Source organism: Monodelphis domestica, chromosome 6, assembly GCF_027887165.1.
Source record: "Monodelphis domestica isolate mMonDom1 chromosome 6, mMonDom1.pri, whole genome shotgun sequence".
NCBI lineage: Eukaryota > Metazoa > Chordata > Mammalia > Didelphimorphia > Didelphidae > Monodelphis > Monodelphis domestica.
Window position 1 is genome coordinate 100,458,452 of NC_077232.1, and position 136,570 is coordinate 100,595,021.

Here is a 136,570-nt window from a genome sequence, read left to right on the forward strand (position 1 = left end):
AAGAATCCTAGAGAATCAACTAAAAAGCTAGTAGAAATAATCAACAACTTTAGCAAAGTTGCAGGATACAAAATAAACCCACATATGTCATCACCATGTCCATATATCTCCAACACATCTCAGCAGCAGGAATTAGAAAGAGAAATTCAATTTAAAATCACCCTAAACAATATAAAATACTTAGGAATCTATCTGCCGAGACAAACACAGGAACTATATGAACACAACTACAAAACACTCTCCACACAACTAAAACTAGATCTGAGCAATTGGAAAAACATTACCTGCTCATGGGTAGGACGAGCCAATATAATAAAAATGACCATCTTATCCAAACTTATCTATTTATTTAGTGCCATACCCATCGAACGTCCAAAAAGCTTTTTTTACTGAATTAGAAAAAAACCATAACAAAGTTCATTTGGAATAGCAAAGGATCAAGGATATCCAGGGAAATCATGAAAAAAAAAAAAGCAAAGGAAGGTGGTCTTGCAGTCCTAGATCTCAAACTACACTATAAAGCAGTGGTCATCAAAACAATTTGGTACTGGCTAAGAGACAGAAAGGAGGATCAGAGGAATAGGCTTGGGGTAGGTGACCTCAGCAAGACAGTCTATGATAAACCCAAAGATCCCAGCTTTTGGGACCAAAATCCACTATTTGATAAAAACTGCTGGGAAAATTGGAAGACAAGTGTAGGAGAGATTAGGCTTGAATCAACACCTCACACCCTACACCAAGATAAACTCAGAATGGGTGAATGACTTGAACATAAAGAAGGAAACTATAAGTAAATTAGGTGAACACAGACCTTTGGGAAGGGAAAGATTTTAAAACCAAGCAAGACTTAGAAAGAGTCACAAAATGTAAAAACAATAATTTTGATTAAATCAAATTAAAAAGGTTTTGTAAAAACAAAACCAATGTAAACAAAATTAGAAGGGAAATAAACTGGGAAACAATCTTCACAACAAAAACCTCTGACAAAGGTCTAATTACTCAAATTTACAAAGAGCTAAATCAATTGTACAAAAAATCAAGCCATTCTCCAATTGATAAATGGGCAAGGGACATGAATAGGCAATTTTCAGTCAAAGAAATCAAAACTATTAATAAACACATGAAAAAGTTTTCTAAATCTCTTATAATCATAGAGATGCAAATCAAAACAATTCTAAGGTATCACCTCACACCTAGCAGATTGGCCAACATGACAGCAAAGGAAAGTAATGAATGTTGGAGGGGATGTGGCAAAGTCGGGACATTAATTCTTTGCTGGTGGAGTTGTGAATTGATCCAACCATTCTGGAGGGCAATTTGGAACTATGCCCAAAAGGCTTTAAAAGACCGTCTGCCCTTTCTTCCAGCCATAGCACTGCTGGGTTTGTACCCCAAAGAGATAATAAGGAAAAAGACTTGTACAAGAATATTCATAGCTGTGCTCTTTGTGGTGGCCAAAAATTGGAAAACGAGGGGATGCCCATCAATTGGGGAATGGCTGAGCAAATTGTGGTATATGTTGGTGATGGAATACTATTGTGCTAAAAGGAATAATAAAGTGGAGGAATTCCATGGAGACTGGAACAACCTCCAGGAAGTGATGTAGAGCAAAAGGAGCAGAACCAGGAAAACATTGTACCCAGAGACAAATACACTATGGTACAAGCGAATGTAATGGACTTCTCCATTAGTGGCAATACAGTGATCCTGAACAACCCGGAGGGATCTACAAGAAAGCACACTATCCACATTCAGGGGAAAAACTGTGGAAGTAGAAACACCGAAGAAAAACAACTGCTTGACTACATGGGTCAAGGGGGATATGACTGGGATTGTAGACTCTAAATGAACATCCTAGTGCAAACACCAACCACATGGAAATGGGTTTTGATCAAGGACACATATAATACCCAGTGGAATTGTGCATTGGCTATGGGAGGGGTAGGGTAAGGGGAGGGAGGAATAGAAAATGATTTTTGTAACCAAGGAATAATGTTTGAAATTGCCTAAATTTAAAAAAAAATTATAATGTTAAAGAAAAAAAGGGGAAAAAATACATGAGGTGGGCAAGGGGGGCAGGTCAGTGGCTCAGTGGATAGAGAGCCATGCCTGGAACTGGGAGGACCTAGTTTCAAATCTAGCCTCAGATACTTTCTAGCTATGGAACCCTAGGCAAGTCACTTAAATTCAATTGCCTGGCCTTACTGCTTTTCTGCCTTAGAACTGATACTTCTACTATTGATGCCAAAACATAAGATAAGGGCCTAAAAAAAGATATAAAGCATCCTGAAATCTTTCTACAAGTTCATATTGTGTTGATCCAATGATCCCATCATATAAATATCTCATTTTGATCCCATCATCCAAATATAGTACCATGTCTGGAATCCCAGAAAACATCATTTCTATGAAGCATCAAGAAAATTCCATTGGCTGCAGAAATTCTAAACTCAAGATGTTAACTCAGAAAACTTCTCGGCATTAGGCAACTAGGAATATTCAATGGTGAAATGGAAACATCAGTTGTGTATAAGTTTGATCGAAGTCAAGAAAGATGCAAGGAGTTGGCTGGAGTCAGTAGATACACGTGCCACCTAAGTACCTTAAGAACTTATCATTGGACTTTACCAATAATGCAACTTCTATGGTCAACTTGGCATGTGTGCCTTCTTTGAAGACATCTTATCTGATTTCTATTACTTCTCTTAGGGTAAAAAGACATATTTCTACACAGCACCCCCAGAAATACCTATATCACAGTAAAATGCTTGTCAGAATTGCTCTGTGTCCTAGCAACACATAGCTTCCTCATTTTTCAGCCTTGTGATGGGGGGAAAAAAAAGGAAAGATACTGATAATGTCTGTAATAGATCCCTGGTCCAAAATTCCTCCCTTTCTTACTGCTCTCTGCAAACACGAATCAAACAAATATGTCCTGGATGCCTTCCATGTCCAAAGAATTGTTAAAAGGGGTATTGGGGAATATAATGAAGGGCAAACAACAATCCCAGTCTTGAGGAGCTTGCCATACAACTGGGGAGCAGAACTTTAACAAATACACAGACACAAAAAATATATACAAAACATGCAACAGAGGGAAGTATGTGGTAAGACCTGCAATCTTCCCCTTCTGGTACTCTGTCCCTGGGGTCTGAGAGATACACCTTCTTCATCTTCCTCTGTCATAATCTCTTCTTTCTTGAAAGGTCAGCATAAGTGCCAGCACCTGGCCAAACGCTTCTCTAATTTCCCCCAAATGAAAACATTATTTACATCCTCAAGATTTCCTCTTTTTCCATTTCTGCTTTGTTCCTATCCCACGTGGCTACTATGTATTGTATTTCTTTTCATCCTCACTCCAACAACATCTCAAGTAGCCTTTCAGCTCCTTAAGAAGAGGGACCAAACTGGTTTTCACCTTTGTTTTCCTGGAACCAAGTACAGCAGGTATTTAGTAAATATTTATTGATTGGAGTTAAATTGTTGAAATACCAAATAAATGGCACATACAGTTCCTTTTATTGGATTTCAGAAGAAGAGGTCATTGCTTCTAGCTGGAACAAAATATCATTAAGAAGATGGGACTTGGGTCAACGTCGAAGAAAGATTAGGATTTGGATAGGGCTAGAAAAACAAGTGAGTGGACAAGAGACTACCAGAGGATGCTTTAGTTCTTTATGTGAACCCCAAAGGCTTAAAAGGTGGTATACTGCAAGGATACCAAAGACCAGAAGATGATCATCCCTAACAAAAGGGTCTTAAATTAAATCCTTACCTTCTCTCTTAATATCAGTTCTAAGGCAGAAGAGCAGCAAGGGCTAGGTAATCAGTGTTAAGCATCTGAGGTCAAATTTGAAAGCAGATCCTCCCAACTCCAAGCCTGGCACTCTATTCACTGTGCTATCTCACTGCTTCCTTAATTTTTTTGTGTGTCATGAACTCCTTTGGCAGTTTGGTGAAATCTATAGATCTCTTCTCAAAATAATATTTATAAATGCATAAATTAATATTATTCAGTTGTTTCAGTCATGTCCAACTCTTCATGATCACATTTGGGATGTTCTAGGCAAAAATATTAGAGTGGTTTCTCATTTCTTTCTCCAACTTATTTTAAAGATAAGGAAACTGAGGCCAACAGGGTTAAGTTACTTGCCCTGGATCACACTGAGGTCAGATTTGAACTTAGGAAGATGAGTCTTCTTGACTACAGGTCTAACACTATATCCACTGGGCCACCTTGGTGCCCCATAAAATAAAATACTTAAGATTAAAATGGAAATTAATTATGCTGAAATGTCACTATATTAATAAAATTATCCCCAGATTAAGAACCTCTACTTAGAACGCAGATAAAGCTCTGGATCTGGAATAAAAACAAAAAACTCAACTTTAAATCCTCACCCAGACACTGAGAAACTATGGTGGCCCTGAGCAAGTTACCTTTTTCGCACCTGTTTCCTCATATGTTAAATGGGGATAATAATAATATCCCTACATCAGTCTTTGGCCCCAAAGATTCAGACAATGTTACCCGCTTGTTGGATGAAGGATAGTGTTCAACAAAACCAGGCTCCCCAGAGCCAGACACAATATCCCAGTTTGACACTCCAACGGCTGAGTTTGTTTTCCTAACAGCCTTTGTATATATAAACTGCCTGAACTTGGGTCCTTGTCATCTGAGCAGCCTTTCTGCTGCCCCTTGCTTAATCAGCTCTTCATCTCATTCCAAATTTCAAATCAAAATGCATCTTTTCTCCTTTCCCAGCACCTCTTAATTCTTTCTTCCTTTGCTATTATTTGTCTCCAAGAAAGTATTCTGGAAGGCAATTTTTATGAAAGCCAGCAACACAATGAAGTCATATTGTATGCAGCTTTTTTTACAGTATTTTATTCAGGGCCATTCAAAGAGACTTTCTGTACCATTTTTGAGCATACTTTTCTTCCCAGTTTTAAGGAAAAGCTTGAAGCTAATATGTAGCGAAGGCTACATTTTAAAGGAAATAAAAATGATTGCCTATTGATATCTGGCCACCAGTTGAGGCAAACATTTTAGGCTGATTTTGCCTCTAAAAGAAGTTCAACTTTGGTGATGACCAATTTGTTTTCCATTTTGGTGAACTGTCTGACAGATGACCTGTGACAGAAATGTCCATGTAGGTATCACTGACATAGGCTGGTCTTCCTAATTAGCTAGATTCTTAGGATGGGTCATTCACACACATTTCGTTTTAACATCCATTTGAGCATTTTTCATATCTAAAACAAAGACAAAACCATTCAATATCCAGTCAAGTAAAAAACAGAAATTTATTGATCACAGTATTGAGATGTGGAGTCCATGCCCTTCTCATTCATGTACCCACAAACAAAAGGTTCAAGGCATATTAAGGGTTAGCGTCCTCAGAGCCACAAATCACAAGCCCCTGCCACTGTTTCTTTGACCAAATTATCTAGAGCACACATTAGTTTAAAGCAAAAAGATATTTAATTAAACAAAGAGAAGATTAAAGACGAATTTCCCACAGTTGATATTTGACATATGATTAGAAAAATGCTTAATAATAACCTAAAAATACAATAATAATGGCTCACTTTTATGTAGTGCTTTAAGGTCTCTGAGGTATTTTACAATAAACATTTGTTCCACCTCCATCTTGTCCCCCACATTCCATGCAACTCAACTAGAGAGTTTCACTTAGGATACAAGGGACTGTGTACACAGCAACTTATATCCTATTTTCCTACCAGCAATAAAATTACTACCATCTCAACAAACAGTTATCAGAAGACTAATTTTATCCCTGGTGCTGGTGATTAGGCAGTCCTCTAGCACTGAAGGAAATCCTCTCCACCTCAAGGAAAGGGATGAATAGGGTCCAAAACGAAATTTAAACCAGTATATGGCAGAGGCTGGATAGGTTAAGAGCCAAGGTTTCTTATAATGCCAAAATCCATGAGCATTAGATGGAAGTGGAGGAGCCAAGGACCAGAGAAAAGACATGGAAGCCAGAGATGAGAAGCCATACTACCAGGTTTTCTTGACATAATTTACCTTTCCATGCCCCATTTCTTCTGTGACAATTCTATCCAAGCTCAGGCCACCCTTTTGGATGCTTAGATTCAGAGAAATACAGGGCACTTTCTTAATTTAAATTTAAGATGCAGTTCTTCCTAGCCTTAGGGAATTAAGACTCTAGTTAAGGAAACAGAGGAAACAAAAGTAAAGGGTTGTCATGACCAGTGATATAAGATTAGATTAACTACTGAGTGACTAGTAGTGATACTCAATGCTATTAGTTCATTCATTCTACTGACAGAAAAGAAATCCTTACCTTTGACTCTACTGAGCTATGAATTATGGCAGTATGAAAAACCGGCAACTGACTAGTCAGGTGGGGTACTAAAGATGAACAGCAAATGGTTTATGGGGCAGGTGTGAAACACATTTAGAACTGGGAAATGAAATAATTTACATTCGTTCCATTCATAAAAAGCACCACAAAGTTAGTCTGACATTTCCCAGTTTTACCATTTGAGAATAGTTGGTAATGCTTTTTTTTTAAATAAAAAAATGACAATATTTATAACTTTCTCTCAAATTAACCACAGCAAATTGGGTTAGATTTGCTAAGGGAAATTAACTCATAAGTTATTTAGAATAGATCATTTGAAATTAGCATCAAAAGGAAATCGTGATAGAATCAAATGAATTACCTAAATTCTCATCCCTTTTACCTCCAGTAGAGGCAAATTATCCCACTCCCATGAATACCTGCTAAAGTTGTTTATGCTATCCTGGTTTCTAGTTCTTGGAGTCAACTAGAAAGCCATTTAAATCCTTCATGTATTTGATAAACATTTAAGTGCCTGAACTGTACAAGGCTCTGGGAGGGTAAGTGGGGACAAGGAGGGTACAGGTGAAGAGAAATACAAAGATAAGACATGGTTCCTCCTTTCAAGGAGCTCAAAATTTCATTGAAATGATAAAATATATACAGATAAATATAATCTAACAGCTTCTTGGACCAGTGGGGTTGTATTGAGGACATCATGGGAGAAGGGAGAAGTACTTTAGACTCACAATAAGAATCCAGGGGCTCATCTGACTAGCCAAGAAATCTAGAGGGAAAGAAACAAGGAGAGGGGAAGTGGGAGCAGGCCTGAGACCCCCATATTGGGGATAGCATGACAGGGTGGTTGCAGTTAACAATAGTAATACTCTTTTATTCAATGTCTTTACTATTCCTTCCAGTATGCCTTCTTTGACTTCATTTAATAAAAATGATAAAATCCCAGGGCCAAGTATAACACTATTTGGAGCTCTACTAACTAGTATGAACTACTCTATAGATCCAGGCATTCAATTGGTTCTGAATTCATCCTTTATCTAGTGTCTCTCTTTCCATCTTTTCTACAAAAAAAAAGTTTCAGAAAATTTTTCTTATGCTTTGCATGTTGATACAATCTACAACATTGCCCCAAAACTACTAATTAATTAATCCTATCCAAAAAAATAATAGCATGGCCTGCAATAAGGGGTAGCTCTATTAATTACCTCCTTTTCTAGATCTTCTGAAGAGATTCCCAGTTGATTGAATTAATGTAGGGAACTCCTGCTGATGAAACTGTACCAATGAAGAGCAACATCTACTCTACAATTTATAGTTTTAGGGAAAGTTTGATCAATCAAGTGGTTTATACAGGGCTATACACTAATACTCAGATGTTCATTATTTGAACCTTTAAGAATCCATTCCAGGATCTTCCAGGAATTATTTATGTGCCTGTAATTTGCAGAGTTCATTCTTTCCATTTTTAATCATTGGGAATTTAGTAGTCAGAAGAAGAAAAAAAAAAGCTCTGACTCAAACTATTACAATAGATTCTCAATTGTTCTCTCTTCCTCCAATCTCTTCCCCATATCCATCCATTCTCCATACAACTAGGAAGCTAATATTTCTAAAAGACAGGTTTTTGGAGGTGTGCTGGAGTCAGCTCAAATTTTCAGTGTATTGACATTTCAGAAATTTAACTATACATCAAGGGTTAATTTGTTGCTTTGTGGGTTGTCTAGACTTAGGAAAGTGTTAATAAAATAAATTAAACTTAGAATTGTGTGTGCTTATATCTTCCCCTCCCCAGGCCTGTATTGGTCTATAAACATTACTTGAGTTTAGCAGGAGTGCAGCAGAAGACTAGAGAAATGAAGTCAGTCAATAAACATCAATTAAGAGCCTACTATGTGCTAGTCACGATGCTAAAGCACTGAAGACACAGAAAGAGGTAAAAGACAATCCTTGCTCTCAAGGAGCTCATAATCTAATAGGGAGAAAACATGTGAATATGTACAAACAAGCTACGTACAAGATAAATAGAAAATAAATAAGAGAAGTGAGGCACTAAAATTAAGAAGCATTAGGAAACTGGTGGCTAACAATAACAACAAAAATAAGTGTCATTTATAGGAGGTTTTAAGGTTTGCAAAGTGCTTTACATCCATTACCTTGTTTGAACCTCACAACACTCCTGGGTCTGACCAAATTACTCCCTTGCCCAAAAAGCTTCAATAGCTCCTCATTGCTCTTAGGATAAAATACAAACTCCTCCGTTTATCATTTAATGTCCTTTATCATCTAGATATAATCTATTCCTAACTGATTTGGGATTACTCCTCATTCTACTCCCAACATCCCCGGCGCATCAGTCTCCTTACTTTTTCTCCTACACAATGTTCCACATGCAGATTTCCATGTCACCTTCCTGACATTGCATAAGTTGTCCCCCATGCTTGGAATGGCATCCTTCTTCATCTCTGCTTCTTGGACTCTCTACCTCCCTTCAAGCCTCAATGTCAGTTTCATGTCCAAGTAAGACACTTCCTAAGGAAAAATGAATGAATGAATGAATGAATGAATGAATGAATGAATGAATGAATGAAAAAAGATTATTATATTTTTACTCCAAACCAAACCCTGGGCTAAGTACTCATGACACAAATGCAAAAAGCAAAACAGAACCTGCTACCAAGAAGTTTGTATCTAATATGAGAAGAAAACATATGAGAGAGTGACTGGGGAGCAGAGCTTTGACTTTGCTAAGAATGTTAGTATGGACTTAATTACTATGCCCAGAGCAAGAGAAATGAAGGTGTGGGGAAGTGCTAAAGAGAATAGAGACAAGCATGGCAGGGAGATGATCCAAATGCAGTGTGGTAGGTAGCAAAGAGACTACATATGAGTACCATAGGCTTGATCTGACCATAGGAGGTAGAGTTTAGAGTTTTGCAGTGTGACAAGGAGACAGTGGTGTGAGTTAGATTCTAATGGAGGAGACAATAGATAAAAGGGAGAGATAGCCAAGGATGTTCATTCTGGTTTGCTCAGTTATAGGGATGAGCCATGGAGAAATGGCACTACAGATAAGTGGATTATTTGAAAGAGTCAAGTGTTGTGGGCAGCTGGGTAGCTCAGTGGATTGAGAGCCAGGCCTAGAGACAAAACCCACACGTCCCAATTCCAAGACCATTACTCTTTCCGCTATACTAGACTCTCACATTTTTTAAGTCTCAAATGAAATAGTATTTGTGAGGTTTGTTTGCAAACAACAGAGCAATATACGATCTAAGGTACTCAATATCATGGTTACTTATCTCCTAAAGGCTCTGGGATACAAAGCTGAAGATACGCCAATAACTCATGGCACAAATCCAGGAATGCAGACCAATAGGGAGAGGAAAAAATAGGGGTAGAAAGGTCACCCAGGTGACTGAGTACATAGAGAGTCAAGCCTTGAATTGGAGGTCCTACATTCAAATCTGGCCTCAGACACTTCCCAGCTGTGTGACCCTGGGCAAGTCACTTAACCTCCATTCCCTAGCCCTTTATCACTCTTCTGCCTTGGAACTAATACACAGTATTGATTCCAGGACAGAGGGTAAGTGTTTAAAAAAAAAAAGAGTCAAGTGTTCCAGTAATGACATCTGGGTCCAGGCACCATGGGGGCTGATAAGAAGATAGCTAGAGATGGCTTAAATGTCTACAATCAGAACAGTGAGGTCTCCCAGAAAGAAGTTCCAGAATTGAAAAGATTTAATCTCTCCATAATACAGGTGCAGTAATTTCAAAATTAAAGTTTGATACTATTCATTGAACAGAACCACATCAAGAAAAAGAAATAGAATTTATATGGAAAAGTCTACTGAGTTGAAATCAGAGACAACTCACTTGTCTTTTTGTTTTGACATTGTATAGGGTGAATATTTTCACACAGAAAAACATAACTCCTACTGAAAAGTTGTTGAGTTCAGGGAAAAAATTCTAAAAAGCAAATTTCTATACTTAGTCTCAATGATCAAATTGAATGAATTCATTAAGGACATTTATTTACATTCATACTATTGCCTAAGACATATATAGGGATTTTTTTAAAAATAATGAAACATTCAGTCACATTGCTCTTATGAGCAAAAGGGCTCTTTGTACTTTTAATAAATACAATTCTTAGTGTTAAAAAATGTCATTTATTTACCTTTATCTCACCCTTTTAAATTTCTCTTTATGTGAGTTTTATGATATACACAAAACTTTAGTTCATTGGTAGAAAAGGAGCTGGACTTGTCATTCTGTCAGTATGGGAAACAATGCATGTCAGCATCTTTTCTGCAGCTCTGTCATAAAAGATTTCCTAGAACACCCAAAGATTAAGTAATTTGCCCATAGTCACTTAGCCAATAAGTGAGAGAGGCAGGACCTGATACCAGGTCTTCCTGGCTCTGAGGTGAGCTCCTTCTGTACTGTGACATGCTACTTCTTAATAGTACAGATTTAGAATTTATAAACAAAAATATTGCTATGGTGGGGGGCTTATTAGAATTGTTCTGATAAAGATAAATGACCAAAAGAGTTGGAAAACTACTTCTCCAAGGAATCAAAAAGTCCTGAGACTCACTAAGAAGCATCATGGTATAATAAAGGACAGGCTTTTTCAAGTCCTGGTCCTTAAGCTCTAGGAGCCTCAGTATTCTCATCTGTCAAGTAAGGAGAAATAATATTTAGGCTTACATTTCCATGATTCTTTAAGGTTCACAAAGCGTCTCCCCACAACAGTCATGTGAGGTAGTATGGTTATTATTATCCCCATTTTACCAGTGAGCAAACAACCGTGAAGGGATGAATTTCTTTGTTCTGTGTAAGAAAGAAGGGAAGGAGAGGAAAGAGGAGAGAAGAACAGAGAAAAGAAGGAAGGGAGGAAGGGAGGAAGGAAGGAAGAAAGGAAGGAAGGAAGGAAGGGAGGAAGGGGGGAAGGGAGGGAGGGAGGGAGGAAGGAAGGAAGGAAGGAAGGAAGGAAGGAAGGAAGGAAGGAAGGAAGGAAGGAAGGAAGGAAGGAAGGAAGGAAGGAAGGAAGGAAGGAAGGAAGGAAGGAAGGAAGGGAGGGAGGGAGGAAGGGAGGGAGGGAGGGAGGAAGGGAGGGAGAGAGGAAGGAATCAATCTATTAATCACCTACTAATGCCAAGATTTACAAATGTCTCATTTAAAACTCACAGCAACCCTGAAAGGTAGGTGCTATTATTATCCCAATCTTATAGTTAAAGAAACTGAGTCAAGCAGGGGTTAAATGATATCCAGGGTATCCAGCAAGTATCTAAGGCTGAATTTGAATTCAGACCTTCCTGACTCCAGATTCACCACTCATTTGCTATACCATGTAACTGCCTCAGAATGACAACACAGCTATTAAATATCAGAATTTGGATACAAACCCAGATGTCCCAGTTCCAAGACCATTACTCTTTCCGCTATACTAGACTCACATTTTTTTAAGTCTCAAATGAAATAATATTTGTAAGGTTTGTTTGCAAACAATAGAGCAATATATGATCTAAGGTACTCAATATCATGGTTACTTATCTCCTAAAGGCTCTGGGATACAAAGCTGAAGATACGCCAATAACTCATGGCACAAATCCAGGAATGCAGACCAATAGGGAGAGGAAAAGATCGGGGTAGAAGGAACACCCAGGTGACTCAGTACATTGAGAGCCAAGCCTCGAATTGGAGGTCCTGGGTCCAAATCAGGATCAGTCACTTCCTAACTGTATGACCCTGGGCAAGTCACTTAACTCCCATTGCCTAGCCCTTACCACTCTTCTGCCTTGGAACTGACACCTAATATCAGTTCTAAGAGGGAAGGGAAGGATTTTTTTTAATAAAAAAGCAGAGTTAGGAGCACTGCTACACATAATAATATAAGGACAAGCAAAGTTATTCATCCTTGTGTTTCACACAATCTACAGATTCATCTACAACAACAAAAAAAAAATTTTTAAGGAAGGAAAGTATACAGTACATTCTAGAAAGGCTTTCATTATTTAAAAAGGGTTAAAATAAGTTGGCTGCAATTCTTTAGCTATCTGCAACATTCACCGATCCAGCACATCTTATTCCCCAAAGCCTGGAGATAGCCGGAGTTGTATTATATGTAGCAATCAGTGCGTGCCGAAATTGTTTTCTTGTTAGTACCACACTCGTGAGAGCTTATGCAAACAGCAAAAATGCCTAATTTACCTGCAGGATATAATTTATGAGCCAGGATCATCTGAGATGTGTGAATACCTTGGAAGGCATAGATGTCAATTTGCAATTGTTAATATTTTTATTTCATTTATATTTTCAAAAAGTATTAATTTCTTTATTTGTGGCAATAATACAATATAGTGCCACTAAAGAAAATTATGGTAGAATTTGCATGAATTTATTACAAATTACCTCATTTATGTTCTGTTTTGTGCTCTTGGAATAAAACTAGAAGAGAGCCCATGAGATCCAGCGTCTTCATTTTATGAAGGAAGAAACTGTCACTCAGAGGAATAAGTGCTCTTCCCAAGGTCATTCTGAGAATACGAGACAGGATTTGAACATAGGTCCCCTGACTATCAAGACTTTGCTCTTCCACTGGCCACATTCTTTTTATGAAAAAGATACACAAGAGAATCACAGTTTCAGAGCTGGAAAGGATCTTCTTGACCACCAAATTTAATCCATATCTAATTAAGCATCTCCTCTACAACATGCCCAATAAATCATGTGTCATCCACAGAAGACCTTTAGTAGGGAGAAAACAAGAGTTTATTAAGTGCCTACTACATCTCAGACATGGTACATTTTATAAGTATTATCTCATAAGGGAAGGACTTGACAAATTAAGAAATTTTTCCACTAAGGAAAAATTAAATGAAGTGATGTAGGGTGAAGTGAGAAGAACCAGGACATCATACACAGCAATGACAATACTACATGATGATCAACTACGAATGACTTAACTACCATTAGTAATGGGAAGGATCTGAGACAACTCAAGACAAGACAAGACAAGGACTCAAGATAAAAAGGGCTCCCCACAGATGAAGTGTCAATGCACATTGAAGTATTCCATTCTTTATTTCTTCCATTAATTTTTCTCCAGTGAAAACAATATGCATCTTCTTTCACAACATGATGAACATGGAAATATGTATTGTATGATAGCACATGTACAACCCATATCATAGTACCCACCATCTTGGGGAGGGCAGAGTAATGGGAGGCAAGGAGAGAGCATGGATTGAAGAATATCAGAAAAGGATTATTAAAAGTTGTATCAACACATAGTTTGAAAAATGTTTTAATTTAAAATTTTTTAACTAAAAAAAAGAAATTTTTCCATACACAAAGTCTATATCTGCTTCTTTGAAAGCTCCACCCATTTTTTTCTAGCCTTACTTTCTGTGATGCCTAGAAAGACCATTCAAATGCTTTTTTCCATATGACAGCTCTTTATATTTATGAAGACAGTTATCAAGGTCCCATTAAAGTCTTCTTTCCTTCAGCTTAAATAGCCCAGGGAGGCAGATAGTACAGTGGATAAAGCACTGGATCTAGTGTCTGGAAGATTCCATTAAAATCTGACCTCAGACATTTATCAATTGTGTGACCCTGGGCAAGTCACAACTTCTATTGGCCTCAGTTTCCTTGTCTGTAAAATTAAGATAATAGCACCTATCCCTCAGGGTTGTTGTGAGCATAAAAATAATTTATAAAAGTCTTTACCAACCTTAAAATAATATCTAAATATGCCTGTTATGGTATTATCACTTCCTCAGAATGCTTTCTAGGTCATCATTGTCTCTCCTAAGCCATACAATATTCCAGTCGTGTCTTGACCAAGGTACACTAAAACTATTTCCTCCCTACTTCTCTACAGCATGCCTTTCAGTTCAACACAAGGGTGTATTAGCTTTGGGGGTTCTGCATCACATTGTTGACTCATAACAAGTTTGTGGTTCACTAAAATTCCCAGGTTTTTTTCAGACAAACTGCTGTCTACCTAGATTTCCCCATTTATACTTGTGAAATTGATTTCTCAAAAACAAAATCTAAGAGACCATTTATCTTTATAAGATATTATTTTGTTAGATTCAGCCCTAACATACTAGCTTACTGATATCTTTTTGAATCTTTACTTTGTCATCTAACATTAATCAACCCTCCTAGTTTTGTGTCATCTTCAACTTTGATAAGTCTTTATCCAAGTCACTGATAAAAATGTTAAGCAGCACAGGGCCAAGCACAAAGCCCTGGGAAATTCCACTAAAGACTGCCTTATAAGTAAGTAGATATCAAACCATCTGTGACTACTCTGGGCCATTCCACTAATTCCAAATCTACCTATTGTCTAGACCATACCTCTCCATTTTATCCACAAGAAAAGCGAGAGACTTTATCAAAAGCTTTTTGAAATCCCAAGTAAAATTATTTCCACACCATTACCCAGCCTAGTTACTCTGTTAAAATAGAAAATAAGGTTGTGTGGTGTGACTTGGCCTTAGTCTTGGCTCAAGTACCACCCCACACGTAAAAGCATTTCTTATCCTTACCCCATAAGCTACTAGGACCTTCCCCCCACTAAAAAGAAATAATAATATGGCATTTTATTTGTATGTACTGATCTGTGTAAATGTTACCCCCAAGTGAATGTAAGCTCCTTGAGGATAGGAAGTTATTTTTGTTTGTTTTTTTGTGCTTGTAGCCCCAGTGCCTGGTGTGGATCTGCCAAAAAGTAGACCCTTAATAAATGGTTATTGATCGATGAAATAATGTTATTTCTTTGTAATCACAGACTCCTTTTCTAGATGTTTACTAGCCATATTTTTAACAATATGTTCTAGAATTTTGCCAAGAATTAATGCCAAGCTCACTGACCTCTAGACTATTGATTCGATTCTCTTCCCATTTTCTAAAACTAGGATAACATTAGCACTGTTCAAATCCTTTGATACCTTTCCCAGGAACAATGATTTTTCAGAAATCACTAACAATGCCTTACCAATGAAAACCTAGGATGTAATTCTTTTGAACCTGGTGACTTGAACTCATCAAGAATAGCTAAAAACTACTGTATTACCTCTGTACTTAGCTGAGGTTTGGGAAGTTATCCTGTCTTTCCCTTTGTGCATTTTATGATTGTTCTCCTTGGCAGAGTAAACAGAAATAAAGAATGACTAGTTCTGCCTTCTCTCTATAGTCCTTTCTAATCAGGTCATCTGTCCTAAGCAGCCAAACTCAGTTTGTTCTAACAAGATCATGACATCCTTTCATATTCATCTTCTGCTATGTCCTAGTGCTTGCAGCTTCCACACATGGTTTTTGAAATCTAAACTAGAGGGTTAAGGTAGGTGACTCAGTGGATAGAGGACCAGGTCTAGAGACTAGACACCCAGGGTTCAAATCTGGGCTCTGACAACTTCTTAGTTATATGACCCTAGTTAAGTCACTTAACCCCAATTAATTGCCTAGCCCTTACCACTCTTCTGCCTTACAACCAATACTAAGTATTGGTTCCAAGACAGAAAGCGAGTGGTTTTATTTTTTAATATAAATAAGCCAGTGATATTCTGATACTCTTTAGTAACCCTCTTTTCCTTCAGATCCTAGAAATTCCATTCTTGAGAGTTCCTAACCCCTCTTGGACTAACTTCAAGAGATCTTGTCTCGTGCTATATTCTTATCCTTTCTCAACCTTTCAAATCAGTTCTCCCAAACTCTAGAGCACATACCAAAATACATCTGCCCAGGTTTCTCTAAATCTATCACAAATTCTAAAATGGAATGATCATTACTCAGCATGGCTCCAATTGTTTCTGTTATCAAAATCAGCTTTTCTTTGTTAGTTAGAATCAACTATCAAATAGGAAATTCCCCTCAGTGGTTCTACTTTTTGAAGCATGAAATTACCATAAAGGAAAGTCAAGATGAGCTACTCTGATTTTTGCAGAGACAGAGCTCAGGCAGATTGCCAGATAAATGGAGTGCCCCATCACTGATATATCATGTCTCCGTGCCAGGCATGTGATTTATTTCCCACTCCCCCATATTTCTTCTTTCTATCCAAATGGTCTGTAGCATACTCCACTGATAATATTAATTCTCTTTCTACCTTTACTGATCTTCATCCAGATGGTCTACCCCATGTTTCCCCACTTAGACCATTAAATTTCTTCAATATTTTAAAATATAATACTCCTCCCCTACCCTTTTTCAAATAATGTGTATATTTTCAGAACCATATTCTAGTCATGGACCCCATCCTAACAAGAAGAGTTTATTAATAACTTAAAGAGGCTAAAAATATATAATGCTGTATTATATATTTTATATTTTTATTTATATATTTTATTTTTATATATTTATATATATAATCACTCTCAGAGAGAGGCTAAAAATGGTATAATTATATTACAGGCTAAAAATATATCATATATTGAGAGAGAGAGATTAATTTTCCCCCACAAACCTATAGGAGTAAGTAGTCAAAGAATTACAAACATTTTCCCAGATGGGTTATGTCACTTGCCTATGATTCTTTATTTTTTAACTCTTACTTTCCATCTTGGAATCAATACTGTGAATTGGTTCCAAGCTGGCAGAGTGGTAAGGGTTAGGCAATGGTGGGGTAAGTGGTTTGCCCAAGGTACATAGCTAGAAAGTGTCTGAGACCAAATTTGAACCCAGGACTTCCCATTTCTAAGCCTGGTTCTCAATCAGCTGAGCCACCTGGTTGCCCCCTGTCTAAGATTCTATATTTTAAAAATATCATAATTGAGAACCAAACACAGGCTTTTCTTTCCTATTTACATTGAGTCTTTCCTCCCCACAATACTGATTGACAGTTTAAGGGAGAAATAGGAATGCTGAGTCAACTTCAAGATAGCTATCACACACATAATCATGCTCTCCCACAAAGATATCCCCTGTTATCATGGTCAGTGTGGATGGAACATGTATTTTGCTATGCGTAGTATCACTACGGTTCTTACACTAAGATAGCATTTTGGACAAGTACCACAAATAAAAGAGCTTTCTATCATCCACAGAAGAGCAATTCTTCTTAGACATAACCTTAAGTTATCATGTCTGTGAGTAAGTCACCTGATCTCTCTGTACCTCAGTCTCCTCATTTGTAAAATGCAAGAGTTGTACTCAATGGTCTTTCAAGTCCAAGTCTAACTCTTATATTTTACGCATATATTTAAGCGGTTTGCCCAAGGTCACACTAGTGTCTAAGGCCATATTTGAACTCAGGTCTTCCTGATTGTAAACCCAGTGCTCACTATCTAGCCATCCTAAGATGCCCATTGAATTGGAATATTATAAATTAGGTACCTTCGAATGAAGAGAAAGTTTCAGTCTGCTGGGAGGCAGAAAGAGCAATATTTGAGGTTTCTTGAGTGGGTACCCCAAGACAAAAGAGTGAAAAAGACCCTGAAATATACAGTGCCCTTTGGGTCACCAGAGGGTATATGCATAACCACACAATATGATAAGACATTTTATCTCATTGGGAGATAATACATATACGCAGACAAACATACACTCTCAACTGTTAACAAGTCTTCATAAATACATTTCAGGTAGCTTTCTTGGTCACTGTCCTCATTATTTTCCCTCTCCAACCTTTGAAATTTTCTAAAATTTCACCTGCCCTCAGACTTCTCCAAGCACCCACTGGCAAAATACAGAATAGTAAAAGAACTACCCAACTGTGTGCCTTTGGTTTTTATCCCTCTGTTTCACTTCATTGGTGAAGGAAACAGATAGCAAGGAAATTTCCTCTCTCAATGGAGGTCAACAGCTCCTCCATATCTTATGATCTTAGAGAGTCATACTGAGTGTTTTTGTGACTCCTCCAAGGTCATACCACCAGAACATACTAGAGGGAAGCAAGAGACTCCAGCCTCTCTGATTCGAAGTCTTGCTTTCTATTTACTACTCTCCACATATACTCTTCCTCTCCAAATAACCTACTTATTTTCTTCAGAATCTACCCTTTTGCAGACACTATTTTTCTATATCCTTCCTTGCAGCAAGGAAGAAACTAGTTTATTGCCAATATGTTCCAAAGTCAGATTTCCAGCATCTGGTCCTTTTGACAGCACAAGTGAGGTTCTCAGAAGTAGAAAAAAAAGATAGATCTCTTGCTTGTCCCTTGTGATTCCCCTCAGAAGGAAAGGGCAACAACTTTCCATTTAAAGACTCCATTTTCTTTCCTTCCCTACTTCACCTATAAGCAAACTGCCTTGAGGTCTCAATTAATTGGTTTCAAGCCCAGGATTCTGCCTCAAGAGGACCTCAGCTCAAATGAGTAAAATTAGAACTCTTCACAAACTCTGGTTTCTAAGAAGAGTAGTATTTGCAATTCTACCCAGCTACTAAGACTAATAAATAGACTCCTACCCATATATTCCTAATATTAGATAATCATAGGAACATAGATTTAGCACTAAGGGAACTTTAGAAGCCACTGAGTTCAACCTCCTCATTTTATAGATGAAGAAACCGAGGCCCAGGAGGGTTAGGTGACTTGCACAACTAATAAGGGTCTAAAGTGGGGATTCCTTCATACATAACCCACAAGGTTATACAGCAAAGCTTTAGGCACTGGAGGAGTATGCAATTAAGATTAGGAATGGTCTAAACCAGTGCCATCACACTTAAATAGAAACAGGGGCCCTAAAGATATTGACTTAAAAAGTCACATATTGACATTATCCATGTTCTATTGAATTTTTATTAATTTTGTTAAAATAGTTCTCAATTACATTTTTGTTACCATTTTTATTTATGTATAATATAATAGGCAACATGGCAATAATATAATACATATCATTTGTTATAAATATGTAATAAATTATAATAAATATGCTTACCCAAGAGAAACAAATTCTCACATTAGCTATGCCCAAAAGTATATCTCATTCATTTTTCCCCTCCCAGTATTCTCCTCACAGGAAGGAGGGTAGTATGATATAGGTTATGTGTATGTGTATATACATATATAATCAAATAATACGCATTTCCCTGTTTCTCATGTTATGAAACAATCCTCATATTGTTTACACTAGAGAAAAAATCATGGAGGAAATGGTCTGCTTCTATCTGCAGTCAGACTCCATCCATCTTCTCTTCCTTCTATGGAGGTAGAGATCCTTTTTTGTCATGAGTCCCTTGGAGTTGTCCTGGATCCTTGCTTTGTTAAAGCTAGTAAAGTCATTCATAGTTGATCATCACCCATTATTGTTACTGTGTACAAAGTTCTCCTGGTTCTGCTCACTTCATTTTGCATCACTTCACATAAATCTTTCTAGTTTTTTTGTGGTCATCTTGTAGTTATTTCATATGACACGATAGTATTATACTCAAAAGAATTCTAAAACTGCATATACCTTTTGACACAGCAATATTACTCTTGGGTTTATTTCCTAAAGTGATCAAAGAAAAAGGAAAAGAATCTATATTTTCTAAAATATTTATAGGAGCTCTTTTTTGTGGTGGCAAAAACTGGGAACTGAAGGATGTCAATCAGTTAGAGAATGGCTCCCAATTACATTTTAATCTGGTTTGGACACTATCTCAAAGACCAACCTGTGTTTGACATATCTGGAACCCTCTTCCAGTCCCTTTTCACCCTCAGCCAACACCAATGCCTTTTCTCTTTTTCTAGCCCTTCTCTTCAAAGTTTTCTACTCATTCTACTTAGCTGCCTCTCCTTATAGGGGAAATTGGACTAATGAATCATTTTCCCCAAAAAGTGTTTCTTATGTAATGTGTTATTTATTCCCTGCCTCTAGAAAAGTGGAATCTATGTCTTAGAAGAGAAGAGTTGGAGACTCTGACTCTTCATCCTACAGAGATAAACCTCTAATAGTGTGATTTCAGGCACTACCACAGAGGGATTGGAGATAAGCTATTTGGTGATAGTAGCCTTCCTGAGGCTCCCCAAACCACACTTCATATTAACAATAACTAATATTTCTATAGAACTTTAATATTTGCAGAGAGCTTTAAATCATTCGATCTATGGAACAGCCCTATGAGACAGGTGCTATTATTAGTCCCATTTTAAAGATGAGGAAAAGCTCAGAGAGGTTAAAGGATTTGAACTAGTCTGTGCCAGAGTTAGGACCTGAAGCTGGGTCTTCCTGACTCTAAAGTTTAGCATGCTGTCCATTATCCCCTATTTCCTCTTATAGGCATCATTATCTATGGACCTCAGTGTCCTTTGTGAAAGCCAAACATTGGCTCAGATTATCTCTGAGGTCCTCTCTAGCTCTTGTGTGCCTTTGTGCACTTCTCTGCCCTTAAAGAACTTAATGCAAGATAGAAGGAGGTAAGGTGGACAGGGAGGACAGTAGTGAGAGCACCAGGGCTGATGTCAGGAAGACTCAGTTTCCTCAAGTCAAATCTGACTTCAGACACTTACTAGTAGTGTGACCCTGGGAAAGCCACTTGACCCTGTTAGCCTCAGTTTCCTCATCTGTAAAATGAGTTAGAGAAGGTATTGGCAAATCACTCTAGTATTTTTGCCCAAAAAAACTCCAAAAGGGATCACAGAGTCAGACAGGATCGAAAAATGACTCAAACTAGGCGGAAGAGTGGAGAAAAGGCCAGGTCTGGCACCAGGAAGACCTGAATTCAAACACGACTTCAGACACCTAAAAGCTATGTGAATATGAATAAATCATGTGACCTCATTTGCCTCAGTTTCCTGGTCTGTAAAATGAGCTAGAGAAGGAATTGGCAAATCACTCCAGTATCTTTGCTAAGAAAATCCCAGATGGAGTCACAGCAATATGGACAGGACTAAACAACCACAGTGTGGTATCAAGTTCATTGCTAGACTTGAAGTCAGGAAAACATAAATTCAAAACCAGCCTTGGACATCTACTAGCTGTGAGACCCTGGCCAAATCACTTAACTTCTTTCTGCCTCAGTTTCCTCACCTGTATAATTAGCAAATTGGATTCAACTCCTGTAAGCCTTTTTTATGATCTTATGACTCTTAGTGCAGCTGATTCAGTCATATTCAGTCAATGTTACATTCAGACCAATAATAACAACTCAGATTTCTTAAGTACTTTAAGTCTCACAAATCTCTGGATTTAGGATACCACTTCATGAAAGGAAGTTCAAGTACTCTTCTCCTCATTTTACAGGTAAGGATTATTAGTTATCTGGAATATAATTATAGAATAATATAAATTAGCTGCCAAAAAGAATAATAATTAAAGAATCTAAATAATTAGGGAATCCTAGAACTGGAAGGAGTCTTAGAAACAATGTAGTCTTAAGTCTATCAGTTTACAGATAAGTAAACCAAGGTCCAGAGAGGGGAGAATATGTATGACCAAGGTTACCCAGTAAGTTCATCACAGGAAAGGAACTTGTTCACTCTCCGCTCTCTTGCTTCACACAGGATATTATTGGATGCTATCAACTTGCCTCCTTCAATATTTCTCCCTTCTCTTGTGCGTAATAAACATTCCTCTCAGCTGCCCTGAGATTACTTTACAAGTCTAAACCAGTCATACTAGAGTGACAGGCTGAGCCTACCGTAACACCAGCTCCCACTGGATGGTGAGACAGTGGCATATGATGCCTATCAACCATGACCTTAAATTCAGAGTTAAATCTAATGTGCTCTTTCCCCAATTTCCTGGGGACAAAATGTGGGACAAATCTTCAGGGAAGCAGTGATGGTAAAAGCAATATGTTCTTCCTTTTTTTTTCCCTTCCTCTAGAAAATGATGGAGTAGAAAGAGCCGAGGGTATTGGGTCAGTAGACCTGGGTTTGAATCCCAGAGCTGACATTCATTAAGTGTCTGTATGCCCTTGAGTAGCATCATTAAGGTTCCTGGACCTGTCTCTGTATGTGTAAGGTCAGGATGGGCAGCCAGGGGATACCATAGTGAGAGCACCAGGGCTGAAGTTCAAATCTGACTTCAGATACATACTAGCTGTGTGACTCTGGACAAGTCACAACCCCGTTGGCCTCAGTTTCCTGATCTATAAAATGAGCTAGAGAAGGAAATGGCAAACCAGAATCTTTGCTAAGAAAACCCTAAATGGGATTACCAAGTGTCAGACACGAATCAACAACAATATCAAAATAGTAATACTATACTCTTCCATTAAAGTTCTTCTCTGATGACCCATTGTGGCATGGAGTCAAGTAGTTAAACTGTATCAAGACCAGAATTTGGTGGGCTTTGGGAGGTGAAGAAAGCTGTCTTTATAATAATCTTTCTAGGTTCATTTTCAAATGATACTATTGATCATGAGAATGCAAGGTAAGACAGACAGAAGGAAAGTATAAAGGTCTGTGCCATAGACCTAAAATTTCCTTTTTCCAGTCAATTTGGCAAGTCTGAGGTGTAAGTCTCAAAGACCATGGTCTTACACCCAAGACTTGCCAAATGGTCTTTGAGACTTACACCCAAGACTTGCCAATTGACTGGAAGAAGGAAACTTAACTACAAGGATACATCAGGAATCACTGGAAACCAAAGTATATGTAATGAGAAAATTATTTCAATCCCCAATACAAAAGGACAATATTAAGGTTCCCAAGACAATAGAGAAACAGGTATGGACAAGCTGGGGCTTGATTTGAACATGCACAGTAGCTTATGGTCTCCCCCATTAGAGTGTCAGCTCCTTGAGTACAAAGACTGAGTTTTTGTTTGGGGTTTTATTTTTTGTTGCTGTTGTTGTTCTGCATTTCTTGAATCCCCATTCCTTAGCACTGTGCTCAGCATTTTGTTGTTATTCAGTTATGTCTGACTCTATGAGATTTTTGTCCATGGAATTTTCTTGGCAAAAATATTGGAGTGATTCACCATTTCCTTCTCTGGTGGGCCCCCATTTTATAGATGAGGAACTGAAGCCAATAGGAGTTAAGTGATATGCCCAAGATGACACAGTTAGCAAGAATCTAAAACCAGATTTGAACTCAATTAATTAATAAATGTTTGTTGACTTACTAGTGTTAATGGGGGAAAGGAGGGGAAAAGGTAGGAAAAGGAAGGTAGCCGGGGTCCCCCCTTGCTCCGGTAGCCCCAATAGGGAAAATGAACAGGCTTTTCTTTTTAGACTACAATTATGCTAGATAGTTAATTAAATCAAGCCAGACTTCATTGATAGCCAGATAGGCTTATTGGGCCAAGAAAATAAAGGTTTGAAAAGTTAAAAAAAAAAAAGTAGATCTCCAGCAGGTACGTGGGGACCAAAGGCTCTTACCAGGAGAAAGGCTCTTCTCTAGAAAAGACTTCTCTCTTCTTTTTATATCTTCTCAGACACCTCCCACACAGGAAGTGGGAGGTGCCTGAGGAAGTTGGGGTAGAGCATTCTGGGATATGTAGTCTCCCAGGCTTCAGAGCCATTTTAAGATGCACATTAGCTATGCTAACGCATAGAGGAACTTACCTTGTGATGGCAGAAATGCAAGACAAAAGTTGTGAGGTTTGCCCTTCTTAATAAGATATTTTTATAAAGCCAGGCTTCTTCTTCATCATCCAGCAGTTCTAGGAGGCTACAAAGGAAATACTCATTCCAGTGAAGCATAAACTCTGATGGGCCCAAAAGAACTGAGAAGGTTCCAAGTATGAGCTCAGTACTGCATTTTATATTCTCTTCTAAGGTCTAGCTAGCCAAGCTCAGAAAGGTTTCCCTCCACTTTGGCTGCTGAGAAATGGGCTCTTCAGTCATGGTTCCTCAGTCTGTGGACTAAGTAAGGCCCACTTTGGAACTGTATTAGGTTATGTTTTGATGGACAGAGTGCTCTTACTGATGAGTTATCACATGGAATCACTTCATAAATTTGTTGTCATTTTTTCCCTACTCAAAAATTAAAATGGGCTTTCTCAAGCTCACTGAAATGGTTTTGGTACTAATTGCACTCATCTGCCCCAGTGACCATCATGGGATGGTCACTTTCTGTGAAGCTCTATTTCTTTGGAGGAACAAAAAAAGTCACAAAATGACAATGTCAAAAACAAGCATGGAACTGATTGGGAAGGTAGTTTTATTCATTGTTCCTTGGCCTGGGAAAAGAAGGGGGGTGGGTATTTGGGAGGGGAGTTTGTTTATTCATTCAACAATTGCTAATTATCTGTTATGTTTAGAGAAATGTGATAAGTTATAATCAACAAGGATAATTATTTCTGTCCTCTTAGAACTTATAATCAATTAGTGTGGATAAAACACAAATGCAAATACAATACAAATGCAAATTATAAAGCCAAATATAATTTTTACAATTAAAATTATCTCATGAGACTGATTTTTTGAGTAAGAATACAAGCTTATTGGTTATATCAGATTTATTGGTTAGGCCATTATCATAACCGAAAAGTAAAAGAGCTCTCCATGGCTCTCTCATGACTAAGGATAACCTGAGCTGGGTCAGGCAGCTTAATAAATAGATTTTTAGAAGCCTATTATTTAATCCCTCCCTTGAACATCCCAAAACATCTTTAATTAGTGATGGTTAATTAAGAGTTTCTAGTGAGTTTCTTTGAATATCCTATTTCTAATATTTATAAAGAAACAATTTTCTAAGAATAAAAATTATTAAGGGATATGAACAGAGTTTTCAGAGGAAAAAATCCAAGGCATCAATAATTATTTGCAAAAAATGCTCCAAAACACTAATAACCAGAGAATGCAAATTAAAGCAACTCTCAGTTTCCTCCTCATACCCAAATTCACAAAGTTGATCAAAAAAAAGGGAGGGGGGCAAATGCTGGAAAGGTTATGAGAAAACAAATACATGAATATACTGTCAGTGGAACTTTTAACAGATCCAACCATTCTAGAAAGCAATTTGGAACTATTCTCCAAAAGTTACTGGATTTTGCATACTTTTTGACTAGTGATGTCACTGCTAGGTCTATACTCCCAAAGAGACCAAAGAAGGAAAAGATGTTATGGACAAAAAAATTTACAGCACTTCTTTTTGTAATGGAAGACCTACAAACTAAGGGGATATTCATCACAGTGCCTGGCACATTTGTTGCTATTATTTAGTTCTTCAATTGAGTCTGACTCTTTGTGACCCCATGAACCATAGCATACCAGGCCCTTTTGACCACTATCTCCCAAAGTTTGTACAATCTTATATTCATTGCTTTCATAACAACGTCTATCCATCTGTGAAGACTAAATTAAATCTCTCCCCTGATTGTGAAGATTAAATTAACTCCCCTGCCCATTTTTTAGATTTAATCACCAAAATTATAAGCATCCCATTCATACTTGAGTGGGAAATATCTGTGATCCACTTGTGTGATAGTGGGTGACAAATATTAATCAAACTTACTGCCCCCTGGGCAATCCTAAGCAAAGCTTCAATTGGTAGATGTGAAAGTGGAGGAAAACACAGGAAGTGACACAAGAGAAAGTGTCTTTAAAAGGGAGTTACAACTTCCTGGGAGAACTTCATCTTCTGGAATTCTGAGTTTGAGTTGGAGGCTGATGAAGAACCTACTGACTGGACCTGAGACCCTTCCCTGTTGAGACTGTTCTTAAATCTTTCCCTTTGGACTGACGTGTGGTGAGCGAAAAGGGCTGACTCCTTTCCTGGATTTCCTGAAGAGACTAGCTGCAGGAGAGACCTAACCTCTTGAGAGAGGCTCCCTACATTCCCAGCTCCTCAGCTACAAGGGCCAAGACCTCTCTGGTTAAGGACTAAACTCCCCTGCCTGTTTTTGAGCCAGGGGTTAGATCAAAATACTTAGTGCTTAGGCTAGATATCTTACCTTATCCTCTCTCTGATTTTCTAACTTCACTCTTTCTATATTTTGTAAATAAATTATAAATAAATCTCTTTGGAATTAATTAAATTCCTGGCATCCCTATCTTAAATAATCCAGTCCAACTTTTTATAATAAACCCCCTTTTTTCCCACACATCTCAAACTCTAACATCCCCTTCACCTTTTGCCTTCAATCTTTCCAGTGAGTCCAGTCTTTTCATGGGGCCAAAGCTTCAACTTCAGTTATTTGTCCTTCAAATGAATAAGCAGAGTTGATTTTTTAAGTATTGATTAATTTGCTCTCTTTGATATTCAAGGAACTCTCAAAAGTCTTCTCCAGCACCACCACTAGAAAGCATCAGTTCTTCAACATTCAGCATTCCTTAGAGTCCAACTCTCAGAGTCATATATTATCACAAGGAAAAGCATATCTTTGACTACATGGACCTTTTTCAGCAAGCTCATGCCTCTGCTTTTTAGTATGTTGTCCAGATTTGCCATAACTTTCCTTCTTAGGAGCATCTTTTAATTTCATGGCTGCAATCATCATCTGCAGTGATCTTGTGTCCAAGAATATAAAATCTGATACTGCTTCCATTTTTTTCTCCTTCTCCTTGCCAGGGTGTAATGGGATCAGATGCCATGAGGTTAAACTTTTTAATGCTACACTTCAAGTCTGCTTTTACATTCTCCTCTTTTGCCTTCATCAAGAGGCTACTTAATTCTTCTTCACTTTCTGCCATTGGAATAGTATCATCTGCACGTGTGAGATTGTTAATATTTCTCCCAGAAACCTTAATTTCAGCTTTTGATTCATCTAGCCTGAGGCATTTTATATGATGGACTCTGCATATTAGTAAATAAGGTGACAATATACAGACTTGTCATACTCCTTTCTCAAGTTTTTCGTATTTGGTTCTTGCTTCTTGACCCACATACACATTCCTCAGAAGATAAATAAGATGGTCTGGTAATCCCAGCCTCTCTGAGGACTTGCCACAATTTGCCATGATCCATATGTCCAAAGACTTTGGCGTAATCAATGAAATAAAAGCAAATGCTTTTTTGGAACTCCCTTGCTTACTCCATAATTCAGCAAATGTTGGTAATTTGGTCTTATGTTTATGAAGCTAATTTAACCAATTTTAGAACTATAATAATAATATAGTTAGCATTTACAGAGAGCTTACTTTGGGCAGCTAGGTGGTACAATAGATATCGAAGCCATGGAAGACTCCTCTTCTTGAGTTCAAATATTGTCTTAGACCCTTACTAGCTATGACCCCGAGTAAATCATTGAATTCTATTTGCCTCAGTTTCTTCATTTGTAAAATGAACTGGAGAAGGAAACGGTAAACCCCTCCAATATGTTTGCCAAGAAAATCTCAAGTGGAGTCACAAAGAATCAGACATAACTGAGAAGAGACTGAATAACAATAGTGCTTACTATGTGTCAGGCACAGTGCTACAATTATTATCTTTTTTGATCACTTTAAGTCTTCACCTTCTGTCTTATAATTGATACTAAGTGCTGGTTCCAAGGCAAAAATGTGGTAAGGGCTATGCAATGGGGGCTGAGTGATTTTCCCAGGGACACACAGGACATGTCTTAGGCAAGATTTGAACCCAGGACATCCCATCTCTTGACCTAGCTATCTATCCACTGAGCCACCTAGCTGCTCCATTTCAACTTATCTTTACAGGTCCCTGAAGAAAATCTCAAACTACATATATTTTCTCTCAAAACTAGAAGCCAAGAAATTTATCCCAACCTCTTCACAGGTGAGGAGAATTGGATAATCAATCACTATCAATGAAGAGAGCCTTATGTAAATGGGCTTTGGGGTATGGGTTGAACCTCCATTAAGTTTTGATTCATTAAGTTCAACTCAGGGTAATGGTGGCTTCAACAGAAATGGGAAAAGTTATGAAAAGAGGTTTACAGAGAATTCAGAGAAATACATCATGTTGCTTCTTGAGTTGCAAATGTTGACAGGATATCCAGGTAGTTTTGTCCATGAGATATATTACCAAACTGAAAAGAAGAGAGAAGGCTAGGTATGGGGATTCAAAACTCATTTGCACAGAAGTCATGGAAGTAGATTAGACCACCAAGGGATAAAATGTAGACAGGAAAGATGAAGGCCAAAGGCAAAATTTGGGGGGCCATTCTCACTTAGTAGAGAAAAGGAGGAGAATGAACCAGCAAAGGAGATAAGCCACATTGTCCTCTGAGAGCAGAAAATGGGGAGAGGATGAGAGAGGAGATTAAAAGGACTTAATATTCAGAGGGTGGAAAATGAAGGAGCACAAGCTAATAAACTAGGAAGTAAGAAGCAAAGAGAGAGGATAGAGGATGAGAAACTTAAGTTGATTTAAGACAAGAACAAAATGAATGATAGAAATCTAATCAGAGATAAAGAAAAAGATTTCCCAGCTACAATTAGACAAGTATAAATTTATAGTAAACCCAATCACCATGGTTTTGGGACTTCCTCCAAATGCATATGATGGTTTGGGAGTAGAAACGAAGAAGTTAAATGGAGGGGAGCTGGGGTTTAGTGGGGTGGGGACAATGACAGGACAAAAGTAAGATGGAATTCTAGGAATGAAAAAAATGCCTTGTTGAAATATCTAATAAATTGACCACAAGGTTCTCACACAAGGTGTAGTCATCTATTTTAAAAATCCTACCTCCTAGATGCATCCTGCTTCATTGATTTCCATGAGAGAAAGTAGATTGGGATATCCAGGAGGCAGCTAGACTTTGAAGAAGAGGTAAAAAATAATATTGGAGGTTGGAAGAAGAGGAGAAAGACCATCTCCAGTGGAGGAGATGAAATGGTGAAATGATCATACATATATGGGCTTTAAATCTTTTGTGCATCTATGTCACCAAGTGACAGACTCCAGTCTTTACCCACTGTGTCCCCCGAGTCATTGCCCAGATTCCATCAGCATCAGGCCCAAGGTGATCAACCCAATTTACTGTCCACTGGGGACACTTTTGAAGGTAAGTTTTTTTGCCACCAGGCTTCCCAAGAGATCTCCACTTATGGTCAAAATTCACATCCATATGCCAACAAATCTGTTCTATGTGTACTGCATGAAGGTGGCCAAGGAAGAAAAAAGGAGGTTGGGAAAGGCATATATGTGAAAGAAATTATTATAGTGAGAGTTTTTAATGTGGGAAGCAAAAAAAATGTGATGAATCATTAATAAATGCAATTTACCAACATATACCAACAAGTGCCTGCATCCAATGAAAATATTATGATTATTTTTCCATTAGCATTGATGTCTAGTTAGATGAGCTTTGAAAATGCCCAAATTATGTCTGTCTCAAGCTAGCACTTCTAGACAATGAATTTTTAAACATAGCATAAAAGATGAAAATCCCAAAGCTGGAAGAGATAAGCACGTTTGATTTACTTTTCACATAGAACTGGAGCAGGGCACCCTTAGAAGTTCAGTGATCCCCAGTACCCTGCTTTGAAAAGAGAGTCACAGATTGACTGCTCTTTCCTGATTCTGTATTGAACGCTTGTTGGGGGCACATGGCAAACATCACAATTCTCAGAATATTCCCCTGAGAAAGGCTTAACAAAGGATCATCTAATCAACAGTACTTCAAAAAGCTAAGAGTTCCAGATAAATCTGAACTACAAAAAAACTGGTTTTTATGCTTTAACTTTTAACTGTTCTAGATGACAAGGGAAAAGGGAAAAATAAATAAGACATGGTCTCTATCCTCTGTGAATGTATATTCTGTGAAGGGAGATGGGAAATATGCTCAGATAAATATAATATAAATTAAAATATGGATATAATAGAAATACAAAGAAATACTGGAATAAAAAAAGAGGAATTACTTGGGTAAGTGGAGGGATCAAGGAAGACTTCATAGAGGCAGTTTCATTTGAGCTGATTTTTGAAGGATAGATCAGATATTAACTGGTAGAGAGTGGATAGGTCCTTTTAGAGAATAAAGAAAGGAATGAGCAAATTTGGGAGGAGTGCAATAGAAATGGGAAAGCTCAGGGGGTGGCAAGTTCAGAGAATCCAATTTTGCAATAGTATAAAATACACACCAGAATAGTTTAGAATAAATCTGGGGGGGAGAGTTTGGAATCAGATTGTAGATGTCCCAGGAATGCCAAGCTTAGGAAATTCAGCTTTATTTTTTTTAACCCTTACCTTCTGTCTTAGAGTTGATACTGTGTATTGGCTCCAAGGCAGAAGAGTGGTAAGGGCTAAGCAATGGGGGTCAAGTGACTTGCCCAGGGTCACAGTGTCTGAGGTCAGATTTGAACCTAGGACCTCCTGACTCTAAGCCTGGCTCTCAATCCACTGAGCCACCTAGCTGCCCCAATTCAGCTTTATTCTATGAACATGGGGAATGGTCAAAAAAAAATTTATTCAGAAGAATGATGATTCCTTGTTGAAATGGCATGAGCGTCCCAAGTAACTTTATATATTTATACAATAAATTGACCACAAGGTTCTCATAGAATTTGGGTGTGGTAGTCTCTTTTAGAGGTCCTATGTCTTAGATACATCCCACTTCATTGATTTCCATAGAAGAAGGCATTTTAAACAATATTTATTCAATGTCCATTATTTTGTTCAGTGTTTTGAACTTTGACCTGAACAAATCACAGAGCATTCAATCCATCTAAATAAAAATTTAGAAGAGTTTGATCATTAGTCTGGATAAGAAAGGTAGTATTTGCCATAGTGAATAGAGTTGGCTTTGGCACAAAGGAAACCGAGTACTCCTGCCTCTAATTCTTTTACATAATTTATGTATTTAATGGTGAATGTTTAGTATCTCCCCTCCAGTAGAATACAGGAACTATCTTTCCTTTGTATTTGGATCCCAACTGCACAACTTTGTTAAAGTTACTCAAGGAAGGAAGAAAATCACATAGAATTACAAGGATAAGAAAAAAATCATATTGAAATATAAGTATAAAATATTTTTAAATAAGTTCCTGAACCCCAGATTATGCAGCACCCCCTGGCAGAGGGTCACCCAGCTCCTGGGCTTAAATATATCCAGTAAGAGACAGGAAAAGGGGAAGAAAGCTCTTTACCTTACAAGAAAACCCAGTTGGGCATGGTGGCGCATACCTATAGTCCCAGTTACCAAAGAGGTTAACAATGGCGGCAGATCTCCTAAGGTGGAGAATTCTGATTTGCAGTGAACTAGATGGAGAGGATAACCTCCATAAACTCAGAATCATGATAAAGTGAGGCCGTGGGGTGGGGACAGCACTCAGGGTAGATCAGAAATAGAATAGACCAAAGCTCCCAAAGCCAATCAATATTGGCATTGGACCTATGGGTAGCCCCTGAACTTTCAACATGGGCAACACAGTCTTTTAAAACAAATTAAAGACAGCACATTCCATTACTGAACAACTCAACTTCTAACAATTGTTAGAAATTTCCTCCTTAGATCATGCCAAAATCTTCCCTCTGGACTAATCCATACGAAAGATTCTAAATATTTAAAGCCAGTTATTTGCCTCTCCTGAGTCATCTGAACTCTCCATTTCTTCAACCATTATTCATAAAGCATGATTTCTAGACCCCTCACCATCCCTGTCTCTTTCTTTGCACACTCCATTTTCTCTGCCTCTCTCATTGAGCATGGTACAGCAGACCTGAACACTGATTTCCCAGAATGGAGCTTGCATTTATCCAGACAGTTTTCCCTTTTCTTGCAATTCTTACATGATTCTGACAATACATTCTTACAATGATTATATTTGCAAATTCTTTCAGGGTTTGGTCAATCAATAAATATTTATGAAGTACCTACTTACCATGTTCTAGGCACTGTGTTAAGTGCTGGGGATACAGAGAAAAGCCTGCCCTCAAGGAGTTCACAATCTAAAGGGGGAGATAGCCTGCAAACAACTATGTATAAACAAACTACATACAGGACAAATTTTTTTCTTTTTTTTTTAATTTAATTTTATTGATTAAGAAAAATTTTCCTTGGTTACATGATTCATGTTCTTTCCCTCCTCTCCTCTCACCCCCCTCCCATAGCCAACATGCAATTCCACTGGGTTTTACATGTGTCACTGATCAAGACCTATTTCCATGTTATTGATATTTGCACTAGGGTTTAGTTTAGAGTCTACATCCCCAGCCATATCCCCATCAACCCATGTGATTAAGCAGCTATTTTTCTTCTGTGTTTCTCCTCCCGCAGTTCTTCCTATGGATGTGGATAGCATCTTTCTCATAAGTCCCTCAGAATTGTCCTGGATCATTGCATTGCTGCTGGTAAAGGAGTCCATTACATTTGATTGTGCCAAAGTATTTCAGTCTCTGTGTACAATGTTCTCCTGGTTCTGCTCCTTTAACTCTGCATCAGTTCCTGGAGATCATTCCAGTTCACATGGAATTCCTCTAGTTCATTATTCCTTATCTGCTATTCTCTTCTAATGATACCACAGGACAAATTTTTTTAATGAACAAATAAACAAAATCAATAAAGAGAAGGCATTAGGATTAAAAGAGATTGAGAAAAGTTTCCTATAGAAAGTGGGATTTTAGCTGGGACTTGAAAGAAACAAATTTGCTTGAGATACAATTTGTTCAAAATAGGGGACTTTTCTCCTTATCTACTTGGAGTTTCAATTCCCTTTCAGGCATATTTCTTCTATCTGTTGCAGTTTAAAGAACACGCACCTTGATAGAAATAATAGAAATGAGACAGGAGTTAAGGGTTTCTTTCTTTCTACCATCTGTTAATATGCCATTTATTCCAAGCAACAGACCTATTTATTACCTGTTCTTCTTACTTTAAAAATAAAATTTTTAAAAATACTTTTACTGTTAGCATTTTTCACAAGTCTAAGGTCATTCTCAAGGAATCAATCAATCAATAAACATTTTTAAGCACCTATTATGTGCCTGGCACTGTGCTAAGAATGGAGATAAACAAAGAGGGGGGAGAAATCCCTACTCTCAAGGGAGTCACAATCTAATGAAACTTTTAATATTCTGGACTTTAAGGATTATATCCCTATAGGTACATGCCTCTCTTTTGTACTTGAGCTTAGTCAGAAGCCCCTCTGTCTGTACTTTGTAAATAATCCTTATAAAATCTGAAGTCACTGGAAATCTCCCTAGGCAGCAACTTTTTCCTCTAGTTTCCCCCTTTTTTCTCCCTCAATAGACTCCTTTTTTATTATGTCAGAATTTTCTTTTTGAGATCCTCTTTCCTTCTGGAGTCTTTGAACCACCTTCCTTGTATAAGCTTACTAACTATAAGATCATATTCATTGTTGATCTGAGCTTAAGATCTGCTTCCTTAAAGTCTGGAGTATGTCTAACCATGCCCAGTGCTTCTTTCCTTGACTCTTAAGAAACTTAAGGTGGCAAGATCACTTCCTCCCAAAGTTCCAGACATCACCAAGAATGTCTTCCTTGATGGTCATATTTGGGTTGAGAATCCAAAGTAAGTCCAGAGTCTATAAAATAATCTGTTTTGCTTTATTTTTAGTCAAATGAGACCTCAATAAGATCTTAAGCAAGTCATTTAATCTCTTTCACTCTCATCTATAAGATGGGAATAAAAACAACTTCTGGATCATAGATTTGTTGTGAGGATCAAACAAGACAACAGGTAAAGCATTCTAGCAAACTCAAAACACTAAATAGATTTTAGGTATTGCAAAGACACAGGGTCTTGCACATAGTAGGTACTTAACAAATGCTTGTCAAGTAAAGAAATAATCATGGACACCCATGAAAAGACACTGCTACAACCCTCCGGGGTAACACAAGGCAAAATCTGGTCATTTAGATATTAGTGGATATAAAGCTTCATTACCATCGTTTCTCATAAATTTAATAAGCATTTGTCGTTTGTTTTTTTGTTTTGTTTTTTGCTGACAAGAAGAACTCTAACCTTCCTTCCCAGACTGGTACCTGATGACAAATTCACTAGTAAATTATAATTTCTTTTTTTTTGTCTCTACCAAGCAATTTAACTGATTTTTTATTTCCACTAAAACCAGACCAAAATACCCAGATGTCATAATGAAGCAGACAGTACAAAAATAATCATCATCATCTTAATACTGCACTAATGATGAAAGCTTTTTTGTCATATAAGTGAAGTAAATAGCCAAATGGAAGCCATTAGGCAGTGTGAGCAATGCTAAATTGTTTGAGAGAGGCAGAAATGGGTGGGCAGAAAAAACTCAGACTGTAAATGGTTTGTAGATCCCCCCCCCCCCTCCCCTTGCAATAAAAAAAAGTCTTCTTACTTGCTCCTATTGTGAAAAGTTAAATCGTCTTTGTTTCTTAGAAATCTTTGTTCACTTGCTTATCTTTACAGATGTAAAGACTAAAAAGTGAGTGGTCACCCAGGCAATTGAACCATATAACATATGGTTCAAATAACAAAGGAAATAACAAATAACAAAGGAAATCACTACAGTGGAGTGACAAATGAGTTAAAGGTGATCTTATCTAGAGATCCTAGAAGAGTCCAGTAGAAAAGCATGAAGGATCCTGAATGGATGGCAATTAACAGACTAGATCCAGGAGTGATCATATTCTAGCACTTCAGGATTCCAATGGATCAGGAATCTGATTGAGGTGGAGTGTATCCCTTACAAAGGGGCAAATCACTACCCATCCACATCTTCATATTCTGTGGCACTCCTCTCCATGTCCTCTTATAAATTCAATGCAGGGGGTTCACCTAATCTCCTCATGCTCCACTGACATCAAGAGGATAATGAAGGACCATACAGACTGTCCAATCATAAGGTCAAAACTCATTGGAACAAGCCAATGGTCCATGGCTATCCACAGCACTGAAAACTGCCAGTGTAAAATCATCAAGGCTAGAATTCTGATCTGCTCACTCATCAAAAGAAGCATAGATATTGTGGGAGTAGAAACACAGAAGAAAAACAACTGCTTGATTGCATGGGTCGATGGGGATATGATTGGGGATGTAGACTCTAAACAATCACCCTAATGCAAATATTAATAATATGGAAATAGGTCTTGATCAATGACACATGTAAAACCCAATGGAACTGCTCGTTGTCTACAGGAGGGGGATGGGAGGAGGGGAGGGAAAGAACATGAATCATGTAACCATGGGAAAATATACTAAATCAATTAATTAAATAAAATTTTTCAAAAATAAGAAAGAAAAGGCATAGATAAATTTGACCATGAAGATAAATATTTAAATCTATGAAAACTTTCTGATTTCAATTTATTCTAAGGTGATAGCAAAACATGTCACAGGGGAAAGAAAAAAGTCTGAATCTGGGCTAGATCCCAGCTCTGTAACTTCCTTAGCTATGTGACAAACTCTCATCTTTAGTTTCTTAAGTCTGTAAAATTAAGGGATTGGACTAGATGATCTCTTAGGTCCCTTCTAGGTGCAAGTCACCTGGTTGATACTCCTGATCTCCCAAGAAATTTCAGTCCAGCCACAGGGTGTTACCTATCCTATAAGATCCTAAAGCATCCTTTGTACTCACACTTTAAGTTGGTACTCTCTGCCCCCTGATTGGAGGGCAAAGCCATTACTCAAAAGCCTTCATTTAAGGAGGAGACTCTGGACAGATATGTGTTGTTTCTCACACAATGGCATTGCTTTTGATCTTTGCCCCCAGAAACTTGGCCAGTAAAATTAGGTTTCCTTCCACCCAACCCCCATTTTCTACTTTCTTTTTGGGTGTCATCTTCCTCATTAGATTGTTAGCTTCTTGGGGGCCAGGGACTGTCTTTCTTCTTTATATTTGTATCCCCAGCACTTGGCACAGTTCCCAAACATAATAGGTGCTTAATAAATGCTTATTGGTGGACTGATTTGTGCTATCTCCTGGGTAACACAAAATACTGTTATTTTTCAGGTTCTCCCAGCAAACCTAATGCTTTCAGATTCATTATCATAATCCATCTCACCTTCCAACTTTCCCTGGAGCATTACCCAATCTCCTTTTGGGGCTCCATCCCCTCCCCTTCAGATGAGCATTAACCTCTATTAGGTCAAGAACTCGATTAGGTCCGAGGACGGGAACAGTACAACTGTGCCAGATTTCAAGGGAACAGCTGAGCTTCCTTTAATGAAAAGAAATTCCTGCTATACTTAATCAATCATAAATCAGGGAAATTGCTGCCTGCTCAGTCTTCCCTATGCCTTCTAGAGAAGCAGCTGGCCCCAATTTTTGTTTGAGGGGTGGGAGGGAGGAGGAGGAGGAGGGGAGGGGAGGATGAAGCTTCTGCATGTGTTGAGAAAGCTGCTTGACAGCCGACCTGTGAGCGAGCATTATTACATCACACCCATCTTTGCCATTGTCATCAATCAAGGTATATTTGAAAACTCCGCTCCAAAGTCTCACTCAGACAGCTTAATCATAATATTGGAGGAATTACATCCCTTTCCAATCGAACATATTATTCTATCAAGACCCCCCAAGTATGAGGAGTACAATTAAGGTTTCAATCAAAATAATCAACTTAGCATAAACAATAAAGGATAAAATTGATGCTAATATGTTTCCCAGAGAAAAGGGAAAACATTTTCAAGAGGAAGTGAAGAAAAGAGTTGGTTTAGGCTAAATTCTATGTGTGTGCTTATTATATATATATATATATAATAGTTATAACACTCCCACTGCTGTGGGGTGGTGTTATATTTCATAAAATAAAAAAAATAAAATTATAAATACAATAACTATTTTAAATTATAAATAAAATAAATAATTTTAAATAAAATATGTATTATTAACATAAATAATAAAAATTATAAATAAATCTGTATGATTATAATTTATAAATTTATAAATATATAATATATTTTTATATATATTTTATATATATATCATATATATATAAAATTATAAGAATTATAAATATAATATATAGAAATAAATATAAAAATATAAATATTTAAATTATAAATATATGGATGATATAAGAATACATAAATATATGTGTATGCCCATGTGTATGTGTACATATATTATAAATATTTGTTGCTGTGTATACACATAAACGTATATGATATATGAACATTTATAAGTGTGTGTAAATATATGTAATATACATGATATTTATGTGTGTATTATAAATGTTTTAATAGATATCCATATAAATATGTGTATGTGCAAATATATGTATGTGTATATATCCATGTGTATACATATATGTCTGTGTGTATAGCCTCATTCACCAATGGATCACACATTCGACTGCTACATGAACAGCCTTTTCCTTTGTTCATTCATTTATTTGATGCCTTCCTTTACACCCTACATCCTTCGTAACTCATTGGCTGGATTACATTAGAGTCTATTTGGCATCTATTGGGTACCTCAAGGAGATCAAGGAGAGCAGATCTCATTGCCTTCAAGGAATTACAAAATGCTCTTAACTGTCTCAAGCTTCTCAATGAAGCAAAGGTCCATCTTTGTGATACTAACATTCTTCCTGTGTTGTTCTATACCTGTGAGTTATGAGATATTTTAGTCTAGAGATTTGTAATACTACAATTTAGAGTCATGAGATATTATTGCCTGGCTTGAGAAGGGTTTCCTAACCTAAGATCAATGAACTTGTTTTTTTTACATACATATTTATATGTACATAAAACCATTTAAATTTTATTTTATTCATTTAACAACATTATTCTGAAGAGTCCATGGGTTCCACCAGATTGCCAAAGGGGTTTATGACTCATAAAAAGAGAGTGAGAATCACTGGTTTCGTGTCATGGAATACTCTAGTCTGGAGACACTGAATACCACACTCTTGAAAAGGAAGGAAGAAAAGAAAAGAAGCATTTATTAAGTGTCAGCAATGTGCCTGACACTGCGCCAAGAGCTTTACAACTATTATCTCATTTGATCCTTACAACAACCCTGAGGGGTAGGTAGGGTCATGGACTACCACTCTCTGGAGACACTTAATGTCATAATCTTGAATCTCGGAATACACAGAATACATCACATGTCTAGAGACATATAGTTCTATAATCTAGAGCCATTGAATACTACACACTATAATCAGTCAGAATACATGGGATACTAACTAACTACATCTGGAGGCATGGAAAACCATAGCCTGGAGATAAGGAATGCTAGAATCTGGCAACACTATATATAACTCAGGCAGGAAGAAATTAAACTTAAAATCACCTAAAGAGCCATACAATGGACTCAAAGAAATGCTTAAACTGGTAAGAATAGTAGAAGTCATTAAGTCAAACTCCCTCAATTCAAAGATTAAGGGAGATGAAATAAATGGTTAAATATCACCTCCCTATATTGGCAACCCCATTTTCTAGATATAGAAAAATAAGGAGATGGAACCAATGATTTCCAAGTTCCTTCCAATATCAAACATTCCTTAACATCTTCAATAAAATTGTTTTGCCCACACCTCAAGAGCAAGTCAACATCCTGCTTACCTTGTTGTGGGGAAGAGAGGGCTCTGTCATCATAAGGTTATTTATCATTTGAATTCCTTCAGAATTATTGTGTTCCCAGCAGAAAAACAACTGCCTAATCACATGGGTCAATGGGGACATTATTGGGGATGTAGACTCTAAATGATCATCTTATTGAAAATATTAATAATATGGAAATAGGTCAGTTCTTGATCAATGACACATATAAAACCCAGTGGAATTTATTGTTGGCTACAGGAGAGGGGTGGGAGGAGGGGAGGAAAAGAACATGAATCATGTAACCATGGAAAAATATTCTAAATTAATTAATTGAATAATTTTTTTTTCAAATAAAAAAAGAATTATTATGTTCCATGATTTGTAGCCACAGAGAAACACTAGGAGAATATTTGCACTGAAGAGATGAATTTTTGTGTCTGTGAATAACTTGAAACATCTCTTAACTCTTCAGTTCTGAGCCCCCTTGCAGCATCTGTTCAATATATACAAATTGATGAACTAATTGAAGACACTGCCCATGCAGCTACAAGGAACAGCCTAAGCACCCTTTTGGGGCTAGTTTTGTCCTATTTTCAGATTCAGTATCATTAAATAATCTGTAAAGAGGAGCACTGGAGAACTTTACCAGTGATGGAAATCCATCTTCCATGACTCTTGGAAATATAGACCACCTATACAACTTTATTCCCAACTACTCACTATGCCCCAGTCAGTCAATGCCTACTCTCCCACTTTTAGGCCATTACTCATAATGTTTCCCTATTTTAATTCCCCTGGTTCCACTAATTTGCCTGTTGGTTCTTTTCCTACTTCTCTCTAAGGGTCAAAAACTTAGCCATCCTTCAAAATCCAGCTCAAATTCCACTTCCCCCCAAAATCCTCCCACAGCTTCTCCACTTCTTTCTGTTCTCTTCCTCTTCTGAACTCCCCCAATACCTCACTATCTATGGCTTACTCAGGCATCTAATCATATATTATCTTTTTTTCTCAAATCAAGACTGGGGTTTCATTAATATAGAGAATTCATGGTGATGAAACTCCCTCTCCCAAGGCTAGTCAACACCTGCTCTACAACCTACAGTTTAGAAATTTCGAATGGGGGGAGGGGTGCCCCAGAGGTCAGGTATCCCTAAACGGCAACACTTGTCACAAGTGAGACTTTTTTAACCCAGATCTTCAAATCCTGCATTGCTATTGTATCATTGGAAACCATGTGCCTTTGAACTACATTTCCCAGGAGCCTACTGACTTCCTGTCATTGTGTACTTCCTATAGACAGGAGGATATATTGGGTGGGGTTCCTGGTCTCATTCTTTGCTTCCTGTCTGCAACTGTGGTGGAACGTGGGGTTTTGGAACAGGTAGATTAGCCACAGGCATGTGGTTTCATTTTGTTACCTTTTTATTCCATTACTTCTCATGATCATTAATAAATCTCTTTAAATATTTTTATCATTTGAGATTAATTTAATTTTTACACTATGCTGTCTATTTGTCTTATTTGTCCTTTAAATGCTTTGGGTGAATGTTGCCTCTTCCCTAGTCATTTAGAAACTCGTCCAGGAACATTTCCTAGCTGTATGACCCTGAGCAAGTCACTTATCATTTGCCTCATTTTTCCCATCTGTAGAATACAGATAATAATAGCACCTACCTTCCAGGGTTGTAGTGAGGATTAAATAAGATAATAATTATAAAGTGCTTAGCACAGTACTTGGCACATAGTATATCCCATAGAAATGTTAGCTATTATGATGATTATTCCAAGCATAGGACCATATACATAACAGACTAATGAAATATTGTGGAATGAAATATGTTCAAGTATATTAAGGGTTTCACAAATAGTATTATAATTATATATCAAATTATTAATTATTTCATAGAAAAGGGTTTTCCCTCCACTGACATAGATCACCTCTTCTTGGTGGAGGTTCTTCATCTGGCTGCTTGGGAACAACTAAGTCATAAAATGTTTGACCAGCAATCCTTAAGTCCTCCATTCAAATTCTGCCTCAGATTCCCACTAGTTTGTGTGCCTTCCTGGCTGTTACTTAACCTCTCCCAGGCTCAGCTGCCCCATTTTTGAAATGGGGATAAAATTAGCACCTGCTTTGCTGGGTTATTGTGAGGATCAGGTGAGATAACACATAAAGCACTTTGCAAACTTTAAAGCAAGTCCTTTAAGTCCCAACTAAATCCCAGGAAGCTCCCAACTCCTCTTAATTCTTGTGTGTGTGTGTGTGTGTGTGTATGTATGAAAAATATGAAATATATGTATTTCAAATTTTCCCTATTTATCCTGTATATAGCTTGTTTATACACATTTCTTTGCCTATCATCTTTCCAGATAGATTATGAGGGTTTGTTGTTGTTCAGTTGTTTTGAGTCCTGTTTCATTCTTTATGACCCCATTTGGGTTTTTCTTGACAAAGATAGTAGATGCCTTGCCATTTCCCTCTCCATCTTATTTTACAGAGAAGGAAACTGAGGCCAGGGTTAAATAACCTGCCCAGGATCACACAGCTCTAAGTGTCAGTGACCAGATTTGAACTCAGATGAATGTTCGCTATTTTCTGTGCCACCCAGATGCCCGATAAGGTCATACTTGAAGACTTTTCTGTTTGGTACGACTTCCCTAGAAGTGAGGCTCTGCAGTTAGAGCCTTGGAGAAACCTTCTCCATTTCACAATAAGGGCCTTAGCAGTTTTATTATTACAATTCTTAATTTATTAATGGCCTTATTGGTAATAATAAGGAATGAATAGACTGTAGCCCATTACCCACCAATAATTGTGTATGAGAAGTGGTATAAAGGATGTTTTCAGAAAGATGTATGACCATAAAAAGAGATGGGTCATTGACATAGCTGATGGATAGTCATTGGTACCTATGTAATGTCAAGAGAGGAGGAGCAGCTAGGTGGTGCAATGGACAGAGTGCAGGGCTTGTACTCAGAAAGATGAATCTTCCTGAGTTCAAATCTCCATTCGGCCAATAGCTATGGTGACCCTAGGCAAGTCACTTCATACTATTGGTCTCAGTTTCCTCATCTATAAAATGAGCTAGAGCAGGAAATAGCAAACATTCTTTACCAAGAAAACTCCAAATGGAGCCACAGAGTTGGGTGTGACAGGACCAGCTGAATGACTACAAGATCAAAGATTCTAAGGGAAGAATAGTAGATGATTATTTCCCTTCCCTCACTGATCCTCCTACTTCCTTGGAGCATTTATTAAAAAACATCAACAAGAGTTCCACATGGGAATTTATAAGGGAACACAGACAAGAATTCCACATAGGATGAGCTAGCATGAATGGGTTGATATCTGCATCACTAAAGGGAATGTCCACTTCAAGTAGGATTCTTAGTAATATTATTATATCATATATCATATTATTATTAATAATATGCAGTCTGTGGAGCAGTTAAGTGGCTCAGTGGACAGAGAGCCAAGCCCAAAGATGGGGAGCCCTGGGTTCTAATCAGATACTTCCTAATTGTGTGACCCTGAGTAAGTCACTTAATTCCCATTGCCTAGCCCTTATTGTTCTTCTGCCTTGGAACTGATACTTAGTAGTGATTTTAAGACAGAAGGTAAGGGTTTTTAATAATAATAATAATGCAGTCCCTTGGGCAAGAAAACAAAAATGTTTCTTTTAGTGATAACATCCCCATGCCAGAGTATTTCAAAACCATTGCTGTTGTTAGCATGTTGCTATTCCTCCCTTTCATATCTTTGATCCCTCTTTTCAAAAACCAAAGTGAAGGAGAAAGATAAATATTTGGGAGGAACCAACAAATCCAAGGTCATCACAAGACCTCTTCCAAGCAAGGCATGGTAGTCATGCTATTTCCCTTAGAATCATCAGGCACTGTTGGTGTTGCCACTGGCTTTTATCGATTTTCTGGGGGGAAAAAAAAGGAAAAAAAAACACCAGTGGGAATGGATAAAATTGCTTAGCAGTGGCTTCATTCCTGTTTCAATTTTTTATCTTTGTTTGTCAGAGAAGGTTGTGACCCATACCCTCTGATGTGGATCTCACCCTGCTTACTGAGGCTTCAGCTATCTGAGCCTTTATTTACTGTTAACAATTTTCTTTTTGAAAACTCTGGTTTTTCTTTTGCTTCATATCTTATAAATTTTGTAGCAATACCATTTTTTAAAAATCCAAAGCTTTGTTTCACTACTTTGTCATACTCTCCTTTTCCAATGGACATCAGTCCATTACTGCTTTAGACAGCCAGACTTAGGGAGCTTGTAAACAGAAAAGGAGGTACAGCTTGCTCCAGGAATTCTCACCTAAATTTATCATTTGAAATTTAGAATTCAGAAAAATACTGTACTAGTTACAAACATTGTTGAAGACTCGAGGAAAAATGGCTGCAATGTAATTTTTTTCTGGAGCTAAAATGACACGTTCATTTCCATCTTCAGCTGTTAATTCCTTCCCTTTTTTTCCTACCTTCGCTAGAGAAAATGAACAGAAATACTGATTCACAAATAATAGCCAGCCTACAGTAACAATGTGCTCTGATTCTCTGCTCTGATAAAAGTTAATTTGACAGCAACACCAAGTTGTATTTTTCAAATAACAAAAGCAACACTGAATTAGAATTCCACCTAACTCGGTTACTTCCCCTTGACAGCTGCTGAGTAGATGGTAGAATCTCTTAATGGAGTCAAGTGTGGCATTTGAGTGATAGTCTATCGTTGGGGGGGGGGGGGGGGGAATTACAAACTAGTGGTGGGGTTGCATTAAATGCACCAGGCACAGTTAATGTCAGCATCTCAAGCTGTCTGAAAGGTCAGCTGGGTTTAATCTCCTCCAAATTCAAGTCACAGATCAGGTGTTATTTGTTCAAAAATGATTAGAGTTGCAAAAACTATACTTGAGCAAATTGATTAATATCCCTGTGCCTCAGTTTCTTCAACAATACACTACCTACTTGAAAGCACTGTCGGGAGGATAAAATAACATTCAATTGAAATCTGCTAACATTTACTCTGAAGCTCAAAAACCTATATGGATTTCCTGTTGATTCTAGAATAAAACACACATCTCAGGGGCATTTAAAGCCACTGCAATCTGGCTCCAACCTCCCTTTCCAGCCACATTTCAGTCTATTTCCTTTCGTGAAATCTACATTTCAGCCAAAATGGACTATTGGCTCCTCATTCCATAACCCCCATCATTATGCATTTGCACAAAGTCCCCAGGCCTAGAATTCATTCCCTTCTCATTTCCTTTACTCCAGTGGAAGGCAGGAATGGTCAAACTCCTTAGGAGCAGAGAGCATCGATGGGTGTCCCACTTGTATTTGGCATACAGTAAGCATGTGATAAATGCTTCTTGATTCATTAAGCTTCCCTCTAGGATTTCTCACTTTCTTTTCAAGGTTCAGTTCAGGCACCATCTCTTCCATGAATCTTTTTTTTTAAGTCCCACCCACTACAATCAATTCTGTTTCCTCCTTCCCAAAATAATTTTTATTTTGATTTTTTGAGCATATATTGTATCCTGCCAGCTTCTTGAGGGTGGGGACTGCTTGGTTTTGTCTTGTATGTCCAATTTTAAATATATTAAGTGTCTCTTAGACACTAGACTTCTAGATGGTGAGGTGGATAGATCTGCGTCAGGTTTGGAGTCAGGAAGACCTGAATTCAAATTTAGCCTCAGATATTTATTAGCTGTGTGGCCCTAGGCAAGCCATTCTACCCTGTTTGCCTCAGTTTCATCATCTGTAAAATAAGCTAATGAAGGAAATGGCAAACCACTCCAGTATCTTTGCCAAGAAAACCCCAAATGGGGGCACAAAATGTCGAATGTAACTGAAAAATGATTGAATAACAACAATTTAAATGTAAAATACCATGCCAGGGTCTGGGATAGATATGGAAATGTATCTAAGGGCCCTACCCTCATGACATTTGTAGTCTAATTGGAGGATAAGATACAAATATTGGTAATACACGGTAATAACTGATAAATGGAACAGATGGATACAGTTCTATGTAACTTCTCAGGAGAAAAGTCCTCACCCCCCAATGAGGTCAGGAAAGAATTTATGGAAACACCATTTGAGTCAAGCTTTAAAGGATGGGTTTCATAGGGGCAGAAGGAAGGAAAATCATTCTTGGTTTGGGCAACAGCATGAGCAAAGGTCGAGATGGGCACACTAGGAGGGAAAAGAGTTCTCCAGTTTGATTACAACATAGTATATGAAAGACAATATGATATGAAGCTGGAAAAGAAAAGTCAGAGGGAACCAGATTATACGTCAGTGGATACCAGGTAAAGGAGTTTAAACTTTTATTCAGACATCCTTAAGGAGGCACTGAAGGTTTCTGAGAGGAGGTATGACACCACCAGATCTCTGCCTCAAAAAGATTGGGCAAACCATTTATCTTCTGTTTGCCTGGGTTTCTTCATCTGTAAAATTTGAAATGCCTGTCTCCCATGGGTTATAGCAAAGAAAAATAAAGTAATAGTTGTATATCTTAAGGCACTATATGAATTCTAGCCATTTTGTATTCCAAAATAGACGAATAAGATGGAGAGCATATTCAAGACAATGCAAACATGAAGAATTATTCATGGAACTGGTGATGGTTGTCTTCACAAGACAACTTTCTGAAGGGTCAATAGACTTAGAGGGACCTCACATGTCATCTAGTCCAAACACTTCATTTTCTAGAAGAGAAAACAGAAACCCAGTGAGGTCATGAAGAGGACAAAGCCAGGATTTGGACCCAGTTCTCTTACTCCAAATCCAGCAGTCGAAATCTCCTTTTACAAAGATAACACCAGGTTGTCCTACATAAAAAGGAATTTGATTGTTGTTGTTTTTTTCCTGCACATTTCCAGAGAGGAAAATGTAGATTCATGATTTGGATGAAATCAAGTAAAAATTTAGATTAATGTAGAAGTGACAGGAAGGGAGATTTCGGCTCGAGATAAGGAGGGGAAATGCTAACAATGAGAGCTGACTGAAAATGAAATGGTCTGTTTCATGAGGAAGTGAGTTTCTCATCACTGTATGTACTCCATCAGAGGCTTCAATCCATAGCTGGGTATGTTGTAGAGAGAATCCATACTTCTGCTTAGGGCTGGATGAAGAACTCTCTTATCCCCTCCATCTCTGGGATTTTACGATCCCATGATCCAGTGTAAGAATTAAAACTTCTAAAGTCCAAATGATATAATGTAGGTGAAAGTGCTATAGAACCTAAAAGATCCACAGATGTAGGGATTGCCATTATTGTGTGGGATGTTTTTTTTTCTTTATTCCTTATTTATATGGTAAATGTATTGAGATCTATAATTTTTCTAGATTTGGATGCAACATTAACCTTTTTTAAAATGGCAGAAATTGAGTTTAAAAATCAGCCCTTTGATCTAGCTATTTTAAAAACCATTTCAGAAGATTTTTCATGCCAATCAGAAATTATTGCAGACAATTATTGCAGACAAACTAGGAGAATGTGTGTGTGATTATACACATTTGTACACACATCAGACACAACATGGTGGTGTAGAGGAATAGAGAACCAGCCTACAAAGCCCACAGAGACCCAGGCTTGAGCCCTGCCTCTCACACCTACCGGCTATGATTCAGAGACCATTCCTGGATTTTCTCTGAATTCTGGGAAAATCTCTGAAGACTGTGTGTTGTAGGAAAGGGGGCCAGTGTGCACTGGAAGCCAGAACATCCTCTCTGAGACCTTGTACCAGTGAAAGCAGAGGTCCAATCCCTATCCCCAACCCTATCAGGAGGTTCCTCCAGTAAGGGGAATGAAAGCTTAGAGACAGGATCGACCTTTCCTGGTGAAATGAAAAGTTGGGGTGAGGGGCTAGAACAGACTTGGGAGAGGAAAGAAGCAGAGAGATGTGGGTGATGAATTAAGCATCAGCCAATGCCCACGCTGGGGCAGGAGGTATTATTGATCTTCCCTGAGTAAATGAAGAGAGTCCTCACCAGAAAGGCACATTAAAAGGAATAATTCAGTCTGTTTTCCAACCCCGGCTGCCTCATCTGTTGCCCCTTCCTGCCCTCTAGTGGCATTCTCCCTACATTATTTAGACATTTTAAAGAAAAGCTCCTGAGCCATGATTTAGGAGAATCGGCTTTCTTTCAGAAAATCTAGGCTGAGGCTCTGAAAGGCACCCCTGCCTCTTTTCTGCCTTGCACCCCGTGCTTTCCTGGGTTCTCCAGTCTGGACCTGCCCCAGACAAATTAGAAGAATAACTCTTGTACTAAACAAAGAAATTCACCCACGGGCACAAATGGCATTTAAGTGTCAGGTAAGGCACTCTGAGGGTTAGATTTAGAGCCACAAGACCTTCATTCAAAGCTTGACTCTTAGACAAGTCATCTAACTTCTGAGCCTCAGTTTCCTTGGTTATTATTAAATGAAGACATGGGACTAGAAGAATCCAAGGACTTTCTCATAGGATCTAAAATCCTATGAACTTCTGGGGGCAGGTGGATCATATCCTAGTCTTGAAGGGTCCAAATTCAGCCTCTGATCCTTAGTAGCTGTATGACCCTGACCCAGTCTCCTAATCTCCAGGATGCACCAGAAATTCTCTAGGAATCATAGGAGGCTAATAATGTGCTTTGGTAGATAGAGGAAGGTCTCCCAATGAAGAAATCAGATGCTTTGTGTATTCTCCACTCCTTAGGGTGTATGTGTTTGATGGAGTCATCCCCTCTGCACTTGCCTCCCATTGGTACTACATTTATTTTATATACTGATACATCTTCTCTATTTCCAATATATATCTTCTATATCTCTCCCATTAGAATGTTAGCTCCTCAAGGGCAGGGATGGTTTTTACCTTCATAGCCCAAGCACTTGGTGCAATGGCTGCCACGGTACCATAGAGATTTTGTCCATTCCTGGTGGGGTACATGGTGCCTCTTCCATTAAGATGGTAGCTTGTTGAGGGAAGGGACTTCAGTTTACCTTTGTATCTCAAGCACTTAGCCTAGTATATGCTTGTTACATAATGAGCTCTTATTAGATGGTTTTTGATTGATCAACTGACCATTTAATTGTAGTACGAAAGGTAATTTCAATGATTATGTTTAAAATCAAACTTTTCACATTTTCTCTATTTGCAATAAAATGTCTTTAACAGAATTGTTTTAAGATTTTTTAAAATTTATTTGTATTACAAAAAATAACTTTAATGGTGACGATATAGCAGGATGGGACAGCTGGGTGTCACAGTGGATAGTGTCAGGAGTCAGAAAGACCAGAGTTCAAATCTAGCCTCAGAAACTTAAATTTCTGTGTAACCTGAGCAAGTCACTTAACTCTATTGCCTCAGTTTCCTCATCTTTAAAATGTGCTGGAGAAGGAAATGGCAAATCATTCCACTATCTTTACCAATAAAATCCCAAATGGGTTCATGAAGAATTGGATGTAATTGAAATGACTGAACAATAGGAGGAACACCACTGGCCTGAGATTGAAGAAACCTTGAATGTCCTTTGAGTGGCTAGAGGACTGAACCTGGAGTACAATACCTGTGATTGAATTCTGCCCTTAACATGTAATAGTTATGTAGTGTTGACCATAGGCAAATAGGCAATATGAGCCTTGGTTTCCTTAACTGAAAGATAGGGGTAGCAATGTCTTCATCCTGAACCTCACACCATTGCTCTGAGGCTCAACTGAGGTAAAATGGGGTGTCCCAGATGTGTTGGGGAAGTGTTAAGTTTTTAAAGCTTTAATCTGCACTGAGACATTTGGGATCCCTTATCTGTGTAACCCTCTTTGCAAATCTCAATAGGCTGGATTGACCTGGAAGCTCTGTGACCTTGAAACATGCCACTTAAACTTCCCTGGTCCTCAATTTCCTCCTTTTTTAGTTGAACAGGACTAGGTGATCCCTAAAGCTCCTTCCAGCTCTAAAATTCTCTAATTCTCAAATAACAGTTCAGTTTATCATAGGACAAATCCACTTGGTTTTTGTACAGCATCCTCCATTTCAACCTATCCACTATTATATCATTAGGAGGACCCCTCATCCCTCAGCCACACTGAACATTCACTAGAATGTAGATATGCCCTCATACTGCTGATATATCAAAGAAATAATTTCAGACTTCTTTTCTATCAGTAGCATAAAATTGGGTCTATTTGATTTTCTGTTGATTTGGGGACTTTTTGTAATTGTATTTTATTATTTCAAAAGTTTACATTTTGTATTTTGCATTTTGAATTTCTGTAATTATGTTTTGCACTTGCATTTGTGCAAGTATATTTTCATTGATTATTAGTTTTCATTGAAATTTTCTTTTCTTTGACATAGATAAGGTATAGCAATAAGAATATAAGATAAGCAAAGGATTAAGACTATTTGGGGGTGGAAATGTAATAAAATTAGGTATAGCTTTAGAATTATATAGAATAGCAAGCATACAGGAGAGATTTTTTTTTTATCTCTCCATATGCTCAAAGGGGGTAAATTATAAGGATGTTTTAGAAAGTAAGTCTTGTTATATTAGTTTAGAGATAAGAAGTAGAGAAGCTGGCTTGAGAAAAAAATTGGAGTTTCAAACAGAGCTGAGACAGAGTGTCAGTTTCAAGTCTAACAGTTTATCTGTGACAGTTGACAGAGTTAGACTCCCTCTCAGAGTTCTGGGAGCAGGGAATATTCTCTCTCTCTCTCTCTCTCTCTCTCTCTCTCTCTCTCTCTCTCTCTCTCTCGCTCTCTCTCGCTCTCTCTCTCTTTTTCTCACTGAGGAAGAAGGAAAGGTGGGAAAGACCTGAAGGAACTAAGTGTTTTCCTTTCCCATCTTGGGAAACGCTATTGACTATTTTTGCTGTTTTTATAGATTGTTTTAACGCTGAGAAGACCAAAGAAAGACCTGGTCTTTGGTTTGAACTGAGTCTTCTAAGGCTCAGAGTCCTAACCTGGTTCTTGCTGAGACTCAGCCAACTAGCCTTTGTTATTTTCATAACTTGGAGGCAAAGATAAGAATTATAAGGATAATAGTGCTAGTTTATTTAGATAATAAAATTCAGGTTAGTCAGATCAGGAAGGATCAGTGTAACCTGTAGGCACAGGAGAAGTAGTTCCTTGCAAAACCAGGGAGTTTTATTTGCATGGAGTTAGAATCCCTTAGAGTTAGAAATCCTTTCTTATCCTTATATTTTCAATAAATAGTTTATTTTGAGTCTCCTTAGCATCTTTGCACCTGGTCCTGAAGAGAAGTTCACTTATGAACTTCACTTCACTGTTATAAACTGAAGACTTTGTAAATATTGAAACTTTGTAAATATTGCAAGCAGAGTATCTAAATCAGTTTATAAATAATAATCAATTCATTCCTTTATTATTGTTATAGTTCACTTATTATTTTTACAGTTTCATCTAAGAAATCTCATTAATTGACCTAAAATACTATTCTTCCACATGATAAAATAAGTAAGCCATTTGATGGTAGTCCTTGGTCTGATTTGGCAGGAATAAAACTTCTCAATTCCTGTTCAGTTCAGTTGTGTCTTACTCTTTATTTGGGATTCTCTTGGCAGATACTGGAATGCTTTGCCATTTCCTTTTCCAGCTCATTTTACAGATGAGGAAACTGAGGCAGATAGTTAAGTGACTTGCCCAGGATCACACAAGTGTCTGAGGTCTTCCTGATTCTAGGCTCTATATACTATGCCACTTGGTTGCCCCATCTCAGTCTCTGGACCACCTCAGTTGAGCATAAAACCTTTCCCACTTTTTGGTGTAGGTGTATATACATGTATTCTCACATCTCTATAGGACCAGGAAGTTTACAGAGCACTGTATACAATTTACAAAATACTATACAAAAGTTGTAAAACTTATTGCTGATCTGTCCCAAAAATGGGTATCCTGGGAGGCAGTGAAGTTTCTGTTACTGAAGACTTCAAATGCTGGAGGGATTCCTGTTCAGGGATGGGTTAGACTAGAGGATCTGGGTAATCATCAGTTCTGAGATTCTGTGATCTTGATTTTCATAGCCAGTATCTACCCTTAATTTTAATCACCAAAAAATAGCAGCAAAACAATTTCCCTGCAGTCAAACAGTCACTCCAGCCAACATTTGCTTAGTTAGGAAAAAGAAAATGATATGTTTGTAGTCTGGTAAACAAGGTTGCTTTTGTAAGATTTAAATCAATATCTAATAACTCCAAGTATTATATTTTATAAAGTTTATTAATAATCACTTGAAGTATAAAGAAAATAAGCTAAAAAGAAACAGAACTTCAAACCTAATTACTTAACAAAAAGGAAACCCACATGTGTAGATTCTCCTGTCTGGCATAAAGCCTGCTTTCTCAGCCGTGATCAGGGGGAAAGAGAGAGGGCAGAGCTACACAAAACTTATATCCTCCCTACATTGGCACATGAGAGGGAACATGGGAAGCTGGGATTTAGAGTTCTGGGGAACAAATTCTAATTACACAGTTTTAAGCCTCCTTTTCCTTAGAATCACTCTAATGGGTGCCTGGATCTTCTTGGTGCATGCCAGAAAGTATCTGGGAGGAGAAAGAATGAGGAAAATCCATTCACCCAAAACAGAACCAAGTTCAGGGTAAAGCAGAGAACTACATGATGTTTCGGTTCATGGGGGAACCATCATTTGAGAGTCTGTGATTTCTCTCCATGTCCAGGGTATTCTTTTACCACTTTGCTGGAGATTTATGGTCCATTCTGTTCTTGTTTTGTTTTGTTTTAAGGAAGGCACATAAAAAGGTAATGCCTGGTAGGGTGAAGGAAGTTAGTAGAGAGATCCAGAAGTTGAGGGGGAAATCAACATAAAGGAGTAGAGGCCAAATAATCAGATTTTACAATCCCTGTTATTAAGGGGGAGACATATGGATGGCATGAATGTCATCTATTGAGAAATGCTGCTTGGAGTGCAGAGGGCTGGGGGAAGATGACTCAGGGCTCTCTCTCTCCCTGAAGCCTTGTGCTAAGGGATCAGTTCTGAGGGAATCATAATTTGGAAAGAAATCTACCCATTTGGGGGTTTTGGAAATGTCTTTTTTTTTTTGACCCATCTCTTTTGTCACCTTGTATTTCATAATTTTAAAAGTACTTACTTCACTAAAACTGAAACTAAAACTCACTAAATAGATGAGGAAATTGAGGCTCTGAGAGATGAAATAACTTGCACATTGCTTGATGCTGTGGAAAGGCCCAGACATTTAGGAGAGGATGAGGATTGGATTATAATTCTAATGCTTCTGAGGGTTAAGATTCTGAAAAAATTCCTTTCCCTCTCTAGATCTTTTTCTTCCTCTGGAAAATGAGATTAGACCAGGGCTCTACAATTGTTTGAATTAAAATACATAGTATTGTAGATTGTACAAAATAGTGGGAATAATTATGCTCACTTAGGATAAAAAGTTCCATTTTGTTTAAGCCTCCATTTTGTGACTAAGTAGTTGTTATACAAGTTGTTTTTATATAATAATTTGTGCACAGTTTACTAATGAAATAGATATGTATGTATCTCTGAATCTGTTCAATAATCCCAAATGACATGTATTGTCATGGGTTCCCCCACCGAATTGATAATTTTGTTCAATCATTTTTCAGACTCTTTGTGACTTCATTTGGAATTTTTTCTTGGCAAAGATACTAGAGTGGTTCGCCATTTCATTTTCCAGCTCATTTTAAAGATGAGGAAACTGAGGCCAAGAGGATTAAATGACTTTCCCAGAATCACAGACCAGATTTCACCTGGGGAAGAGAAGTCTTCCTGACTCCAGGCCAGACATTCCATCACCTGTAACCCTCCAAAAAAGATAAATACCTACTAATGATATACATGTATCCTAAACCTGCTAATTATAATGTAAAATTTAATCTCTAATAATAAAAATATTATAGTTTAGGAGGTTTATTAAATATCATTAGAAATCAAGGAATAAAGAGGATACAAAATAAAAACCACATGCTCATGGCTGATCAGCCAATTCAAACATCTACCTTACCACCACCAAGCTTGGGACCGGAAGTAAAGAGGTGGGACCTTCCATGTCCCTGCCTCATATCCCCTATCTACAAGAAGTACGTAAGGACAGGAAGTCAGTGGGCTCCTGGGAAATGTAGTTTGTTTGTTTTTTAGGGTAACAGATTTTCAATTATACAATATAGGAAACTAAAACTTTGATAGATTAGGTAAACTCCAGAGAGACTCCCACATTCTCCTCTGGCAAAAACTGAGCACCCTATATTCATTCAAAAGCAGCACTAATTGCCAGACTCGCCAGAATGGCACCTTGGAGGGAGAGGCCAGTTGGAGGGAGAAGCAGTCTTATTGAGCACAAGTATGAGACCCTTTTGGTTGGACCTTTAGGAATCAAGTTGATGGTTTATTCCTAGAGGGATAACTTCTATTTCTGAAGAGTCAATAAAGTTTGACTACATGCACTGGTGAGGCTAAGTCTTTTTAGCATGCCATCAGCCCAAATAAGCATACATAACGGCAAGTTGGTTTTACATGTGAATTATACCTTTTACTGAAAAATTACTAATAAATAAAAAGGCATTTATTAATCATCTTCTAGGTGCCAAGCATCATAATAAATGGTACAAATATAAAAACAAAAGTGGGAAAGTCCCTGGCCACAAATTTATATTTTAATAAGCAGAAACAAGAGCCATAGGAGAGTGGTGGCCAAGGAAGTGTTTGGGTTTGAGGAATGGCAAGGATGGTGAGTGCAAACTCAACCCTCCTGCCATATATATAACCTGTCCAACTATCCACCTCAAGTATGATTACTTCCAAGACTTCAGCAAGTCAATGATCCCCAAAAGATGATTGACGTAGAAGCTGAAGTTCAAACAGAAAAGAAAAAAAAATGTCATAGAACTACACAATGGGAAGAATACTAAATTTGGAGACAAAGGATCTGAATTTGAATCTTACCTCTGACACTTACCAGCTTTGTGGCCTCTGTCAAGTCACTCCACCTTTGGAGTTTCCTCATTTGCAAAATGTCACAGAGTAAGAATCAAATGAGATAATGTATGCTAATTACTTTAAACAACAAATATTATTTTGAAAGTAATATAATAGCGTGTTAATAATGAGAATAAGAATACCACCAAATGACCTGAAATCTGGAGTAGAAACTGCAATTACAAGAAAATGGCTTTGAAAAAAATTAAAATAGCAAAAACGTACAACAAATACAAGTAGTAGATGATGTGTGGTAGAAGGAACATCAGGCGCCTTGACTTCCTATCCCATGTCTGGCTTCCATGAGAAGATGGGTGACCTTTGGCAAGGAGCTTCGACTTCACACTTTAGTCTATTTGTCTTCAAAATGGGTGCGATCATTTCTATACTGCCTGCCTCCCAGGCTCATTGGGAGAAAAAGACTTTCTAACCCTTTAAGCTATTACTTTATGGTGGCCTTCCTCCCTAAGGCCATCTTGATTCTCACAGACATGGACAGATTAGCTCTCCATTATCATACACCTCTTAAACTCCTAAAGTAAGACTTTAGCACTCAGTGTCTGGCTCATAAGATATTTAATGTTTGTTTATTTGAAAGCAAACTCTCCAGATAGGCAGGACATCCTGCACTCTTACAACAATTCCAGTTTTTACAAGTCTATAATGGGACAAACTATTACTGACCATTAATAAGGCAAATGGCTATTTGCCCTATTTTATCCAATACTTTCTAAATGAAATATAAGAAACTTGTAGAGAATATGCCCCCAGATTCCATAATAAGGAACTTCTTCATGATTAGAACCAGCCAGCCAGGGAAAGTGGGCAGCTAGCAGATGGTGCAATGGATGTAGAGCCTGAAACTGGTCAGAAAGACTCCGCTCCCTGAATTCAAAACAGGTCTCAGATACTTACTAGCTATGTGACCCTGGGTAAGTCATTTAACCCTGTTTGCCTCAGTTTCCTCATCTGTAAAATGAGCTGGAGAAGGAAATGGTGAACTACTCTATTATATTCACCATGAAGTCAGACATGACTGAACACACAAAGCCATGGAAAGAAATGATTAGGGTAAAATAGATATTGGGGTTTGGAGTGTGAATCCTGTCAGACTGTCAGACTACTTTGGATGGAACCTTGAGCTAAGGTCTTGCTTAGGAATTCTGTGGGACCTGTAGAGCTGGAAGTTCTGTTAAGTCAAACTGCGTCTCTCCCTCTGCTGGTGTTCCCTGCCCAGAGAGATGGCTAAAACTTTGGCTCTTGGGAATTCCTTGAATAGGAGTGACAGATGTGGAAAGAAGAGAAAGTTAGAAGTTTTGGGAAGAGCTGTGAAAGGAGGATCAACAGTTAGAAGAAGAAAAATCTGTTTCTTTGTTCCTCTGTGGTTAGAGTAGAGTAGGCTGGGCTCAGCCTTTCAAGCCAGAAACCACTAGGCCCAAAACCCTGATTGACTGGAAGTTAGAGAATTTAACTGAACAACTAAAGGAGGCAGTAACGTTATAATATATAAGAATAATAAGTTTTAGAAATAGGCTTATATAGGTAGGAATTTGGGTATAAGGTAATGATAAGGAGAGCAGGTCTGGTTTTTTTCTAGAAGGAAGGGGGGACCTTGTGAGAAGCCTTGAGTTGGATGTAGTGGAGTTAGTATTTAGGGATCTTTCCCACTAAGCTTTCACCTTTCCTTTAAACCTTTTAAATTCTTATTTTTATAACTTTAATAAACAGAGGTTTTGTTTTTACCTACTGCCTCCACAGTTGTGTCAGTCCTACCCCTTGAGAAGGCCTTCCTGTTATATAGGCCTCAGTGTTCTTCCCAGCCTAAACAACTTCGTTACGAAGTTTGACCAAATGGCCCTTCTTAGCAACAGATAACAGTTTCAAAATATCCACAAGATGAATTGGTAAGTACACAGTATTGAGAGACCTCAATGTTGCTTGTCCTAGAAAAATTTTCCCATAATGTGAATCTCTATATATTTAATTGTATTTCCCTCTTGAATTTCATTAATCTGGACGTAATTCATTAAACTATTAAAATACGTTCCTCTGGGTATGAGTGACTTCACAGTTGAAAGCCACAATTTTAAAAACTAGGCATCTCTCAAACTAATTTGGCAGCCGAACACTTCCAGGCTGGAAGCATTATCTGCATATTGATGGAAAGGTGGGGCAGACTTTATTGGATACACCTCAGATTAAGGGGAAGTAAGGAAATTCTGGTGCATGAGAGACAAAATTAAGCTTCTTCATTCTGAAAAATTGCTGTAATTATTTTTTGACCTCAACACATTTTTACCTTTCATGCTTTTTAGAAGAAACTGGACTAGCATTGGTATTTTCTAATCTAACTCCTATTCCCATCACAAAGAATATTAGGGTGGTATAGTACAATTTGAAGACCATGCCCTAACAGACAGGCGACCTTGGCTTAACCTCTTTTCTAATCCAATCCAATAAACATTTAAGTGCCTACTGTGCACCCAGCAATGTGACAAGGGCTGGAGATACAATAAAAAGACAGCCCCTGCCCTCAAGGAGTTTACAGTCTAATGGAGGAAGATACAATACACAAAAGGAGACAGGGAAGAGGAACCAGACCATACTTGGTGCAAGGATCCTTACAGCCAAAACCAGGAAGGGCAGCAGATACAAAGCAGAGTGAGTCAAGCTGTTCTGGTACTCTGCCATCCAACCAGAGGAGAGGAGGCTGAGGCAGGTGGTACCCATTGAGGCTTGAGTTATCAGCAAGGTGATGTGGTTAGAGGTGATGAGCTCAACCTGGGAAGGACATCCTGTTCTCAGGCGAAGTGGATGAAAAGTGTTTTAGGCAAGGTCACTTATGGCTTTTGTTGGTTCACAGGTTCATGACTTAGAGGAATTTCTGAGATCGTTTACCCCAACCTCTTTTTCTACAATTAAGAAAAGTAGAAATGATTTGCCCAAGCAGGCAAAACAGTAGGAACAAAATTTGAACCCTTGTCTCCTGACTTTAAATATGCCTTCTCATTCTACCTCTCCCTAACTTTGGGGATGTTTCTGGCTTTTGGAAATGTGGAGTGAAGGGAGCAGCTGAATAAAGGCAGGAGAGACAATATTTTTTTTTAAGAGCAGGAAATTTATTAAGTGTACTCATTTGGAGAGAGGGTGGATTCAGGTTATGGAAAACCTGAAAACAAGGGAGAAGAGCTTTAGTTAAAAAAGAGTTCTGTGGAGAAATTGAGGGCTTGTATAAGAGTCCAGGACTAGGAATTTGTGGCAGAGGTGTGCTGGAACCCTAACAGTGGATTCTTTGCAAATCATCACTTTTCCCTAAGCCTCAAGTTTCTTCCAGCTCTAAGAATATTCAGTAACTCTGCAAAACTGTCTCGAGAGAGAGAGTGGGTTTTCATTTCACTAGAAGCCTTCAAGCAAGTCTAGATAACCTTCTCTTATATGTTTTATGGAGAAGATTCTTGTTCAGATGAGAATTTGACTCATTGCTTCTGAATCATGAAATCAAAAGAATGGAGTTTTCCAGGTCATATAAGCAGTAAATGGGGCAACTAGGAAGCTCTAAAACGAGGCACTAAAAATAAAATAATAAAATAAAGTGAGGTGCTCATGTTATCTGAAAATCTTCCTCAGATCTAAATATTAGGTAGGAGCTTGCTAAAAGGAACCCAAACCATAATGGTCCCAGAATAAAAAGATAAGGAAACATCCCTCCTTAATCTATAGAGAAGACAGCTTGGTGCCACAGTGTTTAGAATGCTGGGCCTGGAGTCAAAAAGAGCTGAGCTCAAATATGGCCTCAGATACTTACTAGCTGGGTACCCCTCTGGTTGCCTTGGTTTCCTTATCTGCAGAACAGGATAATAACTCCAAATTATTGTGAAGATCAAATGAGATAATTATAAAATGTTTAGCAAAAGGCCTGGCAAATGGGAGTTATTATTATTAGAGGAGGGGAAAGAGAGACCAGCAGATCCAAAAATGAATGTGACGGGAAAAAAATCAATTAAAGTTATTACAAATAAAGTCCATGATCCTGAAAGAGTCAACAACAAAATAAGTTAAAATTAAATAAAATGATCCATAGGGTGGGAATAGTCTCTTTATTTTAAATTAATTATATAACATCCAGAAGTAAAGGAGAATGAGAAACAAATACATCTGACTAGTCAATTAGAAAAAAAACTAGCTCCATACAAAGCTATCACAGAAATAGTTTGCAGTGTGGAGGAGATACCCAAAATCCACTTGTGTCATTCTACAGACAGTGCTGTTTGGACAGTGAATCATGTGTTCCATTTTGATTAACGTATTCAACATTGTAAACTAAGCATCATGTATTAAGGCTCAAATTCACCATGGGATGATAATCACCAATGCTTCCCATCGCTAGGACATATATCTGTCTGTCCGTCCGTCCATCCATCCATCCATCCATCTATCCCTCCATCCCTCCCTCATTCACAGGGGATCCCAGGAGTCACATGAAACATTTATAACAACAAATGGGCAAGAGCCATCCCTCACCTACTACTGCTAATGGATATTTAAGGCAATTTAAGTCAGGGCAGAAATGATTAATGCCATTTCACAAATACTGGATCAAATAATGTCTTGGCCAAAACAAAAAACCAGACTGGAACACACCAACGTACACACGTCACTGAAGAAGTGAAGAAGAGAGATGACTGCCAAGAGGAGACAAGGGGAGCTACCAACAAATCCCACACCATGCCCGGGGCAGAAGGAGGCGCAAAACAACGTCCCTGGAGGACAGCTCTGAGCACAGCTTCTGGGTCACGATCACTCGGAGGGGGTCTTCACCCTTGTAGTCCTTCTTTTCTAATGAACATTTGATACTTTTGGAAAGGAGACAGAAACACATTAAATGAATGAAATACCGATCACGGACTTGCTGGACAACATGGAGCTGTCAGAAAACTACGCGGGGGGATGGTGTGTTAGTTCCCTTTCCCCTGGTGAGCTCGGAGACAGCTTATTAAAAGTAAGCCGGTGTTAGCTCCGTCTTTCCTCCCGTAGTGACCACCTGGATTAGGCTTCCTGAGCTTGGCCTGTTTTTTCCTGTGATCCAGTTGTGAAAGGTTCTGTCACAAAGAAAGTTAAAAACGATTACAAAATACATAACATCCATGTCAATGATGGCTCTGAGCCATACGAAGCCCAGAGGGAAGTTGGGGTGGGGACTTTATTGAGGCAAATCAGTTGACTCCTCTGTAGCCGGCAGCCCCGAGGGGCACCTGGGCACTAAGGGATTAAGGGATTTGCCCTTTCAGTGTGCAGGTTCGGGATTTGAACCCAAGTGTTCTGAACTCCAAGGCCATGCCTCTCTCCACTACACAACACGATCTCTCCAGCCCCAAGACACCAGCTAGGAAGCACTACCCTAAGTATCATTGGCTCCAAGGCAGAGGAGTGGTAAGGGCTAGGCAATGCGGACCAAGTGACTTGCCCAGGGTCACACAGCTGGAAAGTATCCAAGGCCAGATTTGAAACCTTCCATCTCTAGGCCTGGTTCTCAGTCCACTGAGCTCCCCAGCTGCCCCTATCCATGTACTTTCGAAGCAGATAAGCTGCTCCCAAGTAATAACACTTTGTGCCGGTTTCTGGGGCGCACCAATAAACAAGAGAGCCTGAGCAAGACACGGAGCTCGGGAATTAGGCCCTCCCTGCCAGGTAGGCCTTGCATCATCAGAAGGAGGCAGAGAGGCCAGCCATGAAGGCCATTACAGGGAAGGGCAGGGAGGGCTCTGAGAAAGAGGGTCACTCAGGCTGTCACCCCCAGAGCACGGGAGTAAAGCGGATGTTCCCCTCAAGAACAGGCCGCCTCTCAGCATCGCTAAAAACCCCAGAGATACTCAAGGCTCCCCTTGCTGCTCTACTGAAAGCAGGTTCCAGGCTGCACAAGAAGCATGAACTGAATCAGAGGGCGCCCGGGCACCGGTCCTGCCTCTCTCCCTTACTCCCTTGCTCTCTCTGGGGAAGCTAGCGGATAAAGCACGAGCCCTAGCATCAGGAAGGCCTATGTGCAAACCTCGCTTCAGGCTTCCCCACTGGGAGACCTTGGCCAAGTCACATGATCTCCACCTGCCACCGTTTTCTCGAGTGTAAAAGAGGGATAACAGCACCCACCCTGCAGGGCTGCTGAGGGATCCCAGGAGATATGTTAAAGCTTGAGCCCCGGCTTGTTCCCCTCCCATCTCCCCACCCTGTGTGGCCTAGAGCACATGGCACAGCCTGGGCCCTGGCTGCCTCATCTCTGGCAGGTCTGAGGTCGGTCCCCTCCAGCTCTGGATCCAGGCTCCGATCACACTGGGGAGATGCTCCCATGGCGTACTCCACTTGGTTTCAGCCCATAAACCAAAATGCATAACCAGGCCGTGCTTCACAAACGCCGGACAGGGCCTGGTTCCGGCTTGGTTTAATGACTGTCTTTATTCCATGGAATGGTTCAAAAGAGGAGAAATGAGGGTGACACCATGAATAGGTGTCATGAAGGCACAAATAAAGCCTTCTTTTAGATCCTCCCTGAATCAGAGCCGAAAGGGACCTTCTAAAGCCTGCCCCCACCCAGAGAAGAGGCTATCCAGTCTGTCTGTGAATAACTCCAATCACGAGACGCTCACTCCCTAACATTTTCAGGCAGCTCAGCTTGGATGTTTTTCCTTCTAAGCCAAAACCTGCCTCCTTGTGGCTCCCTGGGAGTGATCCCAATAAAACAAAGGTGTTATCCCTCAAGCACCGGGCAGAATAGGTCTAGTCCCTCTTCTGTAAATTGAATCTCCTGAATGTCAGTTCACAGGGAGTGGGTCTCCTTCCCTCCAAGTTCTCTCTTCACCAAGATAGTTATCCCCAATTCTTTCAGCCATTTCTATGACAAGGCTGTAGAGTTCCCTCACAAAATGCTACGTTAAAAAACAATAATAGGGAATACCAACAACATGGAAGTGGGTTCGGACCAAGGACACATGTGATACCCAATGGAATAGCGCGTCCGTTATGGGGGGGAGAGGGGGGAGGAAAAGAAAATGATCTTTGTTTCCAATGAATAATGTTTGAAATTGACCAAATACAATAATCTTTAAAAGTAAAAAAACAAACAAAAAAAACTAATATTTAGAGCCCAGAAAACGTATCGCTTGAAAATATGGCACATGTCATTTCAATTTAGTTCATTGTATGCCTCCCGGATGGCCATAGCAGGGAACATAAGACAAGGCTGAGGCCTGTGACACACGTCGCCCAGAATCTCATCCGTCTGGGTAGCCTTCATGAGGCCGAGGAGAGTCAGAACGGCCATGGCAAAGAACCTCATCCTTCGGTCACCGGCCCAAGCGCCTCTGAACCTGGCCTGGACGGACATGCAACACCACCCACAACAACAGGCCACACACAAGACAGTTCTGGCAAACTGAGTGTCCCCTCCCTGCCACGAGGGAGGAGTGCCGAACCCAAGGGCTCAACAGACTTAAGCCCACTGAGAACCCCGTCAGGCTGGATGGAGAGAATGCACACGCACACATGCACAGAGTCATCTACTTTAGAAAGAGAGATGTTTAACACAGACAGACGGGCAGAAGAGAGGTGAGAGACAGACAGGTCACAGAGGAAAGAGAAGACAGAGAGAGACAAAGACAGGCGCATGTGCACACATCCACACATATACATGAACATACACCTGCTTATGTGCGCGCACACACACACACACACACACACACACACACACACACACACACACACACACACACCCTCACCCTCATCTATTTATCCCCACATGTGCCGCTGACTGGCTGGTGACTCTGGGCCAGGCCCCAACGCTCCCCAAGCCCTTCCTTGCTCATGTGCATAGTGAAGGCCACGACAGGCCACATTCCGGCCTGGGGAGATGCTGAGAGGCTGGAGGGGTGCAGGTGCTTAGACACTCCCTAAGACTAGCCAAGCGGTCATCGTGGCACACAAAATACACAAAAATAGCAGAGGAGAATGACAGCCAGTCCTGGGTAGTACCAAAAACACTGGATTTCGGGTCTGCATTTTATTTCTGCCGCTTCCTAGCTGCAGGACTCAGGGCCATCATGACTCCAGACGCCTCCTGGCCTCAGCCTGCCCTTCCTTCCAACTCTGCCTGGGCCTTCTCTACTCTGACCTACAGAGGTTCTCTGTTCCAGCCCTCAGCATGTTCTCAGATCCTGACCACTCTGCAATGAGCCCTCGGGCCTATAAACTCCCAAAGAGTCAGAATCATGGAGACACTTACTCAACAAGAAATTCTAACGGGGTCCAGGCGCTGAAGTCTGCGTCGGGCATTGACTTCCTGTTCATGGGCGTATCCAGGGTCACCCTGCGGAGGGGTAAGAGAAGGTTATTTACATGGAAGCCGTCTTTCTGATAAGTTGCTCCTTCCTAGGGCCCCTCTGAGGCTCTGAGTGGAGCTGCAACACAGAATCTCCCTAACATCTCAACACAGTCCGATGCCACGGTGCATATTCCCCCCCCCCAAAACCGAGGCGGGGTGGTGAGAAGTAGGAGGCCATCCAGGCATACAAGAACCTCAGAATGCTCAGCTGCCTTCAACACATCACTGCAATGCTGCCATCTAGCTAAAGGGCATCTATTCTGTTTCTTCACTCCTTCTTATGAACTAGGGAGCTTCCCTCACTCCAGAAATGCCTTTGTTTATCTACGGATGAGCTATTTCCTCCCAAAAGAATGTATGGTTCTTAAGAGCAAGAAATGTTCCATCTTTATGCCCAAAGCTTAGCACAGAACCTTACAAACAGTAGATGTTTGATAAATGTGGGTTGAGCCAAAAAGCATTTAAATGCCTATTATGTGCCAGGCCAAAAATAAAAAGAATGGGTGGTACATAGGCTTCATCATTTCACCATGTAGAGACACAGCCTATGCCAGTGTATATCACCGAGTGTCACCTCTGCTTGGACAGGAGGCCTTGCCCAGAAGAGAGGTCCTGGCCTAGACAGGAAAGTGGCTGGTGACAGGCCAAGACTGCCCACATCTAAACACCAGCCTATGGTTTAAAGAAGAGGCCTGCTCCCATACATGCACACCCATGATGAGACCGATGACCATCGACGGCCAGCTCAGAGACCGGGGTGCGCAAGGTATGGTTTTGTCTCCAACCCTTGGAAAAGGCTCCAGAGTGTATAATTAGAAATCTTTTACCTTTGAACTACATTACCCAGGAGCCCACTCACTTCCTGTCATTATGTGCTGATGTAGAAGATAAATTGGGTGGAGATCCGTGTTTAGCTCTCTTTCCTTCCTGTGTCGTGGTTTTGATGGAACGGGCCTTTTGAGCAGGGAGATTAGCTTGTATAGATTTTTTAAAATTTTGTTTGATAATTACCTTTTATTCCTTTGCTTCTAGTGACTATTAATAAATCTTATAAAATATAATATTTTGAGTTGTTGTATATTAATAAATTTTTAAAAGAGAGACACCACACTGAAAGAGTTGAAGGGCAAGGACAGAGGCTGAGTATCACGTGGGAGAAAGAGTCAAACTTGACTCCAGACCATCTTCTCCAGTGTTTCTGATAACCAGAAAGGAAAGGACACTATTTTTCACTGTATTTCAGGCCCAGGATATTTTCACAATGAGATTAATTTCTCTAGCACTAGGTACAAAACAAAAAAGTCATGACATGAAGTGCCACTGCTGAGTTAAACACCTGAAGTGGTGTTAAAACTTCACCCCCTTGCCCATAACCCAAATGTAAAGACATCATTTCAGACTGGTTTGGGGGGGAGGTTTTTTGGTTGTTGTTTTGTTGTTGTTGTTTTTAATACAGGTTCATATCTTGCCAATTAGGAAAAAGGAAATGATAATCTACAATTGTAGAATTTGTTTATTATTTCAGTGAACAATTTTTGGTATTCATTCTATGAAATGCAACACAGTAGTGGTTTTATGAGAGCAAAAAATTCCAAGTAAAATAAGACACAGCTCTGGACCTCAAGGAGCTCCCAAGCTAATTGGAGTGGCAAATAACAAGTGCACAAATTGAGTAAAATGCAAACTAGAACACATATTAGTGATACAAAGTACTATGAGATCCCATGAATGAGAGACCATTTCCCTAATTTCACAAACATAGCATTTGAGATTGAAGGATGTCATAGGATCATAGATTTAGGGCAGAAAGGGACCTCAGTGGCCAAACCCAACATCCTCCTTTTATAGATGAGGAAACTGAGGCCCAGAGGGAGTTGGACTTGCTGGGGTTGCACACTTTATAAGTGTTTGAGGCAAGATTCTAACCTAGGGCTTCCTCCAAAGTAGCTGTGTCGAAGGGCTAATAATGCAAGGGGCCAAATTCTGGTCACAGGGAGAGGCATGGTGGGTGAAGAGCCCGGGACATACACAGACATTAGCTAGTGATACCATGTGGGTGATCCAGAGAGTATGTGAAGAGAGGAACATGAGATAAGGCTGAAAGGCTAAAGCGACATGACCAGAGCTGCACACAACCACATATTCCTCAGGGCAGTGGCTCAGCTTCCCAGGGGCTCTACAAACAAAGGAATGCATCCCTGGTGTGGGGGCAGAGGCCAAGGCCTTCTACCAGAACCCTTCCCCAAGCCCTCTTGTCTCTGCTAATATCTCCTAGTCATCTTCTACAGAACCATCTTTGTCCCTGTTTGGTTGGATGTTGTCTAGCTCACTAGGCAGTGGTAAGTTCCTCGAGGGCAGGCATGTCTTTTGTATCCCCAGCCCTCGGCACAAGGCCTGGAACACACTAGGCACCTGATAAAGGTTTATTGATCTCTTCCAAAGGTTAGAGAGGGAACTTCCCAAGGCCAAGAGCATTCTTACAGCCAAATAAAGCTAAATAATTTCTCTCTATTATTTAAATCTACAAACAGGTTTAAATAGAGTTGAATGCCATTAGGGCCTAACATGGCTCCCCAACATGGGTCCTTCATGGATGGTGAATTCCAGCCCTGTTGGAGCCTTTGCCGAGGTAAGGGCAGAAGGGCCGGCACATCACTTACGGAAGCACGGCAATGGCGGCAGAACCGGGTGGCATTCCACTGTTTTCCCCAGCCAGGCTCTGGCACAGCTGATGGACGGCTCCCTTGGCCATGCCATAGCCGATCATTCCTGGAGGGATAGAAAAGAAGAGCTCTTGTTTTTGGTTGGCAGCTAAAGCTGTGCTGACTCCAGCGCAGGCGCCAGGCTCCTTTTTCAACAAAGACCAACATCTGTCCATCCCACGTCTAACCCTGAGCCCTGCCTGGAAGCCAGCGTGAGGTGGGGAGAGGAGGAATCGGAGCGATCCTGGCATGGCTGCTCAGCCCAGAGATCCCCAGGCTCTCCCCAGAAGCCGCCCTTCACAACGTCAAAGGTAAGACTGGCCATGCAGAGTCCAGGAGAAAGTTCTAGCCATCCCTCACTGAGCTTGTGATCTCGGGGAAGTCACTTAGTCTCTGTGCCTTGGTAGACAACAAAGGAGCAGAAAGGACTCTGGATTCCAAGTCAGAAGAGCTTTGTTCCTATCCCAGGCCTGCCAGCTTTCACCAAGGGACTTTGGGCAAGACACTTAACTTTGTCAAGTTCAATTCTTCATCTATAAAATTTTAAGAAACGTGTAGTAGATAAAAGTAGTAAAAGCAATAATAACAATAATAATAATAGCTAATATTTATACAGCACTTATGTGTTAAGCACTTTGAAAATAGTATTTCATCTGAGACTCACAGCAACCCCAGAAGTAGGTGCTATCATCACCCCTAATTTGCAAATAAGGAAATTGAAGTAAATATAAGTGACTTGCCCAGGGTCACAGAGCAGTCTGGGATCACATTTGAACTCAAGTCTTCTTGACTTCAGGGCTCTATCCACTACACCACCTCGAGTACTAGCTCTGAAGTCAGAGGACACAGCTTCATATCTGACCTTGACACTTACTTAGTAAGACTTTAGACAAGCCATTTAACTGCACAGAACTCAGTTTCTTCCTCTGTAAAATGAGAGGATTGAACCAGAGGTTCTCTTCAGGTTCCCTCTACCTATAAACCTAGGATCCTGGGTGGTTGTAAAGAAACTAAAAAGTGTTTGGGAAAGTACTCAGAAAACCATAAGGTACTCTAGAAGTATATGGAATATTCCCCAAATCGTAAGAGTGATGCCAGGAAGGGACAGCACTCTGTACAGGAGCCACCAAGTAGCCAGGAATAGAAATCCTGAGTCCTCTCTGGAGGGAAGAAGGGGCTGTGAGTGGTAGGGAGCAGATTTGTCTTTTTTTCATTATGTAGACTTCCCTAGACACAAAGGGAAATCTTGGGCCCTTCATCTTATTGGTATTCTCAACATGTATCACCTCAGAGATGAAGAACCCTGGCCAACAGATCTTTCCAAAGATAACATGACTACAGGGTTTTATTTTGTTTTTTTCCTTAGAATGCTATCATGATGGAGGCAACTAAGTGGCTTAGTGGATTGAGAGCCAAGCCGAGAGATGGAGGTCCTGGGTTCAAATCTGGCCTCAGACACTTCCTAGCTGTGTGATCCTGGGCAAGTCACGTAACCCCCAAAGTTTATTCTTCTGCCTTGGAACCAGGTAAGGATTTAAAAGATTAAAAAGAATCCTATCATGCTCCCCTCATGAGGTGCAAAATCTGGAAAGCCCCTGACCAAAACAGCAGTATTAGTGTGAAAGTAGGACAGCCTCCAGTGATCAGAGACTGAGTATCTTCTGTGGGAGGCAGTGGCAGGCCCTAGAGGCAATGCAAAGTCAATGACTGCCTTCATGGCCTTTACAGTTAAGCAGGGGACAGACACAGAGATATAAGGAACATACTACCTACAAAGATGATTCTTACAGCGTGGTGCCCAATTCTGACCAACAAGGGGAAATATTACTCAAGAAACGATGGTAACCTGGGGAAGATGTGACCATTCCCACTTAGAATCTGAGAAAGAGAAGAGAGCCCATGGGAATCTACAATCTAGTCTACATTTTTTGGAGAGCACATTTCAGAATTCAGAGAAAGGCTGGGTAGGAGCCCCTGGGCTATACTATGAGGATATGCTTTGCTTGGCTATGCATATTTGAAACAAGAGGTTTATTGTGCTGCTGTGGATGAATTGTAATGGTGAATCACTCACCCTTCCCAAGACTGCCTTAAAGAGCAAAGGAAAAGGTTTGAAATCAAGATAATGGAGGTGTTGTGATGGGAAAGTTAAAGCCCTGCATTCCCCATCTCTGGCTGGAGGAGGAAAGGGGAGAAAGAAAACATAAATGCTTGCCAATTCAAAAAATAATAATAAAACTAAATTGCTTAAGTTTGTTTAAAGAACCCCATAGACTAAAATTCTACAAGGAAATTAAATCCAGAAGGAATGAGATGCTGTCAAGAATGAAATTCTAAAGATACAAAAAGAAACAATGGTACTCAGGAAAATCAAAGACCACTTCTAACTGGGGGAGGAGGGAAGGTTTCTTGGATGAGATGATGTACAAGGAGCACTTTGAAGGACAAGAGGGTAACAATGCCAGTTCCTGGACTGAGAACTTAGCCCAGCTACAGCAACAAACAGCAACAAAAATCTCCTATAAAGATACAGATTCTTGTATGTGTTGAGGCATCCTTATCATTGAGGAAAGATGCTCATTTGGAAACCAGACAAGATGCTGCTCCTATCGAGGGCTGGTACTTCAAAACAACCCCCTCCTTACTCTTCCAAGAAACAAATCTCAAATACATTGGAGCTAGAGACAATTCAGATAATAATTCATGTGCTGACTCATTCACCCTTCCTAAGACTAGCTTAAAGAAGAGAGGAAAAGGTTTGAAATCAAGATAATTGAGCTGCTGTAAGGGAAAAAATAAGTACTGGACAAGGAGTCAAGAGACATGGGTTCCAGATCCAGCTCCATTGCTCACTGGCTGTTTGACCAATTTTACTTTATCTTATTTTCATCTATAAACCAAGAATGATAATGACACTATCTATAACTTACAGTATTATTGTGAAAGATCACATGAGATAATGTCTCTAAAGTGCAGTTCCCATAATGACCAAATATTACAAATTAATATTATCATCAATTGTCATTGATAATTATGGGGCAATAATTCACCCCTGTTCTTAGCCTTCTTGAGGGTGCAGCCATGAGACTATACGTATACAAATCTGGATCATCCATTTCCTACACTTGTGATATAGGCTATATATATTCCTAATAATTGAAGTCAACAAACATATCTATGGCCTACTGTGATCACATTTAGGAAAACAAAAAGAAAAACAGGCCCTGCCCCAAAGCATCTTACATTCTTATAGTCCAATAGAAGATACAACATATCATTTGAAAAGGGAGAGATCCCTAGCAACCAAAGAAAACAGAAAAAGCTTCCAAGAGAAGGTGCCACCCATGTTGCACCTCAAAGAAAGCTAAGGGTGCTAAGAAGTGGAGAGGAGATTAAAGCATATTCCACACCTAGGAGACAGAGAATACAAGGCACAGCAGTGGCAGATGAGGCAGCATGTAGACAGACCCCTTTGGCTGAGGCACAGTATTTGCAAGAGAAGCAGTGTGAACTAAGTCTAGAATAGTCTTGGTTCCAGATTGCAGGGGGTCTTAGAGGTCAGATGAGAACTCTGCATTTTGCTCTAGAAGAAAAAGGGAGCCCTGGCAGATTCTTCATAAAGGACAAGTCATACTCAGACTTGTGCTTGAATGATATCATCCTGACAGCAGTGTTAGAGAGGGGACAAAAGGGAGTTCTATTTCCTGTCTGGAACAGCCAAGAAGGGATGAGGGCTTGAACTCCCTTTGGTGGTCACAGCAGTGGGGAAAACAGGATAGTTCTGCGACCTGAGGCCAGAGCAAGTCACTTAACTCTGTTGAGCTAGTTTTCTTCATCTACAAAACTTTGAGATTCGTGTGATACAGTAGAAATAATGAGAATAGGAGCTAAAGTTTCTATCACTCTATGCTAAGCACTTTGAGAACATTATGTAGAGGGAGGAGAAGGTGTGGGGAAATGAAGCAGGGAGAAGGGTTGGGGTTGAGGCTCAGGCTCAGGCTATGAACAGTCCAGGTAGATGGGGAAGAGGAGGAGATAAGGAATTCTGGGGAGACCTCCAAAGAGGAGCTGTCCAACATAGAGCTGGTGAGGAGGCCCTGGAACTCGGGATTGCTGCTGGGGCTGGATGTGGAGAGCTGCTGCTTGAAACCACAGGAGTTGGAGCCTCAAAGAGGTGCAATGGTACTAAGAAGTCAAAGGGCACTTCTACCCAAGAGAGGAGGGAAGGCTTCTCAGATGAGATGAGGTACGGGGAGCACTTGGAAGGGCCTCAGAGCCAAGAAAGCTGTCCAGGGCAGGGCCCTGGGAGCCACACAGTTAAGGAGTGAGAAGAAAATTGATCTGGCAAAGGATACTGAGCAAGGAGGAGAATTGGGGGGAGGGGGAGGCAGGTGGGGGAGTCATCCATTATGAAAGTCATCCATTATGAAAGTTCAAGGAGGAGAAAATATCTAGGAGGAGACAGTGATCAACAATACCAACAGCTTCAGTTCAAAAAGGATGAGAACTAAGGAAAGTTCACCATAAAGCCATCAGAAGATCACTAACAACCTTAGAGGAAACAATTCCAGCTGAACAGAGGGGTTGAAAGTCAAATGGCAAGAGACTGAGAAATAATTGGGCAGTAAGAAAATAGAAAGGAGTACAGAGTTTGAGAAACAAGTACAGTTGTCCACAAGCAAGGATAATTCAAATTTAGTAGTTATAAATATTAATGACTAGAGGGGGGAAAAAAAACTATCCAAGCATCAACAAAGGTGTCAGATTTAGAGAAACTTCCCCCAACAGCCAAATTTTAACACAGTTGGGGGTTTGACAGACCACTGAGTCAGCTCATCACTACTTCTATCTAGGAAGAGTGGTAGTCTAATAGATGGACAGAGGTCTAAGTCCATAAATGAGCACGACAACAACAAACCAGGACTTACTGATTTGGGGCACACCGTGCAGCCCCTACAGCTAGCTGAGACATGTCTTGTCTTTTTTTATTTAATCCTTACTTTCTGTCTTAAAATCAATACAAAGTATTGGTTCTAAGAAGGAAGAGTAGCAAGGGTTACATAACTGAGATGAAGTGACTTGCCCAGGGTCACACAGGTAGGAAATGTCTAACTGCATGTGAGCCCAGGACTTTCCCACCTCTAGGCTTGGTTCTCCATCCACTGGGTCACCTAGCCATCTATTTAACACCCAAAGTCTAATAAAACACCATGGTCTCAGAGGAATCACAATTGCCAGGATCCCAAAGGCCAAAACAGAAAGATAGAAGGTGAGTGCCAATAAAGTACAAACTATTCTCAATAAGGATATGCCCCAGAAATGATGTAAAAAAAAAAACAGGGCTGGAAAAGGAAATGGACTGGTTTATTTTATTTTTGGATTTTTTACAAAGGGAGGAAAGAGGTAGAGAGAAAGAATATAGATTTTTGTTAAATTTTTAAAAATCAAATTAAATTTTAAAAATCCAATCAAACTTTATAAAAGGAAAAGAAAGTAGGCTAGTCATGTATCAAGACTATTATTTATTAGCACATGACTCTTCTCAGGTGAATTCAATACTGAGGTAGACATGGCTTCTGTTCCAAAAATCTATATGCATAGAAAAATACAAGACTGTACTCCAACAGTACTAACCCAGACTAAGGCCAGAAAAGGCCTGTTTAGATTACAACCCACTGAAGGATAACAAAAGTTCATGAAAAACTGCAGCCCAGGAAGGAAAACCTATCACTACTTCAATGAAGAGGTATAATTGCAAGATGGGGCCACGTCCTCAGCAAGGTATTTATTTGTGCTAGACAAACAACCAGCATGTTTCACAATTCCACTGGAATCTCTACTTAATCGGTCGCACGTGTTTGCAAGCAGCCAGCAGTAATCCTTGATGACTTAAAATCTCCAGAGTGATTGAAACCATCCAGCTCCAAACATGAAAGAGAATTAAATTCAAGGCCCTGAACCTCCCCAAAAAGCATCAAGGGAATTCTTCCCAAAGTTCACTTTTTATTTTAATTTTAAACAACAAGTGATCCAAATACTTTCTAGAGGGAAGAAACAAATAACCAAGTAACTCGTAATAGGTAATAATAGTTTCATCCTGTGGATAACAAGCAAATGCAGGATCCAATTTATCTAGGCAGTATGGAAGGGAAAGGGAGCAGGATGTAGAGGTGGGAGGGTGGAACACTGCCCTATGACAAGTGATCTTCATATTTTTCCAATCCAGTTTTCAGTCATGGCATCTGAAATGGTCTTTAAATATTGAAACGCAGGTCTTCATCATCACTAATCCTTTTTTTTTTTATTAGTAGAATGTAAAGTAAAATACTGGTACAGTATAAGAGCAAATAACAGATTTAAGAGTCAGGGAACATGGGTTCTAATTCCACCTACATTATTATTAATTTCCTGGGAAACCGAGACCAAGTCACTTAACCGTTTTGGAAAATAAGTTGCCTCGCATATGAAATGAGAGGACTAAAGGCAGTGTGGTAGAATGGACAGTGTTGAATTTGGGAGTCATGAAGACAAGGGTTCAAAACTTATTTCAGACAATGTACTGGATGCATGACACCAGGTAAATGATTAAACTCATTAATTAGTCTCAGTTAAAAGGTGACAACTACCTACAGAATCCCTTCTAGCTCTAAACTGACAATCTCATGACTAAATGGCCTCTAAGATCCTTTCTAATTCTTAAAATAAATAAAACACTATGATCTAAGAATAGTTATTTGTGATTTCATCAGTGCAAATACTTTCTTCTACACCAATCTAAACCTCTTCAAAACTTAATAAATGGACTTCATCTTGCTAGAGTTGAAAAACGCATCATCTAAATCTCTACATTCGGGAAGGCTGATCTCAGACACATTGTCTGTTACTGAGCCTGTACTCAAAACATTTCCAGCTTGGTAGGGCCTACCCCAAAACTGTCCCCCACCAACAGAGCCCTTGAGAACAAGGGGGTACCCTCTTCATTATACACCATCTGAATACGGTTTTAGTAGAGGACCCAGTAAAAGAACCTTTACAATAAACAGAAAAGTAGTTGGAAGTGGGTTTTTTCCTTTCTTTTTCCTTAAGGAACTTTATTGTTTCTCTAAAATTGTTGGCTAAATCCTACTGGCCTTAAGGGATGGTTAAGTCTAATTCCTCCAAATTTAAATTGCTTGCAGGTTTCCCTGGACAGTGCCTGTTTAGGTGCACAGGGAAATGAGAACTAAGCTTGAATGAAATCTGAACCTGCAGAGGCCTGTTCACAATACCCAATAGTATAGGTTGAAAGTCATTAGAATTTCAGATGAGATCAGAGCAAAGTGTAGGACTTTTAATGATAAATAAAATTTTTTCATCCTCTTTTAGAGTTTTAACTAAAAGAATTTTGACTTATCTATAATAATAATACCATTTCAGAGGTGGGAGAAGGTTGGAAAATATATTTGTCTCAATTCCTACAAAGTTTCTCTTATTCATCCCCATACTCGTTTTTCTAAAGTGCCTCTATTGTATGCTAAATTAAATAAAAAGCAATTTGCTTAATTATTTAGCAACTAAAAGAAGTGGCACAGTTAGAGGGGTAATCTCAAAGTTAGAATATCTGAGTTCAAGACACTGGCTTGTGATCCTGGGCAAGTCACTTATCCTAGGCAACTTTCTAAGACTACAGGTACATGGTACCAATCTGCAATGATAGACGAGGCTGCCTCATCTGAGAATGTCTATACCAATGAAGTCACAGGTCTAGTGCCTTACCTTATCTTAATTCCTAACATCTAAATACATCTGATTCCTAAAATTGGCTAAAGATTGCCCCCTAGCACATAAGAAATTCTAAGCTAGGCTGAGATATTTAATCAACTTTTTTTTTAAACCCTTACCTTCCATCTTGGAGTCAATATGGTGTATTGGCTACAAGGCAGAAGAGTGGTAAGAGCTAGGCAATGGGGATTAAGTGACTTGCCCAGGGTCACATAGCTAGGAAGTGTCTAAGTTCAGATTTGAACCCAGGACCTCCTGTCTCTAGGCCTGGCTCTCAATCCACTGAGTTACTCAGCTGACCACTACATTTTTTAAAACTGTAACAAGTTCAGTTTCATAAACTTCTCTTTTTTATACTATGAAATGTTCACTTTTTATTATTAATAATAAAAAATATTTTTAGAAGAATAAAATGCTTCATTAAGTAGTATCTGACCCAAATCTCTCCTGTCAAGAGTTCTCTAGGAAATGAGCCAAGATCAAGGAAGGGAAAGGTTCAATGCTCTCACTGGCTGAGGTCAGCAGAACTGGGGTCAGTCCCACTTCCTATGTAACTACACCACTCCAACTACCTTGACCTCATTTTGCTCATATGTAAAATAAGAGTTGGACTAGATGACCTGTGAAGTCACTGCCCACTCTATATCTATGATCTCTGAATTACTCTATGACATATGTTATCCCCCAAGAATAAGCTAATAAAGCAAGCTAATGAATGATAAGCTAATAAAGATTAGGATTTCTCAGTCTGTGAAACCAGGGCCCAGCAGAGATATGATCAGGCAGAAACACACTGACTTCCTTCCCTGCAGGAAGGGTCTGGAGTGGTTTAATCAGAATTGATGGCAAGGCCATGTGATGAGGGGGAAGCACAGATCAAGGCAAGCTGGGGTCATGGGACATTTCAGAGCAGCACAAGTCTGGGTGAAGCACTGAGGTTTTGGTGGGCCAGCAAAACAAAGGATTAATGCCATCAAGAAACTGAAAAGAAGCTGCAAAAACAGAGGTAAGATACCCCAAAGAAAAACCTCTCTGGCCAACTTGTAACCTGAAGGTGATTTGTGCACCAAATTCTAGAACATAAAAATTGGGTTTTACCTCTTTGAAGTTGAAAAAAGAGATTATTAAGTAAAATTAAATGTATTCCTTTAATACTCAAGGAGTATTAACACAAGCATCACATGATGCCATCACCCTCATTCCTGAGAGGAAGAAACAAAGAAAGAAAGATTCAAGAATTAATTAGGAAAAATTCATGGAGAGATATGTAAAAGATAAAGGGAAATAAGGCCCAAACAGACCCAATCCCACGGGGAGGCCTCCCAAGCCAGGATCTGTCCCCTCCACACACTCTCCTGCAGGCGTCTCCCAGTGCACTTACCTGGAGTTCCATCCAAAGCAGCTTTGGCCCCGGCCAGAGTCAGGAGGCCCCCTTCTTTGAGGTGTCTGGTCGCAAGGTGACTGGAGATGGTCGAGGTCCACATGCTCTGTTTCCACATCAAGTCACAGTTTTTAAAGAGAGCTAGAGTGAGGGAAAACCTGCCTGGTTAGTCACCAACGGGAGAGAAAGAAAGAATGGGCCTCTCCCCAATACCAGTGTAGGAAAGAATGCCAGGAGGCCGAATGGGTGGCAGGGGAGGCTGATATATTAGCTGGAGGCCCTGGGAATACTCATCCTCAGGAAGAGGACATGTTTACTAGCTTCAGAGAAAAGGCTTTCCAACATAAAAGAAATTAAAGGCTGTGTTTAGTTCCAGAAGGCAGAGATAGAAGGAAGAGTTAGGAGGAATAAAGAACAAAGAAAAGGAGGAAGAGGAGAGAAAAGAGGCAGAAAGGGAGGAAGGCTGACAGAGGTCCTGGGTTCCTATCTGGCCTCAGGCACTCCCTAGGCAGGTCACTTAACCCCACCACCCAGCCCTCACCGCTTTTCTGCCTTGGAACCCAGACACAGCAGTGATTCTAAAACAAAAGATAAAGGTTTAAAAAGGAAGAAAGAAGAAAAAGAAAAAGGAACAAGCACTAGCATTTATATTGCACTTTAAATGTTTTCAAGGTCATGCAAGGTTATCTCATTTGATACCCACAATGCCTCTATGAGGCAGGTGTTATTCATATCCCCATTTTACAGATAAGAAAATGGGGGCTAGGAGCAGCCTTGCCCAGGGCACAGGGTTAGTAAATGGTTAGAGAAGCCATTTAGACATGATGTAAAGAGAAGTTCCCCAACCATCAGAGCTGCCCAAATGGAAAGGATGGCCCAGAGGGGCTAAGCTCCCCCGAGTTAGAGGACTTCAGGGGGGATCGTCACTTCTCAGGTGGGTGCAAGAAAGGGCCTCTTGTTGTGGAGAGGCTGGTCAGGGCTCCTGGGTACCCTGCCCCAGTGCCTGGGCCTCTGGTCCCTCATGGCTCTGTTGTACCAGGTGAGCAGACAGGCCAGGAGAACTTCCTCAAGGAGCCGTGTTCAATTGTAAATTATTATTTTTTTAATTTTAAACATTATTTTATTTGGTCATTTCCAAACATTATTCACTGGAGACAAAGATCATTTTCTTTTCCTCCCCGCCCCCCCCCTCCCACCACCTTTCCCTCTCCCATAGCCAACGCAGGATTCCACTGTAAATTATTAAATCACATCAGCAACCACACTTATTCTACACAAGGACTTGTGTTTAAATTTTTCCTGCTATAAAATGTCCCCAAATGCTGGCAGGGCTGTAGTGGAATCTCTGTGCCCCCTAGCGGGGCAGGTCGCTCTGTTCGTGGGGGCTTCTGGGTAGGAACATGGCGGGGTGGGAGCTGCCACCGTCTCCTCCATCCCCCCATGCATCTGTTGCACACACAGGGGAAGGGCAGCCCATCTGAGAGCAGGGAGGGTCATTACTGCCTCTGCAGCTAGGGAAGGCTAACGAGGGCCAGTGGGCAGAAGCTCCCAGCAACTCTGGCCTTGCAATCAGCCTTAGCCATTCCCCACATGCCCTCTCATTGACCCTCATTCTTCAAGGCCCAGATCAAAGGACGCCTCTGCCAGAAAGCCTTTCTAGATCTCAGCCCAGCCTGCACCTTGCTCACAGCCCACCAGGGTCAGCCACCTAACTCTGCCCTCCATCTCCTGGTGTTCTCCCTCAGACAAGTCATCCCACCTCTCAGTGACTTAAGAAATACCCAAGTCATGGGGCAATCACCAATCTGCCCAGGTGGAGGGGTTTCTGTGCCAGGCGCTGTCTATAACAATGAGGCAGAAAGTAGTCAGGAAGAGCAGAATTCTAATCTGCCTTCAGATCATGGGCAAGTTACTTAAGCTGATTTACTTCAGTTTCCTGAACTATAAAAAGGGGTAATAAAAGCTCCTACCTCCCAGGGCTGTCAGAAGATTAAATAATATAAATATGATTAAGAGGCAGCTGAGTGGACAGAGAGCCAGGCCTGGGGAGGTCCTGGGTTCCAATGTGGCCTCAGACACTTCGTAGCTGGATGACCCTGAGCAAGTCACTTCACTCCCATTGCCTCGTCCTTACCGCTCTTCTGCCTTGGACCTGATACTGGCATCAATTTTAAGATAGAAAGGGAAGGTCTTTTTTTAAAAGATATTATTAAGATAAATAAGATTAAGTATTTGTAAATGTCCTTAGAAAGGGGCGGGCACACAGTAGGTGCCATCTAAATGCTCACCCCCCCCACCCCCCCAGCCAAATCAATCAGTGATCCCAATCATCTGAGCTGCTCCCCACAGAGGGAGGGCATGTTCCATCTCTGGAAGTTTTCTGAGGAGACCCCGAGGGACCCTTCCTCAGGGATGCCTGGGTGAGTCTCTCATTCTGGGCTTCTGCTCTCTTGCCACTATGCCTCCTCGGGAAGCACTTCCTCACCTGCCTCTCTGGGCTTTGTTTAATAGTGAAGAAGGCTGAGGTTTCTTGGTAGAGAAGCCATGTGCAAGCAATGCTGTGTCTAAGTAAAGAAAGAAAACCAATAATAATAATAATAATAAAGCTGTGCATCGAGTGCCCACCTGGGCTGAGCCAGGCAGCAAGGCAGCCAACCCCACTGCTGTTCTACGTGACTCCTGCCTGGCTCATCAAACGCTCCACTAAAGCCATCTGAGGACCTTTGTCCTACACTCGCCTTACTCAAGCAGTGACACTGTCCCCCTATCTTCAAATTCCAGCCAAAACACTAATCAAGAGACTGAAAAAAAAAGACTTTCTATGAACTTATACCAAATTGGCTTTTCTCTCCCACCAAATGAGAAGCCTCAATCTTTTATTCTTCTCATAATAATATAATTTCTTACAAGAAATGTTATTTTTTCAAAATTAAATGGGAAAATTTTAGCCGTTAAATTATTATACTTTGCTGAACTGGCTTAAATACAAAGATTGTTATACTTTATGGAAGAATATTGTATTTATAAGACCCAATTTATCTAATAAAAAACTTAAACCCATTATAAGAATCTGTAGGAATATCCCCATATAGTCATTAAATGGGACTTTTACACAGCCATAATTTTTTATGGCTGGACTTTTAATGCCAGCTTTAAATTCTTCTATAAAAGGGAAGTTAAGATTGCAATTCCACACATATTCTAATACTCGGGCCCTGAAACAGTCATTTCAAATATCAAGTCATTTGTTTTTAAGTGGATTGAAAAAAAAAATCTAAATTTGATTGGTCAAATCAATACGCTTCTGGTTGAATTGAGAATTGGTACAACCATTTCTGGCAAACAGTTTTAAGTTAGGCAAGAAAAGCAAGTTGTTCATACCCTTTGGCATGAATCCAGAGTTCAATAACAGAAAGAAAGGTCTTAGGACAGAGCCTCTTCTGAAGAAGCAAGAAATGAAAACAGAACAGTCCAACAACCTGTCTTGTTTTAATATACTGGGCTACTACAAAACTGATTGGCTAAGAAGTAGTGCAGTGGAGACAGTGCCTGGGATGGAGTTTGGAAGCTCAGAATTCAAATCCAGCCTCAGATACTCCCTACCTGTATAATCCATTGTTTGCCTCAATTTCCTCATCTGTAAAACCAGCTGAAGAAGCAAACCACTACAGTATCTTTGCCAAGCAAACCCCAAATGGAGACATGAAGAGTCAGACGCAATTGAAACAACTAAATAACATAAACAGCATTACTAGACTATAAAGAAATAGTAAATATGAGGAATTCAGAAACATAGTAAAGGTTTATATGTAAAGACAATGCATAGTAGAAAAAGCACCAGCTCTAGCCTGAGGAGGACCTGGATTCAAAAACCATTTCTGATACTTAGTACCTGCATGACCTCAGGCAGGACATGTTAAAAAAAATAAACAAAACAAAAACCTCCCTGGGCCTCAGTTTCCCCAACTGTAAAGTGAGGCATTTGTAGCTAGCCTCTGAAGTCCTCTCTAGTTCTATATTCATGATGCTATGATCTTAAGTGCTAGAATAAAGAAAACAGGACAAAGAAACAGTCCACACCATGACTATGAGGCAAAAACAACATATAAGGAACTATGGAACTGATGAACTGGAATGAGCATCTCAGTCCTGGAGAACTGAGAAGGAAACACACCTTCCTCCTCAGAGTGGGAAGAAGAGTCTAGGGATGTGGAATAAGGCACGCCTATTCCCTAACAGACCAAGGATCGGCATAGTCCACAGAAATAGGGAAGTTCACATGAATATTGCCAATTCTATACAATTCTATATAAAGGTCAGATATTATTTTATGGTTGATATTATTTTTGTCTACTTTTGTTTCATTAAATATACTCAATAAAATATATATTTTTTAATTCTTAACTTTTTTTTTTATTTTGAGTTCTAATTCTCTTCCTCCCAGTTCCCTAAGAAGGTAAGCAATATGTCAATCATACATGTGAAGTCATACAAAACATATTTGGGAGGCAGCTGCGTAGCTCAGTGGATTGAGAGCCAGGCCTAGAGATGGGAGGTCCTAGGTTCAAATCTAGCCTCAGACATTTCCCAACTGTGTGACTCTGGGCAAGTCACTTGACCCCCATTGTCTTGCCTTTACTGCTCTTCTCTCTTGGAACCAATACACAGTATTGGTTCCAAGATGGAAGGTAAAGGATTTTTTAAAAAACCAAACATATTTCCCTATTATCCATGTTGCAAAAGAAAACATACCCACAAAAAATAAAGTAATTTTTTTAAGTGCACTTCATTCTGTATGCAGTCTATCAGTTCTATTTCTGAAGGTAGATCAAACACATTTTCATGGCAAGCCCTTTGGAACTGTCTTACATCACTGTCTTAATCGGAGGAGCTAAGACTTACAAATCATCACTACCAATGATTTTATCTTTGTAATGGTCATGGTAAACCTAGGATTGCTGGGAATTTTAGAGTTTTTAGGAAACTTCTTCTTACCTCTTCCCCTAGTATTCTATTTTATTTATTTATGTAATGCTATAAAGATATCATTACATTCATTATTACATTAACAATGACTGCATATTAACAACTATATTAACTGCTACATGTTCTATTTTATATATTAGAATTTAGTCATCTAAAGACTAGAATTAGTTTGAGGGGGAAAAAAGTCATCCACTCCCCCCCCCTCCTCCTCCTGTGGCTGGGTCTTTGCCAATGGCAGTATGCATGCAGGGGGGAGGGCTCACTTCCCGAGAGATCCCTGGCAGCACCCTGGTGTGTCAATACCATGGGGACTGCTCGGTGACTGGGGTCAGGTAAAGCTGTAAGCGCCAAGTGAGAACCCTCAGTAGAGCCCCAGCGTGGGCAGGGAAGAAGCTGCCACTGCGCTAAGACAAGCCTGGGCTGGCTGGGCTACAGGCAGCCCGGCAGAGGGGAGGCTAAAACCATCGCTCCCCCTCTGACAGGCCTGGCGTGGAAGGGATTCTCTCTGGGGTCTCTGGGGATGCCTGCCACGGGGGGAGATGAGAACAAAGCTAGAGGCTCTGCCCGCGGGTCAGTGACCTAAAGTGAGATTGCAGAGAACCCTGGGCTCCAGGGGTCCACACCTCGAGGAAGAACCCAGGGCTTGTGTGCCCTCCCTGAGTCTAAGGAAACTGGAACCAAAGAGAAGGCCGTGGCCAGGGCCAGACCCAAAGGATGGGTCGGTCCATCTCTGCCTTACCAAACACCTTCATTTCTTTCATCTTCCCAACAAGGAAAAGATAAAAGTATTTCCTATAGAAGTTCTCATTTAATTCAATTTAACAAAAGCTTCTGCTCTACCAAGTAATGAAGGGCCGGCCCCTGCTCTCTAAGGAATAAACGAGGGCTGCATTCATGATACATTTAATCACGTTAGGCCTTACACAACTCCCCTAGGGTGACAGCCCCCATGAGGAGGAGCAGGGGGTGCTGGAGGGAACAGACTAGACGGTTCCCATCTCACACTCCCCACCAAGGCATACGTGACGTCGGGCGAGCTCTCCCTGCTGGGCTAAGGGAGGGACCCCCCAGGATCACCTCTAAAGCCCCAGGATTCTATCAGCCTCCCATTACAGCTACAGAAACCGAGGGAGTCCAAGCTTCCCTCCCAGCCGTGGGTGCTCTCTGGCCACAATTATAGACAGCCACGACTCACTTAAACAGTGCTATGAGAACTCATCGGGCCTAACCGCCTCCCCCCCGCCACGCGGTCCAAGGGGCAGAGGTGGCACAAGCTAAGAAAGAGCCGGCGGAGGGTGCGCAGGGCAGCTGACGAGTTTCAATGGGGCCAGGGAGGGCCCGGTCAGGGGAGTCTCTGTGTCAGCATCTTCACCTGAGAATCCACCATCGGCCACTAACCTGTCCGTTGTCTGGCTGGCTGCACAGGCTTCAGAAAACATTAATAGCAAAGATTAAACTTCAAAGAGCCTGTGCCTAAATTACCTTCCCAGCCAAGTGGTTACGCGTTTACGGGCAAATCTGTTTTGGCCTACAAATAACCTCCGTGTCTAAACTCACCCCTCTCGATGGCAAGGCTGGTGACTTACTGTGGCACTGTAAGCCTGTGAAGGGCTTTCCCTCCATTATCTCATTTGTGCCCCCAACACCCCGAACCTGGAGTAGCAACAGGGAAAGGGAGCAGAGGAAGGAGGAGGCGCTGGACTTTGGGTCAGAACACCTGAGCCAAAGTACCAACTGAACCCCCAGGGACTATGTGCCCATGGGCAACTGGCTTAACTTCTTCAGAGGCCTGGACTCCAATCCCTTCTCCATGCCACGGAAAGACTTACACGCTCTGTGAATCAAAGTGCTTCATAAAGTGAGTTACTATTACTGCAAATCTGTACATAAGAACTCTGAATGTGGCCATGACCCATGGACTGATGGAGAAGCAGCCTCCTGCCTCTCAGAAGCAGTAGTGAACTTGTCAATGAAGAAAAGGGAATATAGTTTGAAATCTTATCAATGTATTGATTTGATTTTGTTTGTTTATTTGATATAAACTGCTTAGGAAATAGGGAGCAGGGAGTCATTGGAAAGAGAGGGAGAGGGAGGGATAGAGGGAGGGAAAATGGAGGGAGGGAGATTTACTTATTTTTCACAGCCTACTATGGGCCAAGATGTACTAAATGCTAGCGATAAAAACACAAAAATAAGAGTCTGACCCTATTACATTCTAACAGGGAAGACAACATATACAAAGGTGTGGAGACCAAAGAGGAATAGGGTATTTTAGTGTAAGAAATGATATTTAAAAAGAACATAAAAAAAGTTAAACAAAGAGAGATTATAATTTTGAAAGGTGACTACAAAAGAGAGCCAGTGAAACATCAAGGCCATTTTGCAAAATCATGAGTGACTCATCCACTCCCAGCCAGAAGTCTGTTTCTTGATAATTACCTGAATTATGCACTTTTTTTTTTTAAACCCTTACCTTCTGTATTGGAGTCAATACTGTGTATTGGCTCCAAAGCAGAAGAGTGGTAAGGGCTAGGCAATGGGGGTCAAGTGACTTGCCCAGGGTCACACAGCTAGGAAGTGTCTGAGGCCAAATTTGAACCTAGGACCTCCCATCTCTAGGCCTGGCTCTCAATCCACTGAGCTACCCAGCTGCCCCCGAACTATGCACTTTTATTTAGAGAGTAACAGACCCAGGACCAGGAGGAATTAATATCCTGGGGCATGACAGAATGGTAGAGGCTTTTAAAACACACTTACATTTTGTGAGAAGCAGGGGATGAAAAGGACAGCCTCACCTCATTCTCAATGTCTATGCATTCCTTCAAGACTGTCCCCAATTTATGCTGGATGTGCATGCTAGCTGATGGGAAGGGAAGAGAGATCTCAAACCTTCCTTGCGGCTCTCCCATGTCCTGACATACAAAACTCAGTAGAAAAGTGTGTGACCAAATCAACAAGTCTTTGTGTAAAGAAACCAACATTTATGTAGTAAGAGGACAAATGGATGGATGACTGCTGCCCTCGAGAATCCCTCCTCATCTGTCTAACACCTGAGATGTCAAACCTAGGGTCCCCCTTCCCAAATGAAGCCTGAATCAGACTAAAATGTAAGTGGAAGACATTTAACAAAATGAAGCTACAACAGGCCACAGATAATGTTATTATGTGGTTTTGTCAGTCAAGATGTGGCCCACAAGGATCATTCCGTGCAGTTCTTGGCTCCAGCTGCTATTTGAGTTCACAGCGCAGGCACATCATACATGTTTGTGAACAAACAGAATTACTCAAGACCACCTGCTTGCCAGGGAAAAGAGGCTCTAGCCTCTCAGGCAGCAGCAGGCACTTGTGGAAAGGAGCTTTATTTTTTCCTTCTGAGCTCCTACAGACCTCTGGACCTCTTCTGTCATCCTCTATGCTGCACCTGAAGTTCCAAGTTATTCTGCCCAAACCCCAGATCCTAAGAGTGGTGCCTTAGTTCTCTCTGGACCTCTCCCAGGGCCTAACACATGGAAGCCCAATTTATGGACCAAAAGAAGGAATGAATCATGCAGAAAGAAAAAGACTTACATTTAGCTTTGGCACTGCCTCCTGCCCATCCTCCAGCCACACAAAGAATTGCATCCACTTTCTTATCACCCAAAAGCTTCCCAACATCAACAGTCACCTTCAATAGAAGAAACAAAATTTGGGGAGATTTTTTTGGTTTGGTTTTTCTTTAAACAAAAGACCAAATCTGAATAGGATTCTACTGGGTCAAGTTCCCAAGTTCCTCTTAATTTATTTTAATCAATTTCTAATGATAGAACTGTAAAAAACGGAGATAAGGATCAAACGGAGAAATTTTAAAATGGAGATTTGAACCCCAGACTTCAATCCCCAGAAGTCCTTGCTAGCTCCCAGAATTCCCACTAATCTCCCTGAGTGCAAGATCACAAATTATTATTTAAAGGGGCTCTCCGCCTACTTGAGGCTCTCTTGGCTTCCGCTTCTAGGGAAAGGCATCTCCCAAGATGTAGAAAGTGAAATTGAATGGGCCTTTCGGCCCTCCTAGGCACGTGCTATCTTATTTTGCATTTTCTTTATTTCTTAATCTTTAAAAAAACCTCATAAAAATATAAAACTTTTAGCAGAGAAACAAATTTTTAATCTTAACAGAACAGAATTGTAAACTAAGATCCTGGATTAACCTTATTGGGGGAGGGGGGGAGAGAAATGATCCCTTTTTATTTTTATTTTTTCCCTTTTTTATTTAGAATATTTTTCCATGGTTACATGATTCATGATTCCGCACCCTTTCCTCCCCACTCCCAAAGAAGTTCCACTGGGTTATACATATATAATTGTTCAAAATCTATTTCCATGTTATTCATATTTGCAGTAGAGCAATCTTTTAAAGTCAAAACACCCATCATATCCCTATCAACCCACATGATCGATTATGTTTTTCTTCTGCATTTCTACTCCCACAGTTCTTAGAGAATAATCTAATGATGAAAGTTTGTGGATCTCAGAGAACTGATGAAATACTGGCAGCCATAAACTACATGCTTTACAGAGTCAGGTGGTCAACAAGCATCATTTCAACACCTACTTTACACCAAGCACTGCCTGGCTAACACTGAACATGGGAGTCAAAAGATTCAGATTCAAGGGATGTAGACTCTAAATAACCACCCTATTGCAAATATCAATAATATGGAAATAGGTCTTGATCAGTGACACATGTAAAACCCAGTGGAATTGCTTGTTGGCCATGGGAGGGGGTGGAAGGAGGGGAAGGAAGGAGCATAAATCATGTAACCATGGAAAAATTCTCTTAATTACTCAATTAAATAAATTTTTTTTAAAAATCCAATTAAGTCACAGTACCACCCCTAATAAACTGTTCCCAAGTCACTCATCCTCTCCAAGCCTTACTTTCTTTATCTGTAAAATGGAGATAGTGTTTTTATATTGTACCGACACTACCTACTGCATAGTGCTCTGATGAAAAAGTCTGCCAAGTACAATCCGCTCTAAAACACAGGAGTTAATATTATTATAAAACTCCTCCTTATAGTGCCTTGAATATGCCAGGAGGCTTCCTCCCTCCTGAGAAGGAGCCTTTATCATTTCTACTCATTTCTTCCAGTCTAAAATGTCCTTCCTCCTTACCCCCCAACATTTAGATTTATAAAATCTAAAAGAAAAGGATGGAAACATTAACCTAAAACTAAAATAATTCCTTGAATTAGAACAGGTATTCATGAATTTTTTGTTTTTAATGTGTATATTTTAATGTATATATTATTATATATTACATATATAATTGGTTTCCTTTGCATTCCTATGTATTTTTAAAAGTATATATGCAAATAAATTCACAGGCTGCTAAAGGGGTCCATTACCCAAAAAAGGGTAAGAATTGCTGAATTAGGTCATCTACTCCAAATTCTTCCCAATGTAAGACTCTTTCTACAAAATCCTTCAAATCACAAAGTAGAAAAATTATTTAGGAAAAATAAAAACTATCATACTCTTCCAACAACAGTTACAAAAGGCAGAGGTCCTGGACCTGAAGTCAGAAGACCTGAATTCAAATCCAGCCAGTGGGCAAGTCCACCTAGTCTGCCTCAGTTTCCTCATCTGCAAAATGGGAATAACAACAGTATACACTTCCTGAGTTGTTGTGAGGATAAAATAATTATATAGCACTTTACAAATCTTAAAGTGCTATATAAATGCTAACTGCTATTATTAAAATTGAAAGAAGACCTTAGAAATCAAATAGTCTACCCGTCTCATTTTACAAATGAGAGGAAGCTAAAGCCTAAAGAGATGGAAAGATAGATCTATAAGGAGTAGCAAGACTGAGATTGGAACCCAGATCATCTTTCTTACAAATCCAGTGCTTTTTCCATTTCTTTCTTATAACTGAAGATATCTTCAAAGCATTCCACTTTTCATTATTACACCAGAATAAAATAGTCATGTTGTTCAGGATGCCTCAGAATGCCGACAGCAACTTCTTCCTATTGCTACTATGAGCAATTCTTAAATCAAGGTGATGTTTCCTCATCCTAAACTTCAGTCCATTGACTCAATTCCTGCTAACCTATGGCCTAAATTACTCCTCCAAAAACAGGGCTGTAAAAGCTGATTTTGTCCTCACTTTTTTTTTCCACTCATTTCCCTCAGCTCCTGTTTGCCCATTTTATCATACTTTAGGCAGGCCTTATGTGAAACTTTATTCCATTCTCATTGGCTCCCATCTCCCCCTAAACTCATCCTTAAATTGCCCATTCTCTGTGTTGAGTATCTCTACCCCATGCTTCTTTCCCTGGGTTGTACCCAGGATACCGATGAGGACATGGAACCACTTGCTAACCACTGAGCTCTGAACATTTCAGGAAACACACAAAGAGTAGGAGCACTCCACTGAATGCCCATTGCAGGATTATTACTTTCTGTCACCTGGAGTTTTCCCAGGCTTTGAAGCTTTCTGCTTTACAGTCTACTAATTACTATTTACTAGGTGTGTTTCCCTCCTCAAATGGGTGATTTTATACCTTTTTAGGCTGAAATTTCTCACTATGAGGCATAGAGAAAAATAAAATAAAATCCACTTTTCTGTTTACCTAGTTATCTTTAATGCTAGAAGAGGTGGGAGCTGGGGATGGAAAGAGATCTTATTCCTTTTACTCCTTTCCCCATATCCTTTACTAGTTATACATTTCTCTAAAAAGAAGCAACAGTGGATTTTATTATAATGTCTAAAGCTTTATTTCAGTGAGGATTTCTCATTCATTTCCTACACCCCATCTCATCACTCCCTGCTCAGTCCTATCCATCCTTCAAGAATCAGCTCAAATACAATCTTTTCCAGAAACCTTCCCCAGGAATTGCCCCCTTTCTGAATTCTCAGGGCACTTTGTTCTGAGACAGAAGAGCTAAGGGTTAGACAAACAAGATTAAATGACTTGCCCAGGAGCACATGGTTAGGAAATCTCAGGGTACTCTGTACTGTTTCTATCATCTACTGATTCTATTTTCTTTTTGTAGCACTCAGTTCAAAGGCAGATCTCAATTCAAATTCAGGCTCTGCCATACACTAGCCTTCAAATCCAAGTCATACCTCAATTTTCTCATCTATAAAATGAGACTGATATGTGTATATATACATATATACACACATATGCAAATATATAACTATATTCACAGTGTTATTGAGAATCAAATTAGATACTCTATTTAAGTCATTGGTTTGTAAAGCACTCCACAAATGTCAGCTATTATTACTACTGTCATTACTAGATAAGCTAGTCATAAGCACAGGACTTTCACCTGCCATAGAGCCTAATAATTGCTGGATGAATTAGAATTTTGAATTTTCAACATTCTACCATTCCTAGAACATGTTTATAATTACCTGGTCAGCTTGCTCCGTAAAGGAATCAGTCATTTTGACAATCACACTGGCGTTGGCTTCTTCATTTTCTACCACATCAATGCTAGCAACCCACTAGTGTGAACAAGAAAAAAATTTTAGTAAAAAAAGGACACAATTTTATTATTCTTTTTATCAGACATCGGGACAGGCCAAGGACCTTGAAAAAGGTCCACTAGAAGGGTGATTTTAAAAGTACCTTAAACTTTTCAATATTCTGTGCTGGGCCTTCTCTGTTCTGAGAAGTCTTGTTTAACTTCCTTATATATCCTTATTTCAAAGATGAAAAAAATAGAGATCAAAAGGAAACTTGCCCAAAGTCACATGGTGAATTAGTAGAGACAGAGTGAAATATTATTACCCTGGTCCCAGAGTCAGAAGATTGGGCTCTAGCTATGACTGTTGTTTATCATCCCATCCCCTCTATCACATCATGTTGGTTTCCTCATCTGCAAAATGGCACTGGTCATACTCATAGCTTTAAATAGCACTAAATCATAGCTTTAATAGAGAGAAAAAGTTTTGCAAACAGGCACCAAATATCCCCAGCTCAGGGAGGAGAGGAGTGGGAAGTAGGGGGTGAGACGTTGGCAGTGGAACTGCAAGAAGATGCCCAGAGTAGAACCGTGAGTCCAGGCCAGGCAAGCTAAGGTGATTTCTCACTGATAAGAAGCGGAGGGTCCCAGCACCCAGAGCTGGTGTTCCCAAATCCGGGTAGAGTCAAACAGAATACAGCACACTGAGATTAAAGATATGCCACAGGCCTAGAAGTTTATTCCCAGGGAAAAACACCAAAAGTTTTTGAACAATGTTTCTTAGAAAAAGCAGTCTTGGTACCACAAAGAGCGTAACTATGAATATTCTTGTACAAGTCTTTTTCTTTATCTCTTTGGAGAAAAAACACAGCAGTGCTATGGCTGGATCAAAGGGCAGACAGTCTTTTAGCACCCTTTGGACATAGTTCCAAATTGCCCTCCAGAATGGTTGGATCAATTCACAACTCCACCAGCAATGCATTAATGTCCCCACTTTGCTACATCCCCTCCAGCACTCATTACTTTCCTTTGCTATCATGTTAGCCAGTCTGCTAGGTGTGAGGTGATACCTCAGAGTTGTTTTGATTTGCATCTCTCTGATTATAATAGATTTAGAACACTTTTTCATGTGCTTTTTAAGTTTTGATTTCTTTATCTTAAAATTGCCTATTCATGTCTCTTGCCCATTTATCAACTGGGGAATGGCTTGATTTTTTGTACAATTGATTTAGCTCTTTATAAATTTGAGTAATTAAACCTTTGTCAGAGGTTTTTGTTATAAAGATTTTTTTCCCAATTTGTTGTTTCCCTTCTAATTTTGGTTGCATTGATTTTATTTGTACAAAAACTTTTTAATTTAATGTGATCAAAATTATTTATTTTACATTTTGTGATTTTTTTCTAACTCTTGTTTGGTCTTAAAATCTTTCCTTTCCCAAAGATCTGACATGTATACTGAAGGGATGCCCTCCAGTTGGGGAATGGCTGAACAAATTGTGGTATATGTTGATGATGGAATACTATTGTGCTCAAAGGAATAATAAAGTGGAGGAATTCCATGGAGACTGGAACAAACCTCCAGGAAGTGATGCAGAGTGAAAGGAGCAGAACCAGGAGAACATTGTACACAGAGACTGATACATTGTGGTATAATCGAATATAATGGACTTCTCCATTAGTGGCAATGCAGTGACCCTGAACAACTCGGAGGGATCTACAAGAAAAAAACACTATCCACATCCAGAAGAAAAACTGTGGGAGCAGAAACACCGAAGAAAAACAACTGCTTGATCACATGGGTGGATGAGGATATGGCTGGGGATGTAAACACTAAATAATCGCCCTAGTGCAAACATCAACAACATGAAAATAGGTTTTGATCAAGGACACATGCAAAAACCCAGTGGAATTGCGTGTTGGCTATGGGAAGGAGTGGGGGGAAGGGAGGAGAAAGAATATGATTCTTGTAACCAAGGAATAATGTTCTAAATTGACTAAATAAAATTTTCAAAAAAAAAAAAAAGCAATCTTGTAGGGTAGCTGGGTAGCTCAGTGGATTGAGAGCCAGGCCTAGAGACGGGAGGTCCTAGGTTCAAATCTGTCCTCAGACACTTCCCAGCTGTGAGACCCTGGGCAAGTCACTTAACTCCCATTGCCTAGCCCTTATCACTCTTCTTCTGTCTTGGAACCAATACACAGTATTGATTCTAAGACAGAAGGTAAGGGTTAAAATTAAAATTTTTTTTAATAAAAAAGCAATCTTGGAGCAGCTGGGTGGCTCAGTAGATTGAGAGCCAGGAGAGCCAGACATAGAGACAGAAGTTTCTAAGTTCAAATATGGCGTCAGATACTTGCTAGCATTGTGACCCTGGGCAAGTCAGCATTGATTCTAAGACAGAAAATAAGGGTTTAAAAAAAAAGCAATATTTTTGGCAAATATTCTGACATTTATTTCTATCTCCAGAGAAAGAGCTGATAAACAGGAATAAATAAAACATAGTTTTCTATATAAATCTAACTTTTTGTCAAATGGTGCCTTCTTTAATGGGGGGAAAGGAGGGAGTTAACTGAAAGTCTTCATATTTTAAATGTTACATATAAATATATAAATTTTTTAAGTCAGTTTTTTTATAGTCATATACAATTTGAGACTAGCTGGCAAATCTAAAGGCTAGCCTACCCTGCTTCCTACTCCTTCTCATTACCTTAGATAGCTTTTCCAGAATATCAGTTATATTAGCAGTTCTTCTCTTTCTTTATCTTGTCCCTCTGGGGGGGATATGAACCTCTACTAACATCAAGAGGAAAATAAACCTTACCAACTGCCTAATCCAAACTAAAAATTCAATTCCTCATCTATTTCCTTGCAGCTGAGGGGGTAGGTGAGAGACCCTGAAAAAAGGAAAGAGGAAAAACTAAAATAAGCTAAGAAATAAACAATGGCAAAATTGCACATTTCAAAATTCATCCTCTCCACTTATTGCTCAGAAATGCTTGCTTCAACTCTTAAGCAGGTCCCACCAGGGCCTACCCTTTACAAATGTTATCTCATTTGGTCTTTCTAATAACTTTGTGAGGTAGGAGCTCTTGTTATCCTCATTTTATAGATGAGGAACCTGAGGCACACAGAGGTTAAGTGACTTGCCCAAGGTCAAATAGCTAGTAAGTATTTCTGAAGCCAGCTTTGTTTTGTTTTTAAACACCAACCTTCTGTCTTAGAATCAATACTATGGATTGGTTCCACTGCAAAAGAGCAGTGGAGGCTAGGCAATGGGATTAAGTGACTTGCCCAGGGTCAAAAGAAATATTTGAGGCCACATTTGACCCAGGACCTCCCATCTCTAGGCCTAGCTTTCTACCCACTGTACTACCTAAATGCCAGATTTTAACTCAGTTTTCCTGGAGAAGAGCAAATATCCTTTTCAAAAAAGGAAAAGAGAAAATGTCCTTTCAAAAAAGATAAGGGCAGAGGAGGCAGCTGGGTCCTCAGGACACAGTGCATTGAGAGCCAGGCCTAGAGACTGGGAGGTCCTAGATTCAAATCTGTCCTCAGACACTTCTCAGCTGTGTGACCCTGGGCAAGTCACTTGACCCCACTGCCTAGCCCTTACCACTCTTCTGCTTTGGAACCAATACACAGTATTGATTCCAAGACAGAAGGTAAGAGTTTAAAAAAAAAAGAAAAGAAAAGAAAGGGCAAAGTCTCAAAGCAATAGGAAAGGTAGCAGCCATGAGGGAAGGATCACTTCTTTTAAGACTGAAAGGTCCTTTAAGATCATCTGAATAAACTCCCCTCCTTATTTTATGCCTGAAAAAAACAAAGACCCAGAGGTCAACTGATTCTCTGGATGAACCTTTTTTTAATTTCTCTCACTCCTATGAGAGCATCAAGGTATAGTGCATCAAGAGCCAGTCTCAGATCCAGGAAAATCTGGGTCCAAGGCCTAATTTTGTTCTGAGACCTTGGACATGTGACTTGACTTCTCAATGCTCAAGGAAACTCTTAAGACTATATGCATTGTAGATAATTTGCTCATTGCTAAAGGGAGTTTCCTTATTAAGGGATTTTTCTACTGATGAAACCACAGGTCATATCCTTAATCCTATAATATAGTGTATATTTTCTAGCTTCTGTCACAAATCCAGATAGAAAAATAATATCAGTGGCAATGTAAGAGACCAAGAATAGTAGAAACACACAAAAAATAATGTTTTCAAACTATTATTAGAGACCCATCTTGTCATATAGGCCCAGGATAATTATTAACCAAAAACAAATCCTCAAGTTGAACAAATTTATTTAATAGAGTTCAGTGAAAACATACCCAGAATGTTAAAGGTTCTCCTGGGAAAACTATGGACAAGAAAAATGTGGAGTATCTGTATATTAGGGAAATAAAGGGAATCCAAGAAGAAATACATTCAAAGTTCCTTAAGGAGAGAAACTTTTTTGCCTCTTCTTGTATTCCGAGAGCTTAGCACAGTGCCTGGCACACAGAAATTTATTGATTATTAATTAATAAATAATTAATATTTTATTAATTATTAATAGTATTAATAAATTATTTAAAAACTTAATGAATGTTTATTGGCTGATTGGATAGAAGCATGATAGGGCAATGATAGAGGAAAATTAGAAGGAATCTCTACTGATTTCATTTTAGTTTTGTTTTCTTTGCTAAATAAAATGATGTTTGGATTGAAAGTAGAATAAAAATGAGAGAGATGAAACCCAAGAGAAGTAGGGAGATAGGAAGAGCATGCAGGGGACCATGAGGAGTATAAGCCACCAGGTCCAGATGAACTGAAAGGGGTCAGTCCCAGGGTAGTACATGACCAGGCAGATGCAAGTGCTAAATCATTGTCAGCCATAATCTTTGAGAGTTCACAGACTGGAAAAGAATAAATATTGGCAAGGGAGGGAAGGAGGGAGGGAGACAGAGAGGGAGGGAGGGAGGGAGGGAGGGAGGGAGGGAAGGAAGGAAGGAAGGAAGAAAGGAAGGAAGGAAGGAAGGAAGGAAGGAAGGAAGGAAGGAAGGAAGGAAGGAAGGAAGGAAGGAAGGAAGGAAGGAAGGAAGGAAGGAAGGAAGGAAGGAAGGAAGGAAGGAAGGAAGGAAGGAAGGAAGGAAGGAAGGAAGGAAGGAAGGAAGGAAGGAAGGAGGGTAGGTGTGGAGAGAGGGAAGGAAGGAAGGAGGGTAGGGGTGGAGAGAGGGAAGGAAAGAAAACAGAATTGACTTCAATTTCTCGTAAAATTCTAGAAAAAATTATTAAAAGCAGAGGGATTGAGGATCTAGAAAAACAAGCAAGAATCATAAGGAGCCAGTCATCAAGAAGACATTCTAGGCTAACCTAAGTTTATTTTTTGATAAAATAAAGAGATTAGTTATAGGGATAATGATGATAATAATAGGAGCATTTATATAGCAATTACTATGAGTCAGGCATTGTGCTAAGTAAGTAGTTTTACAATTTTACTCCTTTTAATCTGTACAAAAAACCCTGGGAGGGAAGTACTATTATTATCCTTATTTTAGTGCTGAGGAAACTGAGGCAGACAGAAATTAAATGACTTGTCCAGGGTCATACAACTAATAAGTACATCTGAAGTTAGAGTTTAACTCGGGTCTTCCTGACTCCGGATCCTATATTACTATCCAGTACAATGCCAAGTATCTCCAAAATGCCAGACATAATAATTTACCTCAAGACAATTTATATAATAACATTATATACACAAATAACTTTAAAAGACTTTAATTTCTCTTTTATCATCAAATCTACTCTCCCTATAATCTAATACAACTGCCCCAAAACAGAGGCTTTACAAGAAAGAGTATTTAACTAATAATGAGAGTCCTTGGTTTGGAATTCTTTGTAATATTAGGAAAATTGCTTAACATTTCCGAATCTCATTTTCCCTGAATGTAAAAGGGAGAAAAGAGGCTATACTGGGTCATCTCTAAAGTCTCTTCCAAATTTAAAATATTATAAGCTCTAATAAAGAATAAAAAATAATGGGAAAGGAACAACAATCAGATGAGCCAAACCTTGATCAACCCAGGAGAATGGGGCAACAATTCAGAATAGGTGAGCTAGAAATTACTCTCATTGTCCTCCAGTCAAACACCCTCATTTTAGAGATGAGAAACTGAGAACCAGAAAAGTGGGGAAATCTGTTTAAGGTTAAAAATAGAAGCAGAGGCAAGGCTGGAACTAGAATCCAGGTAGAAGAAAAAAAGAGAAAGTCCACCCACATACTAATGAAGCCTCTTCAATCAAGGTCTTTCACATTTATCTAAGTAGCAGAGGGGCAAAAATGGGGACCCAAGTTCAAATTCTGACTCCACTGCTAATTGGTTAATTTATCATAGTTAATAATAAATAATAAAAAATATATTATCTATAATAAAATATAACTATAAATTACATATAAACATAAATTATGTAATTATAAATAAAAATAAATAAATATAAAATTAAGTATTCCATCAAATAAATTAATTAGAAATTAATCCACCATGGATAAAAGGCTTTTAGCCTACTTCCTCAGATGTAAAATGGGAAAAAGTAATTTTTCTTTCTTCCTCATAGGGATGTTCTATGGAAATGCTTCATCAATCTTAAAGCACTATAAAAATAAGTTATTATTCTCCACACTCTATCCAGATCTGGAGGGCCCCAGGACCCCAGAGTCTACCTGAAACCTTCCTATTAATGCTCCTTTTAACTTTTTCTCCCTGCAGATCAACTCTGTCCCTTTCCCCTTCAAATTCATCCTGCCACAAAAAAACTCAAAATCCCGGTCCAACTGCCCTCTTCCCAAAGGACTACTCTTCTTCAGGTTCCCAGGGGTACCCCTGTGCATTCTAAGGCCTTTATATCCACCCAGCAATATTTCTCCCAATTGGAGTTCCTTTTTCTACTACTATCTTCAAGTGCTTACACATGAGTAAATGTCTAATTTTTTTTCCCTGTTCATTCTTTAGCTATCCCATATTCACTGCTCCCTTGTTCTCCAAGTGAAAGTTCTGACAGACAAACACAGTCCTTAAATAGACCTAATCTCAGTTAAGTAGAAGTTTCTTCACAGTTCTGCCCAGCCTGACTATTCAGTTTGACCCTATAAAGGTAACATGAATTTTACCGGTCAAACAAGCTTTGAACGTTCCAAGTGAGGACAAAGATTCCTCTTTTTATGAGTAAACACTGGTTCTTTTGGCAAGTCTTCCTTAATCTATTCACCTGCTGTCAAAAGTCCCCAGAAAAAAAATAATAATCTTGTGTCCAGTCCTGCAACTGGGAATGCTCAAAAGCAAGGCAGGCCCTGGCTTTAGGTATAGGCCATCCTCTTATCAGGGAAGCTGGAGCCCCTCCTCCCCCCATAGGGACCAGTACAGTCAGTCATACAAGGACTTCGACCCCTATTTGCCCATCAGGTTTATTTTCTCCCTCCCTCCTCCCCCCCAAGTTAACACTGTCAGTGCCATCCTTGGGAAGAGACTGGGGGATCAGATTTAGATATTCATTTAATTTGTAAAAGTAATACTAACAACAGAAGGGACCTAGCTGCTGTCCTTGGGCACGAATGTACCTACATTAAACGGGCAAAAGAAGACTCCTTTATTTGATAGGTGAGGAAACTGAGGCCTGGAGGTGTAAAATGCTTTGCCCAAGTTTTCTAGAGTCCCCAGGCAGGAACCTCTTAATCTCCAAATCCCGCGAGCCACAACTGGGGGGTCAGGAGGGAGCTGCACCCCGGCTTCCTCACCCTCCCCTCCTTTCCTTTTCCTGGGGAAGAAGGAAATTATGTCGTTGGGTGGGCTTTACCACCTTCACCACAACCCGGGAACCGCTGCTCCTGCTGTCAAGTGAGGATCCCTTGCCCTGGCGGAGGGTGCGTCCGAGAAGGGCAGCCAGTTGTGGTTTTAACCCCCCGTTACAAGGACTCGCTCTCTTTAAATTTGGGGGATAACGTACTGGCCCGAGGACCAAGGCTTCAACCCTCCCCTCACCAGAGTTTAAAGGGAGAAGAGAAGGGAAGGCGTGTAGACAAGGGAGAAGTATAGTTGTATCTGAGCATGCGCGAGAGGAGAGGGACCATGTGTGTTTGGGGGTATCCCGGAAGCAGGGACATGTATTCGAGCACGGGGAAGGGGGGTGTTTTGGGATATCGCGGAGGCGGAGGGGTGGGGGTTCATGGGTGTTTCGGGGTATCCCAGAAGCGGGGGTATGAGCACGAACACAGAGGTACTTGCATGGGGGTACGTGCAGGTGTGCGTGTGTACACAAGTGAGACCGAGCCCACAAAACGGGGAATCCCACCCCCGGCTCTGGTAGGGGAAATCAAGGCCCCCCCCTCAGGCTTGAGGGCTCAGGGGAGCCCAACATCACGCGCGCACGCACACGCGCGCACACATACACACAGAGAAATGCCCCCTTTGGCCCGGTAAGTCCCTCACGCAAACAAACCCCCGATTACCCAGTCCTTGGCTCGGAAAGCCTGCACACATTTGGTGCCCAGCGCCCCTCTGCCTCCGTACACCAGCACCCGGCGCGCGTCCCCAGAGGCTGCTGCCATCATCCCTGCCTGCCCGCCCGTACAGCTCCACCGGCGACCCCAAGCTCTGGGCCCCGCCTCGGCCCGCCCCTCAGGACACGTGCTAAGAAAGCAAGAGTGACTGAGGTGCCTTTGCTCTGCTCACTCCAGGATCACTGCTGCCGCCTAGCTGGCTGTCGAGTTGGTGGGCGTCTTATGGGCTTGCACCCTGACCTCAGAGCAGAAGGGGCCAAGAGGCGTTCTCTCTCCGGGATAGAAGGGGTGGCCACTCTGTCCTGCCCTGGGAGCGGGCAAACTACTAGGTACAGGATTCTAAGCAAGATAAAGTACATTCCTTTTGTTAGTTCTTTCCCCAAAAGCTGGGATCTTTGGATTTAACGAACACTAAGTTGCTACGGACATTAAATAACATGTGTTGGATTCCCTAATCCATTGATCCACCATTCTATTTCTTTTTTTCTCTCACTTTTTTAACTTTTTCAGTTACATGTAGAAACAATTTTTTGACAATTGTTTTCTGATATTTTATAATTCAGATTTTTCCCTACCCTCCCCCACCCCAAAAGGTGAATATGCTAGTATAGGTTATACTCATACTTTCATGAAATACGTACTTCCATATCGCTCATATCATAATAGGAGACACCTGTCACACATAGGAGAAATCTTGGGAAGGAAATAAAATGGAAGGTGGCAGGCTCTGATCCAGAGAGAATTATCCTCCTTGGATAGTCCTTTAGATTTGAGATGGTCAGAGAGATGCACCTCTTTGATATCATCAAGTTGTATCTCAGACATCCATCTGTCCTCTAAACTATGAGGGTCACCCCCTATGTCTTCAGGCAATCCTCCCCCCTGCCCATGCCTCAGTGCAGTTACAAATGAAATGAATATCCAAATCTGACTCTAAGGATATTTAACCACTCTAGAGTCACATCTCCACTGTGGCATAAAGTCATGTCTTCACTGTTGAAAAGAGTATAAAGACCCCAGAATTGATGTCATCTGGGAACAGCTTTCCATGTGTGCTGTTCAATCTAGGAGGCAGTCTTCCACCTATGCTGTCCTCCTGGCCAGATTCAACATTACTTTCTAAATTAATAAATTTCTCTTTTTTATTTTTAAGCTAAGTTTCAGAGGCTTGCATCCTTGCAAAAGGTACCCTTCCCGAAGCCCGGGGGTTCACCTCAAGCCCCCCACAACACTTCTCCAGCTTATTTGACAGGTAAAGAAACTGAAGCAAGCAGGGATAAGTGACTTTCCCAGTGTCACATAGCTAGGAAATGTCTCACAACTCATTTGATATCAGAAAGATGTCTTCCTGAGTTCAGGTGTGGAACTCTATTCACTATGCCTGTGTTAACTTGGAAAAACAACACAGAACTATTAAATAGTCAGGAAAACCACTCTTTAATTAAGGAAAGGGGTTCAGTGCTCTCCTTAAGACCTCCACACAGAGGTATGAGCTATACACCTCCCATAAAGAGTCCAGAGACTTGAGACTCTGGCTGCTCTGGTCACTGACCCCTGGGAGAGCCAAATGTGCTACATTGACAACTCCAAAGAGCCATTAAAATGGGAAGCTTAAATCCCTTTCTAGGGGAACTTGGGGACTGAGGATGAGAGGGATAGTTGGTTGACTTTACAATGGTAACAAAGGAAAATGAGGAGTCCCAGACAGGAATAACGTGGAGAGGCTGATGCTTCACAATGGGCACAAAAGGGAAAGATCCAGACAAGGGTTGGTCTACCTAGGGTAAAGGACTTTGGCTCCAGGGGAGAAACCATTGGGACAAAAGAGATACTTAACACCTTAATACAGTATTCATTAAACAAACAGAAGGAAAATGCTCACTGATCCTATGGGGAATTTTTTTTATTCAAACAAAAGTATAGAGATCATTGCTCAGCAGATTAGAGTTTTGACAGATCCTAACTGTAACTTACACACCAGTAAGACAGAGAATATATTTATGAAGATTAGCCCTCCCCACCTAAAGTATTTTCTATTGTTAGTCTGAGACTCTGAGGTTGGACTTTCCCCTCAGGCAGAAACTCTCATGTGACTAGGTCAAACTTGGGACTTTTCACCTTTAAGCTAACTAAACTGGGGGACATTGAATTTTACTAGGCTCCAAGTTTGGGGGGGGGGGGGGTTGGATTCCACATTAACACCTCCTAACTGCCAAATAAGAGATGTAGTCCAGGTATAATCAACAAGACTTAGTGACTGATTGGATATGGTGGGAAGAGAATGAGGAGCAGAAGATGCCTTTGAGTCTAGAAACCCGGTTTATTAGGAGAAATGAGTTCTATTTTAGATATGTTGAGTATATGTCTGTAGGACATACAGATACAGCTATTTTAACAGATATTTGCTGATGTGGGACTTAAGAAAGCAGAGATAGATGAGACAGAGGGGAGAAGAGAGAGAAAGAGAAATGTAGACAGACTAGATAGATAGATAGATAGATAGATAGATAGATAGATAGATAGATAGATAGATAGATAGATAGATAGTGTATGATTGAAAATCTGTTACCCTTAAAAAGAACTACATATCCCAAGAGCCCACTGACTTCCTGTCATTCCATACTTCCTGTAGACAGAGGATAAAGGGCATGGGCTTTGGAGGCTCTAGCTCTCTGATGTGGTGAGTGGGGTTGACATGGCTAACCAGCCATGGGCACCTGGTCTGTTGAAAGAGTTAGTCCCATGAGAATTGATATCAGCAAGAGAGAAGGGGTAGAGAAAAAAAGAGGGACCAAGATAGGTCCCTGGGGGACATTCACCATTAGGTTTCATATGATAAGATGTGGGGAATTTTTTTTATTCAAACAAAAGGATAGAAATCATTGCTCAGCAGTTAGTCCAATTAGAGTTTTGACAGATCCTAACTGTAACTTACACACACACACCAGTAAGACAGAGAATATATTTATGAAGAGGGGAGATAACTCAAATCCAGTTCATGAAAGGAAGAAGACGTCTACATCAGTGAATGTCTGTGAACAAAATAGAAGCTGTAGTTTGCAAGGTAAAGTAATTTGGTAAAGACCCAGGACACAACAGCCCACCCTTTCTCAGGATCCTATTAGACCATCCTTATTAGATTGCATTGAAGCATCTGGTTAGATAGAAATAAAATGAGAAAGTCTCTAAGCTCCAAGACCTCTGTAAGGATAAAGAGAAACTCCTCCAATATAAACTCAGATAATGTGAGCCCCACCAACTTCCCCTGCAAGAGAGTGAGAATGTGGTCAAGCACCTTTTTCTCTCCTCTCCAACTCATGCAAAAACATCACAAAATTCCTCTTCCCAAAACAAGAAAGAGTAAAGAGAAAAGACTGAGACAAGACTGCCTGGAATATACAGTGTATGTGTATATGTGTGTGTATATACATATAGGTGTAGATTTATATATATGATATATATATATCATATATATATAATATATATCATATATGTATTTATACATATATCTATATGTTGTATTATTTTAATATAACTAGGGCAAATTTATATTTATGTACATACATAGATTATAACATATACATACAAATATATATTCTTTTTTTTTAATTTATTCAGTACATTAACATTCCCATGATTCACCTTCCCCTTCATCTCTGAACTAGAGGAGGCAGTCTTTTATATGATTGGTGAATGGAAGAAATCAGGGAGATTTTTCTTCATTCCAGAGCCATCTCTAACATTTACAAGTTTTGAGATCAATCAACAAGGATTTATCATGTGCTTTGGATACTTATTTAACCTCTAAAAAGGCTCAATCTCCTGGTCTGTAAAATGGGAACAATAATACTCGAGACACCTTCTTTATAGGGTAGTTGAGAGGGAAGTACTTTGCCAGCTTTGAAGCACCTTATAAATATCAGTTTTATATATATAATATGTTTTTCCTTTCTCTGCTTTCAGTTATTATAGCTGCAGTTGCTAGAGAGCATCACTAACTCTCTAGTCCAGTGGTTCTCAACCTTTCTAATGCTGTGACCCTGCAATACAGTTCCTCATGTTGCGGTGACCCCAAACCAAAAAATTATTTTGGTGGCTACTTTAAAACTGTAACTTTGCTACAGTTATGATTCAGAATGTAAATACCTGATATGCATTATGTATTCTCATTGCTACAAATCAAACATAATTTAAACAGAGTGATTAATCACAAAAACAATATTTAATTATATGTTGAGAAATATTAATCCAGCAGGAGGCAGCCTGAGCACTGGAGCGGGAGGTAAGTCCTGCCTGGGGTGGGGGTCCGCAGATGCTGCCTTCTTCTTCCTGTCGTCTCCCTCCAGCTCCAGCTGAGGCTTCACTTTGCTGGGGTTACTCGGCTCCGTTATCCCCTCTAGGACTCGTTCTTAACCCCTCCGGAGCCAGCACCCGGGTGCTCTCTCTAGGTCTCTGTTTGAGTCCAGACTCTAGGCAACAGGGTAAATCCATCCCTCATTGAGGGAGGGCTGCTGATAGGTAACTAATATTAGTACAATGTGCGGGCAGCAAGGTCCCCGTTCTTTCCGAGATCTTGCTGTAAAGTAGTGCCATTTCTCAGCGGCTAAAGCCCTCGGAAAATATGTATTTTCCGATGGCTTTGGGCGACCCCTGTGTTTTGGTTGTTCAACCCCTGCCGGAGTCACGACCCACAGGTTGAGAACCATAGATCTAGTCTATTGTCTTTATACCATTTTCTGGATGAAACCTAAAGTGGGCTCACACGGAAAAGTGAGAATTATTTGTACCTTGGAAGTTTTGTTCTCCCTCAGTGAGGCTTCTAAGATTTTTAGAGTTCTAACTCTAAACTGTTGCTTCTAGGCCTTTTATTTTAAAGAGAAACTAAGGCCTAAAGATGGCATATGTTCAAAGTCACCCTGTGGGAGAGTGGGGATTCAGACCTATTTCCTATAAATCTAAATCTAATGCTTTTAAAATTGTCTCCTTGGGGCTTCTTGGTCTCTGATAACAATGCCCCTAATGGTTAAATTTAATAAAAACATGATTAAGCATTTAAATGCCACTATATCCTTACTATAGTGGGACTAGGAAAAAGTCTTTCTATTAACTCCTCAGTAACTTCTGAGTGCCTCATTTTGTTCCAAAATTGAACCCATCAAGTTCAGGCCCATCACTAATAATGCTCAATAATGGGGCAGCTGGGTGGCTCAGTGGATAGAGAGCTAACCCTGGAGACCAGAGGTCCTAGGTTCAGATTTGACCTTGAGTTTAAATATGGCCTCAGGTTCAAATTTGGCCTCAGACATTTCCTAGCTATGTGACCCAGGGCAAGTCACTTAACCCCAACTGTCTAGTTCTTCTCATTCTTCCACCCTAGAACCAATTTGGTTCTAAGGCAGAACTTAAGAGATTTAAAAACAATGATAATATTGGTGGTCAACAACAATAGATACTAAGCTTCTACTCTGCATATGAGATACTGTGATGGATACTTGAAGAATACTTCAAAAATGAATTTTAAACATCTTCAGTCAGCAAACTTAGACTCAGGTTCCCCCTTTATTTATATAATATTTATATTTATATATTTATTATATATTTATATAATAATCCTACCAGGTTCTAACACAAAAATTCTGAATGATTCTGCAACAATCCTTCCAAAACACTACAATATTCTAGAGAATTACTGTAGCTTATTTGGATGTCAAAATGGATCTGATTTCGTCAATGTAGTACTCCCTCCAAAAATGCAGACACATTTCTGTTGTCTACCCATTTTGTGCCATAAATCTTCTGCAGATGTCTCCTTAGATCTCTTCACACGCCACAGACACCAGTGTTTCACACGCCATCAACATATGTCTGTTGACGTGCTTTATACCATTTCTCCTGCCTGAGTCTTCATTCATAGTGTGTGTTCCAATCTGAATTTTTGTAAAATGTTTGCAAAATACTGCAGGATGAAATATATAAAAACACGAAACAAAAATAACCTAAACCTAGACCTGCCCTTCATACCCTTTTATCACATGCAGAAGAGTTGGTGTGCCTGTCTGCGGTCCGTAAAATGATCACTCCTCCACAAATCTGAACTGACAAGAGCTGAAGAGATGGAGGAGGCTAGGTGACATTGTTCTCAACCAGGCAGTGGGGTATTGTCTTTCTCGGAGCTCCTAAATTTAGAGTGTGTCCATGAATTGGTTAAAAATTGCCTAAGTCTGCAAAAAGTTGCAACTATTGGTAGGTATTCTATTAGGTCCTGTTTTATTCCTTTTATGATTATGTATTTAAATCTAAAAATGTGAATTTTTATGTAAAATATAGGGATATATTTGAGACTACATATCTAATCATGTCTGTTTATTCCAAGAGTAGAAGGTTAGAAGGTGCCATTATGATATGGTCCCAAAGGGCTCTGCAAATTACAGTTGAAGATTCAGGGAAGAGAGGTGGGAGTTTGCTGATGAGACAGGGATTTGGGGATATTTTGTTTGGGTAAAACCAGCCACACTAACTACATCCTATAAAGTAACAAGATTATTTGGAGCCACTTGAAGAGAGAGAGAGACAGAGGGAGAAAGAGAGATAGTGTATAGAAGATGGCTCTGTCAACATGGAATCTAGAAACGCCAAGCTTGTAGCTTGGTAAGATCTGGTGAACCTCAAGTTTTAGGACTAGCTTGTAAGTTGGGGGTAGATTCTCAAGGGAAGGGGGAGGAAGTACAAGCTTTGGGGTCTCCAACTTACAAGCTAGTCCTAAAATCTGGGGTTCATCAGATCTTACCAGGCTACAAATTAAGGGTTTCTAGATTTCATGTTGACAGCTTACTCTGTAAGGAACATACATACAGAGATGAATTTGCTCCCTCCCCAGGTTAGTGGGACACATAGCCCCAGTGTTTGGCTTCCTTAGATCCCGATTCTTTTAGTGAATAGGATCAGATTAATTAGTCTCCGTGCCACCTGGTGGTTACATTTATCTAGCATGTCACTGCTTACAAAGAGCTATCTATTCTCTCATCCGAGTCCTCCAACAACTTCATGAAGTAGATGATCTAATCCTTGTTATCTCCATCCTTATGATACAATAGAAGAAACATTGACTTTGGAGTCAAAAGTCTTAAATAGAAAATGTCATCTCTAAAACATCTTCCCTGGATGACCTTAGACAAGGCTCTTAGCTTCCCCCAAGGTTTCTGTTTCCTCTTCTATAAAGTGAAATTGGTCTAGATCAGGGATTTTTAATAATCTTAATAGATCCTCTTCTTAGAATACATATAATACATATATAAGTTCATGTAAATAATGCAAGTAGAATAGGCCCTAAAAATAAGTCTTTGATAACTTTTTAAATCTAAATTCATTTCCAGAGGAGATATTGTGGCTTTGGAGAGGTTGTACCACACATGCACCAGAAGCTGCTGGCTCAAAAAGAGGGCATCTTTTGAACATCCTTCACTAGATAACTAATAAAGTAATACACTGGCTCTCTACAGACTTACGAAAGGCATAAATGAGCTATTGTTGGAGTTCTGTGTCACAATATATACATATACATATATATATATATATATATATATATATATATATATATATATATATATACACAATATATATCAGTTCTGGGCAGCTAAGTGGGGCAGAGGATAGAGCACCAGCACTAGAGTCAGAAAGACTCATCTTAACTGAGTTCAAATCTGGCTTCAGCTTATTAGCTGTGTGACCCTGGGCAAGTCACTTAATCCTATGTACATATATTGTATATATGTATACAAATACACACATACTTGTTTCTCTCATTAGAATGTAAACTCTTTGCTAAAAAAGAGATTATTTCTTTTTCTTTCTTTCTTTCTTTCTTTCTTTTTTTTTTGTGCTTATGTCTCCAGGATCTAGCACACAGCTGGGAAAATAGGAGGACCTTAATAAATGCTTGATTGATTGATTGATGACTTTATATAAGTGTCTTGACCTTTTAGGGCTCAAGTTCCCTCTTTTGTCAAATAAAAAGGTTGTATTAGATCAGTGGTTCTCAAAGGATCATCCTATTCAACTCTGTATCCTCTTATCTCAAATCTCCTTATCATATCTTGCTGTCTTTGTCTTGTCTTCACTAATAGATTACAAGCCCCATGAAGGCAAGAATGTAACCTGTTTGTACCTCTGTGTTAACTACTGTATTTCTTGCCTAGCACAGAGTAATAATATATCATGATATAATAATATGTCATGTATCATGTTAAGTCGGTGTCCTCTCAACAAGCCTGTGTGGTGGTTAGAACAGCTCTTATCAGCCCCACTTTACAGATGAAGAAACTAATGGTCAGAGAGGTTAAATGACTCCTCATTTAATATAGCTACTAAATGTCAAAGCCAGGATCCGTTTTCCTTGGAGGCTATATACTGCCCTGTTTGCAGGGAACCCACAAACTGTTTTATGTTGCAATTTTACACTCAGAAGATTCACCCAGTGACAAATCCAGGTGTCATAAAGCCCCGGCTATTCACTTCAGTTCAATGGCTTGGAGAAAGGAAGGTCATTTCCTTGCGTTGTTAGTTGTCCTCAGAGATCTGACAGCAGTGACATTTAGAGAAAGAGAGAAAGGGCTTGGCCCAGATAAAAGAGCTGACATTTGATACAGTTTCATTGTCGGTAAAAATTCTCCTGTCAGATCCCTTGATTTCCTTCCCCCCCCCCCCCCCCTTTGTTCACATGCTTCTTGACAATCTGATCTCCTTAGTTTTGCCCCAGAGGGTCTTTCAAGAGATTGTGATAAGCACCCAGTGTCATTTGAATATTTAAAATAGGGGACAATTAAGCCACCTGCTGAAACCCTAGTCCCAAGGCTCATCTAGGGTTACTTCCTTCAGGAACAAACAGCCGCGGGTCTAAGGAAGGCTGTCTAGATGTGCGACACGTGTGCTTGGGCAGAAGAAGGAAAATGCACTTCAAAATGGGCTGGATTGAAAAGCCGACCTTGGGTCTGAGGATGCCCCGGCGTCTGAGAAACGCTGCTGCTGCCCGGTGGCCTCGGGGATGATTTCTTAAGCCTCTAGGATGCCTGGATGTTTTAAAAAGACGTGGTTCGGCTTGGCCTCCTTGCTGAGCTTCTCTTCCTTTCTGCTCATCATCATTGCTCTGGCAATCCCCAAGTGGCTCAGTGGGAAGATCCTCTGTCAGACTGGAGTGGATCTGGTCAACGCCACCGATCCAGAGCTTGTGAAATTCATTGGAGACATTTACTATGGACTCTTCCGGGGCTGCAAAGTGCGCCAGTGTGGGCTGGGGAGCCGGCATTCCCAGTTCGCCAGTGAGTATCATATATATGCTTCTCTGCGTGCCATGAAAACTGGTTCCTTTTTAGAACTTTTAAACTAGTAAGTTTCATTAAATGGAGCATTTGCTTGTCTCCCTAAGGGAAGAAAAGTTTATGGAGAGGGCACCCAGTGGGCAGCCAACTGTATACAAAGAAAATAAATTGGAAATAATCAAGAGAAGAAAGGTATTACCATTAAGGAGGATGGGGGAAAGAATGGGACACCGTGGATTGAGAATCAGTCCTAGAAATGGGAGATCTTGGATTCAAATCTAGACTCAAACACTTCCCAGCTGTGTGATCCTGGGCAAGTCACTTAACCCCCACTGCCTAAAGTTTACCACTCTTTTGCCTTGGTACCAATACTTAGTATTGATTCTAAGACAGAAGGTAAGGGTTTAAAAAAGTCAGGAAAAGTGTCTCATGGAAGATGGAATTTTAGCTGGGATTTTAAGGAAGCCATTTAAAAAAAAAAAAACAAGAAGAAAAGATGAGAAAGGAGATTATTCCATGCATGGGAAACAACCATTGAAAATCCCCATTGCCCTCCATGAGAGTAAATGAATGTATTAAACTATAATAATGACTCAAAGAGGTATAAATAATTATCATTAATGTTATTTTTGGTGGGAAGGATACTGGACTGTGAGTCAGATCACCAATCGTTGTATGGCTTTCAACAAGTGAGTTCAACTAGTTAAGCCTAAGTTTCCTCACCTTTAAAATGGGGATAATAATACTAGATCTATCTACCTCACAAGGACTGTTGTAAAGAAAGTGCTTTGTAGGAGTGACTCAGTGGATTGATAGCCAGGTCTAGAGATGAGTGGTCCTAGGTTCAAATCTAGCCTCAGCCACTTCCTAGCTGTGTGACCCTGGGCAAGTCACTTGACCCCCATTGCCACTCTTCTGCCTTAGAAACAACACTTCTAAGACAGAAGGTAAGGGTTGTTTTGTTTTTTTTAAGTGCTTTGTAAATTATAGTGGCAAAAACATGGGCTATTGTTATTTAAGAGCTTACACTTTGAGTTGATAGAGATTTTTAAAAACTGACACATGGGTAAGTTTCTGTGATTACATTTAATGATAGTGAAGATAAACCCTTATGGTTCTGAAAAGTAACCTTCCAGAGATATATGTGTGTGAGAAGAGCATATCTCTCTCTCACACTCTCATGCACAAAGTGAGAGACAAGCTGATTCAATGAAAAGAGGACAGAGGACCCAAGTCTGAACCCTGCCTTTGTTTACTAATTATATAGTACCTGCCTAACCCTTTAGCAGCTTTGCAGAGGATGGATGTGGGTGACTTCAATTCCTTGTGCAAATTTGAATAAGTCTCTTCTGAGGCCTCACTTTACTCCTCTGTGAAAGAAAAAGAGGTATGGCCTTAGGGGATAATAGAGTGCTGGTCTTAAAATCAGGAATACATATGTTCATATCCTACCTGGAACATTGTCTGGCAGCATGACCCCTGACAAGTCACTTAACATCTATTTGCTTTATATAATCAATCAATCAAAAATAACTTATTAAGCACCTACTATATGCCAGGCACTTACTCGGCTAGTTGCAAGGGTTATATATAAAAAATAAAGTGAAATAGTGTTTACTCTCAAGATGATTACATTCTACTGGGGGATGAGAGTTCAGAGAAATAATATGTACATATATAAGTTGATATATAAGGTAAATACAAAGGAATTTCATTGGCTAGGCACTGCCAACTGGAAAGATCAAAGAGGGCTTCATTTATGAAGTAACATGTAAGCTAAGCTTTGAAAGAATCTAGGCATTCTAAGAGGCAGAGGTATGGCTTGGGAGACAGAGTAGGCAAAAACCTAGAAAAGGGGAATGGAATGCCACATGTAAGAGAAATTCATTTTGACTGGAAATAAGATATATGAAGAGGAATCATGTATAATAAACCTGGAGAGGTAGGCTGCAACCAGGTTATAATGGGCTTTAAATGCCAAACAAAAGAGTTCCTAAAGGCAATATGAAGGGGAAAGAAGGGGAAAGAAATGGTCACTGGCATGACATGGTCAGACCTATTTTGGGAGTTTTGCAGAGAATAAATTAGAGAGGGAAGAGAATTGACACACAAATCTGCTAGGAAGCTATTGACATAAACTAGGAAAGAGATGAGAGCCTGGACTGGGGTGGTGGTCACACGAATGGAAGAAAGGAATGAATGGATGGATGCAAAAGATGTGGCAGAGGTAAGATTAGCCAGACTTGGCAACTTGTTAGAAAGGCAGGCGTGTAGAAGCGAGAAGATAAAGAATGTGGCTCCACCAGAAATAGAAAGTTAGGAATAGGGTTGGGTTTGGGGAAAAGACAATTAATTATTTCAGACACTTTGAATTCAAGATGACTCTGGGCCATCCATTTTGAACCTCCCCACAGGCAGTTGGAGATAGAAACCAGAGCTCATGAAGGAGACCGGTTTTGGGTACACATTATGAATTGGGAATCATCCAAATCAAGAGGATAATTGAACCCTTGGTAGCTAATGCAGTCTACAAGAGAGTATTTAGAAAAAAAGAGGTCCCTGGACAAAGCCTTGGGGGCTATCCATAACAACTCCTTAAGACTTATCTACTAAGTCAGTGATGGCAAACCTTTTAGAGATGGAGTGCTGGGCCCCACCTCTACCCCACCCTCCAGACCAAGTGCTATGCCTGTCCCCCTGCCCAGAGACTGAATGCTCCAGCCCCCTTCCCTTACCCAAGATAGGGGATAGAGGAAGCTCTCCCATTGGGCTGCTGAGTAGAGGGGAAGATAATGAGAGGCAAGTGTGGAGAATGGGAGGAGAGTAGCCCAAGCACTCCACTCCACACTAGCTCTCTGCTCCTCTATAGCTATGTGCCACACTGTGAGCTGCTCCCCTCAAACCTACCTCCTCTCCAACCCCACCACAGGAATCACCTTCACCACAGACTCAACAGGCTACCATCTGCGCCACATCCTCATATAGAATATGAGCCACTCCCCATTTCCTTACCCCAGACAGAAGTGGGAGGAAGTGCTCCCATTGGGCTGCTGGGAAGAGGGGCTGGTAAGTGAGGAATGTCCTCAAGGGCATGGGGGGGGGAGGGTCATCTCTGCCCCAAATCCCTCTGACTTTCTAGTAATGAACTCCAATGGGCGGCTGCAAGTATTCCCACAGAGAGAGCCCTGCATGCCATCTTTGGCACATGTCATAGGTTTGCCATCACTGTATTAAGTCATAGTCAGAACCTAATCACCAATCTTTCCTATTTGAGTAAAACAAATATCTTAGGCTAAATCAGTGGTTCCTATTAAGTGGTCCATTTACTAGTTCCCATTGTTCGCTAATCTCTTAGATGGATAATGGTCCAAGGGATTCACACTAAAAATCTTTAATGGAGTCTTATGTAGAAAATAATTACAGAATATTATGATTAGTATACTAAATTACCTTGAGAATTTACAATACATATTCTTTTGCTTTAAGATAAGGTTTACAGAATAAAAAATGTAGAGAACCACTGGGCTTAATGACCTATAAGCCCTGTCTAGTTCTAAATCTTGTTCAGTTCAGTTCAATAAACATTCATTTCCTACAGTGTGCCAGGCATAGTGTCCCAGTGATTGACACTATGGATACAAAACCAAAAGCAAAACATCCTCTGTTTTCTAAAAGAAAAACATTACACTAGGATGGTGATGGTGAACTTTTTAGAGATGGAGTGCTGGACCCCTGCCCAACCTCACCCCCCAGACCAAGCACTGTGCCCCCTCCCAGGCAGAGTGCTCTGCCCCTTCCCCCAACAAGTGCCAGGAGTGCTGCCCCAACCCCTTTATACCACACAGGGGAGGGAGAAAGCGCTCCCATTGGACTGTTGGGCAGAGGGGTAGGTGAAGTGAGGAATGTCCTTAGCAAGTATAGAGGGGGAGGCGAGTAGCCTGAGCACTCTGCTCTTCTCCAGCTCTTCCTTGTGAGCTGCTCACCTCACCCACTCTGTGCTATTGGGCTAAGGCAGAGGGGTAGAGGTTGTGAAAAAAATGTCATTAGGCATGGTGAAGAAGGGGAAGAGAACAGTTTCCCCCAAGTCCCTCTGCCTTTCTAGTAACAAACTCCAGGGGCAGGGAAAGCAGCTGAGTGCCCACAGAGAGTGCTTTGTGTGCCACCTTTGTGTGCCACCATGGTGATGCTCTAAGCATTTAGAATAGAAAGTTCTGGGAATGAAACCATCACCAGATTGGAGGACAGGTAACTGCAGGCTAACAACAACAACAACAACAATTTATATAGTACCTTAAGGTTTGCATAGTACTTTGGGTTCATTATCTCATTTGAGCCTCACAATGCCCCTGGTCACAGGGGATACAAGTAAACAAGAGGTAAGTAAGTATATGTGCACAGAAGGAAACATTATGAAAGAATTCAATTTTGAACTGGACTCAGTTTCTACCCATACTTAACCACTCTGTCTCTCAGTTTCTTCTCCTCACCTATAAAGTGAGGAGTTGGATTAAATTAATTCTATGATCCCTTCTAGCTTGAAAACCATTATGATCCTAAAGATTCAGATAGGACAACACACCCAGGTATAAAATTATTCCTTCTGTCTAAAGATTCCTGCCCCTTCTGTTCTCTATAGAAAAGTTATTCACCTTCTACACATTGGTGATGAAAGGGTTAGACAAGGCAGGGCTGGCTGGGTAAATGTGTAGCGGGACTTTCAGAATGATTGATTGCATCTCTATAAGTAGCATCTGTCTATTTTTAAGATGCAAGTTAAAGATAACTAAAATCGAAATAGAAACCTAAAGGAACTAACATAAGAATCAGAAGGGCAATCAATCTTTATACTGCAGTGTGGCAGTCTTAAAATAATTAGATTAATGAGGGAAAAAAGAATGACCTGAAGGAACCACCAACAGACATGTTTTTAATGCTTAAAACTTCTCTTGGCTGATTCTGGGTAAATCTGATTTTCAGATTTATAACAATTCTTAAAATTATTTTTTTCTAGATTTAGAATCCACTGACCATAAAATCATATAAATAAACGCAATTTTAAGAGACTAAAATGAAACAAACTCCACTTGCAAATAATTATTATAACATCAATAATCCCTTCTTATTTCTTTGTCTTTTGTGTATTTTTTTCTGATTTTGTTGCAATGATTTTTTTTAAACAAAGGATCAACACAGATTTAGAACTGGAAAGATCCTTAAAGGGCTTTTAGCCTAACCCTCGTTTTAATTCATTCACTGAAAAGTATTTCTTAAGTTAATACTATGCTCCAGGCACAAAGAAGAAAAAAAAGGAATAAATTTATTTTACTGAGAAACTTGAGGCTCCAGAACAGCTTAAATAACTTGGACTTAAATGTATTTAAATAACTTGTCAACACAGGACCTCTGGACATCTACTCCCCTGTGGGGTCCCTCCCCCCCATAATCAGTATTTTTAAGGAGGAATCTCTGATACAATGAAAAAAGAATTGGCTCTACAGTCAAAGTGTCTCAATTCAACCCCCACCTTTGATGCTTACCACCTGTGATCTTAGGAAATCACTTAAACTCCTAGGCCTCAATTTTCCCAAGTGAAAAATAAAGAAATTAAACTGAATGGTATCTGAGATTCCTTCCAACTAAATCTGTAATCCTAGAATAATCCTAAAGTGGTTCTGATTTGGCCACCTTCCTTCTACATGATTTCACAGAAGTGTTTCCACACTTCTTATAGCCTTCGTATTTGTCGTTTCCAATAATGTAATGCTCCTCAGAAAAAAACTTTTAAAATGTGTAACAAGACTAATAATTTTAGCATAAACAAAATGAATGTCAATGAATGTCAACAGTTCACTTACTACCATGAAAGGAAAAAATGTATTATTTGTGTTTCAAATGGAAATTCTTGACTTCTCACAGGAAATCCACCAATCTGTACTATTCATTTTCTATTGAACATAAAGAAAAGTTTAGGAAAAGCAGTTGCAATTTGAGGCCAACAGAGTGTAGAGTTGGAGGTTGGAAGTGGTGCTCCACCAAATACATGGGCTTCATGCCTCCATTTTGCCACTGTAGAACTAACATGGATATTCTGTGAGTCTCCTTGCTAACAGAGAGTAAAGATACCATCCCTCTCTGGGTTAGGAATACTCTACAAAGAAAGCATGCACTATGTATTTGTCTCAAAGGAAGACCAATGAAAAAGAATAATCATCCTCTCCCAACCAGAGTGAATAATAGTAGCCTTGAGTGGGTTGTTAGTAAGGAATTATTTGATTACCTCCTTGTCTGGAGAAATTTCAGAATGAGCCAGATACCCATCTCTTCAGGGTGTTTTAGATACAACTCCATTTGGAAGCCCTGGGCAGTTTCTTTCCTTTGTTGGCTGCCTTTGGGTTGCAGAGTGACAGCCAGCTATGCAACAGGGTTCACAGACTTTCTTGAGCCAAGGGTAGTTCTTCACTTCTGCCTCTTGGAATTCCTGACTCCCTTCAAGAATCAACTCAAGGAACACCTCCTAAGAGGTTTTCCCTGATTTTTACCCCGACCCTACTCCATCACAGTTGTTCCCCACCCCTTCCAAATCTGGTTTGTATTTGCATAGCTTAGATTTTGTATTTACTTATCTGAATGGCTGTTGTTTTCCCCCAGTGGAATGTGGACAAGGAACATTTTTTTTCCATTTGAATAAGTTTATTTAGTCAATTTAGAATATTATTCCTTGGTTACAATAATCACATTATTACCCTCCTTCCCCTCCACGCACTCTTCCTGCAGCCAACATGCAATTTCATTGGGTATTACTTACATCCTTTATCAGAACCCATTTCCATGTTGTTGTTTACACAAGGATGTTCATTTAGAGTCTACATCCCCAACAATATGCCTTCAACCCATGTATTCAAGCAGTTGTTTTTCTTTGGTGTTTTTACTCCCAAAGTATTTCCTCTGGGGATAGTGGTTTTTCTCATAGGTTCCTCTGAATTGTTCAGGATCACTGCATTGCCACTAATGGAGAAGACCATTACATTCGATTGTACCACAGTGTATCTGTCTCTGTGTATAATGTTCTCCTGGTTCTGCTTCTTTCACTCTGCATCAATTCCTGGAGGTTGTTCCAGACTCCATGGAATTCCTACAGTTCATTATTCCTTCGAGTACAATAGTATTCCATCACCAACATATACCACAATTTGTTCAGCCATTCCCCAATTGAAGGGCATCCCCTCATTTTCCAATTTTTTGCCTCCACAAAGAGCACAGCTATGAATATTCTTGTATAAGTCTTTTCCCTTATTATCTCTTTGGGGTACAAACCCAGCAGTGCTATAGCTGTATCAAAGGGCAGACAGTCTTTTAGCACCCTTTGGGCATAGTTCCAAATTGCCCTCCAGAATGCTTGGATCAATTCACAACTCCACCAGCAATGAATTAATGTCCCCACTTTGCCACATCCCCTCCAACATTCATTACTTTCTTTTGCTGTCATGTTAGCCAATCTGCTAGGTGTGAGGTGATACCTCAGAGTTGTTTTGATTTGCATCTCTCTGATTATAAGAGATTTAGAACACTTTTTCATGTGCTTATTAATAGTTTTGATTTCTTTAACTGAAAATTGCCTATTCATGTCCCTGGACAAGGACTATTTCATTTTTGTCTTTATTCCTTCAGGACCTAGCATAATGCTTGGGATATAATGAGCCCTTAATAAATACTGGTTGATGAATTGATTTGGTAATTCCAAGATCATGTCTTTAAAATGATGTAGTCACCATGGAACAAGTTTGGCTGGAAATTTGGTCTTGTTTACTTTTTCCTCCCCACATCATTTCAATAATAAAAGAACAAACTCTCCCTGCCCCCCACCCCCAGCAGCCAAGGATATCATATAGAAAAGGATCTTACCTAATTGGGAATAAGAAGGGATTCAAAAATAGAACTAAGGACAAACTTTTACTGAATAGTGAGTAACTTACATGTAGCCATTGACTGTCTTGATTGGCATAGCTAGCTTATTTTGGGAAGGTATAGAAAGAGGGAGAGGAAGTTCCCATGGATTTAATTATTATCTCTCTGAAGATGTCTCTGAGATCTATAAATACAGTTCTACTCTTTTTTTTTTTTTTTGGACTCCTGTCTTGCATCACCAAGGATTTGTTAGTCATCTCTATATTATGTATAGGCATCTCAAACTCAACATATTGAAAAGAAAGACATTCTTATCATCTCCCCCAGTTCCACCCTTTATTTTTTAAAAAACCTCTTTTTTTCATCTTACAATCAGTACTGTGTATTGATTCCAAGGCAAAAGAGTATTAAAGGTTGGCAATGGGGGTTAAGTGACTTGCCCAGGATCACATAGTTAGAAAATGGTCTGAGACCATATTTGAACCCATGAGTCTCTAGGTCTGGCTCTCAATCCACTGAGCCACTTAGCTCCCCTCACTCCTAGTTCTACCCTTTATTTAAGCTTCCTATTTCTATTGAGGGAACCACAATGCCCTTCGAATAACCAATTTGACAAATTCATCCTTTTCTCTCCCTTCTCTTCCCCATAACCAAGTTGCCAGATTCTCAAACTTGTCAATTCTACTCCATATGTTTGGCCCCTTAATCTCCCAACTAGTTCAGGCCCTCATCACCTCTCAGCTGGACTATTATCTCTTAACTTTTTTCAGCTTTGGTTTTCTCATCTATAAAATGTGGATAATAGTAGTATGGTTATTATGAGAATCAAATGATATTATGAATAGCACTTTGGAAATCTTAAACTGCCATTTAAATGCTAGCTGTTATTATAATTGTACTTCAGTGAAGACTCCAGCAGGACTCTGTTCCTTGTTTAATCCAGTCTGAATAGCTGCCAAAGTCAGGTCTGACCATGTATTTCTTTGCTCCAGAAACTTCAATGGCTTTATATTGCCTCTAGGATAAAACACAAATGTGATATTTGAAGTCCTCCAAAATTTGACTCCAACTTCCTTTCCCAGGTTTATTATACAATATCCCCCTTTAAGCCCTCTTTCTTTCAGCCCTGATCTCCTAAAATATTTGGAATTCCCCAAACATCATTCCATCTCCTTGTGTCTTTGCACAAGTCACCCTCATGCCTGTCATGCCTAGAAGGTACTCCCTCCTCCCCTCTATCCAATCTCTAGCTTCCTTCAAACTTTATTTAGCTCACTTCCTCTTGTCCAGGTGTCATCTGGAATTGTAAGTAAATCTCCATGTAAGTGGAGATGTCCTAGAGATTCTGGCAAGTATTTTCTGTTTTCCTTAAGTGTTAATGGAACCCCTCTTCAAGTTATTCCATATATGCTCATTTGTTCATTCTTTGTAACTTACTCAGCTTTGTTCTTACCAGCAAATCCATTGTTGTTGTTTTTAAAATTTTATTTAATTAGTCAATTAGAACATTTCCCCCTGGTTATAAGAATCATGTTCCTTCCCTCCCCTCTCCCATCCCCTCCCATAGCTGACTCGCAATTCCACTGGGTTTTACATGAGTCCTTGATCAAAACCTATTTCCATGTTGTTGATGTTTGCATTAAGATGTTCATTCAGAGTCTACATCCCCAGCCATATCCCCATAGACCCATGTGAACAAGCAGTTGTTTTTCTTCTCTGTTTCTACTCCCACAGTTTTTCCTCTGAATGTGGATAGTGTTCTTTCTCATAAGTTTCTCTGGATCATTCTGGATCATTGCATTGCTGCTAGTAGAGGAATCCATTACATTCGATTGTGCCACAGTGTATCAGTCTCTGTGTACAATGTTCTCCTGGTTCTGTTCCTTTCACTCTGTATCAATTCCTAGAGGTCATTCCAGTTCACATGGAATTCCTCCAGTTCATTATTTCTTTGAGCACAATAGTATTCCATCACCAACATATGCCACAATTTGTTCAGCCATTCCCCAATCAAAGGGTCTCCCCTCATTGTTTTTTTTTAACTGTACCACAGATCTAGTGCCTACAACATACCCCACTTCTGTAATACCAGCCTCAAGACAAGTCTTGACTTTCCTAGATAACTGTGGGCACTCATGAGCCCTTGAAGCCTCTCAACACAGTTGTTAGCCTTTTGCCAGTATTCTCAAACTCAAATACCTTGACAGGGAGGCAGTCTCTGGAGTATAATGTAAACATTCAGTTTGGAAGATTTGGAGTTGGAGGACTTAAGTTTGAATTAAATAGTCAATCATGTGTGTAGTAGGTATGGTATCTCTTGCCTTCTCAATAGGTGGGGGAGAGAGAATTGGGAATTAAAAAGATAGACAGACAGATAGATAGATAGATAGATAGATAGATAGATAGATAGATAGATAGATAGATAGATAGATAGATGATAAAATTGTTAATAAAGCCTATAAGCCCTTTGTGGGAGGATATGAATAAAAGTTTTTTGATGAAGATTATCCTAGCAGTTGTGTTACAGGCCAAGTAAGTATACCAGAAAGAATATGGACTTTGGATCCAGGTTGTTGCTCATCCATCATTTTCTAAGAGGTCAAAGACATCATAGGGTGAGATCTTGACTTGTGCATGATATGGATTTGAATCACATAGATGTTTCTGGAACCTTGAATAAATGACCCGAGTTTCCTCATCAGTAAAATAAGCAAATTGTACTGGATAATGTCTAAGGTTCCTTCCATCTTCATATCCTCTGATCTTATATTATGGATGGCCAACCATGATTGATTGAGTCAGGGTCAACATCACACTCAAGTACCTTGCCATTGGATTCATTTAAGAAATGTTTGGTGATTACTGGGGGCAGCTGGGTGGCTCCGTGGATTGAGAGTCAAGCCCAGAGATGGGAGGTCCTGAGTTCAAATCTGGACTCAGACACTTCCCAGCTGTGTGATCCTGGACAAGTCACTTAACCCCCATTGACTAGCCCTTACTACTCTTCTGGCTTAGAACCCCCAGAATTGATTCCAAGACAGAAGGTAAGGGTTTAAAAACAAAAAAGAAATGTTTGGTGAAATAAATTTAATTGAAAAGAGGATGATTAACTGAATAAGGCATAGTAGTTGAGGAAATTAACAGCAAAGATAAACTAAAAGATAGTACAAAGAAATAAGAACAAAAGAGGAGAGGCAATGGCTCCCAAACTGAGAACAACTGCAAGGGAAAAACTGGGAAAGGATGACTGAAGGGAAAGAAAGCATTTTCCAGTGTTAAATTTCAGGTGTCATCTGGGAATTGTAAGTAAATCTCCTTGTAAGTGGAGATGTCCTAGAGATAACTGGAAATATAGGGCTCAAAAGAAAACAAGGTCAGTACTTCATATATAGACGAGGGAGTCATCTACATAGAGATGGTTGAAAACACAAAAAGGATGGGTTCAATTAAAGAAAGATGTAAAGTGAGACAAACATAGGATTTAGGAGTGAGCTGTGGGGCCCTCTGATATTTAGTCCACAAGGGGAAAATTAGTCCAGAAAGGAAATAGGGAGAGAATTATCAGAAAGATAACAGATTCAAGATTACATAGTATCATGGAATGCAAGAATGGAAAAAAAGAGGGTTAGGTTTGCAGTGTCAATGAAGCTGAGACATGTAGAAGGAAGAGTACAAAGAAGAGACCACTGGTTTTAACCAAGGAAAGGTCAGTGATAACCTAAGAGAAATTGCCACAGGTATCAAAGTCTGTTATATAATGAAAGTAGAAAGGAATTATAATAATAATAATTTTTTCATCTGTGCAAAAGTTTTTAGAACTTTGAATAAAAGGAATAATAAGTAGGGTAGTAACTTTTCCCATAAATGTTTCTATCTGAACCCTATAAAGAAGACAAGAACAAGAAAACAATAACAATAAAAATGAAAGACTTCTATGTAGCTCTTCAGTTTCATATTGTTTCCTACAAATTTATACTTCCTATAAAAACTTTTGGTGAAGACAGTGACTTATATTCAGGTGTATCCTGGCTTTAGACCTCTATTTTCTAAAACTGTATAGGCCAAAATAGTTCTAAAACATATGAAGAAAAAAATGAAACTGTTACAAAATTTGACTCATTTAAAAATATTTCTTATATTTGTAGCTACATTAGTAGTTTGCTGGATTTCAGTCAACAGAAACAGAGTTATATGTACCTCAAAACTTACCACAGGCTTTGTTAATGGCATAGAAATCATTAATGGTACAGAAAATGAATGGATACCAGCCAAGCATCCTACGCTTTCTCTTCATTGCTATTGTTGGATTCCGGTATTGTTCTTGTTAAGAGAAATCCAAGAAATTAGAACTGTCTAAAACTATAGATGCATTCAGTGGTCTAAAGAGGTTAGGGTCTATGGGAGATCTCATATTGAAGTAGATAAAAGAAAGCACTAATCCAGAGTGAAAAGAGTACCCCAGGTAACTCTTAAAAACATGAATCATAAATAGGTCAATATTGAATAAACTCTGGGGTTGACAGAATTCCTTTGATGACAAGGACTACACCCATGGATACATTAGTCATTTTAGCTGTTTTCTGTCTACCCATTGGGCTCAGTAATAAAGCCTTGTCTATCCTGGTCCAGGTAAGGACCAAGAAGCATTTGGTAATACCCTACCTGCTGGAGTAACATGGGGCTGTCATATTGGAAAATGCACTGGGTTGGGAATTAAAAGGCCTACTTCATGTAAGTCCCAAGTCTATTCCATTCTACCTGTGTGGTCCCCATACAAGTCAGATTACCTGGCTAGGAATCTGTTTCCTCATTTACAAAATGAGAGGCTTGGCCTAGATGATGTCCCAAGTCTCTCTTTAAATCCTATGATACTTATATTTCTGGTTTCTCAGTACCCATAAACACTACCCTTCGTGCCAGCCCTCCTTTAAAAAGGAAGAATAATAATAAATAGTAAATTGGAGAAAGGAGTGGTATGAATCAGAATTCTGGGAAGATCATTTGGTCAAAAGATCAAATCAGTTTAGATTGTCACCAGTGATATTTGTTTTTTAGCTCTTTGTGTGCAATATTAATGCCTAAAGATCATAGTTTAAAGGTTATGGTCTCCCAATGAGCAATAAATCCTTGTATCAAGAACAGGAAAAGATGCATATTTTTCCCAGAAAGCTACCTGCTTCTTTGGCCCTTCCCCATTTTGTTAGAGCATTCATAATCAGTGCCACTTGTGCTTTACAAAGAAATAACCAAAATACCATACAGTCCTAGTATAGTACTTTAATAGCCATAAATAAAATACAACAATGATTGCTTCTTTCTCCCCAGTCTTTCCTCACATGGTGAAACAGCTGAACACTGGTCTTCATGTCATGATTTTAATCTTCCTTTTTGTGGCCATGGCCTTGGCTCTGGTCAGTATGGGGTTTGCAGTCCTCAATATGATAACGGTCCCGTACCGTGCAATAAATGGTCCTGCTGGTGTATGCCTGTGGAATGTACTTGCAGGTAAGGCACTTTGCTTCAGGTCTGTGTCACTGTCAAATAGCGCTAAAAATATATAGTTAAATTCACTATAGGCATTCATTAAAATGCCTTGTCATTTCTTCATTTTTCTCTCATTTTATTTTTTCAAATTTTGCTTTCTTTTCCTCCTCTTTATCCCTCCTTCTCCCCCATCCTGCTCCCCTCCTCTGTGTTGAGAAAGCAAGAAAAATAAAACGCTTGTTTAAAATATATAGTTAAACAAAACAAATTGTTACATTGGTCCACTATTTTATGCACATACATATCTATGTATATATGTATGTGTATACATGTGTGCATATGTGTCATTGATGCCACACATGCACACATACATGTATATCTCAATCTGCATTCTGATTCTGAGTCTAGCTCTTCTCTATCAGGAGGTGGGAAGCACGTTTCATCACAATCCTCTAGAATCATGGTTGATTATTTCATTGTGTTCCTAAGTCTTTCAAATTTGTATATCTTTACAGAATTTTTGGTACTGTATACATTTTTTCATCATTTCCTTAAAATTAGTTTCTGCCTATTTTTGTGGCTGTAGATCACTCAAGCAATTTTTAAATAACCCTTCTATTTTTGTCTGCCTACAAAATATAAACATGATGATTTAGGTACATGAGTGATTCAGGGCATGAGACAAAAGGGATAGTAAGAAAAGAAGCTAAAAGAAAATGATGCTGAAAGAGCTAGGACTAAAAAGAGAGGAAATGGGGAAAGAGATGATATAGACTGGAGGAATGATGAAGGAGCTGTGGATGGAGATTAGGATTGAAGGATCAGTAGCAACATCTAACAAAGATAAAAAGAGAAAGGGAGAGTTCTTCCCCACTAGAAGGTAAGCCCCTTGAGTAGGGATTATTTCATTCTTTGCTAGCTGGTATCCCCTGTGCCTTCCACAGTGCCTGGCACAATTGATTAAGTGATGGTAGTAAGAGCACTGACCACCAAAGATCAAGTCCATTTGAGAGAAAAGGGGAAAATACTCATTACTGAACTGAAAATCTTAGAGGGATTTCCAGTAAGCATGTAACATACCATGAAATTGATTCTACAGAATATGGCGTATCACCAGCCTCCACTTTCTCTCCAATAGGTCCACCCACTGCATCTTTCCATCATCCCAACCTAAACCTTTTTTTTTAAACCCTTACCGTCTGTTTTAGAATGGACAGTATATATTGGCTCCCATTTTTGACCAGCTCATAGTGACCAACCTAACTTCATCCCTTACTCTAAGGCTTGCCAGTCATACCCATGAGGAATCAAAATCAAATGGGTACCTGATGTCAGAGGTGAAAAACAGAGTGAGCAGAAGCTGCCTGATGGAGTAGAAAGAGAATGGGATTTGACCGTAGAGGTCAGCAGTAAGTGTCCTAGCTTCCCATCTCCATTGTCGAATCCTGATTTTTTTTTCTCATCTATAAAATGATGGGGTAAGGTCTCTAAGGTATCTTCCAGCTTGTGATAAGATCCTAAGGTCTAAACTACAGCTGTGAGGTAGCCAGAGGAAGGGAGGTATATGGATCTCTCTTCTTTCCTTTCTCCTCCAGCTCATTTTCAACTTGTATCTTCTCTACTAACCCTTTATCTATGGAAAAGCTAATCAAGGCTAAATAAGGGAAATGAATAGCCAAGTGCCAAAGAAATTAGTGGAAATGCAGGCTGAAAAGAACTTCAGAGATGAAGCAAAAGGAGCCACAAATACAATTGGAAACTATTTGGACCCTACCTCTCTTTTGTGAGGGTCACAGGGACATCCTCAGGTGTTTAAGGGATTTGTAATTTCTTTTTTTCAGTTACTTTTTTAAATTGTTTTTGTTTTTAAACCCTTACCGTCTGTCTTAGTCATAAAAATATCTGAGGCCAGTTTTGAACCCAGTTCCTACCATCTCCAAGCCTGACTCTCAATCCACCTAACTGCCTATCATTTAAGTTTTTAATAATTTAAGTTTTCTCATAACACAGAACAGTAGGAAGGATGCTGAATTTGGAATTAGAGGGCATGGGTTCAAATCTTGTCTCAGCCTCTTACTCCCTGTGTACTTCAGGGCAAGTCACTTCACTTGAACCTCAGGATCCTCATGTGTAAATAAGGGTAACTTCTATATAGCTGTTAAGGGCTCCTCCAACTCTAAGTCTAACCCTATAAATAGGCATATAATATTAAAGGTTCCCTCTGGTGGCATGTAAGGGGAAAGGGAAAGGCCATGTCATTAATCCTTACTTGTAAATCACCAAAGAAATACCAAAATTCACTCATACCTATTTATACCCTTATTTCCCTGTTAAAGTCTAAGTTCCTGAAGCTCCAGGACTGCATCTAACCTTATAAAATGATTTATGGTCTGTGGTGGGTAAACTGTGTCTGAGCTTCAATTCTTCCAGCTCTTTATTATTTGTATTTTCTCTAGCACAGTTCCTTGATCATAAAAGATACTTGATAATTATTTATTGCACTGAACTGGATTCCATGAATTTGGAATTTATGCTATTTCAGAAAGGTCAGGATTAAAATTCCAGTAGGCAAGGAGGTGGCTCAGTGGGTTGAGAATCAGTGTGAGAGAGGAGAGGTTCTGGATTCAAATTTGACTTCAGACACTTCCTAGCTTTGTGACCCTGGGCAAGTCACTTAACCCCCCATTGCCTAGCCCTTACCACTCTTCTGCCTTGGAACCAATGCATAGTATTGACTCTAAGATGGAAGGTAAGAGTATAAAAAAGTTTAATTCCAATGAATAATGTAATTAAAAATGCAAGGAGACGGGGGCAGCTGGGTAGCTTAGTGGATTGAGAGCTAGCCCTAGAGATGGGAGGTTCTAGGTTCAAATCTGGCCTCAGACACTTCCCAGCTGTGTGACCCTGGGCAAGTCACTTGACCCCCATTGCCTAGCCCTTACCACTCTTCTGCCTTGGAGCCAATACACAGTATTGACTCCAAGACAGAAGGTAAGGGTTTAAAAAAAAACAAAAAAAATGCAAGGAGACAGTAAATATATTGATAAAAAACGAGCCATATTCTAATACGTTGCAAGCAACAATTTCAAACAATTAACAAGTTATCTATAGCCAATTCTTATTTGTTTAATAGAGTAGATTCAATATGAATTCTACTTCATAGTGCTTTGTTAACCTAGTTCACCTTGCTACAGGTATTTCAAAATAATAAAACTGTATTTCTTTTTTTTAATTCTCTAATTCAGATTGGACACCCTCCTGCTTAGCCTGAGTCAGGCTTTGCTTCATGGTTTTGCTTCATGAGTCTTTCATAGATTGAAAATAGATAGTAAATAATCTTGGGTTTTCAGAGGTTTGATTCAGTCTATATAAAGTCTGTCTCAGTCCTTATCAAGAAGGTGATAGTTTAAATAAGGTACCACGAAGTTTTTAATTGTTATCATATAATCTGAATGAATTTTGAATCTCCCTTTGGTTCTAGGTGGTATCATTGCTTTGGCCATTGGGAGCTTCATGGCGGCTGTGAAATTCCATGACCTCACAGACAGAATTGCCAATTTTCAGGAAAAGATCTTTCAGTTTGTGGTCGTGGAGGAACAGTACGAAGAATCTTTCTGGATCTGTGTGGCAAGTGCTACTGTTCATGCAGCAAATTTGCTGGTGGTAGCCATAAGTCAAATTCCCATTCCTGAGATAAAAAACAAAATAGAAGAGGCAACTGTGACAGCAGAAGATATCTTGTATTAATAACCTCCCTTAACTGAACCCACTTCCTAAAAAAGGTTCTGTGAAATGACCTGAGGCATAATTTTTGGGTTCTTCCACTTCTGATTTGGATGAAGATCTTTCTTCATTAATGGTTTGGTCATTAATTAATAGGCAATGATTTCATAGATTCCATGGAGGTCAATGGAAACTGTCAGTAATTATAACTGGGATTATAAATTATATACTGCCTAGACCTCGTTGCCTGAAAAAAAGAATTAATGATATAATCAAATATGTACAATAATGACATTTTCTCTAGAGACTTTAAGCCTAGGAGATTTATGGACCTGAGAAAGTCAAGATTTCCTTAGACTCTGATTTATTCTGTATTCTTTTAAGGGGAACAGAAAAGAGCATGGTGGTGAATAAAGTGGGATTCTATTGGTTAATGAATGGCTGTTAAGTGAAATAGATTCATCCCTGTTGTGTGATTAGGCCTATAAATTGAATTATTCACCGTAGGAATTCTGAAAAGAGTTGTTTGCAAAATGAAGCATCCTCTCAGATCTATTGGGTAGGCACAGATGGTTGTAGGAGTTTTCCTAAATTGTGCACACCTGGATTCCTTAGCCCAGGTGTGAAGAATGATTCTCCAGATTTTTGTCTTCATGCCAAATAAAATAAAACACTGCCCTCCCCTCAACCATAATCAAGCTCATAAATTATATCTTTTTTAAAAAATCTAACCCTGTGTTCAACAGGGTAGGAAAAAACCCCAGGAGGAAGTTCATTGTCCACAGTGTAGACCAGCAACTCATCTATAACTTATACCCCAACCTTAGCAGCCTGAGTGTACTAAGGAATTCAATAATTTTTCCAAGGTCACACAACTGATGTGTCCAAAATTGAACCCAGGTCTTCCTGATCCTAAGGACTGCTATCTGTCTATAACATGACTCTGAAAAATGGTAGTTGGTTTGGGCTTAATGCTATCCCTCAATATAACTGTACAGGTTTCCCTCTGCTCTAGTTATTTCATAGGAAAAAGCCCTGGATTCAGTGTTAGGAAGCCTGAGTTCAAGTTCTGACTCTGCCTCTAATTGGCCATGTGACCATTTAAATAATTTCTCCAAGCCTCGGTTTCTCTATCTGTAAAATGAGAATGAGAATGTGCTACCTATTTCCTGGGTTTGATGTGACCATCAAATGAGAAACTGCAAATGAAGGGGCTTTGTTGCTTTAAGCACAGTTCAAACCAAGCTGCTGCTATTTTTCCCTCCCCATAGATGTCTCCTAGAAAGTATAACTTCAGGGCTCAGAAGTTGGATATATTTCAGTGAACCTGTCTGTGGCTCAGAGATCACTGATAAAATCACACGTCATATTTGTAGTTTGTCCAGCTCGTCTAATCAATTTTAGGCTGCCTGCGATTGTAAGGAACATTACCGTGGATCATTCAGAACAATAATAAAGTCTCACAATGCTTCTGTTTTTTAAAAGCAGATTTGGCTTTTCAATCCTGCTTTTCTTAGGTCAATATTAAAATTAATTTACATTCTCAGTGTACAAAACAGCCTCCCAGGCATTTGACATTTCAGTGTGTACAAAGACCTTCTCACAATATCCTTGTGAGATCATCTGTGCAAGTATTATTATGCCCATTTTGCAGGTAAGGATACTAAAGTTCAGAGTGACAAAATGACTTCTCTATAGCATTTATCTAATTCATTTTTCTAGTGACCTCTACCTAGATATTGTTTGTGTTTTAGGGGGTGGGGGAGTAGTTAGGGCTATTACACTGGACGTTGAAACCTGGCTTGGTTCCTTATTATTTATGTGACCTTGGGCAAGTCTTTTGTTGATCTGCAAAATGTGAGGGTTGTACTAGATGATCTCTAAGATTCTTCCAGTTCTAAATTTTCAAAAAGAGTTTTAAAAAATCTCTGATATTGGGGAGGGAGGAAGAAGTTGAGGGGTAAAATATTTGAGTATGGTTTCCAGATATTAAGTGATGGTTTATATCTTTAAAATGGAGCCACGGGGGCAACTGGGTAGCTCAGTGTATTGAGAGCCAGGCCTAGAGACAGGAGGTCCTAGGTTCAAATTTGGTCTCAGACACTTCCCAGCTGTGTGACCCTGGGCAAGTCACTTAACCCCCATTGCCTAGCCCTTACCACTCTTCTGCCTTGGAGCCAATACACAGTATTGATTCCAAGATGGAAGGGAAGGGTTTAAAAAAAAATAAAATGGAGCCACATGTAATCTAAATGGATGAGGAAAACTCCCATCCACATGATTCCAGGAACATAAATTATTCTGGCTATCTTATGAACAAATTTTTGGTGATAAAAGCCTTTTAGAATTGGACAAAATTAATGTCTTTTCTCTTTCATCATCTTCAAATGAAAAAATTGGCCTAAGAAGAAAACACTAATCATATTCCCATTTTCTGATTGATATGGTCATGATAATGTTAATATTTGTTTTAAGGTTGTTAACATATAAGTTGTTATTGCCAACATGAACTGCACTGAATTGTACCAAAGCTAAAGAGATTTAGCATAATATTATTTTTTTTAAATATAATATTAGCAAAATTGATTCTTCATATAGGTCTATGTTAGTGAAAATAATAAACTGTTTTAGTTCATGAAAATGTGTGTAATAAAAGGAAGATTAATTGCCAAGATGATTTTATTGGTAACAAGCCCTCTTAATGACAAACTGGAATAGTCAGGATTTTACAAATATATACATGTTCTCTATTCTCAGAAAAAAAAATCAGAACTTTTGAGAATGAGATCCCTTAATTCTTTGTGGCTTTTTAAAGCAGTAAATGAAAATACAAGAGTTTTAAGAAATTAAAATCCCTTCCAGTTGTTTCATTTGGTTGAAGGATGGGATCTAGACCTGCAATTTCACTGATACGCAATGTTGGACTCCTGATGTAGAAATTCCCCTCACTATTATAAAGCACCTGTAATTTACAACTAATGATGAAAAATATAAAAACAAAGTTTATCAATAAAATTTCCCATAAAATACCTAACATATAATTCTGGATGAATTGATACCCTCAAAGAAAATGAGGATGAGAACTTTAAAAATTAATAAAGACTGAATTGTGTAATAGTAAGCTGTTAACGAAGCAACAGCATCCCCACTTTGTTGAAAATATTTCTAACATTTCAACCAGATTATTTATTTTTTGTTATTTTAAAAAATACATCCAAGACCCAAATGGATTAATAAAGCAAAAGTCTATCTCTGTTAACTCCAAATATTTCCCTGGTGATCCTCTATGATTATGAATTGTGGAGTTTAATGCAATTTACTCCACTTCACATTTATTAAATGCCTACTGTATGCAAAGCTCTGTGCTAGGCTTCTGGAAGAAAGTGGAGCTTTAGCTGAAATTTGAAGAAAGTCAGGAAGCAAAAATTAAGAGCTCAAGGCAGGGAGAACAACCAGTGAAAATGCCCAGAGTCTGGGATGGAGTATCTTATGCAAGAAGCAGCAATGAGCCCAGCATCACTGGATCAACAATCTCTTTGGCCAATCCCTTGTAAACACACACACATACACACACACACACACACACACACACACACACACACACACACACACACAAACTCAGAAACTAAAAGGATGGCCATCAAGTGGAAAATGTGAAAGTAATATGTTATTGGACCATAAGAAGTAAAGAAAGAGACAATGACTTGTAAAAACTTATGAACCTGGAAAGACTTGTAAGAACTGATGTAAAGTAAATAGAACCAAGAAAATAATTTATAGAGTGACTACAGCATTGTAAGAAAAAAAAATTATGAAAGACTTCAGAGCTCTGATCCATGCATTGAACAACCATGATTCCTGAGAACCAAGGATGAAATTCTTCTGATCTCCTGACAAAGAGGTGATATTTCCAAGGCACAGAATAAGATATGTTTTTTTTTTCTGAAACAAAGTATGGATTTGTCTTGCTTGACTATACCAACATATTAAAAGGGAGGGAGGAATTAGAAGAGAGAGGGATAGTAATAACAATGCCAAAATAAGAAGAAAATGAGTAACAATGAAGCATTTTAAAATGCACAGAGGAGGCACCTATATGGCACAGTGGATAGAGAGCCAGACTTGGGAAATGGGAGATCCTGGATCCAAATTTGGTCTCAGGTACTTCCTAGTTGTGTGACCCTAGGCAAGTCATTTAACTTCAATTGTCTAGCCCTATATTTAGTATAGGTTCTATATAAGGCAAGAGTTTTAAATAATTTTTAAAATGTTTTAATTCTAAAAGTGCACAGAGAATTAATCCAACCATTCTGGAAGGTAATTTGGAATTATGCCCAAAGAGTTTTAAAAGAATGCAGGCCCTTTGATCCAGCAATACCACTACAAGGTTTGTACCCTGAAGAGAAAATAATGAAAAAAATACTTATACAAAAATATTCATAGCCATGCTTTTTGTGGTGGCAAAAAATTGGAAAATGAGGGGGTGTTCCTCAATTGAGGAATGGCTGAATAAATTATGGTATATGTTGGTGATGGAATACTATTATGCTCAAAGGAATAATGAACTGGAGGAATTCCATGTGAACTGGAATGATCTCCAGGAACTGATGCAGAGTGAAGGGAGCAGAACCAGGAGAACATTGTACACAGAGAAGGATACACTGTGGTACAATCATATATAAACAGCTTTGCTTCTGATAATAGTGCAGTGATCCAGGACAATCCTGAGGGACTTATGAGAAGGAATGCTATCTTCATCAAGAGGAAGAACCATGGGAGTAGAAATACAGAAAACATTTGATTTTTTCACTTGTTTATATGGCTATTGGATGTTGAGTTTGGGTTTTTTTAAGATTAGTACAAAAATGAATAATATGGAAATAGGTATTGAGTGATACCAGCTCTTTCATGTCAACATGACAGGAGAAGTCCTATCTGGTGGAGAGACTTCTGATCGCTTCAACATCTCCAGTGGTGTGAAACAAGGCTGTGTCCTTGCTCCAGTACTATTCAACCTATTCTTCACCCAAGTATTACGACATGCTGTGATGGATCTAAATCTGGGTGTCTACATCAAATACCGACTGGATGGCTCACTATTTGACCTTCGCCGCTTGACCACAAAAACAAAGACAACAGAGAGACTCATCCTGGAAGCTCTCTTCGCAGATGACTGTGCTCTCATGGCCCACCAAGAAAATCATCTTCAAACCATTGTGGACAGGTTCTCCACCGCAACAAAACTGTTTGGCCTGACTATCAGCCTCAGCAAAACAGAGGTGCTGTTCCAACCTGCACCAGGGAGGCCAATGAACCAGCCGTGCATTACAATCAACGGCACGCAGCTTTCTAACGTCAACACTTTCAAGTACCTGGGCAGCACCATTGCCAACGACGGGTCCCTAGACCACGAGATTAATGCCAGGATCCAAAAGGCCAGCCAGGCATTCAGGCGGCTATGCTCCAAAGTCCTCCAACACAGAGGTGTAAGCACTGTGACGAAGCTCAAAGTGTATAACGCAGTGGTCCTCAGCTCGCTCCTGTACGGTTGCGAGACATGGACACTGTACCAGAAGCACATGAAGCAGCTGGAGCAATTCCACCAAAGCTCCCTCCAGTCAATCATGAGGATCCAATGGCAGGACCGAATCACCAACCAGGAAGTCCTCGACAGAGCCAACTCCACCAGCATCGAAGTCATGGTCCTCAGAACCCAGCTACGATAGTCTGGACACGTCATCCGCATGGACCCACAGCGAATACCAAGACAGGTATTCTATGGTGAACTGTCAGCTGGACTCAGGAAACAAGGCCGACCAAAGAAAAGATTCAAGGATCAGCTAAAGTCCAACTTGAAGTGGGCTGGCATTACACCGAAGCAACTAGAACTCGCTGCCTCTGACAGAAGCCGCTGGTGAACCCACATTAACCATGCCGCCACCACCTTTGAAGATGAGCGACGTTGACGCGTGAACGCCGACACCAGGCCACACCCGCACCTCCCATAACAACTGGCGTCCCAGGCCCCATGTGCCACAAACTGTGCGCCTCAGCCTTTGGACTCCAAAGCCACATGAGGGTACACGTAGATGAAACTGCACAAAGACAACTGTCATTCTCAGTCACCGAGAGACTACCACTGTAATCCAGTGGAACTGCTTGTTGGCTCTGGGAAGGGGGAGGGAAAACAGGAGGGAAAGAACAAGAATCATGTAACCATGAAAAAATACTTCAATTTCTAAAAAAGTGCATAGAAGATAATAGAAGACAATTCGTAGGGAGACATAGACAAGCAGGACAGCTCTGACATCAACATTTATTTATTTATGAATTTATCATCTACTTTAGTGTATGAAATAGATATTTGCAGTTTCATATATGTATATACATATACATAATAGTTTTCTGTCCCTTATACATTGAAATGTTCGTTTTGTTGGTGTTTGTCAGGTTCAGAATAACAAAGAAAGAAAAGCAGTTCCTACATAGTACACTAAATGCAAATGTCTGTTTTCTTCCCAGTTCAAAGTTGCCTGCTTCACAAATTTGAAGAACATAGACATTGTGACAGGTACACAGACTGTGTGCAGTCACCCAATATAAGACATCCATGTATCATATGTGTTATATACCTAAAGTACACTGGAATTGGAGCCAAAGGATGTGGGTTCTAATTATGACATTTCTGTTTACTTCTTGTGTGATCTCAAGGCAAATCACCTAACCTCTCTGGGTCTCAGTTTCCTCACCTGTAAAATGAAGGCGTTAGAACTAAATTACTTCAAAGGCCCATTCTGGTTCTAATAGAGCAATATACAGTTGGTCTTACCTAAATTCTAATTGCTAATTTCATGTAGTACCTTAAGGTTTACAAAATAACTTTTTTTCAGCTTAGTATAGTTCCTAGCACATAATGAACAGTTAATAAATACATGTTTACTGAGGGAATGAATGAATGACACTTTATGAATATCATCTCATTTGAACCTGATAACAACTGTATAAAGTTGTTATCTTCATTTGTAAAATGAAGAAACTGAGGATGGGATTTGGGATTATGTGATTTGTTCAGGTTCACTAAGAAATATCTAAGGCAATATTTGAGCTTGAATCTGACTCCAAATTCAGTTTTCTGCCACTATAACTATCTAGTTTTATGTAAAATTATTATTTTTATAAATTGTAGTTGCTGAAAATCATACCTAGAGCACATTTCATGTCTAGCCAGATATCAAAGGATTCCTTTCTATATTAGTGGACATCCACTTCACCTCACTCTTAAAAACAACCATAATTGTCTATCAGTTATACTATTTGACTGACAGCCTATCCATCTGGACCAAATCCCAGTCTCTGTATCAGGTTGATGGCTGAAGGAGTCTTTCCCTGCCCCCCCCTCCATTTTGTCTCCTTCACTTGTGGTTCCAGAAAGATGTAGCATGCCAGCAACTACACTCCAGAAAAACCTTCTTGGCAGACAGGCTAAACCAGGTGGAAGGTAACTAACAGTTATCCTGGTCCGGGAGTTAGAAGATGTCTATCCCAAGCATACAAGGCTTCTCATAGTGAAATGGGCAGATGATAACAATTTATTCCTATTGCCATGAAGGCATCTGAAGCAGGTACTGTGGAGTGCTTGGAACTTGGTCAGATATTGAAGACACCAAGGTCATCCTGGTCCATCATCAGTTATTCTGACTTTTCTCTTGCCACTGGACTTCAATGACTGAAAGAGAGAGGGAGGCTGACAATTTTGTGCAACTCTGCCTCATTTAAATCCAATTCATGCACAAGTTAAGATATCACCCCATGATATCATTGGTCCCCTTTAAAAACAAAGGACAAACAGCTACATGCCAGGCACTATGCTAAGTGTTGGGGATACACAGAGACAAAAGCAGTCCCTGCCTTCAAGGAGCTTACAATCCAATGAGAGAGGCAACAAACAAATAATTATGTATAAATAAACTATGTTCTCTAAGAGATGTAAAGGGGAAGGCGAAAAGCAAGTCCTCAAGAGCTAATTCCTTCTGCTATAGTGTCTTGCAGCAAAAACATATGACACCAAGAAACATAAGGTTGCAAACAATCTGAGAGGGCAATTCAAGGATACAAATATTCTGCGTAGAGAAAAAGAAGTTCTGAATTCCTTAGGCAACATGATCCTAGAGGTCTTTTGGAAGAAAAAAGAGATTTCCAGGGCAGCACCAGTTTTTTGAGTTGTCTCATCCATAACTCCAAGGTAAAGAGTTACTGAGTTGGAGGGTCCAAGGCATTGGATCTTCTGAAGAGAGACATTGTTTCATTTTGCTCCTTAAAAGAGGGAAAAGACAGCTCACATATTTTCTGAGCAGCATCCTACTTAGTAAGCAAAGACACTGAAGATCTCAAGTGAGCAAGAAAGTAAAGATGGTGGGAACTTTCTTTCTTTCTTTCTTTCTTTCTTTCTTTCTTTCTTTCTTTCTTTCTTTCTTTCTTTCTTTCTTTCTTTCTTTCTTTCTTTCTTTCTTTCTTTCTTTCTTTCTTTCTTTCTTCTTTCCTTCCTTCCTTCCTTCATTTCTTTCTTTCTTTCTATCTTTCTTTCTTTCTTTCTTTCTGTCTTTCTTTCTGTCTTTCTTTCTGTCTGTCTTTCTCTTCCTTCCTTCCTTCCTTCCTTCCTTCCTTCCTTCCTTCCTTCCTTCCTTCCTTCCTTTCTTTCTTTCTTTCTTTCTTTCTTTCTTTCTTTCTTTCTTTCTTTCTTTCTTTCTTTCTTTCTTTCTTTCTTTCTTTCTTTCTTTCTTTCTTTCTTTCTTTCTTTCTTTCTTTCTTTCTTTCTTTCTTCTTTCCTTCCTTCCTTCATTTCTTTCTTTCTTTCTTTCTTTCTTCTTTCCTTCCTTCCTTCATTTCTTTCTTTCTTTCTTTCTTTCTTTCTTTCTTTCTTTCTTTCTTTCTTTCTTTCTTTCTTTCTTTCTTTCTTTCTTTCTTTTTTCTTTCCTTCCTTCCTTCCTTCCTTCCTTCCTTCCTTCCTTCCTTCCTTGCTTCCTTCCTTCCTTCCTTCCTTCCTTCCTTCCTTCCTTCCTTCCTTCCTTCCTTCCTTCTTCCTTTCTTTCTTTCTTTCTTTCTTTCTTTCTTTCTTTCTTTCTTTCTTTCTTTCTTTCTTTCTTTCTTTCTTTTCATTTGTCTATCTACCTATACTCTACCCAGCAGAGCAGCATCTGGTAGACACTACAAGACTAAGGACAGTAAGAAACTATTCAAGAATCTCAGTAGTCATGCAGTATTAGATGACTGAGTTGTCTATCTTCATGTGTATGCTGGTCATATATTCCTTTTGTGTATACCTCTCTACTTGTGGCCTCCAGATATACCCACTCTCCTTCTTGATTATAACTGTACATAAGTATCTATCATGTTAATGGGAAAGAAATTTCATTGCTACTCTTTCTGCTATACCAGTTCAGTAGCATCTTTTGCTTTGAAATAATATCTTCTGGTTAACTAAGGAAAGCAACACATTGGTCAGGGAGGACTCATGAGCTACAGTTTTGAGTATTGGTGGCATTATAAAAGAGCTAAGTAATATAGCCCTCAGGGCTATCAAGCTAAAGAATTACCAGATCCTTTCCAAAGAGGCTACATAACAACTAAAGCCCAAAAAATTGGCAGCAGAACACATGGCACAGAGAACCTTAGCTCAGTGAAGAAAATACCTTGGTTGTATTAAAGGTATAAGTAGCCTTGAAAACACATGTACCTTGGCCATATGTGGACTTCACACAGGCTACCTTCTTAAAACTTGTAAGGGCTTTGGGACATAAAACATAGTATATCAGCTCTAGAAAGGGCCTTGGGACATAGAATATAGAATATCAGCTAGAAGTAACATCAGAGATAATTTTGTCTAGCAGTTCTTAACCATGAACTCTAGGAGGAAGATAAATTTCAAGGGAGTCCCTGAACTTGAATTATGGGTTTATTTTTACTTCATTGGAAAAAATATGTCTTTATTTTCAAACCCTATTGATTAAAATTTAGTATTTAAAAATTAGCATTTCTTTCAGTTATGATTTTTTTTAAGTATTATTCTAGAAATCAGGGTTGCCAGTAGCAGAAGAAGTAGCGTCTGGGGCCTAGGCTTAGGTACTGTCAGCAAACTCAATCCCTGCCCTGGAATAGTGGTGAGAAGGATCCCATGGAGTTGGCCCTTGGCACACCTGAGGAAGCCATATTGTAGAGCCCAGAGGAGGAAGTATACCTCTTCCAAACCATGCTGAGCCACAAGCCTTTCAGTGTAAAGTAGCACTTCTACACAATCTACATCAGGGACAAGTTCAGTCAGAACATAGGGAGGCAGATTTCTATTATCTGGAGACCATTTAGGCACCATGCATGATATACAACCTTTGCATGAATCTGTGATCCTTCCATTCCCTAATTCTGGGAAGAACTATATCCTCCCAGAAGAAAGTATTCAAGAAGTCAAAAAAGAAAAGGTAATAATTAAAGATGAGGTGAAGGAAGAAATAAAGGAAGAAGTAGATCTATACACTGATATTGAAGATGTTTTTACATCTTCAGGAAATGAGATGAAAAGTCCGGTGGGAAAGAGAAAGAAAAGAGCTCATCAAACTCTGGGTCTAAACAAGGTGCAGACAGGAGGAAATACAACTGGGTCTCAGAAAAGGTCCCTCTAGTTCAAATGCAACCAAACATGAGAGATCATAGACATTATATTATTAAATTATGTTATGGATATTATTAATAACTTAGAGAAGAATAAAAAGGAAACAAAAAAGTTGATAATGTTTAGTGGGAGGAATTTTTTTTACCTTTTTAGTTTTATTTTTATTGTCATGCAAAACACGCTTCCATGTTAGTCACTATTGTAAGAGCATATCCATATGTAACCAAAATCCCAAAATAAAATCATAAATACATTCATGTGAAAGATGATTCCAACAGTTCTCTCTCTGGAGGTGGACAGCAGTCCTCATCATAAGTCTTTCAGGATTGTCTTAAATCATTGCATTGCTGAGAGTAGCCAAGTTTTCACAGCTGATCATCATGTAATATTGATGTTACTGTGTATAATATTTTTCCGGTTCTGCTTATTTCACTTTGCTTCAGTTCCTGAGATCTTTCCAGCTTTTTCTGAAATCATCTTGTTTATCATTTCTTATAGCACAATAGTATTCCATCACCAACATGTACCACACTTTGTTCAGCCATTCCCCAATTGATGGACATCCCCTCAATGAACAATTCTTTGACACCACAAAAAGAGCTGCTATAAATATTTTTGTACAAATAGGTCCTTTTCTCTTTAAGGGGAGGAATTTTTGACAAGTTTTTATTAAGTGACAACTTATGTGGTATGTACATTTTATTATGTTTGCTAATCTTGGGAAGAGAACATGAATAGATTAACATGAAGGAAGAGGCTGAGAAGGGTATCCTATACTTGCTAGAAATATGGTTTGAATATGGAAGTGTATAGTTTATCTTGGTGGCAGTAAAATATTTGTTGAACATCTCTGGCTGAGTTCTCAGATCTCCCAAGGTAAAATAGTACCTTTGCAAGTATGTAATTAAGGAGTCTTGTGATGATATGCATATATATAGAAAGATTATTTATGGATTCTTTGTGTTTTTTGAAGTCAAAACCCATTTCTTAGAGGTATGTGGAAACTTCAGATTCTTCTTAGTTTTCCTTGATTTGGAAACCAGTTGTAGGATCAAATAATTTTTTTTTTTACCATAGCAAAGTAAATGCCAGAGTAAACTAGGGAGACATTTCAAAGTAGACCTCTTTCAAATGGGCAACATTAAGCAAAACAATACTCTCAAATACCTCTGAGCTAGGAGCAATAAATGTAAAAAAAAAATCATTGGCTGTTGTATCAGGAATAAAAGGTTTTATCTTTCTATCCACTGAAGTAAACATAAGATCTCTTCTTGAAGACTTCAATCCAATCTATCCACTAGAAATCAAGTGTGGAGCTTTAAGCATTTTCTCATTGAGTGCTTAGTCAGGGATCTTGATGCTTTCTAGTGTCTCAAAATGTAATAGAACTTCTCTTCTTACCACCAAAGAGGCAAAGGCCTGGATGTTTTTGCCTCATTCATGTGTATTGGAAAGAATTGGTTTGATGTTTTGTTATTTAATCTTTAAACTAAACAGTTGATTAGTGTTTTATATGAAAAAATGTTTATACATGTTCCCTGGGTTGTACTTTTTCTGAGAGGTTTGTTTTAAGGTCATGATTATTTTGAAATACTTGTTTCTCTATATGTTGGACTATTTGAACATTTGTAGCAGTTTTTATTTATCATTCAGATGATTGTAGACAGACCAAAGGCACAAAAGTTTTGTGGGAAGAAATCTAAGTCTGTTGAACTGATGTTGGCAATGGCACAAAATATTCACCTAAAATATATTTTTATTTGACTGCTGAATTAAAAGTATAAAAATCTCTTTAAAAAAAAGCAAGAAGGAACCAATGAAGTTTGAATGCAGATTGAAACATACTATTTTTCATTTTATTTCATTTATGAGGTTTTTTCTTATATAAGTGACATATTCTTTTGTTACATGATGAACATGAAATATGCATTGCATGATAAAACATGTATAATCTATATCATATTTCCTGTCATCTGGGGCAGGGAGAAGAGGAAGGAGAGAACATGGATCAAGAAATGTCAGGAAATTATTAAAATTTCAACCTATATGAAATCTGGGGGAAAATTTTTAGCACTATTCTGAGAAGGGGCACTTCACCATACTTTCAAAGGGGCCACTTACACACACAAAAAAAAGGTTAGAACTCTGATTTAGCCCAAGCCTTCGCTTTATTTTCTAAATTTAAATTAATTTATTTAATCAATTTATAACCTTATTCCTTGGTTACAAGAATCATATTATTTCCCTCCCTCCCCTACCTCACCCTTCCCATAGCTGATGTGCAATTTCACTGGGTATTACATGTGTCCTTGATCAAAACCTATTTCCATGTTGTTAGTGTTTGCATTAGGAGGTTCATTTAGAGTCTACATCCCCAACAATATGCCTTCAACCCATGTATTCAAGCAGTTGTTTTTTCTTCTGTGTTTCTACTCTCACAGTTTTTCCTCTGAATGTGTAAAGTGTTTTTTCTTGTAGTTCCCTCCAAGTTGTTCAGGACCACAGCATTGCCACTAATGGAGAAGTCCATTACATTTGATTGTTCCACAGTGTATCAGTCTCTGTGTACAATGTTCTCTTGGTTCTGCTCCTTTCACTGCATCAATTCCTGGAGGTCATTCCAGTTCACATGGAATTCCTCCACTTTATTATTCCTTTGAGCACAATAGTATTCCATCACCAACAGATACCACAATTTGTTCAGCTATTCCCCAATTGGAGGGAATCCCCTCATTTTCCATTTTTTTTTTGCCACCACAAAGAGCGCAGCTATGGATATTTTTGTACATGTCTTTTTCCTTATTATCTCTTTGGGGTAATGCTATGGCTGGATCAAAGCCAATGCCTTCACTTTAAAGATGAGCAAAATGAACCTTTGACCAGTTTCATACACCCAACATAAAAAGTAAAAGACAAGGCAGCAATTGTCAGCTGTAGTACTTCATGGAAATCTAAATTGACTGATGATTATTAGACATTTACTAAGATCATAGACTATCAGAGCTAGAAAAATCCTCAAAGCAAAGGTCATAGGATGTTAGAGTAAGGAAGAGATCATTCAATTCTTCCCCATCTTTTCCAGATAAGGAAACTAACCTTTGATTTGGTTCTTGCAGAAACATTCACCATACCTCTTTTTTTTATTGCTTTCAACTTGTAATTTACCAGAAATATGTTCTCTTGTATGCATTCTGGAAGCAAGTATTGTCTTTGATTCATGTGACGTTAACTCCAAACCAACAGAACAAGTTCTACTGCACAACATTACAGAAGCTGATAGCCCTTCTGGTTCCTTTAAACACCCACCCATCCAATCTACCATTTTAAGACCAAAGCTATTCACATTACTGGAAGTGAGCCCAGCAAACTATGCTTTAAAAACAATTGCCCTATATCTAAATTCTTCTCTTGGTACAGTTGAATGAACACACTATCATCTGTAACCTATGAAGTCATCACGTTGGCTCATAGATTCCTGGGGGATGAAATTGTCCTTTGGGCTCATCATTAGAACTGCCTGGATCCATTGTTCCTCTCTACCTTTGTTCCTCACAAAGAAATACTGTGACAAAATGTCAAGCTAACAAGCTTTACTTCAGCAAGGACAGTAAGCAACAATAGGCACTTAATTCTTGGATTAGCTCTGCTTTCATATAGCATTTTCTTTGGAAGTGAATCATGGCTTCTGAGAACCAATCTACTTCTTTGGACAGTTCTTCTGAGTATTTCTAGCTGTTCTTCACTATGTCAAATCCACCTTCATCCATTCTGGCTTTATGGTCTGCTGTAGGTTTTCTCACAAACTAAAACATGACAAAAGCCTACCAAGAAAGATAAATATGTGCCTCTAACCAAAGAGTCTCCATTGATATGGGGAAAGAGGCACAACAAAACAAAGTTAATTATTCCCTTATTAATGACAGAGGGACTCAAGAATAGTAGCTGGACATTTGAAGTGACTGTAAGTTATTCAACAATAATTCAATTTAAGCACCATCAGTTCAGTGCTGGCATGTCCAAAATTAAAATGTATCTGCCGTCTGAGAGTTTATGCTTTTTCATTTGTTATATTGGAATATGGGTAGGATAGACTGTAACGGGTACAAGAGAGAAATGAATACAGGAAAATTTGAGACAGTGCCAACAGACACTTTATAAGTTAAGGTAAGATGATAAATCATTTCATCTTAAACTACTAATAAGGCATAAGAAAAACATGTTGTTGTTTGTTTGTTTGTTTTTTAAGGCATTAACTATGGATTAAGGAGATCCTGGGTGTGAATCCTGACTAGGTCACAATATTTTCATGAATTTGGGCAAATCACCTTACCTTTCTAGGGCTCAGTTTCCTCAACTCTAAAATTGGGTAGCTGAACTAGATGATCTTTAAATTGCCTCACCAGCTCCAAAATCTTGTGGTCCTAAATGAAGAAATGATGAAACTATAACTTTAGGTGTAATTTCATTACATGTTTCGTGATCACAATGACTCAGGCATAATCTTATATGAAAATAACAAGTCATTGGTCATACTAATCACATGCAATGGTCACATCTTTGAAAAGAACATTATACAACGCAAGTCTAGTATTAAAGAATAGATTTAAAAAAAACAAATTACCACAGGGTTACATTTCACCACTAGAGGGAAGCAATTCACAGACAATAAACGTTCATAAACTAATAGAAAGCCACGTGTGTGAATAGCAACCTAGAATTTTAATCAAGTGAAGTATTT

The 136,570-nt window shown here is 39.4% G+C and overlaps 2 protein-coding genes and 1 pseudogene across 2 annotated transcripts; 2 read left to right on the top strand and 1 right to left on the bottom strand.

Moving 5' to 3' along the window:
- Positions 1–57,632: 57,632 nt before the first annotated feature.
- QDPR (quinoid dihydropteridine reductase) lies at positions 57,633–94,932 on the bottom strand. Its single transcript, XM_001369227.4, has 7 exons — positions 94,693–94,932; positions 86,161–86,253; positions 82,320–82,416; positions 73,767–73,907; positions 64,583–64,691; positions 61,824–61,907; positions 57,633–58,653 (listed from the first exon to the last, which is right to left on the bottom strand). The coding sequence occupies exons 1-7, from the start codon at positions 94,792–94,794 to the stop codon at positions 58,548–58,550; spliced, it is 732 nt and encodes a 243-aa protein (XP_001369264.2). The 5' UTR covers positions 94,795–94,932; the 3' UTR covers positions 57,633–58,547.
- Positions 94,933–103,689: 8,757 nt separating this feature from the next.
- On the top strand, positions 103,690–121,667 carry CLRN2 (clarin 2). Its single transcript, XM_001369197.4, has 3 exons — positions 103,690–104,057; positions 117,288–117,467; positions 120,928–121,667. The coding sequence occupies exons 1-3, from the start codon at positions 103,805–103,807 to the stop codon at positions 121,191–121,193; spliced, it is 699 nt and encodes a 232-aa protein (XP_001369234.1). The 5' UTR covers positions 103,690–103,804; the 3' UTR covers positions 121,194–121,667.
- A 9,673-nt stretch (positions 121,668–131,340) lies between these two features.
- On the top strand, positions 131,341–135,159 carry LOC100618826 (MRG/MORF4L-binding protein-like; annotated as a pseudogene).
- Positions 135,160–136,570: the final 1,411 nt, after the last annotated feature.

Bases quoted from the DNA above. Each gene is read 5' to 3' on its own strand.
- CLRN2 (XM_001369197.4), top strand. From the start codon at position 103,805: ATGCCTGGATGTTTTAAAAAGACGTGGTTCGGCTTGGCCTCCTTGCTG. The intron at 104,058-117,287 runs GTGAGTATCATA...CTTTCTCCCCAG, and splicing joins CCGGCATTCCCAGTTCGCCA to TCTTTCCTCACATGGTGAAA. The intron at 117,468-120,927 runs GTAAGGCACTTT...CTTTGGTTCTAG, and splicing joins CCTGTGGAATGTACTTGCAG to GTGGTATCATTGCTTTGGCC.
- QDPR (XM_001369227.4), bottom strand. From the start codon at position 94,794: ATGATGGCAGCAGCCTCTGGGGACGCGCGCCGGGTGCTGGTGTACGGA. The intron at 64,692-73,766 runs GTAAGTGCACTG...CTATCCCTCCAG, and splicing joins TGCTTTGGATGGAACTCCAG to GAATGATCGGCTATGGCATG. The intron at 61,908-64,582 runs GTAAGTGATGTG...ACCCCTCCGCAG, and splicing joins GCCGCCATTGCCGTGCTTCC to GGTGACCCTGGATACGCCCA.